We start from the raw sequence: 143,859 nt of genomic DNA, 5'->3' as shown, positions 1-143,859 counted from the left end.
TACAGTCATACACTATGTATGTAGTACATGACAGACAACAAATATTTTGTTAAAATCAGTTTTACAAAAATAACGAATGATAAACACACTAAAGAGAACCTTTATCAACTACTTTTCGGTCAAACAAAGCCTTGTGACAAAGGTTGAAACCCATGCCTTATTTTCAAAACATAACTTCAGCAAATCGTGAGCTCTGATCATGATTGGCTGATTGTGCAGGCGCACCTTGACGTCACCCCTTCTTTTTCGCGCCCTGTTGCTGTAATGGCCGCTGACAGTCAGTTCCCAACAAAGTAACAAATCTGTATCTAAAATGAAAGGTTTCAATGATTACCCTTAAGAGGCTTTAATATAACTACCAGTCAAAGCGAACTAAATCTATTCTCGGTAAATCAAGGGAGAAGTCCACAAATTGCTCGAAATATTATTAGGACAGAACTACAGTAATTAATATACACTCTTCGTTCACTGTCCAAAATCCACGCACGAAATTGTTTAAAATAGATCACGTGATTTTGCTTTACTTATGGGTTAGAGACTGTTGTGAGTGTTTTGTTGACAAATACACGCACGCGCTGGTCGCACAATGAACGAGAAATTTTCAATACTGCACTCGGCTACGCCTCGTGCAGTATTGAAAATTTTGAGTTCATTGTGCGGCCAGCAAGTGCGTGTATTTGTCAACAAAACACGAACGGACAGACTCTAACCCTTAATATACAATCTGAGAACACTGCAAGCGTTTATTCCAGTGGCAAGCACGTTTGCCACAAAACCTTATTCACTCGCTTTTTCTTTCTTATTTTTGCCTTCAGCTGAGGAAAATGATTAGGTTAGTTAATTATTATCTGTGAGAAAGAAGTGATCATTGTCGCTGCATTATACCATGTCTTAACTTAAAGTCAATTCTTGACGGAGTGAGTCTTTTTCGAGGGGCCTGAAGGTGTAAAATGAGAACTAGGATTTGGACAAATGTTCACTGGGAAAATGCAATTTGGGTCACTGGAAATGGCAATGGGATCAGGAGAAATTGGAGAAACAATAAGCTGGGAAATGGTTTTTTTTACCCCCTTTTCCCGTTTAGGACCCTCGTTTCGCTTCATATAGACTGCAAGCTTGCTCTCGTACTTAATAGCAAAAGAGAGACTGTTCGCAGTTTACGTGCGTCAAGAAATAGGATTTTACAGATTCACTTGTATACAAGAATAAAACTGTTCACAGTATTCGCTTTGTTATAAAACAAATGAAAAGCGCTACAGCTGTGCTTCTATCAAGTTATGGACGTGCAGCTATCATTATACTGAGGTCTGCCCAGTGAACACATAAGAAACCCGCATCCGTAATTAAAGCAGGAATGTATTCTCTTCTTTACTTTTTATTATTTTTAAGCAACTTTTAATGTTATTATTTCCCTTTACGCTTTGGTCATGCGTGTTCACAGATTTAAAACATACAATTGCCCTTATATTCTGTTGATTTTAAAAAATCAAAAATTGCACTTTAAAAAACAGGGTTGTTCCCCAAAGCATGAAAAGCCTTGAAGCTCTTAACTAACCCACCACCCCCTCCCCCCTGGTCTGTTTGAGTTTTAAATTATGCCGGACCAGTAAAACACCGCATCGGGCAAGAAAACTGCATAAAGGCAATTCTGCAAAACGGTGAAGTTGCATTGTTTTTAACAAAATGAACAGGCACGCATAATTCTTATATATTGAATTTATTCAGTTTTGTAATCATACTGGTTTCTTTTACATTCAAAGTCACAAGCACACAAGAAAGTTGTTATTTGATTTACACGATTTTTTACAGACGACCGTGACGGGACTTCAATTCCTTGTCGTGTGGGTTTCTCTTCATTTTCTAGTTCATTTTGTTGCCGTTTTTCTGTCAAATGAAATAATAAAGGATCACTAAAAAACAATCAACCAATCAATAAGTTAATCAAACAAGTATGCGTATATAACGGAAATATACTAAATAAGCAAAAGCAAGTATCAAAATAATACTATTAATTATTTAAGTTTAACACAGTAAACATCCACCTATAAGAACCAAGTGTTTTAGACCCTGTAGCATTGAAACCTAAGAACAAAAACCTGTTGAGCATATACTTTACAAAATCAAAAAGATCCTCTGAAATGCATGATATACAGCTGTATGACATTCTCTTACTGTATGATTAGTTATGCACACAATGTAAGCGCTTGTAGACTGAAGGGAATCACTTCTTTGGTGCGTCCGGTAGAAGTTCTTATTTTGCACTGTTTCTGCAGTTATGTGATTTTTATACATAACAAAGGGACTACAACTGCTAGATTTGAACATGCACTTTTTTCTAGTAAGCAATTACCTTATAGAAAAATAACGTTCCATGAAATTAACGCGAATTCTCAAGATTAGCGTTAATTTAAGTCACGTAAGTTTTGTGAGCGTTAATTCCCGAATTCTGGATAACATCTGAACACCAGTTAGCAACAAGGAACCAAGAACCTTCTCTCTTCTGCGCACAACACAATGGCTGCGGTCACATCTACGACGTAACTAAAGTTTAACTATAGTTAGTCGGCTCAAGTTACGTGACGTCATACCTAACTATAGTTAGTGCTTTCGGTCGTCTTTGCGGTCACACCAATGCAGTCAACTATAGTTAGTTCTGATTAGGTTGTGAATAATTTGGTATTTAAATTAGTTCATGACAGCCCTTGTTGTTTATTTGTGTCCAGTTGTTCCTCTATTTTTTCAATTTTTGCACGGCATTTCGGCGTTGAAGAGAATAAAATGAAGTAAGGATGCTAGAAACCGAAGAATTCGAGCTTAATTTTTGCTAACATTGATGATATGTAATTTCTTGGCATGTTGTTTTTCTTGTTTTCCTTCCCTTGACGCTTTGTTTTGCAAATTTATGTTCATCTCGCACGTGCGAAAAGAATTGTCGCATTCTGATTGACTTTTCGTTTGTAAACTTAAGACTAACCCATGAACCTTGCTTGGGTATAACTATAGTTAGTGTGTATTGTTTTGGATCAGCGAGGCGTAAATTTTCTAACTATAGTAAGGGCGAAGAGAGAAGCGGTCACATTACCGAAATAGCTAACTATAGTTAACGCCGTCCTAACTATAGTTAGCAGTCTAGATGTGACCGCAGCCAATATTTCGATCTTGCAGATTACATATCTTTAAGGCTTAAAGATATGTAATATGCAATATTTCCGGTTCATTCTTGCTTTCAAAACAGTGGTTCTCGACATCCGTTTTTGTACTATAGCCAAAATATATCTAGAGAAACCAATAATCGCGTTTATTTTCTCCATTTTGAAAATTTGCCTCCTCTAGCTCGTTAATTTCCTTTATTCGAAAATAATTTTCCCTTATAATAAAGTGCTACTGTGATCAAATTTTCACCTCTTGATATTTTAGTCGTTTTATGGAGATTTTAACGAAAGATTCAAAATGGCGTTTTCCGTTTTCAAATATTTATTTTAGTTCCGGAGATATTCAAGCTTGAAAAAAATCACAAAATATGCAAATTAAGGGACTGATGACGTCATCTACTCAACACAATTTTATGTTAAGTACACAAATCGAATTATCTCAGTCATTTTTTTGCAGAGACAAATGAAACTTGGCAGACTAATAGTTCTACAGAAAACACACTTTCAGTTGGAATAAAATTACGTTACCATGGCAACCCACTCTTTTCCAGTCCCCTGCAATTTATTTTTAATGTTTTATTTTTTTTAGTTCGGAAAAATGTAACCAAGCCAAGACGACTGCCAAATTCTTTCATATGCTTGCCAAATCACCCATGTAAAGCATCATTGGCAAATATCAAAAAAGAATGCTAGAATCTGCCAGAAAAGCTTTTAGCATCCAGGGGATCTGGAACCTTGTATGTCACCATGGTAACCAAATTGTTAATTTCAAATTGTGAAAATCAGAGACTTGTGTTAAAAATTGGCTTAGATATCACTTTCTTCATATTTGGTGAAAATTTGGTTGAGACTATGACGTCATCATTTTGCTAATTTGCATATTCTAAAAACTTGACTATCTCTGGAAAGAGATATTTGAAAAAAATAAAAAGCATTTTTCTTCTCATAAAGAGAACATAAAGGTACTTGTTAATATGTTAAAACGGCCACAAAAGGAAAGATACGAATTTCATCACAGTGGCACTTTAAACTCGCGTTAATTTAAGTCGCGTTAATTTCAAAGACCTTATTTTCCTGGAGCGTTAATTTCCTAAAATAAGGTAAGAAAAGATAATTCTTAGTAGAAACTAAATATATACAAAAAATACTTTTGGGTTAATTTGGAAAAGTCTAGATGTCATTTGTGTTTATCTCAGAAGTAAACGCTAACATAGAAAAGCAATAAACAGCTTTACGAAACTAACCAAAACTTGAGGTGTCACTTGGCTCTTAATGGCGCGAGCTCTTTGGGTACCTACAGGTACCTGGTATGGTTCCCTAAAGAAGACCTTTGATGTTCTTGGAAAGGTCTGTTTCTTGCTTCGCGCAAAAACCTTCCGACTGTTGATTAAATAAAAGGGGAAAACTAAGTTCATAGGAAACTCAACAATAATAGCTCGACTTGTTCAGTAAGACTGGGCGCTTACGATTTAGATGGAAAACCCGGAAGTTCCGGTTAAAAAATCATATGGTTCGCGTCATTCCATGTGTTACGTTTTGTAAAATACGGGTCAATGATTACGGTGATACAATTTTGTATTCTTTTTGAAGTTAGTTAGCGTACTTTTGGAACCTTTTCCTTCTTTTGTAAAGCCAAGTTATGTCATGAAACTTTTATTTTCAACCTGATGTTTTTGAGTTAACGGTAAGTACCCCTGATAAACAGCACTCAATAAACGAAAGGAACGTTGACGTAAAGTCAATGACTTCAGTTTAGTGTTAGCAATAAGGTTAAGTAGTTAAATATATAAAATATCTCATACTGGGCATATACGTGAACTACGCCGGGATGAAAGAATTTTACAAATGAAAGATCATCACAGCTATGCACACAACTTAAGCATTTGCTCAAGGTTCAAATATACTAGATTTCATTTATTCACTTCTACATCTTCATCTTCTTCGGGTATATGATAGCCCAGATGGTAGAGTACTGCCGCGGCATCGCAGAGGAAAGGAAACCCGTTAAGGCCTTCAAGGCCTGAATTTCTTTAAAGGGTTTCTTATCACAATTGCTAAAGTTGCGGTGATCATCCGCAGTAATTAGTACTGTTAAATACACTGACACTTAAGTAAGTAAGAATGGCCAACCCGCTCTGCATTTCTTACAATTTAGAAACACAAGGTTAACAAATTATCAGAGTTGTTGCTTTTGTAATACAAGGACGAATCATTGCGTGCAAGGAAGAAAGGACGAATGCTATTAAAGACTTGACCTTTCAGTGATGATGTATGATCCTTATCTCTGCATGAAATAGAATAACAGGTTTCACCTAAACGTTGTCAGCCTAGGCCTGTTCACATATGCATAGAACTCAGTTCTTGATAAAGCTGCGATATCACATCTTAATGTGGAATAACATTGTAGCAGATTTCTTGAATGGCCAAGGATTTTTCTTTTGGTAGGGTGATACAGTGAGGAGCGATTTTCACGCTACCCTGCGTGCAAGAGGAAGGATAATAAGACAGGCAGGCTTTTTTCCCTTACCACGTCACATTATGATTAAATTTTACACTACACAAAACGTAGAAGAAGAGATTTGCTAAACAATTTAACTATAAAACATAACGATAAAATTGAAAAGTTTAAACCCATCTTGGTAAACAAAGCAAAAGCAACAAACTCTATGCATTACAATTCTGAATCAGTAAAATACAAGATAATTCAATTGTTCAGTACACTTATCCTTCAGACTAACAGAAAAAAATTAAAAATTAAAACAATCAAAAATAAGTTAGCTTTCCTTACATTTGTTTCTTGCTATTTCCTTTGTTGTCGTCATCACTCCTTTGAAGCCATTCAGACGATCGTCTCTGTCCCAGACTTTCCCGGTCCAATGGATGTATTTGCCAAAGGCGCGGCTTCTCAGGCCACACACACGGTTCACGACCTACTCTAAAGTGACCGCGGACCACGCCAAATAGCACTGCGGTAGCAATACAAGCCACAATGTAGTAAAATTTCGCGCTTCTTGGACCCATGATTGTTGCTTCCTTGAACAGGAGATAGTGTACATTCACCTTACGCGTTTCAATAGAAGTCAATTCCAATTTTATTTCTAAGAGAAAGTTTCTCCGTTATTTTTGAAGTGCTGTGGATTCACTGCGCTTCGCCTCGTGGATCCCTATTTACTTTGACAATTTCTTGACAAGATTTATGATCAAAATAAGACAAACGCATAAATAACAGTAAGTTTGATCAAGTGTAGTTGTACATGTCAGACGAGAGAAAACGCCCCGGGTAGAAATTGAAGAGAACCTGAATTCACTCAAGCCAAGAACCACAGTGCCTTCAGACCTCATGCAACAACTCAAAAGTGAATCAGGGGGAAACAAAATTTCTAAAGCTAACATTTGCATTGAGACATGTTTTAATACCGTGTTGAATTATTCCCGAGCTCAATCCACCTCTCACCAGTAAACACGCCGCCAAAAATACTGATTCCATTCCTTGATTACCGCGTGAAACTACAACGAATACCTATATCTTGTCACTTCAGTCATATATTTAAATTCGACCCCCCCCCCCCCACATAAAAAATTAAAAAAAGAAGAGTTCAAAGAAACAAGTATGTGCAACAATACTTTGATTATGATGGTATCATTTATCGGTAGTTTTTGGTTTAATTATTTGACAAAATCGATAGGAATTGAAAGTGAACAAAAAAATACTTTAAAATTGATTCTGCATTGATTGTCTTTTCGACTCTTCCAAATATCCCCTTCATTAAAGTCTAAATCAGACCTATGAGGAAAAAATATTGCTCTCTCCCCTTATTTTCTTACAATCAGTCTGATTCATAAAAAGGTTCCTAAAAGGATTAGCCGTTTGGAGAGGACAGTTTCTATTTTTCATATTATTTAACTAGTAAGATTATACGATGTCGGACTGAATTCAGTTCATTCAAGTGGGACATTGATCGTTTCAGTTTTCATGAACTTCGGACATCAGTTTACGTTTCATCAATTGTTACAATTATGTTTACAAAAGATGGTAGATTGTTATCGTGTTGTTAAACACAGTGGAACGGCAAGGACTAAACAACATCTGCGTCGGTATGTATTATCTGCTATGCTCACTTAACCTTGTACAAGCAAGACAATTCTCGTTATTTTTGACTTAAATCTTCTTTGATCTTTGCCAAGTTTATTGGAAAAACACAGATGGCTTGGAAGATGTGTCCGTTGCCTATTAGGCCTATTCGTGCTGATGTAACCCCGCATGGATTTTATCAACTTAATTTAACGTAGATGTAGATGGTATAGAACCCGGCTTTGTTGTCAGAAAGTGGAAGAAAACAATCTTCCACAGGAAAGCAGCAGTCTCTGCATTTGGCGAAACATCTATAAGTGAACACTACGGATATTCCTTTGAAAACTCAAACAGGCAAAATTCATTCCGCAGATTCGAACGAGACCTCGGTTATACTGAAAACGCATTGAGAGTAAATCCAATAACAATTGTCGCCGCGCTTTGATTTATTAAAAGCTACACAAACCCTGCATTCGCTCAGTGTTCATAAGCTGATTCTGATATAAGGAATGGATCTTTCGCCAGTGGAAAGTACTCTGTACTTTGTGCGGCTGGTTTCTTGTAAATGCTAAATAGTTTCAGCACTTTTGGTAAATAGACGAGGAATCAGGAACTGGCAAATTAGTTTGCCAGAATTCCTGATTCTAGTTACCTTGTAAAATTAAACAGTTCTCACTTTTCCCTTATTTGGCTAAGGCTTTGGTTTGGTTTTGAGCTGCTAAAAGTTATCTTAAAACTACAATTCCTGTCCAGTCTTGGGACACTTTACCTTTGGCCGGCTATTTATCATCTTTGCCTTTTCCCTCCCCGGCCCTTCCCCACCACTCCTAATGCAGTGTTAAATTTTTATCTACCCAACCTAGCCTGCACAATATTTCATCATTGTTAAGGTGGGAGGTGGCTTTGCGAAAATTTAATAATGGCTTTTCCCCAGTAAAGATTTAGGGATATGTTGTTAAGTGTTAAGTCTTTTGACACGCACTGTCCCAGTTTACCGTGCAACTAATCTTAAAACGTAATTCAGTTTTTTTTTATTTTCAAACTTAATCCATCAGCTTATTTGCTAGACCTCAAATTTCATATATTCAGTTTTATATTTGTTTAAACGCTAACGGCTTGATCGATTTAACAGATTAAGCATTATTGACGACAGGGAAAACTAAACTGCTAAACTATTTTCTTTTATAACAAATTTCGAAAAACCGATCGTAGTCTTTATAGCTCAAGTAATCGACGGAAGTGTGTTGGAAACTTGTCCGTACGTCGAACATTTCAGAAACCAAAGTGAATATCAGAATATTCTAAACTTACCTTTGTTGGGACTACCGATGTCTTGAGTTCAGACTTGAGACGATGCTTAAACTGACGCCTTTTTCTGCATCGATGTGTTTTTAAGTATTGAAAAATCGTACTGTCTACGCTCTTTATACAGGGTGAACACAACAAAAGATTCATCGTTGAACAAAGAAAACCATACAGATCGACTGTCAATCGTTGAAAGTTTACTTAACAGTTTTTTTTTTACTTAAAACACTTTTGCAATGCGTTCAAGTTGATTCGGATAACATTAAAATATCCGGCTCTATAATTCTCTTCATTGAATAGTTCACACATCCTTTTCAACTGAAATAATAAAGTATGTTAAAAGTTGGCAAAATAAAGAAGTTAGTTGCCTGTTCCCAAACAAAAAAATCACTTCTCTTATTGAGTTATTGGTTAGGTTGACAAGAATTGATGCAGTCACTTAATTACTTAACAGTAAAAAAATAACAGTTTCCTTCACACTTTGCCGAACATATGGTTTTCAGTTTTTAATGATTGTGTTAGTCCAATTAAAGAATGGAAAACACGATAATGAATGAGATTAACGCAATTAAAAACAAGTGTTCAGGCGGTAATTAGTTTGTTAATACTTTAAACTACTTTGAAGATTTGCATCTAAATGAAGCCATGAAAGGCGGTAATACTTAGGAAAACTGACAAGGTCTATTCAAGCGGGACGATAGTTCATTTACGTAACGAGTAGGGTCAACAATCAGGTTGCGCAAAGTAGGATATCCTTAGAGGAAGAAGATTTTGTTTTCTTTGCGGCCTGCTGAGAAATCGAAACAAAGAATAAAGGCATGATTCTGTATCGACTTTTATTTTAAATCTTAAGTTCGAAAATAAAATTTATTCACTGCAAGACTAGACAACCAATCTGCAAATGTGTAATATAAAATATGTTTTCAAAGGTGACAAATAATTTTTTTTATCGGAAAAAAAAATGAAGAAATACTTAGGGCGCTTTCTATTTGTTAGAACTGGCCCGGCGGATATTCGAGAACGAATTCCGTTGTTAGTCTGATTTGTCCTGTCAAATCAGTCAACGCATAAATATTATACATTGTATGGTGGCTTTTTGAGGAAATCTCGTGGAAAAGGCCCATTACATATTCAAAACCACCGGAACGGCCAGCTAGTTCTGACAAATGGAAAGCGCCCTTATTAAAAAAAAAAACAGATAATTACCATAACAGCCGTTTAGAGTTTGGCGAGAGTCGTGCAAATGTTGCAGATTTTTTCCGCGATATTCCATTGACAAGTCACGTTCAATAACTGAGCGCTGAAAGAAAGAGAGTTCAATCGGCTGTCATTACTTCTGTCACCACTAAAACCAGAGTTCCTAAATTAACTGTTGGGTAATTTTCTGAACCTTAAACGATGCGCAATACTAACAAAACTGAAAACCACACTGACGATTTTAGTTTTTATAATTACAAGTAGTTAGTATTTTTTTGCAAAATACAAAATTAAAGCACTAGGATAAGACTCGGCTCGTCTTGTAGCCTGTGTGACAGGCTGTGTAGTTTTGGGCTCGTATTTGGAAAACGCGAAAGGCGAGAGACGGTCGCCGTCACGGCGCCTTTCGCGTTTTCCAAACGCGCGCTCAAAAACTACAAGGGCGCCTATTATGAAAAGAACATAGTTTTTATTTATGAAAGAAAATAGAAACTGCGAAAAGGGAGAACGTGGCACCCGTTTCCAAGTTGAATGCAGTTCATTTAAATCAAACGTTGATATTTTCACAAACCTTGCAGCACGGTACCGGTTTGTGTCCGATTCATTGTTTAAACCAGATTATAAATCTATTGTACTATTACATTAGATGAGTAAAAAAGACTCAAGGAATATAATTTGGCTCGCATAAACACCTGTCCAACATAAAATTCTGCGCATGTATCATTTTTGCTTTGTTATAGCAAACTAGATGTTACGTTACTAGAAACAGATGCAGACAGCTTGCCCTTGTTTTTAATTCCTCTTGTCTAAGGACGCTTTCCATTTGTCAGAACTGGCCGGCCGCCGGGTCCGATGGTTTTGAATATGTAATGGACCTTTTCCACGCGTTTTTATCCACAAATCCACCATATCAATGTATAATATTTATGTATTGACTGACTGTTCACAGAACAAATCTGTCTAACAACGGGATTCTGTTCTCGAATATACCGGTCTGGCCTGCCAATCCTAACACTGAATGGAAAGCGCCCTAAGTCAAAGCAAGTAGTAGTAGGTCTTGGTTATATACTTACTTCGAAAACGTATAACTTAAACAGTTAAAATTAGCAGGGCGAGAGAAAAATCTCATCTGTGTGGTTAATGATAGTTGTTTGTAGTAATTTAAATGATAACAAAAAAATAATAAACCTACATCAGTACAGTTGTAGTTTATAACCGGCTTCGATATCTTCGTTTAAAATTCTGACCTCAGCGATAAATGAATCAGAGATTTTTTTCCGCACTTTAAGTTCGCCGAATGAATAAACTGTTCCGACAAAAATATCTCGAAAATGTTTCATTGACTATTTTTATGATCCAAAATTAAACTTTTGCCGAACGACTGCTGCGTTGCTTGCTATATCGGCGAGGTACTAATATCTCGTTTACTGCTAAACTTAAACATGTTTAAATTAATGCTAAGAGTATCGTGTATAAAATCTGTAAAATATAGATTTTGTATGGGAATGCAACGATATACATCAGTTGCCTAAAAAAGAAAGAAACCTTTTAGAATAAAAGGGACATAGTTTCATCGCTTTTCTGTGCTTCTAAGGATGTTTCAACCGGTTTGGACGAGTTATGGTTCTATGTGATGACTGTTCGTAAAGATTGTACTCAGTTTAGCCAAAAAATTGCAATGCTTCTTATTTGAAGCTCGATAAACTCACAGAGACAGTCAATCAGCCAAAAAATTAACAGCATTATAATGTTGGATAGTTTTTCTTTGCTCTGTTTGTTGGATACCTCGAGTTTCAAGATTAATTCTTAGTGCTAGAAAAGCGCTCGTACTAGCAACTATGGCCTTTGTTGCCAAACCTGCATTACACATGGAGTTAGTATGAAACACAGTCTAAGTTTAAAATAAAGGTAGGTTATGTTACAAAAGAATTACTGAAACATTTAAAAATCTCAATTTTAACATTTACTTTTTAACATTTGGTCGTATTTCTGACGGCTAAGTTTTTAAGGTACTCAATAGTGATCCCCGGTGTCAATTTTTTTAGACTGTAATCAAAATTATCGTAGTGCTCTCTAAAGAATAATATATAGGTTCCAAAGAAAAAAATATTCGAGCTAAAAAAACTCACAAGTGGGTTATCACAAATTACTGGTAGTCCAGTACAGTAGTTTATATTGTGGACAAAAAACAATAAAAAAAAAAAAAAAGAAAAAATAAAATAGGTAAAAGTCGGTAGTAGTTGGTTTAACATTTCTTTTATATTTTACATAATCGGGCCCCTGCGTTATGATCGAACGATGTATTTCTTAAGTTTCACTGGACACGATGTTTTATTAATGTCTGGCATTGAAGTGTTTGATGCCCAGCGTTGCACATACAAAAGTTTAATAAATAGCTTTATTCACTCACAGGAAGTTCATACATGTGGGTTGAGTAAACAGGCAGTGAATAGAATAATAGTTTTCATTTCCTAAGCAGACAGTCCTCTTATAACCAGCAAACATTACAGACGATTGCAAAAAACAGCCATTAATAAAGTACAATTTTAAAATTGAAAACTCTTGAGTTACGGTGAATTCGCTAGAAGAAGGCTTGTAGAACAATTAACTTTTTGATGGAAATGCCTCATGTGCCTTAATATTTTTGTTTTAACAATGTATTTTAGAATTTGATGGTCACCACAAAGCTAAATTGTACTTTGTTTAAAATAAAATGTCTTATAGGACACAGCCAACTCTTTCGTTAACCTTTTTTTCCACGTGGAAAGTTGGTTTAATAACAAAAACAGTCACAGTTAAAGCCTAAAATATTTTTCTGAAACAGAATTAAAAGTTAAAAAAGCTCCGTCAAGCATGTCCGAACCGGCGTACGAAAATCTGGTACAGTATGCTATGACACTAATGTAGAATATTCAACATGTGTATACAAAATTAAATTGTAAAACAGCTAATAAATCACTTAATTAAAAAGGCTTACAACAGATTATCTGTAAACTGATGACAAATTTTTAAAAAGAAGGGAGCTAAATGAAAATGATTAGTGTGGCATACATCATTTTATACAAATCATATTTGTGTATGTCATTTCGTTGATGGCAATGCTATACTGAGTTTAGCATCAACTTTCAGATTAGATTTCGCGTACGTTGCTCAGTTATTGTGGGTTAAATTTCCGGCTTGGAATATATAGAACAATCCAACATGAGCGACGAATTGTTAAATAAAACAAGCCTTACAATACAGCACGTTATATTGATCTTTCAGGTAAGCTCTCCGTTTTTCTTAGTAAAATCTTTATTTGGGAAGGTAATAAGAAGTAGTTATTTTGAAAATTGAAGAAAATTGAGAAAGAAGTCAAGATGAAATTTATTTCCTTCAACAAACAAATAATTCTTGCAGCTGCCTAAAAAAGAAAAACGAAAAGGAAACGCTGACAACGAAACTGATACTGTTTGAACGAAATGAAGAAGAAACAATTGTGTTTCCCGTGCATTTTTCCGGTAAAAAAAGATATAAATCTACGTGGAATTAAAGTAAAAACATACACTGATTTGAGTAGCATCAACTGCTTCTGTAAAGTTGCGAAAGTTAATCTAAAGGTTGGTAAAATACAAAGAAGCCTGAAGATTCGTTTTACATATTACAATTGGGAATTCTTAAATCCCTTTATTTTCAACTTATGGCGTTTTTCTTTATTCCTTTGTAGGGAATCTTAAAGTAAATTTATGGCTTCTTCTAAGACACGGGCTGCAATTCTGGTTATTTTCGCTTTGTACGCTTATCTACTAAGCGAAACAGACGCTCATTTGAAGATAGGAAGAAAGGAATTCAGACCAGTGAGGCAGGAGCTTAAGAAATTGCCCAGAGTCCGTATAAATCCTGCCTTCAGTGATAACAAGAACGGCCTGAATCAAAGACAACAATGGGTACCTAGAATTGAGGAAATCCCAGAGCTTTACAGCGAGGAGACAGCGGAAGACTAGGTAACAAATGTGTTTAAAAATAGTGTAGTTGTAGTCAGGGGATGACTCTTGCTTTGACGCTGCCTTTTAATTACTTTCAAGACGTTTCGTCTTCTTGCACCAACTGTAAATTTGCAGAACACAAAAGGGCGGTTGAGTTTGACCATAACTCTAACATCTCCACTCATAACCACAAAAACAAACATCAAATGTACTCAAATGGATTTGCATGCTGTTGATGTTGTTAGATATAATCCAAATTCTACACTCTACCAATGCTTGGCACGTGCATTAGTCTCGCGTCACGTTCTTTTTTAAACTTAACACGTAATTGTTTTTCAGTGCGCGCTTTTAACATGCTCCTTTTTTAGCTTTATGATTTCAACAGATACGGGATTAAGCACTAGCCGAACGTCTTGAAAGTACGATCAAAAAGTAGTGAGCGTCAAACCACCACCACTAACAAACTAGGTAATAAATATATACTGCTTTATAGTTTTTTGGCAGCGTCCAGACTCCTTCTTAGTCATATCTTGTCTTTCAACTAAAACAGGACACGGGAAATAGAAACGAGATAGAAAAAGTGAAGTAGGACGAGAACGTTATTAACGGCTAGTATAATATGCAAATAACCCAGGAATTCAAGCCAGGTCTGTTAAACCAAAACATTTTTCGGTGACCCTCTTCGTGGTTGTTCATCCTCACTTTCTTATGGGTTCCTATAGTTTGATGAGCAGTGTTCTATAAAATCAAACCATTATTGTCGAGTTTCCAATTTTTTAGGTATGTCCAGTTTAAAGCTTCTTTAATAAATACCAAAAAAGCTTGATGTTATGCGCCAATTAATGAATACAGTGTAAAATCTACCAGGTATTAATGGGCCCTTTGCAGCTGTCACATGGTGCAAAATCCACCATGTATGAGGGCAAGCTACGCTCTGGGACATTTAAAACAAAGCATGACTGGTTGAAGTTGCTTTGTTTTGGATGTACCAGCGAGTAGCTTGTCTTCCAGTAAGGTGTTATTTAGTACCTTGAACTGCAAAGGGCTCATAAGGTATAAACGAAAAGCCCTTAAGTAAATAAGAGAATGGTCACAAGTTAACAAGCCATGTTCAAGTTTAATCTACTGTACTTTAAAAATGCTGTCTAACGATTTATCTTTTCTTCTTACATGTTATATATTTGCTTTGCAGCCACTTGTCCTGAAATGGTCGGTTCTGAAGGAAACTGTCTGCCATACACTAGTGAACTCATGGTTAACCGAATCACCAGAAACTACGTTAGTTTTAATTTGTATCATTTAACGGGAATTTAATTTAATTTGTATATTTAATTTGTATCATTTTAATTTAATTTGTATCATTTTAATTTGTATCATTTAAGTTGAGATCTTTCCTTGATCCACGCCACATTTATGTGGGTCTTTGTCAACCAAATTAAAGTAATTTTTCAACGAGTAGACCGTGTTATTTTTTTTACAGACCTTTGAGTAAAAAATAAAAGTATATAAAATACATGTGAATATTTATATTCACCAGGGTGAATGTAGATAATAAACTAAGGTACACTTCTTAGCTGTATCTCTTGACTGGTGACTTAATGAAAAGCAGTTGTCTCAATTAATTTTGACTGGATGAGCTAAATGAAAGAAAATCATTTTGCAAGCTGCGGTTCTGTCCAGATGAAAATTTCTCCATGTAAATAGGCCCTTGTATGGACAAAAGTCGTCACCGGTTTGAGGGCTACATACTCCCCATCTTATTAAGCGTTTGTTTAAAAAACGTTTTCCTACTGACTGAGCCAATAATTGGCCCTCTTGGGTTCGCAAATGTCTTATACCCCATTCACACCAAAGCCAAAACACGTTTAAAAGCTGTTTAATAAAACATCGTTCAAAATTGTTTTCTTCATTGAAGTTGCAATCTGATGTTTGTCCGGATTTTGTTAAAGTTTGTTTGAACAGTATGTAAAATTGACTTTCAGTTTTCTGTTGCTGATTTCCATTTGTTAAACCTGCTTTACTAACATGGGGTATAAGAAACTCTATCCCCCAGAGTAACCCTTTACCCTTCCCCCTATAGCCACCTTCTTGATTTCTCTTGTGAACGGTTCGTTGCTGTTTTTTATTGGTTCATGCTTAGCTTGCCTATATTGAGTTAAGGCTGGTTCTCATATAATAGCCCCGATCGTTTCTATCGCCTCTGTCACTTAAAAAAACTTTCTTGCGATCGGGGCGACGTTATGAGAACATAACACAGACGGTCGCTAACGTCGGCGTCTTCACACCCCTCTGTAACAGACCTGGTGAAACCCGACCTGGTGGGTTATTTTGCCCTCCCTGGTGGAAATTTGACCTCCCTGGTCCCTGCTGAATATCTGAAAAATCCCTGGTCAATTTTATTTCTCCCTGGTGAAGAATTTTGTTTACCTGGTCAGGAAAAATCAACCAAAATCTTTCTGCTGGCTTTAATAAACAGAAGAAAACGACGCGCGGCAAAAAGATAATTTAATAATTGACTATAACTTGATGTAAATATAGCAAAAGGTAATTGTTAACTTTTTTCTATTGTTTTTGTCGCTTGTTCCGTTGTCAAGCACATCACTGAAGAGACAAAACAGATCTGTTTCCTTTTCTGTATGTAATACGAGCTTGTGAATGATTCAGAGCGATTTGAACAGCGCGCGCGGCCCAAAACAAATGTGTGGAAGTATTTTTGACCCGGCTTTCTACAGCGTTTTATCGAATAACTACGCAGAGGATAATCAGCTTGACCGAAATAATTCTTGGTGAGTATTAAACGGCCTTTTTTCGTCGATTTAGTAGCCTTGAGCAGTTTGAGAGGCGTTTGATATATAAAATATCGTGTTAAACTTTGCAGACCGCCAGCACAATGTGATGTAAAAAATACGCAAGTTATTCAAGTACATTCAAGATCATTCAAGTGGCGTATGACGGTAAATTTTAATTAAGCTGCCTCAAATTGTAAGTACTGTCTAAATATTACTTTGTGTAGCTTTCACCTGCATGAAACTATTGATGCCGATGACTGCGGTCATTAACACGTATTTGTAATTGCTCGCTTAATCCGAAAAAAGAGACAATTTATTCGACCTGTATAAACAAACGGTTTTTTATTTTGACGTCTTTATGCTATAACCTACTGAAAATGGATCAACGAATAAGGGCCGGCATTTTTAACATTTTGCAATTTTAATGGTAAACGGACAGTTTAAATTTAGGCGCGCCCGTGCGAGACAACCTCTGGATCTGTCTCTTGGTGCTAGGCTAGGCTCTTTTGATAATAAATATTTATGTCATTTACCTTCTGGAAAAGTAATTAAACTTGTAGTCAGATTAGCAGGGCTTGAGAGACGTTCAAACTAGGGACTAGGGAGTCGAGAAAATGATCCCGCGAAAAGTATGTTTTGGTGGTGTAATCCGTCAAGCGCAAGGTTGGTTGCCTGGTGAAGCGCGTTCCCCTTCCAAAAATAAGGAGCTTTGATTTTAACTGAAAAGGACTAGAAATAATCGTGTTTTTTTAAGTTTACTTTAAGCTGCCTAGTTGCCTATGAAACTCCCTTCAAAACGCACAAAATGTGATTTCGGGCTGTCTAATTTTCAAAATTTCCCGGGGAGGCATTCCCCCTGGACCCCCAGTAGTAGCTTACATCTTCGGCATTCACACGATTGCATCTTTCAGATCTTTGGCGCTCTGAAGAACCGTCGTTTTAAATCCTGCCTACAGGCCTGCTAAGAACTGTAAAAGTAACATGCATCTAAAGGAATCATTTTAAGGCGACAACGTCAGTTCATCGCGGTCGGCGGAATTTGTTCTTCTATTCGTCATCGCTTCTGCATGCATTGCGTGCCGTGTATGATCTCTGATGGACAAAAACGTGCGAGAATTTCAGAGGATTTCAGGAATATAACACGACTGTCCAAGTGCAAACTGACAGTGTCAATAGTATGATTATACTCATTGGCTCATTGTGACAATGATTTGCTAAATTTGACCCATTGCGGATCTTGTGGCTGTAATGCACTGTTCGATATAAAGAACGCTCGGGGATCGCAAAACGGCCCGTTTGCCGTATAACGCGAAAGCCTAAAAGGACTAGTTATAAGAGAAATTAAGTCCGATGCCTTTATTCGATTCTGTTTTTCCTTTGCCACTTTTCTCCGTCTAAGAGCAGGATACAAAGAGTATATTACTTCAGTTGTTTACGTACAATGCGAAAAAACGACGGTGTCATCTACAAAAAGTAAGTAATCAACCTGGTGGATTTTTTACTTCCCTGGTCGATTTTGGTTGCAAACCTGGTGGAAAATCAGGTGTCACCAGGTCTGTTACAGAGGGGTGTGTCTTCTAGCTTTTCTGTGGCTTTATCGTAATAACTGAGAAGATAGGAGGCCACGAGTTTTGCTCACATTGAAGGCTGCCATTTTGTTGGATTTAGGGCTAAAATGATTGTTTTTCGTAGGTCTTCGCTTATGATACCAGGCGTTGGGGACGATCATATGAGAAGTCCAGACCGCTTCCAATCGCTTCGATTGCCTACGATCGTCTCATGCAAACAACCGATGTGATACAAACGATCGGGGTTATCATATGACAATCAACCTTTGTTGATGCACGCTGGAAGTTTGGAAAGCACGAAAAAAGCGCAAGACCAACTCTACTGACTCTAGCTTACTGAGTGCTGTCCAAACTTCCCAAGTGCTCATGCATCCATAACTCGATATACGCACAGCTAAAAGCATAAAACAATTGTTTTTATAACATAACGACTACAAAATTGGTTGAACACAGCAAATTTGGCGAGCTTTATAAAATACAAGATACAGTAATCGGCGTTCCCTAAAATCACAAAAATGAACACCGCGCCACAAATATTCCCGCGTCTTCGCACCATGTATCAGTACATCAAAATGAAATGTCCAGTCGATTAATATTACTCGCCCTTATTGCAGTGCCGTAGCAGGGGTAAAATAAGTGGGGGGCACGCAAGCGCCGGAGGCGCGAGCAACCAGGGGGGTCTGGCATTCCCCCCAGAAAATTTTGAAATCTAGAGGCTTGGAAATGCTATTTCCAGCGTTCTCCAAAAGCTATTTGTGATTTACGCATATCGCGAATTATTTTCTTCCTACACTGTCTCATCAAACCAATGCACATTGAAGAGAGTATAACACTTGCAAGGTCAATTACAAAATAGAAAACCGACTGTCTCTGTATCTTGAAACCAGCAAATGTTTCACTTTTCAGCGTCATCATAGTGAGTTCGTAGTTATTATTAAACTGTCTGAGTTGCCTTAGAGGCAAACGTAGACAGCAGAACAGCAGAATCCTTTCCCTGATACGTGCTTACGACAAAGTGATGTTCTACTTCGTCAGTTCACGCCTGTTACTGAGGTACAGTTAGCGAAGCTTATTGGTAAATCTGTGCGCAAGTCCTGTGACCTGGATCCTATTCCAGCAACAGTACTAAAAGAGTGTCTCACTGATTTGTTGCCAGTCATCACTAAAATAGTCAATGTGTCTGTAACTGAAGCCGTGGTGCCTTCTAGTCTAAAAAATGCTTCATTGCATCCACTTCTTAAGAAGCAAACTCTGCCTTATGAAGAATTTAGCAGCTTTCGCCCAGTTTCTAACCTGGCTTTCATTTCCAAATGTGTCGAAAAAGTTGTTGCAGCTCAGACATGTCAACACGTTGAGGATAACAACTTAAACGAACTTTATCAGTCAGCATATAAACAGTACCACAGCACTGAAACGGCGATGATCAAAGTTCAAGATGATATTCTTCGGGCAATTGATAACAACTGTTGTGTAATTCTGCTGCTACTTGACCTTTCAGCAGCATTTGATACTGTTGATCATCGTATCCTATTAGATCGTCTGTCACAACGGTTTGGTATCGTAGACAACGCTTTGGAGTGGTTCCGATCATATCTGTCTGACCGGCATCAAGTCGTGAAAGTAAATGGAAGTCAGTCTTCTCGTCGTAAGCTCCGCTGTGGTGTACCTCAGGGTAGTGTCCTCGGACCCATTCTATTCCTGCTCTACACGTCCCCATTAGGCGATATCATGAGGTACCATCAGGTCAAGTTCCACCTTTACGCTGATGATACGCAGCTGTATCTCACCTTTAAATCGCCCCCTGAGATGGCTAAAACGGCGATGGAGGCTTGTGTGCGTGACATTGATACTTGGATGACGGCAAACATGTTAAAGATGAACAGGGACAAGACCGAGTTACTTGTCTTGAAGGCTCGTCATCGTCCACTCCCCCCACTGACGTCTATTTCAGTCTGTGATGAGGATATTGACCTATCATCTAAAGCCAGAAACATTGGTGTAATTTTCGACACATCTATGTCCATGGAAAACCACATTACTGCTATTTGCAAGTCAGCTTTCTATCATCTTCGGAATATCAGTCGCATTAGGAAATATTTAAGTTTTCATACTGCTGAAATGCTGGTACATGCATTTGTATCCTCCAGATTAGATTTCTGCAATTCACTTTTGTTTGGACTGCCTAAACAAACTTTAAAGAAGTTACAGCATGTTCAGAATGTAGCAGCCCGGATTTTGACACGCGAAAATGTGAACATATTACACCGGTACTTTATAACCTTCACTGGCTACCTATAGAAGAGCGCATAATATTTAAGCTGCTTCTTATAACATTCAAGTGTTTGATGGGCTTAGCCCCAACTTATCTGTCTGATATGATCAAGAGATATGTTCCGAGACGTAATCTACGTTCCATGAATGGCCATCGCTTGGATGACGTCGCCTATAATTTGCGCAGCTACGGATTTCGAGCTTTTTCTGTAGCCTCGCCACAACTCTGGAATGCCTTACCTTTAGAAATTCGATCGTGCAATGGCATTTCAGAGTTTAAGCGCAAACTAAAGACACATCTTTTTAGGAAAGCTTTTAGTTAGATATTTTTATAATTTAGTGTATTTTTACAATTAACTTAGGTGAATTAGTTAGTCTTTTTATTCGTTTTAATTCTTTTATTGATCTTTTATTCTTTTTATTATATACAAATTGTAACTTTTTTTAATATAGATATGTAATTTTTAATTGTAAATAACTTGTAAAGCGCTATTGGTTAGAGATAGAAATAGCGCTATATAAATAAAGTATTATTATTATTATTATTATTATTATTATTATTATTATTATTATTATTTCATACAGGTCTGTTTTTACTTTTTGGGAATAAAAACTGGGGGCACGGGCCCCAACGGCCCCTCCCCTTGCTACGGCACTGTATTGGACACGAGTGGTTAAAGCCAACTCGGAGTAAACCAGTGGAACTCGCAGCTATAAAAGTCGACTAAGCTAAATGCAAAGGCACACGTCATCTTATATACCCACGGCCGTGCCTAGATATACTAGTTATGCAACGTTTTCGAGTGGTATACATGGAGGATATGAAATTTATCTTCGAGTGTTCAAATCGATAGCTCATGTTCTTATCAAATGAAATCTTTTCTAACAACACCAAAAATCGAAAACCAATTTCGAAGTTCCAGTGAATTGCACTGAATGGCGTAAAAGAGGTGAGCTTTTGCCTATAGCTATAGCTTGTGAACTTTAAATTTCATTTTCTCAGACTAAACTCTGATAGGAAGTTGTTGTACCAAAATTATTTACACCTTATTGCAAACTTTTGTGTTACTGCTTCAAATATCTTATCAAAAGAATCTTTTACAACGAAACCGAACATCGAAAACAAAATTTGAAGTTCCACTGAATTTCACTGACGATTTTAAAAAAAGGCTTAACGTGAGATTTTGCCTATAGCTTGTCATCTTTGAAATTCATTTTCTCATACTCTGTGAAAAAATTGTTTTTGGTGTTATCACGGATAATTACTTACATCTTTACCTTTTATCAACGGTAGAAACTGAATAACTGGCAATGGGATTCAAATTATTATGGTACACTAACTCAACTTCCTGGTGGATTCCGTCTAAACCATATTTTATCTTCCATACAGCTATTTAAACAAGAGACCTGATAGCACGATTAACAATTGCAAGTAGTAGTAGGTACCGTATTTTCTCAATTAAACGCCCCCGACGCTTATTTCAAACTTGGCTTGGTGAACCCGGCGTTATTTGAAGCCGGCGTTTAATCGGGGCCCGGCGTTTATTAACGGGCTGCAACTTTCTGACAATTTTTCAGTTTGATTTATTGTTGCCGATCTTCGAGACTAAGACGTAGTTTGTCAACGCGGGGCGATTTTTCTCTTCGTTCTGCCCCGAAAAACTGTTCTTGGGTATCCAAAGGTGATCATTTCCCAAAGGTACATTATTACGGATTGAATAGTTTCAACCTCGTTACCAGGGTCTCTCTCTCCCCGCCCCCCAGAGCGAGAGAACGAGGTTGGAATAGTTTATGTTGCAATCAAGATTTGTGACAAACAGAATATATTTACTTGTTAGCTTGACCTCAAATAAACGCCGGGACCTCGAACACCCCCCCCCCCCCCCGGCGTTTATTTAAAAACTAGCAGTTTTGACCCGGCGTTTATACGCCCTATATCTTGCCTCCTTTAACAGGTAACTCGGATTTTGCAGTGACCAATTCAGCCCACTTCGTATCCACCATCAACAGTGAGACGATCCTAGACAGCGAGATCATGGTGTCTTTTGACGTAGAGTCGCTGTTTACAAACGTTCCTATCGACGGCGCTGTACAAGCCGCGCTACGGAAACTAGGGAACGATCCCAGCCTTGCCGATCGCACAACGCTAACACCTGCTCAGATCGCTGACCTCCTGAATTTCGTATTGAGATCCACATACTTCCAGTATAACGGATCCATTTACGAACAACAGGAAGGCGCAGCCATGGGAAGTCCGGTTTCCGCTGTTGTTGCTAATCTCTACATGGAGAGCTTTGAGGAGCAGGCAATAACTTCATCATCCTACAAGCCTAAGATATAGAAACGCTACGTGGACGATACATTCACCATCTTGGATCCCGGAAGAGTCGACAGCTTCTTACAACATCTCAACAACCAGCAGCCTTCCATCCGCTTCACCATGGAAACAGAGAACGACTACAAAATCGCCTTCCTCGACACCACAGTTTCGAGAGAACCAGACGGCCGGCTCACCACCAGCGTATATAGAAAACCAACACACACTGATCAATACTTATCGTATGATTCACACCACCCTCAACCAGTAAAACGCGGTATTGTTAAGTGTCTTTACGATCGTGCTAAACGCCTCGGAACAAAACCATCTGTTATATCCAAGGAGAAAAAACATCTGTCATCTGTTCTTGTTTCTAATGGTTATCCTTTTTCTTTCTTGCAAACGCCAGATCGACTCGTTTGACACCTGGTTACAGGCGTGGAACGCATACGAGAAATTAGTTATGGCCGTGCAACCATCACGTTACATTGAACTTGCCTCGTATCGTGAACATATTCAATTTGCTAATCGTAAATTTCGCTGGCCATCCGTGTATATGTTTGACATCCACTCCCGCATGGCGTACGCCAAACAAATTCAACTCGGCAGCGCAAGTCTTGGCGTCCTCGATACCACGCTATATGCAACCGTGTTAGATGCCTCTGCCCTACGCCCTCACCCCCGCCAGTGCTCGCGTTGTAAGTCCTTTGACCATTTGGTCAAGGACTGTACATTTCTCGCGCAAGACCAGATGGAGGAGACTACACCGCAAAAATCGACCGGATATGGCCCTAGGAACCCCGTCGGTAATCAAAACCTCGCTTGGAAATACACCAGGTGGTAATCATCCACAGGCCAAGAGGGATGCAATCTTTACCAGCGAAGAGCCTGCTACCAAGGTGCTAACTGCAAGCGAGCCCACATCTGCAAATCTTGTTGGGGGGACCATCCAGAGGCCGCTTGCAGTCACTCCCTCGGGTACAATCCCCGTTTCCCATTGACGTATGGCGTGACGCCCTTCGTAATCACCCGGACAGTGACTTAGTTAATGATTTATTGCATGATATTGAACATGGCGTTCGTATTGGCTTTCACCATGAGCGTTCGCCCTTGATTTCTCCTAATCACTTTTCGGCTACGTCAAACCCTACACCCGTCGCTATGGAAATTGAACGGGAGCTTTTATTGAACCGAAAGGCCGGGCCTTTCCTTTCACCCCCTTTTTCGCATTTTGTCGGATCGCCGATGGGTGCTATTCCGAAAAAGCACTCGCAGCCTCCCAAATGGCGTATCATAACCGATCTTTCGTGGCCTGCAGGCCAATCCGTCAACGACGCAATTCCTGAAGAACTCTACACGTGTTCTTACGACTCACTGGACAATGCTATCGCCTACCTGAAAATGTTTGGACCCAATGCTCTTATGAGCAAACTCGATCTTTCTGACGCTTTTCGTCACATCCTGGTGGACCCCCGTGACTGGGAACTCCTAGGATCCACATGGCCCATAGTAACATCCGACGGTTCCACACAAACCGGCTATTTTTTCGATATGTTCCTCCCGTTTGGTCTTCGCAGTTCGCCAGCGCTCTTTCTGAAATTTATTGACGGTTTGCGGTATGCCATGGCGGAACGTGGTGCCACACCCCTTTGGAATTACTTGGATGACTTTTGGACTTGTGATCCTCCCTCCCCTGACGACTCCTGCGCTCAGAGTCTTGACGTCATGCTTCGTACATGCTCTGACATGGGATTCGCGGTCAACCCTGACAAAACGGTTCGCCCTACAACATCCTTAGTTCTCCTTGGAGTTCAACTGGACACCGTAACCCAAGAAATGCGCATCGACTCCTCTCGTTTAACGGAAATAATCAACCTACTTCACACGTGGTCCACTAAACGCCGTTGTACCAAACGACAACTACAATCTCTTATCGGCAAGTTGCACTTTATTTGCAACGTTTGCCGCCCCGGGAGAACTTTCCTTCGCCGTATGATCGACGTCCTTTGCAAAGCTCATCATCCTACCCATCACCTTCGCTTAAACCGCGCCTTTCACATGGACCTTTCATGGTGGAGGATTTTTCTTCCGTCTTGGAACGGCTGCAGCTTTTTCTTCGATGACGAATGGATCTCGTCTCCACATCTAGAACTATACACTGACGCCTGTGCATCTGGCTTCGGACCCTACTTTTCAGGCAACTGACTGTATGGATCATTTGCGGACCATGATATTCCTCATTCTCGATCAATCACGTTTAAAGATTTTACGCGATTGCTGCCGCGGTCCACACCTGGTCAGACTCGCTCGCTTGTCGCAATATTCTTTTCCACTGTGATAACTTGTCCGTCGTGCATATTTTGTCTAGCGGTACAAGCAAATGGCAGACATATCATGATTCTCCTTCGTTTCTTGTTTTACACGTGCGCTCATCACAATATTATGCTACGGGCAAAACACATAAACGGTGTTGATAACAACTGGGCTGACGCTCTTTCTCGTTCGCAGGTCGACAAGTTCCTGGACTCCTGTCCTATGGCCGCTCGTCATCCGACGCCCACGACACCACTTCCCTTAACAAGCTTCAAGTAAAGGCACACGAGTACTTTGCTGGAGGACTTGCTGACTCATCTTATCGCACCTACAATAGCGCCCAGCGGCAGTTTCTACAATTTTGCCGGGAATTCTCGTTCGACCCCCTCCCTGCCTCTGAAGACACTCTTATATTGTTCGCTACGCACCTCGCCCAACGAATTAAGCCTCAATCGATTAACGTCTACCTCGCCGCGGTACGCTCTCTTCACGTAGCTCATGGTCTCTCCAATCCCCTTTAACCTGGCTTAAAGTTAAAGCAAACATTGCGTCAACATTTTTCAGCGCCCAAACAGAAGATGCCTCTTACTTTTGACATTCTATCTGCTGTCAAGCCCTTTCTCAACCCAAAGGGTGACGATGACAACGTGAAATGGGCAGCCCTCACCACCGGTCATTTCTTAATGCTACGGGCAGGGGAACTCACCGTCGCATCCAGTAACCACTTTGATCCATCCATTCATCTCACTTTCTATGATGCTAAGTTACATACTGCTGCCGATGGTTCAGAATATCTCTCTCTCCAAATTAAACAATCCAAAACGGACCAGCGGCGACAAGGTGTGACTCTCTACACGGCACACTCGAATCATTTTGTCTGTGCCGTGTGCGCTATGAAAAGGAACCTGGCCCTCCAGCATCGTCGTGGCACCGTTAACAAAGACACTTTACCCCTTTTGCAGCTCTCGGACGGTTCCCCCTTAACAAAAACCGACCTCGTCTCTTTCGTATCTCAGCTTTTACGTCTTATCGGCATCGACACATCCCAATACAGTGGTCATAGTCTTCGGATCGGTGGAGCCACCTCTGCTTCTATTGCGGGCCTATCCGACTACGAAATCAAGCTCTTAGGCCGCTGGAACAGTGACTGCTATCAACGTTACATTCGTTCGCCTCTTAACTTGTTTCTTGGTATTCCCCGCAAAATCGCTCAGACACAGACAATCAAATTTCAATATGCCAATCCCTACATTCTAACAGAAGACTCCTCTGAGCAATAACTTTTCCATTTGGGCTGAATTTTGGGCAGCTGTGATTTCCCCAAATGGAAGTACATTAAACTGCCCGGATATGGCCCAAACACTTGATTTCGCGTGGTTGTTATTGTAAGCGAGTTTGATTAACTTTCTTGCAGAATATCACCAAGACCAGAAAGCCGAGCACCAGTGCTGAGCCTACGACCGAGTTTAAATCTACTGCGGTTCTACCCTATGTCAAAGGTCTTTCCGAACAGCTTAGACGCTGCCTACAACAACAAGGCGTACGCGCTGTTTTCAAGTCGGAAACTACGTTAAGATCACACCTAGTACGGCCGAAAGACGCCGTTGATCCGACTAAACAAGATGGCGTTGACTACAGAATTCCCTGTGAGTGCGGCAAAGTTTACATCGGCGAGACTGGATGACCTATGCAAGACAGAATCAAAGAACACGACCGGGACATCCGACTCGCTCGTATCCAGACCTCCGCTGTTTCAGAGCACACCCACAACACCGGACACTACCCGCTTTGGAATGAGGTAAAGTTTATTGATCGTGAACCACACTGGTACACACGCAGGGTCAAAGAGGCAATTCACATAAGACTTCACCCTAATAATATCAACAGGGATAATGGAATTGAAATTCCTGAAGCATGGATGCCCACGATCAAAAAACACAACAACAGGAGAACTGTACGACAGCGGACCGCTGAGGGAACAACAGGACACAGAAACGCGAGGATCGAAATGCACGAATCACAGCTGTTGAAAACCAACCAATCACAGCGCAGCAGCGTGCTTTATAAGTTCACGCACAACCAGTCGACCTTATCGCCTGATGAAGACTAGCAGTGTGCAGTCGAAACGTCGCGATCTACATCACAAGTGACACTACGTCGTGAGACAAACGAAAAATACATTATTATTATTATTATTATTGTACTCTACCACGATGATTAACCACAACATTTTTTAGAGATATCGTGTAAATCAGATTTTAATGAATATACAGCTAAGAATGAAATAAATGTTCAATAAACGAGCAAACTCGCTTTTTAAAGAATTTTTTAAGAACACTTTATTTAATTTCGTTTTCCTTCAGGGTGGGAGGGGGTACTTAAATCAAACGAGTATAGATTTGACCGAGACAAATTTTAGCGAGTACAAAATTTAGCGATTTTCGCCCAACTCGCTAAAATCGCTAAAATTAGTAGCCGCTTACAATAATACCTTAATAATATTAATAATATTAGCTATAAAAGAAAATAAAGTTCATGTTATGTCATGTTATGCTCGCTTTATCGAGGTACGAAAAGACTGGATGCGAGGTTAAATCTGTTCGGCGGCGTGAACTGGTGACTATTTCACGGAAGTACTTCCGGTTATGTTATGTGTCGCTTGCCCTCCGATATTTTTACTCGGAGTCATTTCTTATTTGAACGAAGCACCTATACTGCATTCCACTACGACAGTAAAGAGGTGACACTGTAAACAGATTCTACTTCATGGGAAGTCGGGACTGGGATCGATATCGACGGCGATCGAATGGCTCAAAAGAACGGTAAGAACATCCAATTCATTACTTCTCTGATATAGCCGAGCTAAAAATGTTCCTCCTCAAGGCCTACAAACCACTAACGTATTAATAATGGCAGCCTTAAACTTTTATTTAAATTCCCAGTAAGGCCACACGACAAGGCAAGACCAACATTTTTTATTCAGATTTACAGCAATCACCAGTGCATTCAACGGTTTTTCCTTTTGATGAGGAATTAAAACTGTCCTTGACTCAATCAGTTATGTTACCATTTCGTTTGAGGAGACAAATTGGAGAAAAAATGAAGTAGATTAACAATACACACAAAGCTGTCAACGGAGTGGAAAATTAATTTCATAATGAATGTGAATTAGTTTGTATCTCTGCTTTAGTTTAATTAAAAATTGTGACTTCCATCACCTTATTGACGCGAATTATGAAGGAAGTGTGTGGTAATCCCGGGGGGGGGGGGGTACTCCCATAAATTTCGGATAGGGGTGTGCCGCCAAGGTTCTTAAACCCTGACCCTATTTAAGGATAAAGAAAGCGAAAATTGATACCCTTTTTAAGGCCCAAAACCGAAAAATGACACCCTATTTAAGGGGAGGAGAAACGTTCCGTGACGACCCAAATAACGGCAAACCGCGCATGGCAAGAAACAAATCTTTATAAAATCGCTTTTCTAATACCTGAACAGAAAATTCGGTTTTCAGATATCTTTTTCTCGTTTAGCTAGGCGTTTATTTTAGCTAATAGAATTTAGGTACCCTATCTAAGGATCACAGCGGGAACACATTGCCAAAAGGAGCAAAAATGATACCCTATTTAAGGACCGAGAACCTCAAAAACCATACCCTATCGGACGGCACATACCTATATAGGCCACATATGGGAGTACCCCCCCCCCCCCGGGGTGGTAATAACAGTATTGCAACTGCATATTTTCTTTGAACAGGGTTTGAATAAGCAAGGATGAAATAAATATTGTCTGAGAACTTTGTATTTATTCAAATTGTAGTATTAACATCAATAAACATGTAATGTAAACTGATAATCGTTTTCCGCCGTCACGCAATTATCTTCTGAGTGATGCCTGCTTTTAGAAAGTATATTGACCTGTTAACGATACGTAATAATATTACTTGTTCACTTATCTAACTTGCACCAAAAACGTTGGGATTTTGATAATTTTTTCCCGCTTTTCATCTTATTTTAAACTAGTTTGATTTGTATTTTTGTATTTTTATTTTTAATTAAACAAAGAAAATATCATGATCAAACTGGTTTCAAATATTTTGACCTGAATTTTGTTTTAAACTAGTCAACATACGTACGTTATGGTTTCAGTGCAATGTTGCTGCACGATTTTTTAAAATAGTGTAAAATCACTAAAATTATTCAGTGCATGTGTGTTAAAACTTGGGTGAGAGAAGCCACTGTGTTCTCGTCCGATTTTAACTGTTTCATTATTTTATTGCACTCATTTGAGTTGGAAAGTACTCACCACCGAAAAGGAGAAATTGAAAATCTATCTTTAAAAAAAATAATTAAACACAGAGTGGAAAGAAATGGAGTACAGTCAACTCTCTCTTAATGGACACCTCTATAAGATGGACACCTCCATAAGACGGACACCTTCATAAGACGCACACCTGGTGATGGTCCCTGCCGTTTTTTAGTCATTTTACTGTAATAAACCAAACTCTCTATGAGATGGACACCTCTCTAAGACGGACAACGGACACTTTGAAATCATTAACGGACACTTGAGAAGTGTTATTCATCATTTTTTATCAGTGAAAATACTTCCAAACTTCATATTGACCTAAAGCAAAGTTATTTAGCGCCCTAAGGATACGTGTATATATACCAAGCTACCTAACTACAAACAATGACGCTTTAACGGATTACTTCTCTGCTTACGTCATGTTATGTGTATGGCCACTAAAAAGGTCGTTTTCTACTTACAGTATTACAATTTGTTGAAGCTCTCAATTTTTGCTTTAACAAGCAAATACAGTCCTTTTATTATTTTAGTCTAGCAGAGGTTTGTTGCATTGTGCAAAGGTTTAGCTTTATTATCTCAGAATTACTGGTGTCATGTTACCTCAACTCTCTACAGAGCGGACACCTCTCTAAGACGGACAGCTACGGCTGGTCCTGAAGGTGTCCATCTTAGAGAGAGTCAACTGTAAAATCATTTTAATGATCATTTCCTACTGTAATAAAAAGAAAGGAGGGATCTTTTACATGAAATCCTTGTTCTAGTCACCTCTAACGGCAATCTCCTGAAGTTGAACAACAATTTAAATGCAGTGGCTCGTTCGGTGAACGAGAAATTTTTGTATACTTGTTTGTGTAACTTTGCCAACAATAATGTCAATAAAGAAAATCAATGTGGATTATCCATTTATAAGCTAAACAAACTTCAAATTTCAATAATTAAAATAGTTATAGTTTTATAAATTTTTTGCCTACCCTTTTAGAGCTTGTGAATTTTTAATTCTAACTTTTAGCTTTTTTATTTTTTAATGATATTGTAATGCGCAATTGAAAATTCTTAAATTTGATTATTGCACAATATAAGTTAATTATTTATTATTATTTTTATTATAGAATTTTGTCAATCCCTAGCTACTTTGACCACGACTAACCTTTATCGCACTGACGCAAAGCAAGCGACATTTGTTTGTTAGGAATGTATACGTATTAATTAATTACTGGATATTCACTGCAATTTCTTTGTACGGTAGCAATCAAATGCACACGACAGCTATTTTCATTCCATATAACTTTTATTTCAACCATAAGCTTCTTTTACCTACCTATCCACCTACCTCCTTACCTACCTACCTACCTACAGTGTACTTACTTACCTACCTACCTACCTACCCACCTACCTACCTACAGTGTACTTACTTACCTACCTACCTACCTACCTACCTACCTACCTACCTACCTACCTGCCTGCCTGCCTGCCTGCCTGCCTGCCTATCCACCTACCTACCTACCTTCCTACCTACCTACAGTGTAACTACCCACCTACCTACCTACTTTCCTATCTACCTACCTACCAACCTACCTACCTACCTACCTACCTACTTTCCTATCTACCTACCTACCAACCTACCTACCTACCTACCTACCTACCTACTTTCCTATCTACCTACCTACCAACCTACCTACCTACCTACCTACCTACCTACCTACTTTCCTATCTACCTACCTACCAACCTACCTACCTACCTACCTACCTACTTTCCTATCTACCTACCTACCTACCTACCTACCTACCTACCTACCTACCTACCTACCTACCTACCTACCTACCTACCTATTTACCTTCCTACAGTGTATCCACCCACCTACATACCTACCTACCTTCCTACCTACCTACAGTGTAACTACCCACCTACCTACCAACCTACCTACCTACCTACCTACCTACCTACCTACCAACCTACCTACCTACCTACCTACCTACCTACCTACCTACCTACCTACCTACCTACCTACCTACTTTAACCTACCTACCTACCTACCTACCTACCTATTTACCTTCCTACAGTGTATCCACCCACCTACATACCTACCTACCTACCTACCTACCTACCTACCCACCTACCTACCTACCTACCTACCTACCTACCTACCTACCTACCTACCTACTTTAACCTACCTACCTACCTACCTACTTTAACCTACCTACCTACTTATTTACCTTCCTACAGTGTTAATCCACCCACCTACCTACCTACCTATCTACCTTAATTCTACCTACCTACCAACCTTACTTACCTACCTACTTCGTTATTGTCTGTTTGTTTGTTTGTTTGTTTGCTTATAAAGGTGGATTAATTTGAAGCGAACGTGATAAGTCCACATAATGATACGGAATTGAATCAGACACAAAAGAAGAAGAAACAAGCAAAATACAAAATATGAAAACAACCATTAAAAGAGAACCTTGACCCGCAGAAACAAAATGGAGCTTTATTGTTTTTATTGTTATGTTTTGCAGATCAGCTTACAGCCGGCTTAGACAAAATAAAGAGCCAAAAGAGAGTGAATTTGTCGAAGTTTTAAGTGTATTGAAAGGTCATGTTATTGGAACGGGCGGACGTTTCGTAAAAGAAATGATGAAGAAATCGGGAGCAATAATCAGCTCGACGAAAGAAGACGAAGGGTTTATAGTCAGCGGTGATGTAGACCAACGAGCATGCGCTAAAAGGCTTATTTTAGAAAGGGTGGTAAGTTGCAAAGAAAATTGTAAGCAAAATTCATAATAAAATAAGCAAACGGTTTTCGGGTCCATCTTGACCGTAGGGCAAAGACGACTAAACTAATTACACTTGTGAATGTACAGAATTTTGACCAATTTCAGTTGAAACTCCATAACTGCGGGTAACAGTTCACAGCAATATTGGTACTTTAAAAGGTGCTGTTTCAGAGATTAATCAGCTGCTATGAAATAATACATACTTAAGTTATGCAACGCTTTCGAGTGGTATACTATGGAATATCCCACGAGTCACTTGTATTTTCTCGGTATACACACGAGCCTTTAGGCGAGTGTGTATACGAAAAAAAATACAAGTGACAAGTGGGATATTTCATAGTATACCACGAGAAAGTGTTGTGTAACTATTTTATACCATGCCATAGAAAATACGCTCACTAAATTTCATCGAGAATCAGATCGCAGCGCACGATGGGAAGGTTGGGTTGAATACCGTCTAATATACAACGGCTTTCCTGTATTCTGATTGGCTGTATTTTCTATGGCATGGTATAAATATATATAGTCTTTACACTGCTTCTTATAAAAGCGTGAACACTTAAAATATGTCTGGAATGTTCTTTGTCTTTTAGCCAATCACATGCGAGAACTTCAGACCGCAGAAACCACATGGGTTTCCATTGGTCACGGAACAATATTTGGTTCTCGTTTCGCTCCAATTTACAAGTAAACACACTAATTGTAATTACTTCCTTTTTGAGAACATTCACTGCTCCACTGAAGAATAGGTTTGAGTGATTTTTTTTATAGAAAAAATTGAAAAACCGATGTACCCGACGCTACGATTTGCCCCAGTTGCCGCCAATTTTCAAAAATTGTAACGACTTCGTGTCTGCAGTTACCGTTCGCCTGAAGGCATGTTACAATTTGTACTGAGGTAAGCTTGCATTTTCAGGTTTTTATCTCACCCTAACTATTGTAGCAGACATAACCACTGATAGAAGGAAAGTTTGTTTCTTCGATAACAGCGAAACGATAGCGGGAAGAAAAAGCGAAAATCAAACGATTGAGCGATTGAGGTGTTTACTTTGCACCAATCACGCCAACATTTTGAATAATTTTCGTCTGGAGCCTTTGCATTTTGCAGTCTTACGATCACGGAACCTCTGATTGCCTAAGGGTTGAAATCATTTGCCGAAATAAATCGAATCCCTTGTTCTACCGAAAAGATTTATAACTAGTAACGAATGTATTTTATATTCGGTTTAATATCGTGTTTACATCTTATGTCTAGACATGTCTACAACATACTGCATGCACTGAACCATGTCGTATATCGTCGCTAGAGAAACCGTCCTCTTTTTCTTTCAAAAATCCCTGAAACCATGTTCTGGATGTGGCCCTCGATACGAAAAAAAAGCAGTTCTTTAAATTCTTAAAAAAGACAGAGCGTGTATCCTGAAACAAAATAAGAACTAAAGTTGCTCCGTGACCGATGGAAACCCATTTACTGTTTGTGGTTTCTGCGGTCTGAAGTTCTCGCATGTGATTGGCTAAACACAAACATTCCAGACATATTTTTTAGTGTTCACGCTTTTATAAGAAGGAGTGTGGGGGGTAACGGTGCGTTGCGTTGCAAACAATCTTCATGGAAACCCTTCTTATAAAATTGAAAGCCACTCATCAAAATTTTAATGACGGTTTACCAACATTGCTTATCTCAAATTTTGTCACGCAGTGGCTGCTAATTACTTTTTTTCAGTTTTGAGAACCAGAGAAAATTGAGCAAGGGTAGAGGTTCAGAGCCGGTCATAACCGTTTACAAAACACCCACCTAGCTATGAACTCCAAGAACGTACAGCAATTAAAATAGTGGCAATCTGGTTGCGGCCCTTCTTGTTTTAGACCCGAATTGACAATTGATCGTTTTTTCTTCTGCAGCAAGAGATACAGAGCAGGAAAAACACAGCGCCTCCCCCTGATGAACTAGTGGAGATTTCAGCAAAATACAAAGGTTTAGTCATGGGTACAGGGGGAGATAATCTCCGGAATATTAGCACCGAGACAGGCGCAAAAGTGATCCGTAAAGATGGGGAAGTGCACATAGTCAGTGGAACAACACAACAAAGACAACAGGCAAAAGTTTACATCGGAAATTTAATCGTGAGTATATCATTACGTATGCATTTATACGTACGTTTTTGAATCCTCAAATAAGATCAATCATTTTTTCTTTTGTGACTTCCGTTTTAGGAAGATGTTTCCCGTTTGTCATTTGGTACTTTATTGTAAGAAAGACTAACAAAAAGAACAACACATATGATATGATACAAATGTGAATTTTATATTGAATTTAAACGAGACATATGCTAACCAGAAAGTCGTGAATTGAGGGCTAAATATGTGGCATCGTCAAGAGCTTCAATCTTGCTTCTGTGCAAAATGATCGCTCGAGGACTCTGGGTGAGACTAATCTTGGGCATCGTGGTTTCTTCAGTAATAATAACCATGCCGGGCTGATAATCTTTTTAGGCTGGAGCAAGACTTAGGGGTGTAGAAAACGAATTTAACAAAGTTTGTCGTTTTATTGATGGCTGGAATCTTCCCGAGAATTGTGAACTGAAGCTGGAGCAAGTTCTCAAAGAAGATCGCATGGTTCTTCCGGGCTCACATACGCAATATCGACTGAAGCCGGCAGAAGAGTGTGAAACAGAGGTATGTATTTGTATTTATACCATGCAATAGAAAATACAGCCAATCAGAATACAGGAAAGCCGTTGTATATTCGACGGTATTCAACCCAACCTTCCCATCGTGCGCTGCGATCTTATTCTCGATGAAATTTAGTGAGCGTATTTTCTATGGCATGGTATAAAATAGTTACACAACACTTTCTCGTGGTATACTATGGAATATCCCACTTGTCACTTGTATTTTCTTCGTATACACACTCGTCTAAAGGCTCGTGTGTATACCGAGAAAATACAAGTGACTCGTGGGATATTCCATAGTATACCACTCGAAAGCGTTGCATAACTAGTATATATTTAATATAAGTCTGTTTCTAAAGCGACTGTTTTCTGATACCCGTGACAAAACGGTGTTGTTTATTTAATAGTCTGTATAGTGATCCATCAAAACTCTTCCAAGATGATATATAATAAACTCACTGTATTGAAAACATTGTTTTTGGGAATGGGTGGATAGAGATCGCTTCATGAAAATGTGACGCTAGTTTTTACGATTCTGTGCACTACATGCGAAGTTCTGTCGGGAAAATGCGCTAAACTGGGAGACAATGAATCAATCACTGCAATGTGCCTGGCTCGCGAGCAGAAGGAACCTGACTGCCCATGCAGTAATTTCTGTGTAGTATCTGAATTGTTATTCTTAATCAAGTTGTTTGCAATTGTAATGCCATGACGGACAGAGGCGGCGGAGCGTTTTGAAACGTGGGGAGGGTGAAGGGGGAGGGGGGGGGGGGGTCGTCGTACACTAAACCAAGCACCTGCCCCGGGGAAGGGGGGTTCATACCCCTACTTATATTTTTCAAAATGTCTTTTGCGTAGTTGACCTCTTTGCAAACGTAACAGCTTCCGGTGTGTCCGTTGTCGATTTGTGAAAATGCATAACTAGGTAGTTCAGACAATCCTGCTTCATGGATTTGGGGTAGTTTTTTAGTCGCTGGAGGGCAGAAAATGTACGCTTTGAAGTCGCCGATGCCACGCACAGGCAATGACAAATACAATCCTAACAGCAATCCTTACAAATACAATCCTAAGACCTCTACTAGTCGCGTTTTTGGGAGAGGAGTTTCGTTGAAAGTCCTACACCATATTATTTCGCCAAGCACGTTCCTGATGAAACGATTTGAGAAAAGATCACGAGACTGAATATCTTGAAAAATCAATTTTATGCTGCGCGAACGATACTTTCGGCACTAAAATGTGGGGTGGCTGAGCCCCTCAAAATTTTTGTTTTTTTAGGAGGGGCAACAGCCCCCCCCCCCCCTCTCCTGTCCTGCCTGCTCCGCCGCCTTACCCGCCAATGCATGTAAAATGGAAATCCCTTATAGAGGTATTGCGAGATTACGTGGTTCTATAATCAAGCGATGCAAATTGTGATTTTGGTCAGGGATCTTGCAGCTTCAGCCGTGAATCAAGCTATCAGTCACAAATCAAGAATGATGCCTTAGAAGCGCTTCGCAAAATCAAACGTGAAAGAGTCACTGAGGAATTTCCAAAGGCCGACATGTGGTGTCATTTTGGAACGGCCATAATCCGGGGACCTGATGAAGGTAATGTTACTTTTTAGGCGTTGATCATGAAAGTACGGATTTTACTTCAATTTGTTTAACATTGCAAGGCTTTTATTTGTGGTAAGACAAGAAATCGACCAGGAACAAAATAAACGAACATGTTAATGACATTAAAAATTTCTTCGAGTGTTTACTCTTATTTTCTAACATCAGTGATTAATTTTTGCTCTCATACCCGTTTAAAATATGTTATTCAAAAAACATTAGACACTAGATATGGTTTTATTCAAAAATCTTCCTTCCTTTTTTGAATAAAAGTGAAATTTTGGCAAAACCATTTCCAGTGTATTTTTAGTTCCGGTTTGAAATATGAAGTATAATTATAACTTTAACGCATGACGTTTTATAACGTCGATGAGATAGCAGTTTTTATTATAAGGAGGAGAGTGTTTTACTGGGAACTAAACCACTCGTAGATTCCATACGCCACTCCATCCGGGACCCAAGTGGCGTATTTTTTGTATGACACTCTTGCGAGTGGCATATCGCTCACTGACGTCACAATTCGCGCCTTCTCTACTTTGTTGAATGACTTGGTTTCGTGCCGTTTGTTGTTAGCAAGCATCGACACGAAGGTTTATTTGTTTAACTTAGCATCGATAAAGAATGAGTTTTCCAAAAAAGTTAAGAACGACAACACGATAATGGAAACCTTGACGATTTCAAGGTTTTTAGAGGGAATTCTTCGCAAGGGATTTCACAAGTGCAAGATGTCGTAAAGGCCATCCTAATGAAATGTTTCGTTTCCCATCGCCCCTTCTCTTGTGATGGTGGGTCGGACGGTCGGGCAAAAAAAAAAATAAATAGAATGAGCACTTTAAGGGGTCTGGGTTCATTTAAGAAGCCAGGAAATGCAGAATCGAAAGATTTTGTTTCAGTTGATCTCGCTGAGAATGTTGGAACAATCGTTAATGCCCTTGGCACGAAACAACCTTTGAAAAACTTAGTGTCGTTGTTAATTAAAGACAAGGACATCACATCATACCAATTGTTGTTAATAAAACAAGATCGTGTGCTCGTAAATTAAAGTACTTGCCTCTTTGACTAGTGAATCTGGATTTTTGTTTTACATTTCGAAAAAAAATGGGTCGGTCGGGCGATGGGAAACGAAACATTTTATTGGGATGGCCAAAGAAGAAAACAAAAGCAGTTGAAAACTATCGGCGGTCAAGACTTTGTCGCATCGAATTCAAGTCAAAGTCAGTGATGTTTTCAGTTCTTACGTGTTGTTTAGTTGACAAGCATTTTGTTTGATTGGAATTCAGTTAGTGTTTCTATATCCTGGGCACGGGTGCTTTGTATTTTCTATGAAGACGAACGCTGATTTGTAAAACTGGCTCAATTAATCGAAAACAATGAAATGAAAATTGACAACATCAACTACATCTAGTCTCCATATAATAAAAAGAACATTACACGTTGGCTCAAAGACATGAACTTTATGTTCTCGTGGCAAAAACGATATCGTTTCTGCCGCGAACATAAAATCCCGGCATAAAATTCATATCTTTGAGCAACCGTGTTATATCCTCTATGTATAAGAATTAAGAGCGTGTAATATAGTTTAAGGTATTTTAGCGTAGCTGTTAGAAATATTAGTGTCTTGAAATTTAACTTGTAATTGCACATGTGAAATTACTAAATTCGTCCACAAGCTCTTTCAGCTTTCAAAACTCAGTCAAGGCAATATAAAACTGATAAAACACACCAAAAGATTAAAAAGGTTGTGAGGATATTTGCTTGAATTATTTTCTTATAAATTTTACTCTTCGCCATTAAATTGATTACCCACTGATACTAATTTACTTATGCGACCCGAAATGTCAAAAATTACTTGGTCTAAAACTGGTTATTGAATTACGAACAGATGCCTTCTTACTTCTTTTTATTAAGTGCAGGTAGTCGAATACTCCATATTAATATATCATTGTGAAACATTGCTTATAATTTTTTTTATTTTTTTATAACGATTTACTCCATACAATACAAATACATTATGAATAATTAAGATAACTAACTAAAAAACAAACAAACAAACAAACAAACAAAAAGCTGTGGAGAAGGAGACAACCAAAAGCGAAATGGCACCATACTAGGTATGACCATGCGAATTTGTACCAATGTAAAACAAAGATTTGAAATTTTGGCATTAAATGCCAAGACTATTTAATGCTAAGGCTTCCTCTTTAAAACGAATCTCTGTTTTCACAAGCCGCACCCGAAGGCGGCAGAACCAACATGAGGTTACTTGGTTTCAAAATAGTTTTTATGTAACCTACAGTTTTTGTGTTACCTACCAGTCGATCTTTAATCCGGTACTCGGATCGAGGGATGAGGACTCTGAGATTGTGACCTACCAGATACGATTTTACGAAATAAAAATCAAATGCTCATGTCTGATGACTTCATCATGTCTTAAAAACTTTTTACTACCTTCCATAGGGGAGGCCGACGAGAGAGAGTGGAGCATCGATGAAGCAACAAAAAAGTTACAAACTTCTGGAGAAGGAAATTACTGGAAAGTTGCATTTAAAGAAGGGGTGGATCTCGACGAGAAAGTCCTAGAGGAAAACTCCCGCGAGAAGACGAATGAGGAATTTATAGCCAGATATGACTTAACATATTTAACGCCATGTTCGCATCAAATAAGATGCAAGGTAAAGAAAAGAGACTCATCTAAAGGGGCAAAAAAAAAAATTAAAATTTTTAAAAAAATTTAAAAAAAAAAAAAAAAAAAAAAATATAAAAAAAAAAACCTGTAAACCTTCGACAACCTTAGTTTTGTCCTGTTGCAGACATATTCGTCACGTAGTGTCTTTTAAAAGCTCGCCATTCTATCCTTCATCAATAGGTATGGGTAACTCAAAAGAATGTCGACAAAAGGTTAGAGGATATACCAATCCCTTTCAGTGACGTCAAGAACATACTAGATGAAATTCACTTTGAAGATGAACTAACACGGTCACGGTGCCGAGGATGGCTGGTTCTTCCATCCCGACGGTATTTGCAGGCCGACATTTTATTTCCTGGCTGTGAATTTGATTGTAGGTTCACCATCCGTGGACGAACAGGTGACGTTTGACATGATTATTATGTTGTGAGGTTGAAGATCGTAGGTACGGATAAGAATCCCATGTATGTGATATTTGAAGTTATAATAATATCGGCTCGAAGAAACCAATAAGTCTTCAAGAGGCGGTCGAGGAACTTAAGCCTCTAAGAATAATCGAAATGAGATTGGTGAGTTTTGCCTTAGTTTAGATGGAAGCATATCGATCGCGTTACGGGACACGTTTTAACCATTTATTCGCGAGTAAGAATACCTAAAGCTACCATGCAAAATGAGGAAATTTTCGAAATGGACTTCAGAATACCCTCCAATTTTAATCGTGCCTTATGGCACGTTGTGACAAGTTATGACGGAGAATTACTGGACATGGTATCATGTATATTATGTATTATTAAAAACTAGCCATGCTTTATTGCAATTCCTGAGTTTTGATTGGTATACAGGCCATGACATATGAGCTCATATACTATGGATCATAAATATAGTAGGTGTACGCGTCAGCGAGAACAGCCTGGGAGCTCAAAATAATTGTTAAATATACCACATGGAATATTTCTACTACGTCTCTCGGGCCAAAATTGTTCACTTGGTACATCTCTACTGGATGCTTTGCAAGAGGCGAGTGAAGTTAAATATATTAACTTATTATAGGAAATTAACGCTTCATGAAATTAACGCGAATATCAAAAATTCGCGTTAATTTTGGTTAATCTTAATTTTGTGGATCGTTAATTTCCGCGACCTTAATTTTCATTTTTTTGTCCCTTTTTTCTTACACAGCTTTCTAAAATTTTTGGGGTCAAGGTTCCTTCTTTAACCATACTTTGAATAAAAAAAAAATATTGCTCCGTGTCGGATTTTACGCCTAGTGCTGAAATTAACTTGTTCCCGTTGTCTCAAAAGGTGGTTTTCTTTGTGTACATCGCGTTAATTTCCTTCATTTTGAAATGTTACCCTCTCTTTCGCGTTATTTCCTTTATTGGAAAGTAACTTTTCCTTCGATTCGCGTTAATTTAAGTCGCGTTAATTTCAAATACCTTAATTAACACAAGCGTCAATTTCCTATAATAAGTTAAATTTACTAAACTCCCGCTTCGTTAATTTTCTTTAATACGGAAAAAAACATAATTTGATTTAATTTTTTACTCATTAAGTATAAAAAAAGTAATGGTCATTCTTCTTTTATTTTACCACACATGTAGATCGTGCTCTATCCGCAGACTATGCACCCGAAGAAGAAGAAAGACACCTTTTGTCACAATATCTTTCCGGATTGACTCTGACAGATGGAGATCCTTTTCAACTAAGTCTCCCAGAGAAGGAGATACCTGAGGGATTTTACTTGATTCATAACCGGTCCTCCGAACGAAATATGTATACCACTAATCCAGCATTTGCAATCATTCTTTCGAGGGAGAGCTCATGGCGCAGTGACATCACAAAAGAGGAGTTCAGAGAATCGGTAATGATTAATAGCACTAAGCCTGCGGAAGCAGATGACGTTTTCCACTTTCGGTCACCGCGAAAGCAATATCTGACCTAGTAACGAGCGTAACCGTTCACCGAACGAAACAAAAATCAGCGAAATAATTAACCAGAAAGACTCGCATTGCATCTCTGCCGTGCTTAAAAATTCAACTGTATTGTAGATACTTCGTCGTGGTCATACTTAATGGGAAGTCAAGTAGCGAAGCTCGACAAAACATATTAGCTTGCCATGCCTACTTAAGAAGAGGAAAGGATTGACGAACAAAATCTGCAACTTCATTTTGAGGCCCAACCGGAATTGGTTGCCAGATAACTTACTTGTCCTTAAGCTTGCTGCATACGAGCAATGCACCTGTTTTGGTTCCTAATGTTCACAGTTTCCCACCAATGTGCTCCGCTGTATGACTTTTCATCGGTGGATCACCAATTGAAACGACGACCAACGTGGAATCTACAACGTTATTAAGAGATGAAATAAAGCCGTTTTACGCTGCTTACTCAGATGTTGTTGTCACGGAAACCGGAAAATGTTGTCTGTTACACAGACTACTGAAAAATTGTAGATGTCAAGGGATGGTTACCACTGATTACAAACTAAAAATCACTTCCTTGACAACCTTTTGTTACTGAACTAACATAAAAGTGTGTTATTTTCAAAAAAATAGGCATGGAATTTCTTAGTTATGTATTTATCTCACAAATGTCACAAATAAGTAAAGAGACAAGGAAAGTGCTTTCTGAAAATGGCAGGATTGTAAAGATCTTTAGAGTTTAAATAACAAGGACAACAGCTTTGTTAAGGCTCTGTATTCCTGGCTCAACAGGTCAACACAATTTAACTCGTGGTCGATTCTGACTCGGCGCTGGGCGACCAGGCCTTATTACATAATATCGTTACAAGGATGACGCCTAATTTAACCAACCCTTCTCAAATTTTCATATTTCTGATCATTTGTCTTCCAATTGGTTTCTAACGTAACAAGGAGCCGACATCTCCCAAGCCTTTAAAGCCTCTACGCAAGTCTTGCCCAGATTGTTGTATTCTTCATAACGGGTTAGCGATGTCACAACGATTTTACTTTTGTGGACGCAATCAAACAACAGGAAAATGCGTCTTCTGAGCAAACCATTAGTTATTCTCAATTTCAATAGGCTCGATAGGCATAAGTCGTGAACGAGTTATTTCCCCCAAAAATGTTAAAAGCATTTCATAGGCAACATGACTAAAAAAATAGCTTAAATTTGGTTTTATGACAGACCGTAGTATAGTTTATGTGAAAACACTTATTAGAGATCTGCCTTAATTATATAAAATACGATGATTTAATAATTTCTAGTTTTTCTCTTTTTTTTTGTAGACCGACCTTCATTTACACTGCAAAGAATGGGATGAATTGCTCAGTAGCGCAGATTGGGAACCAGAAACCATAGTTGAAAAGCTTCCCGAGTTTTTCCAGTTTGTGAAGCAAGTTCAAGGTTTTGTTGCTCGAGAAATGAAAGGACTTAGGCTGAAATAAAGGACAATAGATTGTTTTCTTTTAGTTCTTTCATAGAATGCCAGTGTTTTTGCGGTCTTGTGGTAAGAACACTGGAAATCATATTCGGCCCGTTGTCATGAGAACAGGCACAGTCACTTTGTTCTAAATAAAGTACACTGCTTCTCCTCGCCCATATGTACAAATAAGTAGAAGCAAATTTTCGGAGGAAACTAATTGCAAAATTTACCTGTTTGCCCCAACTGATTCCGTTTTTCCAATCGTATTTGAACAACAACAAAAAAACAAGTACAGCAACAACAAAAGGGCAAATAGCTAGAAAAATTGAGTTATAAGAAGACAAGCAAGGTTTTGAGTTATACAGTGGAGACCAGTCAATACGGACACCAAAAGGACACTCAAAAGTGTCCGTATTACACGGGCAGTTTCGTACACACACAAGAAATGATTTCGTATTACACAGCACAAGATCGACACAAGAATCTTCTGGCTGTTTTCATCATAAGACCACCGTGGGCCACCTCGATCTTGAATCCTACGGTCACCATGTTTCCCACTTACATTATATTCCCTTTATAATTTATCAAGATTATCACGATAACCCAACATCATTTATCCAGATTTGCAAAAAAAAAAAACTGTTTAACACCGCGATAATTGAGCGACTTCGTTTGAAAAGGAGAAATACAGATGCAGACAGTCAGGAGTAGATTAAACTGCTTCACACACCCACAACTTTGTATACATTTTTTGAAATTAAAGCGGCTTGCGCAGTTAACAAGTCATGATATCGAGTAATACTTTCAACATACCTTAACAATGAAATCATATTTCCTTAACTTGACTCTAAAATGTGATTTTGGCTCCGAGCTAGAGATGAACCTGAGCTTGGAATGAAAATTTTTAAAACATTTTTCGTTATGCGAACGCTAGCTTTTGTTGAACCCGCCCGTTGATTTATATGTGATCAAGTGTGAGAAAGAAATATGAGCACTGTCTTTCTTCCCCGAAGTGAGCAACAGAGTCACAAAAGGACAAAAATATCATCAAATACAAGGAAATTTAAAGCAGTCGAATAAGATCAACTATTTAGAAATGAAAACGAGTAAACCACAAGAAATTAGACAATAAAACGCGTTACACTTCAACCTCAAGTAAACTTTACAGTTTATTCAATTGTGCTTTATTGTTACATAATCCAAGCAGGAAACTGAGCAAAAGAAACACGGATTTATCTGCGGTTACAGGAAAGCACTGGAAACTAGCTACTTAACTACTGTTCATTCCTGTTGTGTATAGTCTGCTACATATGCGGTTTTTCAGGTAACTTTGGTATTGGTATGGTCATTTTCACTATCCGAGGCTTGCCGGCTGGTCTACAAATAAAATAAATAATGTTTGTTCTTAACATATTTCACAGTTATATCAGAATTGTTTTGTTAAAAACGAAAAATACCATATCAGGAAAATATCATAATGACAGTTACAATAAATTAAAAAAAATGTAACAAATTGCACTTAATCCCACATACGCTTTATCACCCTTGCCTACGCCCCACACCCGCCAAACGAATACCACACTACCGGTCTCCTTCTATGGTCTTGTATAAAAAACCCCATCTGCCTAGTAATTAACACCAGTATGTATGGTGTTTCAGCGGACATCCATTAAAAATGGGTTTAATCACACAACTACTACCGCAAGCCAAGAATGATAAATAAACAAGAAGAAAACACCAAATTTACATTACAACTGTTTGTCACTACTCGTTTCTTGTTTTTAGACGTTTCGGCTAATTCTTAAGTCTGTAGCAGTAATTATAAACGCTATTTGAAAAAAACGTAGCGCAAGGCTTGCTCGCGTTACCATAAAACGTTTCTCTTCCATTGGCTGATTGTTGACGGTCACAATCATATTGCTATTTTAAAAAGCCGTGGTAAAAGCTGTTGGTGGTTACTTATGGTTTTTTACGATACTTGATCTTGGTGTCGATCAATCCTTTCATAACAGCCCCCCTAAATTTAAGGAAGGCTAACCTTTTCTAAACACATTTACAAGTAGACGGTGTCACGGTGCAATTTTTTGCGGGCCCAAGAGAGGCCCGCGACCCTAATCTTGACAGTGACCAGCAGATTACGTACCAAGCGTGCGCGCCACGTTTATTATCAGGCCAGGAAGTTGCAAATTTCTTCTTCCACCAAGAACGATCAGAATGCGAAAAGTGTGTTAATCACGACAGTTTGTCGCAGTACCGGAAGTTGAAAATCTGTTTTTCAAGAACGATTTTAATGCAAAAATGAGTCAATCTAAACGGTTTGGCACATAAGATGGAGGCTTCTGGCACATGAAAGATTGCAAACTTATGTTTTATATAATTAGGCGTTGCTGTTGAGAAGATTTGCTGTGCTGGTATCAGATAAACCACGGCAAAACGAATGATTCCAACACTGACAACAAAGCGCGCTCAACGACCAAACTAAGATTACATTTTGATTTTCACTGCTTGCTAGCGCTCGATTACACTTCGCAAAACTGTCAATCAAAAACCAACTCTGATTGGTTCGCGACAATAGAAAACGATAAAATCATGCTTCCTTGCGTGACGCGTTACTCGGAATAATTGTCTTTGTACAGTGGTTTACCAACATTGTCTGAGAAATTTTGCGAACAACTGCCGTGAAACATGCGTAATCTAAAGTTACGCACGCTTTCACGACCAAACACCAGTACCTCCGCTTATCAAGACTCTTTAAGTGCATCACTTTACCTGTAGTTATACTAAAGACAATTAGAGACTATAATTGCAGAGTACAGAAGGCAGTGTCAACTTTCGGGGTCTATTTACTAATTATCTTCCGCTGTCATCTTACCTTTGGGTAATTCACAAATGAAAGCTCTTTCGTTCGTATTCGGAAGGTCATTGAATAGGCCATATTTATTCCTTGGATAATCCTTTGCCATTATAGCCACGTCGCCGTCACCACTTGGCTCCGTCTGCTGCCATTTGCTTATTGTAAGTGGCCTTCCACTTACCCACCTCCAAACATTCTGCTCTTTCTTCAGGCCTATGTACCATTCGTTGTTATGCCCAACACAAATCTTTTGAATCTCGTTTTTGATGAACTGCCACTCGCTTTCAGTTTCCATAGAAACAAGGTCACCTCCTTTACCTTTGCAAACATTTTGGTTCTCGGCCCATGTTTTGCCCGACTCCTTAAATAAGTAGCAGGAATTTTCAAAACACAGGTCCTCGCTTCCTACACAAAAGAACATAAGTGTATTCAATGCAAGATATTTGAAACGTTACTACATTTTAAGGTGGCCCACGGGTATTCATGAGGCTGACGGTTTCCTTTTTTAAGCGCGTTTTAAAACGGGAAAACGTGAAGCGATTGCTTAGATTTTTGAGAATCTGAAAGAATAATCCTTAAATTAAATAAAATCATAAATTTTGTGACGATGAAACACGATTTGTTTAACGGCTATGAACGTTTTTTTTTTTTTTTTGAAGCTTTCGTTTTAAATAAAATGCGATTATTTTTAAAATGCCACGGTGAATTTTTTTGTTATTACCTCAAAACGCTGCCAAACAGTTAAAGTCTACTCTCAAAAACTTACAGGATAATCCACACGTAGATTTCCTGAACGAGCGACTTCTTTAATTTGCCTTTAAAAACTGTTGTGTTATGCGTCTGTCTTGACCGTCGCATAAATGTGATACTTATAATAAACCCAGTACCAGCCTGTTTTGAGGCTGATGTGTGTAAAGGTTAAAAAGATCGTGTATATACATCAAATGTTAGCAGTCAATAAAGATGGATGGTTTCAGCCGAATTTTTAAAAAATATCAAACAAATGACGTAATGTCAAATTGCAAAAAAATTTCAATTTGTTTTACATTTTTTTAATGCTGCAGCTAGAACAGGATAGTGAAAAGGTTTGTGCCAAATTTCAGCGTGTTCCTTAATTTCATACGGTTTGAAGAATTTCGGTCGGTAAGTCAGGTACATTTGCTTTTCAAGTTCCAGTCGCTTTGTAAACCCGCATTTCGAATGAAGTTATACCGCTGTTTTCGATGTTACTTTCAAATTCCGCACGTTCTTCTGCCGCTTGGAAAAAACACGGCCTGAAATAGTAGAAATAAAATGACAATTACCATTCCTGCACATGTATTCCCTAGCGGCAGAAAATCGTGCAGTATTTGGAGTGAACACCTCTCTTCGAACAACAACAGAATAATAACCCGCTGGGTACTGGGTTAAGTATTACATTTATGTGACGGTCAAGACAGACGCATAACACAACAGCTTTTAAAGGCAAAATAAAGAAGTCGCTCGTTCAGGAAACCTACTGGGTGGGTTATCCCGTAAGTTTTTGTGAGTAAACTTTAACTTTTTGGCAGCGTTTTGCGTTTTACAAAAATTTAAAAAAAAAATCACCGTGGCATTTTAAAAATAATCGCATTTTATTAAAACCAAAGGCTTCAGAAAATCGCTCATAACTTGAACAAATCGCGTTTGATTGCCATAAAATTTATGACTTTATATGATCTAAAGATTATTCATTCAGATTCTCAAAAATCTAAGCAATCGCTTCACGTTTACCATTTTAAAACGCGCTTAAAAAAGGGATCTGTCAGCCTCATAAATACCCGCGGGCCACCTTAATTTCTCTAATTTCAGCTGAAGCCGATAGCAAATATTGCGGAAGTATTTTGCAAACCCAGGCTAACGAAGTCCTCGAGTTCCAAGCAGACTTCAAAGTTACCATGTTATTGAAAGGCCCAGTAAAATATATTCTGCATTCACGAGTTGCACATAGAAGCCTTTGATTTTTGTAGGCCTGCCAGAAGTATTCCTGCTATAATGCTATAAAAAGTAAATTCGCAGAAACTGGAAAACTCTATCTCTCCATAGTCCAGCCTAAGCGAGCTTAAGGTGCAAGAAATTTGACGCTGTTTCTATCTTCATAGCGAGGATAACAATGCATATAGTCACGAGAGAGATTTCGCCAACTTATGATAGATACGGTTAGGGCATAGAGATGCTCCACTGTGACTACAGAACACTTTTTTTCTGGTTTACCGAAAGATTCGTATCACCACCTTCATGCAACTGTCTATGGCTTTTAATTTCATTTTGCTGTACATGTTTAATTTACGAATCACGGCAAAAAAAAAAAGTTCTAAATTTCACTCTTTACGACAATGAAGAACAAGAAGGGAGTTACAAGAGAGACTAGGAAGATTGATTTTGAGTGATCTTGAGTTTACGGTTTTCATATTTTCTTGACACAATCTATTATTTTTCAACATTTATTAACGTATATCTCAAAAAGGGACAATAAGGGGTCATGAATGGTCAAAGTTTTGCAGTTCTCGCAAAATTAGGCTTCTGCTCGAAATGCTCGCAAAATTTTAGTGGGTACTCGTTTAATAATAATAATAATAATAATAATAATAATAATAATAATAATAATAATAATAATAATAATAATAATAATAATAATAACGGCTTTATTGGAAGAGCTTCCACAGAGTGGCTCTTCGTCTTCCAAATAAACTAAATTTACAGAGTTATTAAAATATATAAAAGATTATTATTTACAATATTTACAATTAAAAATAAAAACTATGAAATCTGAAACTTTTCATAAAATTACACGAATACTATAAAAATGGATCACTAAAAAGTCAGAGTGCTTTCGAAAGAAATGCTCTCTTTGTTTTACTTATTTTAATAATGAGATAAAAGCCTTAAAAGGCTTTTATTTATTTTATTTATTTTTACTTATTTTAATAATGAGATAAAAGCCTTTTATCTCATTTCGTACAGCCCTGAAGGCTGTTTGCTCATGCTCGCATGAATTTACAAGTGCTCGCATGCTCGGTTTTTAGTGGAGGTAGTTTTGAAGTGCTCTTTGCTCGCAAGGCCAACTTTTGTCAATGCTTGTGCTCGAAAAGGAAAACTCTGTGCTCGCAAATGCTCGCAAAGACCATTCGATACACCTACAATACGTTTCTGTTGTGAAAATGATCAGACGCGTTTCGTTAAAATGGTCTTTAATCAATGAAATTTGTAAGGTCAACAATATTATAATGGTAAAACGAACCCTGTCTCGACGAGCCAGTACCGAAACTGTCATCTCACACAACATATTCACACGGAAAAAAATGAAACCGTGCTATCAGTAACTTTGTTTGTATCACTTACCGTAAGCAGCTTTTTGAATGCCAAAGAAAAAGAAACCCGCCACAATTGTCAAACACAAACGCGACATATTGAAAGCTTCAGTTGCTTATGCCAAAATTTTGAAAACGTTTCTCTTTCTATTGTGAAGACAACTTAAGTACCGTTGTATCCATAAATGATGTACGTATTTCAAGTGTTAATATAAGAAGACGTGAAATGGTTGCTAAGACATAAACCGTTATAAGTGATGTGGCCTTCAGAGCATAAACATGCTTGCCTTGGATAGGTCACTTTTAAGTCTTGATCTCATAAGGCGTGAAGTAAGAATTATTGATGTTGAATCAACGAAGCTTATGCTTGCTTACGACCATCGAAAAACGTCGACTTAACATAAAAAGGCTCAGAAACGCTTGGCGTTTGAAGATTTTATGTAAGGTCGAGGAATATTTAAATAAAATGTTGTAAAAGGACAATCCTGACGGTTTGAAGTGAAGTGAAGTGAATTGAAGTAAAGTGAATTGACCGTAAAAGGACTCCAAAAAATAAACCTGTTCATGAGAGCATAAATGTAAATGTATTGAGTAGGAGCAGTGGTTTAGGGGTATCGATGAGCGAGGGAGCTCACTTTATTTGGGAGTATAAAGTAACTTAATTTGCTTCTTCCCAAAGTTTTATTACAGTTCAATAATATAGTCACGCTCTACTTTGCTTTTAAAGAGTTCGACTTATGCTCGTATGTAATTTTATCGGCTGAGCTACTAGTATTCTGTCAGCCGTTAGAATAATGAATACAGTGAGTTTAGAAGCGCAGCACTCTAAACTCTCACGGCTTCTAACACGTTCAGGAAACAGATATAGATTGCGTGCTGAGAATCACAAGCCCTGTTTGCATATTAAACTACAACCAAAGAAAATTTAACAAGCGAAAAGTTAAAAAGAGCGCAGACACATAGCGATACGAGGAAGCAAACTGTTTTGGACTCAGCAACAGTTACAGTTAGTTAGTTACGTTTCCCAAATTAAACCCCAAAACCTGACAACCTGCGATAATGTGAGTACCTTTCGCAGCCGTCTCGTAAATGAACGTCGCTTTGGCTTCCAAAAATATTCTTCTTACGTGAACTTTTTCGTGAACTTTACGAGAGCATTTAACGGGAAGTATTGGGCCTTTTTGAATCCATGTTGATGTAAAATATGGCATTGTGCCAGATGATTTGGGTCTTTCATCGATTCTCCCGAGGGGCGCTACCGGTCAAGTTCTGCAAGTTAGTGAGGGCAGTTGGTCCACCAATACTTGAGGGCTGAAATGTTGTTGTGCGGAGATAGGAAGTGTAGCAACGTCCTATAATCATGTTTGACTATAAACCGTGGGGCGCTTGTTGCACTGAGGCTCATAAATACACCGTGCAATTCATCATAAACTTATTCGCTCTCGAGTTCTATGAGATCATAGCATCCCATAGAGATCATAATGCCAAAAGTTAAAGAGAAGGTTTAGCAGGAGGTATACGGAGACTACCAAGTTTTGATAAGTTCAGGATTTCCTTTGCACTGCGGTTAATACACTAGAATTGGTGAAATAAACTTGCTACTTTCTGTTGAAAAGCGTTTTAAGGAGGACTGGTACCCTCACACTTGGACAGTCTTAAACAATTAAGCTTTATTTCCCTTCCTTTACACAATTCTATCTTTCCTCACCTCCTTGAATACATATATTCTGTACCTGTTTTGTACAAATATAAGCAACATAAATAGCTTTACTAATTTTTATCTAATATTGTACACATGTTTTGTTTTAATCCTAGATTGAGAAATCCGGAAAACACTCGGCACTTTACTCGTGAGAGCAGGAAAAGAACTTACGGCTAAACCTTGGAGACTAATATCCTTCAGTTAGCTCGCACATGGTTTTGCTACTGATTAACATTGAATCGGAAAGTAGAAGGAAACAATTCTAACTCACACATATCATCAGTCCTGTATGACATGAGCGCAGATTGTGAAAATGAGATTCTATAGTTAGAACATCTTTCTGCCCTGAAACGAATTCGCCAGTAGCAGGTTGGGCTGTAAAACGTATAACAACCACAACTCGGTTGTCGGTTACGGTTCACTCGATGTCACGTGCGCCGTCATGGCTGCCGGTCTACATTTGTCGCTCTTCAGTATTTTATTATTATTCGCGTCTCGGAGGCATTTTTACTCAAACTTTTCATCGCTCTCGACAGCTAATAATGTCATCTTTACGGAGGAACAAGGTTTGTACAAAGATGCACACTTTTCAGCTCTGTATGAGCCGGTTCTGCTTTGGCGAGTCAAGATATTTCGAATCGAATTTGGTTCGGAAGTGAAGGTGTCGTTTGCAGTTGTCAGGTCTGCGAAGCATGGCATGACTTCTTTGGCTCTTCCTGCAAAGCTATTTGTGGTCGACTTAACAATCTGTGTCGATATCTCACCAAATCCAGGCCCTGATATTCAAAATGGACCTGACAGGTCGTTTGTGTATTTTAGAGATGTCAGGGAACACCGGAAGATTCAAATGGAGCACAAGTTGGAAGCATGCGTTTGGAGCAACGTATGTCGCCGCTGGTTAAACACCTGTGTACCATCAGGAACAGGAACATTAGGAAATATGGTGAGGTGAGCACTGACACACAAGCAAGGATAAATGAGCTTATCCGCTACAACCAAGTGCAGGCTGTACGTAATGACACTTTCTTTCGGCGAGCCTATCGTTTTGGCTATACAAATAAGATCATTTTGATATCTGATGTTATTAAGAATAGGGACAGTGATCTTTTCAACAGAATCACAAGTGACACTGGCCATGTATTATATGACTTGCTCCCACCCAAACGGAACAGAGCTCTTAGAGAAAGGGGTCATGACTTTATACTCCCTAAAGTAAAAACAGAACGTTTCAAACGCACTTTTGTAATTTTAGATTTATTTCTTAAAATCCTTGTAACTGATACATATAATAGGTTCATTTTACTAGTTTAGCTTATTTTAGATTGTTTTTTTTTTTTATTGTAAAGCCACACGTTTGTTGTGACTAGCTTCTTAATAAAGACGACTACTACTACTACTACTACTACTACTACTACTACTACTACTACTACTACTACTACTACTACTACTACTACTACTACTACTACTACTACTACTACTACTACTACTACTACTACTACTACTACTACTACTACTAACTCTATTTTCAAAAGCTTTGTTATGTAACTTATTAGCAGTAAAATGTCTGATAACCAGGCATATCTCGATAATATCCACCTTAAAGAGGAAGAACCTGGCATTTTAAGCTAGACGAAAGTGTAAGACTGCACTGGAATCATGACAAAATGATCATCAGTGGCGAGTCCCATATATTCCTTAAATTGTTTCCACCAAGTACGTGCTCAGAGTAAGCAATTTTGAGATGATAGCAAATTGTTAAATGATTTACACAGTGTGTAATATTTTCTTACTTTGCTATTTCGTATTTGACTTGTACTTGTTAAAATCTAAAAATGAAGTTTCACATTCTTTTAGCAACCGAATTCTTCATTAATTGTGCTATAAACAGTCAGCGTATGGCATTTTTAAAACAACACTGGACGTCACCTCATTCAAACAATTTCAATTCGTGCAAATTTATTTTGCGACAATTTAACGTCACCTTCACCTGTCCCCTGGCGCCAAGTTGGCGCATAGGGCCAACGTACATCATCTTATTGAACTCGAGATCGACAGTCTTCATCGCTGCTTTTATCAAACTGTAGAAAAGACGTTTTTCAAATACATTTGGTACAAGCTTTCTCATTGACAGTTTGGTTCCAGTTTTTATCTTTTAGGACACTCACTCGTAGGCAATGTTGAGATGTCGTCTCCTTCTCTAGTAAACCGAGTAGTTAATGCACATTAATGTACGGGATCGTGAGATTTATTACGCATCTTTTATCATTCTTTCTAACAAGGATCAGCTACAAATCTCACATTTCATTTCACATCACATTCATTCGATCAAAATACTTAATCCATTTGAAAAAAATACACAACAGGGAGCATTGTCATTTACAGCCTGTTCGTATAGTCTTCCAATCTTTTATTAGTCAAAGCTCAGGTTTTTACGTAACTTTTGAAAAACTAAACTTTGGTTTTGAATATATTAGAAGAATAGCCAAGTATTGTACGCGATTCTTTCAACCCAAATTAACATAAGTGACAGGCCAGTGCAAACCCCACGCAATTCAAAACACTTGAGCGCGGCTTTTTGTGGTAATTGTTCAAAACTGAACAAGATAAGAGTAGTTTCTCTCTTCTTGATAATTCTTTCTCCTAGAAATTCAAGTGATTTTGATTTTTTTTCTGCTCTGCTCAAACATATAACAGGTTGGCACGGTTTGTCTCATATACTTTAACTGCCACCTAAAACTCCATGCTCGAAATGCATACCACGTTTGTAAGTAGTATGTCAAAGCCTTATGTGCCTTATGGCATGGAGAGATTTAGGTAGGGAAGGAAGGAGGGAGAGACAGTTTTTATTTCAATTTCAAGCACAAGCTTTCAAGAGACGGTGACTAAATCTTGCTTCACAGTTGCATCTTCTTTAAGTTGTTGTTATTGGTACGCAATTCGGAGATGAAAACAAGGGTCAAACAAATCAAAAAAGTTTAAATTTATGGACGTAATTGAAGATTAAAGTTGCCTCTATTCAGAACTGCAGTAATGGGGCAAGTTAGTTCATAGGTTTTATTCTTGTTTTGTCGTGGTAGCCGTAGAGGAAGTGAAGTTAATCAATGTCACATCTTGGGTTTTTTAATCATTTTCGGTTCTCTTATGGCTTATGGTTCCATCGGCGTATTCATAAAGATTTTCTCCTTTTGCTCAAGTAATTACCCAGAGTAAGCAATTATAATGTATAGGTGTTCTAGGCAGTGCGAATCAAAGGAATTCAAAATAGACAACCAACAGAATTCGACAGTTTTTCGGCTTTTTGTGAAAAATGTATCGGTGTAACATCTTTAGTACCGATAATCTGACATTGTTTTGAGGCATTAGATACTTGAACCAAAAAACTGACAAATTCTGTCGGTAGTTAGGGACGGACCATTAGAAATAACCGGAGGGGGGGGGTGGGGGGTGACTTTTACCAAAAAAAAATTCCTGCAAGGGAAACTTGTCGAAAAAAAAATCCTGCAAGCGGTTAAACGGTTAAACGTCCATCAGAATGGCTAAAATAGCGTTTCTGAGGTTCTGAAAATTAAAATTTTCCCGGGGGAGCATGCCCCCGGACCCCTCTAATTTGTTATGTGCCGAGAGAACAGCATCAGCTCAATCCTATCAACTATTTGGTTGCAAACACACCTGACCCACCTTAACAATCGCGTCCCATCAGTAAACAGTTAATCAAAAGCACAAACAGTATTATTATTATCACTTTAAACTGCAATTTTGTCAGACATTCTAAAGTTTAGCTTGATAAGTTTTAGCTGTCATCTTTTTCATCTTTTTTGTTTAGGGACCAGGGTAAAAATTTCTAATAAGGAGGGGGGAATTATATTTGACAGGCACTATCTATCAAATCCCTTCAGCCCCCCTACCATATAAAAAATGAACGCTCCCTAAATGTCGCTTAATTCAGAGAACGAATCTGAAAAATGAAACAATAATGCAATTTATAATGATAATTGTTGCGGTAATGGTCCCATGATAACCGTCACGAATATCGATAGAAACATCACAAATATAGACACAGGCTCCACAAGTCCATAGTACTTGAAGTACCAATAGTACCTATAGAACCAATAGATACTGTAGTACCAGTACCTATGGTACTAATAGTACTTTTAGTACCAGAAGTACCTGTAGTACCAGTACTCCAGTAGTACCTATAGTACTAATAGTACTTTTAGTACCAGTAGTACCTATAGTACTAGAAGTATCTATAGTATCAATAGTACCAGTAGTACCAGAAGTAACGGTACTGTCTGAGTATAAGTTTTTGTGTATTTAATATTCATGTTTGTCGCGTTCAAAAACTGTACAAAATTTACTCTGAATAACAAGAGTTTAAAGGCCCTGGGGCGAGTGGATTTCCAGCTCGGTACAATCGAACACTTATGGTCAATTATTCAAACGAGGTCTTAAGTTAGACTTGCTTAATGGTTGATGAAGGTTTACACAGACTATGTAAACTATCACTATCGCAAACTATCATAATTCACGAAGACATCGTTTGTATTGTAACTAGGTATGACTATTGGTTTAAACTTGTTTTTGACCACGACTTTGTTAACCGTTGTGTGTGGGGAGGACAGGGTGTCTGTACTTCCCGTTTCCCATATCTTTTACTCCCGGTTCCTACTCCTTCCTCAATGGTTCCCGCATGTTTGCTATTTCCATTACAAAGTATTACGAAATAATGCGAAATTTTTCTTAATTTTTTTTTCTCCCGCCTACCGTACGGTCCGTACCCCTCCCGCTCCCTGTTCTCCCGTCCTTCTTTTCCCCTCCACCGTTGTCTGAACTTCGTTTCCATCAAAGTCTTTTTAAGGCTGGTTTTCACTGGGCATAAGCACATGATAAGTACTAGCATAATCGCATAAAAATAATGAACATACTCATTATTCTTATTTCGTCTTCACTAGGAATAAGCATAAGCTGAAGCACAAGGAAACAACATTGTTCGTTCTAATTGCGCTTATGCTTTGTAAAGATAGCATAAGAAGAATGAGTATGTTCGTTCTTACGCGCTTTTGCTTAAGCTCCTTTGAAGAAGAAGTTACGGCCATTCTCACTCCTTGTTCTCAGCCAACTACACTCACTGAAAGCGCAATCAACTCACAAGCAACCCGAGTATTTTCTACGACAGTTACAGATGCAGTGTGTTTAAATAATCTCTGCAAGTATCCTTTTAAAACATCAGACATCAAGTTACATAATATTTGAACTGGTATATTTGGCGCCCAAGAGGTGTGAAATGTACTAGATTATATTATTCTTTCTGGCTTTGTTGGTCCCAAACTCCTGGCCCCAGTTGTTCAAAGGGTGGATAACGCTATCCAGCGGATAAATTACTATCCAGTGGATAGTGTAGTATGTTTTACTAACACTTGTCCACGGGCTAGTGATTTATCCGCTGGATAGCGTTATCCACCCTTTGAACAACTGGGCTCTGGTATTGGTATTTTAAAATTCAGGATGGCAGCAAAACCTGTTTTAACATTTGCATACGATTAGCAAATTAATTTTGTTTTTTATTATTATTTATTTTTTGACACATTTACTTTATTTTAGAATATTGGCCTAATGGTCACTTGAATATTTGTAATCTCACTCCTATCAGTCCAACCTCTTTACAGGAGCTATCCTCAGGAAAGAAGTAACTTTTCCTGAAGAGGTGGCCGCGTGACCTTTGTAAAGAGGTTGCGTAACTAAAAGCTTGACTGCATTATTTTGTTACAAATAGTTAAGGAACCAGTGATATAAATGCTGAAGACTTTATTGACATGATGTGACTTTATACAAAGGTTCCGGTAACGAATAATATCACGTGAACTGCTGAAGTGCCGTCTTTACCCTATGGAGAGAGAGGAAAGGTTAAGTTCTGGCGACAAATTAGAATTACTGGATTTGTAAGAAAACTTTTCATATCTTAAACAGACTGTGTCACGGCTAAGTTTACTTTAGTTTATTACGTTTTGTCAAATGCTCGCTGTGAAACTTAATGTAGGCGACGAAATTACTTCTGTGGATCTAAATGACTTTTTTCACACGAGTCCCCACCTCTCCTCCATTTTCTTAATCTGGCTTTGTGCTTCTCATCATCATTATCATCATCATCATCATCATCATCATCATCATCATATCCTTTATTTAAACACGAAAAGGGTTTTAAGCACAATGCTTGTGGGGTCAACAAAACTGAAAACAAAACACTCTACCTTTCAAACAAATTGACGTCTGAAGTTGTAAGCAGAGACTGTAGAAGTTTCTGCACTCCAAGATCACGAAGTTTTTGTTGTCTGTCCACAGCTCCGTCTTCTGTGCTCCATACCAGGTTGGACACGCAGTAGGTAGCCGCCATTTGTAACTTGACGCTGTCGCTCATCATGTAATGCATGAGTCGTTTTAGCAGGCTCTCATCTCGCATCACGAATTCCTTGGCCGAAGAGCCGTTGGCAATGTTAGCGATCACGCACAGCGCCTAAGTACACAACAAATAAAAATGGAATTTTCAAATGAAATGCTCTACTGTGTGGTTTCTGACAAGTCTTAGTCGAAGCATTCGCACAGTTGTAGTTTTTAGTGCAAAATGCACTATTGTGATGGTTTGGTGGGTTGGCGTCTGCTAAACCCCTAAACCACTAAGCCACTAAACCGCTAACGCGGTGTAAACTTTTAATCACCAATTAATTAATTAATTATTTCTGTAAAGGGGAGAGGGGATGGAGAGAACCTGACCGTGTGCCCTTTGTAAAACGGGGAGTATATTTACGATACTTACAATTGAAGAACTCAAGGTATATATTTGTTTCAGAAAGCTCTATGCTCTCCTTGTGGTACAATTCTTTCTGGAACAAAATACTTTGTGCTAAACACATACGCAGATCAGTCTACGTCACGAACATTGCGTGTTTCTTTTGCAGAAGGATTCGCGTAGACTCCGTGGCGCCAAGTTAAAACCACAAATTAATTGAATTAGACACTAAGGCGTCAAAGTAGTTCATGTGAAATAATTCTTGATATGGCAACGCTGTTTTCTTAGAAAAGGTGATCTAGCATCTCATAATCAATTGATAATATCTGTGTTATAATCAATGTCGCCTTGTTTGCAGAAAATAAATTACGTTATCATATGATCATGTTACATCCGTTTTCGACGAGTTTTCCTAATGGTCGCGGGTCGCGGGTTTCAAGTCGCGTGTCGCGGGTTTTAAATAAGTCGCGGGTTTTCAAAAGACTGCATTATAGGAATATAACGAAGAACAAAACCAACACGTTATATAATTAATGCGAATTTTCGCAACGTTAAGTTTACATTTATTTAATTAACGCGAATTTGCGCGTGTTGATAAGAATTATTTCGTTGTGAATTTGTGCGTTAAAATTTCTTTGCGCAGCCTGCACATTTCACGAAATAAACTATACGTTCAGCACCGTTAAAATCACAAATCTAAAGATGTTTTCAATCAACTGAATGACGACAATATGTCAAGTGACTCTGACGGAGAGGTAGCTAGATTTCCTCGAAATAAAGGCATCTTCAAAAAACGATGCTGTAAAAAACCATGATTTAAATTGATGATGACAAAAATAAAATAAATAAATTAAGGTCCATAAAATTAAAGCGAATGTTTGAAATTAGTGTTAATAAAATGCATCGTTTGTAAACGATGTACCTCTTTCCCTTCACGTTGTTAATTTCAACCGGGGAGACGTGCTTTTTTGCTCGTATTTACCTGTTCTTTGACATCCTCAGTGCGAGTTTCGCTGTCCAGTATGGGCTTCACACTCTCCATAACACGAGCGCCATAAAGGAGCATGATGCGATCGATATCCTACAAAAGAAGGAAAAGAATGAAAAAAGCAGAATTACTACGAGTGCTCTGATTGGACTTAAGATGAAACATGCTAAGTGCATATCACAAATAAAAACCTGAACAAATAATTTCATCTTCATTTGTTGGGCAAGTCTCCTTTCAATTTATCATTTTGGTCGTCACGGGCCATGAAGCGTTGTGTGACAACCCAAATAACGGTTGAGACTGATCAGTAAAGTGAGTCCCAGCGTAGTTTAATAACAAGTTCAGTTCTATGACTTGAATTATCTGTACTTAGAAATTAACTTTCTGCTCCGGATAATATACCGATAAAAAAAATTATCGCGTTCCAAGCTATCCCAAGGATGCCAAGACTGTTCACAGTCCGCTATTTTTCCGTGAAATCGTAGAGATCGATCGTTCAGTCCGACGGGAAGCCATCTTGGTTCACGAGCGCGAGCGAAAACCTCTACGACTTCACGGAAAAATAGGGGACTGTGAACAGTCTAAATGTTGCCATAAGCATTTACCACTTTTAGGTGTAAAACCACATAATTCGAGAAGATTGTGTGGGCACCTCCTCTGAGACGCAGCGTTAGATAGGACCGGATTCAATAAATACTAGTTATGCAACGCTTTCGAGTGGTATACTATGGAATATCCCACGAGTCACTTGTATTTTTTCGGTATACACACGAGCCTTTAGGCGAGTGTGTATACCAAGAAAATACAAGTGACAAGTGGGATATTCCATAGTATACCACGAGAAAGTGTTGTGTAACTATTTTATACGATGCCATAGAAAATACGCTTACTAAATTTCGTCGAGAATAAGATCGCAGCGCACGATGGGAAGGTTGGATTGAATACCGTCGAATATACAACGGCTTTCCTGTATTCTGATTGGCTGTATTTTCTATGGCATGGTATAAAGATACTTATTCACCGTTCGTTATTAATTTTTAGCACCAAGCATCTTTCAGCAAAAAAACTGTTATTTTTAATGATATGGACAAACGAGTTTCAACACATGACTTTTGATTTGAATCATACCGCACCTGGAAGGTTTGTTATCCTCTAGGACTCTTGTTAAGTTTATTCGTCGTAAAAATGTAACCTATTCGTTGAGCCCCTGTTTTTCGGTTTGTCCCCTTACAGAAGGAACGAAAAATAAAATCGGTTTAATAGTTGTTGTTTTTTTTTGCGTCAATCTCTGGTGACGAGAAAATAATTTTAACAGATTAATTATTAGAGAAAAAACTCGAAATTCTAGCGTTAAAAATCTACGTTGTAGCAATGGTTCGATATACCCTATCGGTGTCATTCTGTCAGGTAGTCGGTTGCGCAAGATTTCTTGCCTACATCCGTAATAAACGGCATGCAGTGCATGCAGAAGCGATGACGTTTCACAAAGGGTCTAACATAATTTTGAGGAAATTTGTCAAAAACAATTATGCAAAGTTAATAATACATTAAGTTTTTGTAAGGGTGTTCGTATTGACAGGAAGATTTATTAAGGGGGGTTATTTAATACGAGCGCCGAAGGCGCAAGCCTCTAGGGGGATCTGGGGGCATGTTCCCCCAGAATATGTTGAATCTAGAGGCCCGGAAATGCTATTTTCAGCATTGTGTACGTCATTGTGTATTTCAAACTCGATAGAGTGTAAAATAACAGGTAATTTTAGTCATAACAACAATATTTCCGGCGTTTTGTTAACTTGATACATTCATACATACATACCGGCTTAGTACACTAAACGTTTTACAAAAGCTTGACGTGTGCTGCAAAGGTTAAGTCCCCACCCCGGCTCCACCTTCAATGTACTAAAAGCGGCGTCAAATCGTCAATATGCACTAAATACACCATAGTTAGTACTAACTATGAATGCACGTATCACCTGGGTCCCCCGAAATTGTAATCCCCGCATTTTGTTTATTGATACTCCATTCATCGAATCCCGGACGCCTGTTAAGGAAATACTTTTTCAGCAATGGGATTATTTTGACTACATATAATACTAGGACACTAAGATCCATTCTCCTAACAATTTAATACTTTCCCGATACTTTTAGCGTTTTCGTGCAGGGTAATTTAAAAGCTGCAACCCTCAAAGTTTGTTTTCCATTCCCCCGATATTTGCTAAAAGCTGAAAATCAACAGTTTGTGTTTTCGGTCCTCCATTATTGACCTCCAAAGGGGGTTCGTTCGAACCCCTCGAACCCCCCCTCCTACGCGCCTGCTTCCCTCAGTAGACTGACGTCAGTGCATTAAACTAAAATCTCAAAAGTCCTTGAAGAACAGTGACAGTTTTCTATATTTGTAGATTTTCTTTTGGTGTAGTTTTCATTTGGACGTCATAACGTAAGCTTACCAAATCCCCCAATTTCCTTATAAAAACTAAATCCACTTTGAAAAAGAATCAAAGAGCTCTTCGAGCCACGACTGAATTTTTTGCCAAGTTTAAAAGTTTAGTTTCATTCCTTGAAAATTTATGAGCAGCAAGGTGATTCAAACATTCCTTTGATGCACATGATAACAGATAAACGGCGGAATGTCGATTACATTGATATAAGATATTTTCGTCTCACGTGACTAAGCACGTCTAAGTAGCATGCACAGTCGGGTAGGCAACTGACTGAGGATCGAAAGGTCGCGAGTTCGAGCCTCAGAGGAGAGAGTTATTTTCTTTTTCCCTTTTTCTTTTTCTTTTTTTAACCCATAGCACTAAAATGGTTTGTTTATTATATCGCTCCGTAGGTATGCATTGCAGAATAATTTACATGTAGGCTGTTAAGTAATAACGCTGTAAAAAAATATATAATAGACTGATTCAGGTACAAATGTAATATTGTGCTGTTTCATCTGAAAAGCTTTTCCTTTTCTTGGGAACAAGCAGCCACGCACTCGATTTTAGCCAACGCTCTGGTTTCTAGATAGATCCATCGCTTATGAAGCTTATGTGAAACCCGATTTAGTTTTCGAATGCTCCTACACTCGACTACATGCTCGAAAGATAGACACGAAAGTCATCGATCGATTAATGCAGATTACTGGCTCTCAATGTTCACTTTTTTGGCGGTCGATTACTTAATTCTTCACGTAATTGTCAGCCATATTTTGTTTCTTTGCTTCTGGTTTTTCTTGTAAACCCCTTTAAATTTAAAAGACCGCCTTTATACGGCCGCTTTTATACGGCCGCCTTGCTACACTATTTCTACAAGTATATCTGCAGGTCAGCGGAGTTGCAATGAGAAGTCTACAGATGATGGACCGACCAACCATACGAGTGCCATTGGGCTAGCTACAATACTCCTGAATAAATTCAGTCGTAAAAACAACACTCTGACTTTAAACTTTTGCCGAGATTAAATAATTGACCTGTTCTGCTATTTGATATTGCCTCTTGAGGTTCCCATCTGGCACGCAAAATACCAAATTTAATTTAAATAAAACATAATAGTAAATAAAGACTGACGCAAAGACAAATGAAGCTTTCCAATTATTGTTTAAAGTGCAGATTACTCCAAAAGGATTACGAATGGATGGCATTCAGCCCAAGTTTGTTTCTATTCGGTCGAATCTGCCTGAAACACGATCCATAAAGCTCTGTAATTAATTTGGTTCGTTATTTAGCTGCGTTCACCAAAAAATGATTATGCAGCATTTGGGACACACAAAGAGTCGAGGGAGGGGAGTGTCACTGTTCTGCAATTTCTTCCTTTTGTTCAGCAACTCGTTAAGATGGCTGCAGATGACGTCATTGGTAAATGAATACCGTATTTTATTTTTAAAGAATGTAGATCATAATTACGATAAAGCTGGAAAACCGGAATCACCCGGCACTAAAATAACATCATAACGTAAAACACTTGCCAGCAGTACTTTTCCGGCAGCGATTTCAAAACAATGTAGAAGATTTGTTAGCAGCTAGCTACCCTGGTAGCAGAATACGTCACAGCAAACACTTTTCCCAAAACCACATGTTAAAGAAAAACTTTTTGTTCGCTTTTGTGAATTGCTTTCTTTCCGCAACACTGATTTCTTATAAGGAAATCAACCTCCCGTAAAGGTCAGCTTATATTTGTGCTGCTCTGACAGATAAAGCCTGCTTCACAACAGCAATATAACAACATAGATAAAACGACATAAACGAAAGAGCATTTTTTCCTTACGTCTTTGTGCTTAAGTGTTCTTTCTATGTCGTTATGTTGTTTTGTTCACACTGATGACATAAAATATCAACGTTATGTGTTTTGTGCGTTTGCGTGACCGTTCTGTTATCAGTGTCGCTAATGTGAAAAAGAAGAGAAAAAACAGCTCACTCACTGTAATTAATAGCGAAACAAATCCTTGCAAAACACACAGCTTCAGATAACAAACAGCATAATAATCCTCTCATGACACTAGCAACAATAGGTGAAGTCATCTGTAAAACATGGTCACCTCAAACGGGGAATCCCCCACCCAACAACGCATCAAGACAAAAATAACCAAACAATGTTATCTTTTTCCAACCTGTGTTGCTCTTTTCTAACACAAGATCGAATACAAAATGAGTTACATTGTAACTAACGAAAAATTTGAATCCGTAAGAAAAGAAAATTGCTGTGGTAATTCCACAGTGGGCAAAAACATATGCTGTTAATATGGCGTGACTCCCGGAAGTAATGCATGCATGGTGTAATTTGCTTACTCTGTCATCGGAGCTAAGTCGCGCTGAGACGCCGTCAAACGAACCATTGGATTTTCCCGAATGTAATAAAAGGTCAGAATGTTAAGATGACTTGGCGCGGCTGAAGCATTTTTGTCTGCGTAGGATTAGAGCGAAGGTCGTGAGTTACTTCACGTCGAAACCACGCAAATACCTCAAACCTCATAACAGCGTCTGGCGGAAAAACACGGAGGAAATATCGGTAGCTTCCAGTATAACCCGGAAGAACGGAAGAATTTGTGTTTTTGAAATCACAAACATCATAGGCGAGAGTAATTGAATCAAATCTACACGTACGACTAGGTGCTTGATTCGCTTCACATGTTCCCGCTGGCGACGTCTCTTGTGTTTTGACATGAAAGGCTCCCTGATAATACTCTGCTGTTTGGTTCTCGCTGCGATCAAGGCAACAGGACAAGTAACCAGCTTTAAACTCTGCCCTGCATCTTTCTGTATTTCGAAAAAGATGTCATCGTTCTTCGAAACAGATAAAGGAATAGTCCCAGTGCAAGCCGTAAAATGTGCGTTAAAAAGCAACAAGATAAATGACCGATGTACAGTGGATATTGGTGTGATTTTAAAAACACTAACAACCAGTCAAGATGTCGTGTTATATTTTGCACCCATGTGTCTCACTCCGATGGAAATTGTTTTCAACAATTCTTTAAACGCTACAAAGAAAAACGCTATATCTTACCTGCAAATTAAGGGGCAATGTAGCGTTTCAGTCGATGATATTTCTCACTGGGGAAACGCTACAGACTTTCGAGTCTTTTACGTACTGGAAAACGCGACTTTACTTGAAGGAAATAATTCACTGGGAAATAACTCTCTTCAGGCATTACAAAATGTTGGTTCTGTTTTAATTGACAAATCTAAACCGCGAAACATTCCCAGCATGTTTAGTAAATACGTCTGGTCCAGAATGGCTGAGGTGGGATTTTCCAACTTACAACTTACGACGATACCTGCAGAGTTTAATACCACGATGCCGCAACTGCAATCGCTTGAGCTTGCAAACAATAAGCTTACAAAGCCACCATCGTTTCCATGGTGTAACACCACTCTCCAACTGCCAAGAGGATTACAAAGAACTCCAACCGGAAATCATCATTACCAATTCGGTACTAACGTGCATCCGAAGATTTACCGACGATTTTTCGATCTGTCGTACAACAAGATCGAAGATTTATCGAAGCACGAATTTCGAGGACTTCTCAATAAACTGACTCTGCAGGGAAACGGTTTGAAAGTCATTGGACCAACGTGTTTTCGCAATTTGACGGGAATACATGTGATTGACCTCAGCAAGAACAAATTGAATGATTTACCATCAGAGCTGTTTCAAGGACTCGATAGTTTGCTCGAATTACGACTTGATCACAACAACATTTCGGTAATACGTAAAGAACTCTTCAAATCTGTGACGCAGATTGAACGAATTGACTTGAATGGCAACAAACTGAGCTATATTCCAAAAGAATTGTTCAGCAAGTTGAAAAATATCAAAGTTCTGCATTTAGAAGATAACCAAATCACGCGAGTGGATGAAAAAGCTTTCCCCATAGATTCAAGTTCCCTGGAAAAAATTTACCTCCAAAACAACAATATAAGTCGAATTCCAACCTCACTATTACTGCAACGAAGCGCCACAGAAACCGACTTGTCCTTTAATCAGTTGACTTTTCAAGACTTTAACAGGTTGTTACAAGAATTAGATTATGATGCATTTATGTTTCAGCATCGTGAAACTGCAAGCTCCCCTCAAGTAAGAATGCAAGAAAGTTTAAAGTACATCAGCTTCGCTAACAACAAGTTCACGACGATTAACATCGAGGCATTCAACAAAACCGAGGAAATTAAGTTCGAGTATCTTCTACGGGTTTACAAAATCGACATGACGGGGAATCCCCTTATGTGTGACTGCAAGATTTTATTCTTGACTCGCTGGCTACGAGCTTTGGTGCATAGGGTGACGCGCATTCGAAAAGAACAGTTTCAAACTTGGAAATGCGCCGCTCCGAGTGAACTCAAAGGTAAATCGATTTTATCCGTGGATGAAGATCAATTTCAATGCCAGAGAAATCTTGAAAACTGCCCCAGCGGATGTTTGTGTTTTGTGCGTGCTTTGGACGGAACTGTCGTCATCGATTGTAAAGGAAGAAACCTAACCGCAGTGCCTCCCAAAGTTCCATGCGGTCGCATAGAGCTGAACTTACAAGACAACGACATCCGGGAGATTCCACCCTATCCTTATATGGAAAATGTGACGGCGCTGTATTTGACACAAAACAAGATTCAAGTATTAAACGACTCTACAGTGCAAAAATTTACACGAATTAAAATTCTGTTTATCGATTCCAATAAACTGACCGATTTACCCAGGAATATCGAAAAGGTAAACTTTACAACTCTGGTATTACACCACAATTTCTTTAAATGCGACTGCAAAACAAAATGGATGAAAAACTGGTTACGGAGAAAAGAAAGTCAAATACTGAACATTGAAAACGTTCTTTGCAACTCTGAGGGAAGTGCGCAAGGAAAATCAATTTACACTCTGCCTGATGACGAGTTTGTTTGTAAACAGAATGTAGAAGACAAGTCTCCACAATCTATAACGAAGGATAAGACTTTCAGAATAATCGCCCTGACTCTTGGAAGCTCGCTGGTTTTGACTATCATCGCCTTCATCCTGGTTTACAAGTTTCGTGGAGAAATAAAGGTCTTCATGTACACCCATTTCAATTGGCACCCATTTGACCGCATAGATGACTTGGATCCAAGCAAGACATACGACGCGTTCGTATCGTTCAGCGGTAACGATTACCAATGGGTTGTGAACACTTTGCAAGAGCGACTCGAAAATCACGACCCTCCTTACAAACTATGCATTCATCAACGTGACTTTCTAGTGGGCGCACCAATCCAGGAAAACATTCTGAACAGCGTCGACCAAAGTAAACGTATGCTCATGGTGCTATCTCGGGACTTTTTAAGGAGCGAGTGGTGCCTGCTGGAGTTTCGCGCCGCGCATCGTAAGGTGTTAGAGGAACGCATGAATTATCTGATAATTATTCTGTTTGATGACGTCAACATGGATGAGCTCGATGACGAAATGAAGCTGTACATGCGTACTAACACTTATCTCAGTGTCAGTAACAAGTGGTTTTGGGAGAAGTTGTATTACGCGATGCCGCAAAGTACTGTGGCAGAGTTTAGAGCGAGACATCTCTCAAGCACTTCCTCGAATGCTGGTTTAGAATATTCAACCGAGACAGTGCACAAGAATGGCGCATACCTAAAAGAAACTGTTATTTTAGAGTGAACCGTGTAATCTAGTAAATTATCAAAAATTAAACGTCGTCTATGTATGTTACACTACTTTACATTGTTAATAACTTCGAAAAGACGTCCCAGGGAACAAGGCAGTATGTGAAAACTTGTGACTTAAGATGTAACGCACTTCGTGACATAAGATGCGTAACGTAAGTAACGTAACTAAAAGTTTAAAGAGTTTACGACCGCAACAGTGCGTTCTTGTAAATAAAGAGAAATGATTGTGCACAAAAAGGAAACTGTTATACATGTAGTGGGTAGGAGTTCTTCCGTTTGACCTCGCATGAGGTCAAGAATTCAGTTGGCCAAAGTACTTATGCAATGAGAACAAATACAATATGATAAAACATTAGATCAGAAGAAACTTTATAAATATTACTACAAGTCAGTTATAATATATATAGAAAAGTCGTATACATTGTGAACTGAGTTAAAGGTTGTTCCATCCCCGGAACACAGTAAGAAAAAAAAATAAAGACAAAATAAATCAAACTAAATCCCTATGCATACGGGAGTAAAGAACATAAAGTTGTCATTCGTTAATTCGTTGTTCGTTTTCGGTGCAATTGCGCAGTGCGAATTTATAATTCCGGCCCCCTATACAAAACTGTAAGTACAAAAAAAGGTGCAGTTTTAGAGAGATAGTTCGGAAGTTTGCTTTCAAGACTTGATAAAATGTTTGTTCACTCGTTGAAAAATGCAAAAAAAAATTAATGCTTTCTGTCTACATTTAGTATTTGTTCCGTTTTATTTTCGCACGATAAACAAACAAACCGCAGTACGTTACCTCTCTTCCTGATAGTAGATTTCTCATAAGTCCTAAAGTTTTCATTGTCACCTGAGTATCCGGATCATTCAGAAGGCTGCTAGCAAAGAAAAATCGTACAAATAAGTCAAAGAACAAACAGCTCAGTATAAGACTGCAAAGCATCTGCAATGGATTAGCATCCAGAAAGTGTAGCAGTTTTCTTAGTCAAAAAAAACAAATCATTAAGTTATACGTTTTAACTAATGTGTATTTATCATATTGTTAGAGCGGTTTTCACTTGAGTATCGAAAGTAGTTTGCATTTGCTTTGGTTTTGCATTGCTACGTTTAGTGATTGGTTTAAAAATCTCGCGCCATTTCAGTCTCAACCAATCAGAAGTAAAACCAAAACCAATCGTGACTCCCTCATGCACGTTTTCCCGCGCTTCGCGCCAGCTACATGTATTTGCTTTGAGTTTTGATTAGTTCACTGGATTGTCTGTGTCCTTTGTGATTGGCCAGAGTGATTACTTTGGTTTTGGTTTTACCACACTCAATTCAAAACTGCTCTAAATAAAGTCGTTAGACCATCACGTGCAGGCAACGTACAAAAGAGTCTACCAATCGAAAAACGTTTATTCACTGGCACTAGTCGGAACTTGTCGCGTTTTGCTACGAAGATTTCAGATGTTCTTTATTATTTCACACTATTTACAAAAATCATACACTATTACACTATTTACAGAAAGTACATTAAATTAAAAGAAGGAAAATATAACAATAATAGGAGCCAAAATAAAATGTGCTCAGTGACCAACGAAGCATGGGCTCATGATCGTGTTGGTCACTGACACGTACAAAAAAAACAGACAAGACATATCTATCACAAGAAGCAATAGAAAAAAAGTACAAAGTGAACATCAAAAGTATACAAAATAAACGTGTTAATGGATGAGCCATTGACAAATTACAAACAAAACAGTAACACTAACCTAAACAACTGCTCTGGTCCCAACACTTCCAGGATTTTATTTTTGGTTAAGGGATCTGCCTGATACGCCATGTTCTGGAAAAAAGAAGAAATGTTAATTCCTCGTTCGCAACTGCGGTCACGGCCATTCCTAATGAATGACCACCTCATTCACTCCAAAACTTCACCCTTGCTAGTTTCCAGAGTGCAATCAGCTTACAGCGTCAGTGAGCAATCCCAAGTCTACTCTGCTTTTGCGTTTTCGCGGCTTGTTGTGATTAAATGAAGAAACTAGCAATCATGGGACTAGTTTTAATTAGGCGCAAAACAAAAAAGGGTGGCAGTCAAAGCCACAGTTTTAAGTAGTTTGAAGCGAAAAAATCAAGAATAATGTCGCTTTCAAGTTCAATGTGAATGAAACACTAAAACAAACATTTTAAATGAACATAACATGGTTAAAAATCCCAGCTGGCAGGAATTAGAACATTTGGCTTTTTAGAAATGTTGCCGAGAAGTTGAACTCTGGACTACCGAAAACAACACCAGCTTGTGGTCAAAACGGGATTTCAACCCGCGAACTCCGGATTTCGAGTCCAACGCTCTAACCACTCGGCCTCCTCCTTCCGTCTCCTCACTAGCCGGCTGGGCCTTGGCACGAGAAAACGAAGGGCTCTGGCGACACACAATTTCCAGTCCTAGGGTCTTCATGTAACCAGTCATGACGTTTCAAAAGAATGTATGAGATAGTCGTTACGTTTTCGACTTCTTTTAGGAATTATTTGTTCCAAACAGCCAATCAAAAAAATTCGAATTAATTCAAAAATCCTATGTCCCCAGAGCCCTTCGTCTTCTCGTGCCAAGCCGGCTAAGAGAAACGATAGGGTTATGGGGACGAGAATGAGTTCTACTTACCATTAGTGCCCAGACTCCGTTCAGTCTCAGGGCAGTCTCCTGACGCCTGGTCAAATTTGACAGTAAGTTCACTGCACCTGCTTCTAATATCGGCTAAAATAAAAAACACAAATATAAGAACGATATTAAACTTTTCACTCTGTAAAACGTCAAAAAACGCACAATACACACGCATAAAACTTAAACAGCGAAGATTTTCAGCAATGTTGTATCAAAACATGGTATTTTTCCACCAGGAATTTACAAGTGATTTCACCCACACATTACACTCTCCTTCTTAGTGTCAGTTTACATTTTCGTATGGTCAGGCGAGGCCAAACGAAAAATAATCAGTGTCTTCGAGATATCGACGTTTTTGCATGAAGTATGAGTCGAAGGTTTATCCTGTGCATTGTTCTTCGAACTTATCATTACAGTTTCTTTGTAGTTTAGTTTAACAATTTCCTATCTTCGCGGAGGAAATCACAGGGGGCCCAGGCTCACGCTTTGACAACTCGGTCAAAATGGCGGCGTCGAAATTATAAGGATTTGTATGAAACTTTATAGCAAAAATTTATATCGAAAGAAAATAAAATAAACAGCCAGGTAAGTTCACATTTTACATCATATGTTGTCTATGTGATGGTTTTTGACTGTTATATAGCATTTAAACCCTATTTAACCGATATTTTAAATTTTAGTTTACTCTTACCTAAATATATGCAAGGGTGAACACTTCCGACGCTCGATAAACACCACTGTTCGACAAAAACAAGCCAAATACTGCTTTTAATTTCATCCGCTCACTCCAAAACTTCGCATGGGTTTAGTTCGAAGACCATACTTTTGATACAGTAAATTTTTGATCCGGCTGCCTCCCTCCGAGATTAAAGAATACGGAAAAAATAACCAAGGTTTGTACACTTTTGGCTTTCTCCAACACCTTGACTCCGATAGAGTTGACGCATTTTTAATTAGCCTTGCCTTTCACGTGCAGCCTCACGCTATGATTGGGCGATAGTTGTCAGGGCGACGACACTTCTTTCCCGTAGGGGAGGGAGGCAAACGATACCTTCGAGGGTGCACTGCCTTACACGTGTACACTAGCCCGAGTTCCCACAGGATGATTTTGCCTCACGTATAATTCTAGACTCACTGGTGTACCGTGAGGTTTTGGAAAACCCTTGCAAATTATATTCATTGCGGCTTTACAAAACAAAACATGCCACTACAGCAAGGTCCAGCAACATCATCAACAATGTAACGAAGCAAAGAACAATAGCTCTAAACGTTCGTTCAAAGTGGCTTCGCTAATGAAAAGTCTTAAGATTAGCTTTAACTTTACGCGCATTAGACACAAATGTTTAATAAAAAATTCGAGCTTAATTAGACATATCGTTAATGTCTCGATGAAATATTTTAAAAATCGAACAGAGACTGAAGTATTGAATTGAAAGCAAGTGCACATGTTTTTTATTTCAATGCAAATGTGATCTGATAATTTTCAAAGTTTTCGCATGTATTGTGGAAGTGAATTTAGAATGTAGTCGACACGTGCGTTTTGAATCTTGCTACATTTCCTGTCTGTTCCCAGCTGACAACAACTTGCACGATACCAGCATTAGCCGTTATTTCTGTAGTCTCTTCGCAAGACCTTTTGCGGCTAAGTTTTCTCAGCATTTTTGTTTTGTCGCGTGCCCGTGCTTTAAATCTGTATACCGTCAGAATGGTGAATATTAATATGCAGGGTTCTGCAAAATTCTCTTACGGTACATCTGTGAGTCTAGATTTATACGTGAGGTCAAATCATCCTGTGGGAACTCGGGCTAGTGTACACGTGTAAGGCAATGCACCCTCGAAGGTATCGTTTGCCTCCCTCCCCTACGGGAAAGAAGTGTCGTCGCCATGACAACTATCGCCCAATCATAGCGTGAGGCTGCACGTGAAAGGCAAGGCTAATTAAAAATGCGTCAACTCTATCGGAGTCAAGGTGTTGGAGAAAGCCAAAAGTGTACAAACCTTGGTTATTTTTTCCGTATTCTTTAATCACGGAGGGAGGCAGCCGGATCAAAAATTTACTGTATCAAAAGTATGGTCTTCGAACTAAACCCATGCGAAGCTTTGGAGTGAGCAGATGAAATTAAAAGCAGTATTTGGCTTGTTTTTGTCGAACAGTGGTGTTTATCGAGCGTCGGAAGTGTTCACCCTTGCATATATTTAGGTAAGAGTAAACTAAAATTTAAAATATCAGTTAAATAGGGTTTAAATGCTATATAACAGTCAAAAACCATCACATAGACAACATATGATGTAAAATGTGAACTTACCTGGCTGTTTATTTTATTTTCTTTCGATATAGATTTTTGCTATAAAGTTTCATACAAATCCTTATAATTTCGACGCCGCCATTTTGACCGAGTTGTCAAAGCGTGAGCCTGGGCCCCCTGTGGGTATTTATACACATATTCCTTAACATTACACAAATAAACAGTGCACCGAGATCTGACAATTCTATACTTTAAAATTGCAAGGACTTTTCGAGGCAGTCGATTACGGCAGCGAAATAAGCAAATGAAACAGCAAAATATGCGTTCGACGCTTTGTTTTTGCGACGCCATATTTGGATTGTTATAGGTAGACCGCTGTTCAATGTGTTCAAGGCCGTATCGTTACGATTGCTCCACGAAAAAGCTGAGTTTTGTCTTGGCTCTGCGAGGGTCGGATATCAAGACCCAGGATTAAACAAAAGCCATATATACAGTGAATGCTTTCGAATTATATTTGAAGATGAAATACGAAAGAATTTTGCTGTCTTTGACTGAAATTCCACTCGAACTGCGTAGATACGATCGTATGTTGTAAAGCCGATTCATGCAACATTGCTGTCATTCCCTGTCAACGCGAGGTCACGTCCCTAACGACCTAGGCTGATGACGAAATAGAGTTGCGCTTGCATGTAGCGACCAAATTTGGCCTAATTTTTAACCGCTCCTAAGCTAAAAGAAGCCCCCATCTCTTGCATTTGTTTTAACTTCAATAATATCTTTGAAAAGAGCGAGTTTTTTGGTATGGTGTATTTTTGACGTTTGTAATTTTTAAACGATGTTAGTGCTAGTGATTATTTATTCGTGTTTTAGTTACGCAATCCATTGTTTGTGCGACGCTTTTTATAGATCGCCTTTCAGACACACGAGCGTTGAGATAAGAAAGCTGACATGTCACTTTTAAAATTGTTATATAACGTTTGTAAATGTGACAAGTCACGTTTTTTTTCACCAGATCGCAAGTGATCACCCACAGCGGAAAGTAATCCCTTGAGAAATTAAAACAGTCCCTTGAGAAATTAAAAAAGTCCCTTGAGAGTTTACAAATATGTGGTTCCAAATTTTGTCCACATAACCCCTATTCTACGTTTTTAGCTTGTAAACAAGCAAAAACGTCGAAAAAACGAGTTATCACGTTTTAAGGTTGCATAACAGAGAAGTTGACTTTTCAAGATGGAAACCAGTTCTTGTTTTGTCCCAAATAAAATGCAGATTAGTCGTGACCTGGATACTACTGAACTGGAATACTACTACATTTATCATCGCAAGAAATGAGACACGCCTATCGAGACTTGAGTCACATTTCTGCAGAAAGGAGATGCAGTGCGTGAGAGGTGGGAAGCATCCTTTGAAAAACGAGATGCGAACGAGACACGAAACGCTAGAAGATGGCAGCTAACTTTTGAATGGTATTGTTTAGTGCATCTTCGTCTACAAAGCAGGCAGGTGAAAGACCTGATCATCTTATTATTTCGTGATTAAAACCCAGTTTCTCCCAAGGAGAAATCTACGAAAGATATGAAAACCAGTAAGGAGAGTAGGAGACTCTGAAACTAATTGGTTCCACTGCATTTATGAGGATTTGAACTGATTTCTCCAGAAACATATATTTATGTTAACCTCTTTACTCGGAGAGAACTCCAGCAGCAGATTACAGAGTGCGGAAGAGGCCACAGTCATCATGTTATCCGAGGCGTCCTGTAGTAGCTTCATAATAGGCTTCCAAACCGCCGTGTCCTGGAAACTTGTTCTTAACTGCTGAACAGAGCGTGAAAGACTGTGGAGACACTTCACTGCTGCTAACTTGACGTTGGTGTTGGGGTCCTCCAGACCAGATACCACGTGATCCATTGTACATTCAATCTCTATTATCTGCAATACAAGCAGTGTGGTTCAATAAGGACATAAACATTAATGTCTATCAATTCTGCATTTTTTTATAATAACAGATGCACAAACCTTTTTTCTGATGTCTTCATCATTTGCTCCAACTGAAGCAAGGGCTTTAAAGGCACTCTGGTTAAAAGAAAAAGAACAAGAACACAGTTTTTTTTGGCAAAGTTGGCTTCCACACTGCAACCTCACAAGCTAAAAAAAATCACTTGTAATTTGCCAAGCTCTCTACTAGTGCACCTTCCCTATCCTTTCTCCTCATCCCAACTCCTTCCCTTCAAATTCGTCAATTAATTTATGCAAAACTTAACTTCACTACTTTACTTTTTTGTCAAACAAATTACTGTTGTGACTACTCCGATCTCTCTATAAGGTCAACCCCACACCCCTTCCCCTTAGTTTGTTTGAGCTTCTGTAGCTGTTCTTACCATCCCTCCCCTCAGTTTTCCTACCTCTCTCATGAGAGCATATGAGCTGTCATCCAAATCACTTTTCACCAAGAATCCAGTCAGTGTCTTTATTAAGTGATCTGAGATGGCTGCTGTTCTCTGCAGTTCTGTGTCCTCTTCAATAAGAAATGCTGTAAGAGAGATGTGTTTTAAAAAGTGTTACACTTACATGCAGCATCACTGCATTGGTGGACTGATTTAATATTCAAAATGTAAGTAAGGTAGACTCTGTGTTCAGACAGACCAAGCTTAACCCAGTTTCCATAGCATGAAGTGACCAGGAGTATTTCTACTCCTCCTTGGATGGGATGCTAGTCAGGGTGAGACGAAATAGAAAACTCCGCTTGCCCTTTTGGACAAGCTGTTATTTATCTTACTAGCCCAAACCTCTAAGCTAGCCCGAAGGTAATTTGCATCATTATAAGCAAATTTAAAATTGTTTTTCCTTTGGAGACAATAAATACATAAATATTCAAAAAGGAAAATAACTTTACCACAAGAATTAAAACAAACACATTTTTATGATTTTGTGGCAACTAACTTTGTAACTAATGTAGGGGATTGCAAATATAAAGGATCCTGAAGGATACATTTAAAGAGACACAATTCATATGCATACATGATGCACCCAATGCCTGCAATGCATTTTGGGGCGATTTCAAAAACAGCAAGTTTTACGAAGTGATGGAGTACTTTACGGCAAAGCAAAAGGATGGATTGGAGCACTTTGACTTCTTTTCTTATTTCGAATGTTTTGGAAGCAAAGATCTTCCAATATAATTTTCTGAAAGGACACAATTCCTCAGAAAATGGCCGTTAGTCATCTTAACACAGAGAAATATAGTCGCCATTCAAGTTGGCGACTATAAAACCAGGGGTTTTAGATGCCATTGAAGGATGCAGTGAGTCACATTTTGGAGCCCCAAATTTTTCCCTCTAATTTGTCTGATGAACATTTATTTCTGAAGGTTGTCATCTGAAAAAAATGTTTCTTGCCCGTGTGTTGCTTGCCCATCGGGCAACCCATGATCAGAATACACTAGCCTGACAAATAATTCCTCTAGCCCCAAGCTATCAGACAGCACTTTTGTCGTGCCCTGCCACTTGTGCATAGCAGGGTTATCCCCAGCATTATTTGCCAGTGTGTAGTAAATAATAAGGATGGTAAATTTCAAGCTCGGTGATAAATAGTGAAGAAATTATTCAACATGACACTAGCGTGGGACAAAGAAAAAAATCTGATTCCCCAACGGGAATCGAACCCATGGCCTCCCAGATACCGGTTGGGTGCTCTAACCAACTGAGCTAGGAGAGACTCGTTGTGAGCTGCGCCATTTACTAGGTTGATATATGACACACGTCCTGCATCAAATGTGAAGTAAATAATGGGTCAGGGTTTGATTCGCGTCGGGGACTCAGATTTTTTCTTTGTCCCACGCTTGTGTCACGTTGAATAATTTCTTTTCCATTATTTGCCAGTAGCCATTTATACACTTAGATGGAGAGAGGTACTATGAAAGTCATGTGTCTTGTCCAAGAACACAACACATTGACCCTGGCCAGGGCTCCAACCCGGATGCTCCATCTGGAGTCCAGTACACTAAACATTAGGCCACCATGCCTCCTGACCAAAAGTTATGTGCATGTATTATAGTCACAAAAGTACAACTTACAGTTTTTTTAGAGGAAGATGCAACGTATAGACAACTGATCATTTCTACACTGTAGCTGAAAATGTTTGCCACTCACCTAAAGTTTCTGCTGCCTCAGCTCTAACTGTGAGAGTTTTGTCCCACTTACACATTCTGACTGCTGTGGCAAGAACCTGATATAATAATAGTAAATTAGTAAACAATCAAGTTATGTGTAGAATATCAGTAAAAATTACAAGACATGAGGCATAATCGTCTAATGATTACAGGTGCATTGGACTGCTTATCGTGAGGTTTCAGCACAGCTAGCTTGTGTCCTCTTCTTTTGTTCTTGGTTAATATACTTCACTGTTCTGGCTGGCGGGGCCGAGTGTAAAGAGGCTAGGGGTACGCAAATCTTCTGATGGGTGCTATTTTTCGCCCAATCCATTGATCTGGCACTTTTTGGGACACAAATCTTGTCTCACAAGACAAGAAGAGAAGTTGTCAACTTGCATTTGACTGTTACTGTAGGTACATGCACTGGTGAATAGGCCTTATTCGTATTCTCGGTATTGGACTGGAACTAGCTTGCAATGGAGGCTCATGCGGGCGAATATCATTTAAAACAGCTTCATGTCATTTGCATTTGAAAAGATTACCCGCATGAGCCTCCATTGCACGCTAGTTCCAGTCCAATACCGAGAATACGAATAAGGCCTATTGTTCGGGCAACATAATAAACTGCTGCCCAGGGGCTACTTATGACAGTAAAGTGCATTCCTTCTAGGGTAGAAGCAGTAATAATGCTCCATAATGATCTACCACCACCAGAGGCAAAACTGCAGATTAAGATTTTTTGCAATTTTTTTGAAAAGTACTGAAGAAATTTTTAGTGCTTAACTCACACTCCATAAAATGTTTGTATGGTACTACATGAACATTAATTATAGGATGTGACAAGTGACCTATTGACAGGAGAGGCCACATAACATTCTGTCTAACATAAGCTAATGGTACACACCTTGATCAAGAGTGAATGGTTTTCTGCAGCTGGGATTGCTCCTGCTCTGTGCATATTTGTCAAACTGGAGAAAGATGAAATAAAACAACCAGATTAAACAAGCATTACGTAATAAAAGCTGGCCCTATCCACAACCTGGGCCAAGGAACTAAGCAACAAAAAAAGCTATGTGATTAACTGATATTTTAGTGTGTATAGTACTAACAATATTATTTTAGTGAACCTATAGGACAGGTTAAAAATGCACAACTTACAATACTTCACACTAAAAAAATTAAAAATGTTATATCCAACATTTTTTTGTTCAGACTTTGAACCATGTTTTGCAATGATATCAGGAGGATTAATAATCTGTCAAACTGTTAGAAACATCAAGGTGATTGTACTTTCATCTTGTTGCTTTTGATAACGTCAGAGAAGATTTACAATTTCAGGTTTATTCAATTTAACACAATAAAGATCACTGGTATAGCCCTACTGTTCCTTGTGTCACTGTTAGTGGAAGGTTCAAACAAAGTTAGACAGCGAAAGAGACTCTTGACGAACAGTCAACAGTCACAAAGTAAGACCCCCTTACCACTTGGCAGCTCCGAGTTGAACCTCATCTGGTCTGTCTCTTGACAGCAATCTGGTGAAGATCTGAATCAGCTGCTCACCTTGATGAGTTGCTACATTGCAAAGTAGATTATTAAATCAATTATTTGTTCAGCTGATAAGGATTTCATTGTAGAGTGTGCGCGTGCATTGCACACACTAAAGACCTTAACGTTGAATAGCGTCTTACGTCAGATTGCAGGCCCGTAGGGTGGATTCTGTTGAGAGGGTTTCTTTTATTCTTTGGGAGGTATTTTTTAGCAGACGAGCGGCCAAGTCGCAAGGCTCTAGGGGGGCCTGGGGGCGTGCCCTCCCCCCCCCAGGAAATTTGGCAAATTTAGGTTCTCTCAAGTGCCATTTCCGGCATTTTGACATCATTTTTGAGGTGGGATGCATTTTCCTTCAATATTAGTTCCTTGGAAAGTAATTTTCATTTTAAAAATAAATTCGAAATGTTTAGAAATGAGTGTGTGTATTTTGACAGTTTTCAAAACACAAATATTAAAATTACATGCAAGGTGGATGAGTCGACAAAAAATTGAAAGAATGATGAATTATCTGACAAGTTATACAATTATGTATTAATGAAACAACTACTTAACATGACTTGTTCCATGTCTTAGCAAGTACAGAATATCTGTTTCTTTCTGGGAGTAATTCTATAGTTCAGATATTTGGTTGGGATTATTTTGCAATGCTTACACACTGTCTTAGACTAAGAACTTTGTCCAGAAATCCACAACACAACAAATGCGCATGCTTAACTTGCTTATCCAGCCAACTAACGCTAGTTCTGATTTCCGCGAGCGCCACGACACGGATGAAAAGCAAGACGAACTTCAATTAACCAATCCAAAAGATAAATTAAAACTTTTCATTGTAGTGCCAAAATTTTGCGGCTTCCTCCGTTAATCCTGTCAAGGAGGGAGACGTCCATGTAACCAACCGTTCACAGTCTTTTGATTGTTATGTGTAAAATGTTTTATCTTTTCAACTCCCCAAAAATGCCGACTTCTCGAACCCCCCCCCACCCTACGGGCCTGGATTGTAACATATCTATTGTAACAGTCAAGGCCACTCCGTCAGTTGCCCTGACAAAGTGTTTTTAACAAACACGAAATATCGGTAAAGTCATTTTTTTTCCAGTTTTTTGAATAATTTAATAAATTAGAATGTATTTACAGCAAGAGCTATCTAGTTCATAGTGATATTAATTACCGGTAAGTCTTTATTAATCTTCTGTATACTGTCTACATCATGTAAAGATGCAGAAAGCCGAGTTGTTGTATGTTCAGTCAAAGCTGATCTTTGCTCTTTAAAGAAGATGCAGTTGCACAATTTTAAAACAAAAAATATCTTTCAATGTAGCTCTCCTTTTAATGACAGCCAAGATAACAACTTAGTAACATAATTTTATTGTAAGCTCTCAGTATGAATAACATTTATCTTACAGCCGAGAATACCTGATTTCATGGCCAATGAAACAGCTCCATTTTGAAAGGACATGGCTGCATAACACTGTAATGCTGGCTGTTGTATTTTGGGAATATTACACACCAAGAGAGGCATTAAAGCAGTTACTGCTCCCATGTTACATAACAGCGCTTGGTGAGCAGGACCCTGAAAAAGGCACAATTATTTAGTGATACAAGTAAAATGTATGTTGTGTATTTAGTTAAAAAAGGCTTTTTAAGCATTAAATTCATTTGGCACAAAAGGCTGACTATCAACTTTGGTATAATTTCTGACTATAGTTCCCTTCATTTGTATGTGCCTGTAACTGTTGGACCTTTATATTATCAACCCTAATAAAAATAAAGGCTAGAAGCCTGAGTTTGCTATATGAGTAAAATATTCAATGAGGTGCAGCGACATGATGATTATCGCTCATAGACTGAATTAAACAATCATATGTTCTATCAGCAATTAGTAGAAACTCAGCCGTGTTCTATTGAAATCCGCGAATCTGATTGGTTCTCCCACTGTTTTCTATTCCCTGATAGAAAACAATCATGCGCTTGTTTCAACTCGTTGCTCATTAAAAGATTAATTTTTCTTTCTTTTTTGGCTTATAAGTAAGTAAAATTGTAGGTTTTTGGACTGCAGTCTTTTAAGAGTTTCTACTAAATGCGCCTCGATGACTATTCGCTCATAGAAAACTTGGGCTCGTAGTCTAATTGTTAAATAGAAAACAAAAGAGAGCCAATCAGATTCATGGATTTTTAATAGCACAGAGCTGAGAGTCTACTTACTTAAAGTTAGGTACCGGTAATTGAAAACTACAGACAAATACCACTAAGATGCAAAAACACTGTTAGTAGCTATTGTTACAGCCTAAGTTGAGCCTGTATACTGGGTTTATTCCCTTTTGTTCAGAAGGCGTAGGAATAAGGTGAAAGGGCCAATACAATGCATGTAGAATGTGAACTGTAACATCTTTACAGCTATTTTGCAATTTATATTTATTTTTATGTGCAACTCACTTACTAAATACATGTATCACAGACAGTATTCTGAAGTAATTGCTATTTTTACCTGACAACATTTGGAGAGGATTGAAGCTGCTCCCTCTGCATTAGATAAAGAACTTGACAGAAGTTCAACTAACTGGGGAACTACACTTGGATTCTGGGATGTGAGGCAAACAATAAAAATTCAAAATTTTCAATCATAAAAAAAATGCCCTGGGCTGTTCCCTTCAGCTAGAAGAAACAGCATTTTCTGGTTAATCAGCTCACAATATGAAAAGAGACAAAAAAATAAAGGAGAACAATAAATATTTGACAACTACATGTAGGATAAACATATTTGGACACACTTGTTTACACTGTTATAATGCAGTATTTTTGGTTTTAATATAATTTTTGGTGATTCTAATTATAATAAATGATCCTACTGGTACAAGTATACAAATTCGGAATACCCAAGTTACATTTTACTGAACAATTCATCAAAGCTGAAGCTTTTCAAGTTACATTTACGTGTAGTTTAACTTAGTGGCTGATGATTTAGGCAACATAATAGAAAAGGCTTACCTCTGGGACATTACTTACTTCAAAGATTGGACCACATGGAGTGAGAGAAGAAGAATAGAGTGACTTCAAGGATCTGACTGAAGCTGCAACGACTCTGGGATCTGAATGACAAATGCCTGCCACATGAAAGGAACAAAATAAGAAAACTACGCAAATACTTAAAAAAAGATAAAGCCTGCTGTTGAGCCAAGTGGCTCATCAGGCCAGGCAGAGTTTATCCTGGTTTCTGTAGCGTAAGCGGCTAGGAGTATTGTTACTCCACCTTAGAGGGGATGCTAGTCCGTAGCAGGGTTACCCCCAGCACTAAATTTGCCAGTACCCCAGGGACGGCGGAGCATTTTTCCAAGTGGGGGGGCTGACTAGTGACTTGAAGTGGGGGGGCTAAAAAAACTCTTCTCTTAGTAAGTCTTTATTTTTTCGAAAATTCTGGGGGGCTAAAGCCCCCCCCCCCCCGTCTCCGCCGTCCCTGTACCCATTTAATATACACCTGGGTGGATGGAGGGGCTATGAAAGTAAAGTGTAATAAATACAACACAGTCCAACCACCGACAATCCTGAGTCCAGCGCACTAACCATTGGACCACCGCGCCTCACATACTTAAAGTCAAGATTTTAAAAATAGCTGTAAAGATGTACTATGTATATTTACCTTTCAAGAACACTTCCAGTGAGTGTGCTTCCAAAAGAGCTTGTACATTCTGGGCAGAACCTAAATTTAACAAAACAAAATTAACTCTGCAGGTAAACATACTTTCAAATACAGACTGAAGGATCAATATCACTTAACTCTAACTGTTTTTAGACAGAGGGTATTTCTCCTTTAATAAAACCAGAACTCATGAGAAATATAAAATATTCTAAAGGATTACTGAAGACTTTTAAATTGTTCTCCAAAAGGTTAGCAATATTTCTGTTGTCACCTATTCAGATAAGTGAGAAATGCACTGGCAAAAGTCATTGCATTGTTCTTGGACAAAACGCTTATTTAATAACTCTAACTTACAGCATCTCTTTCCAGTCAATGAATGTGTATAAATGAGTCCAAGTAACCCTGCGATATACCCTTTGCTTTGGACCTTGAGCAGAGCCTCTCTCAACAAAACTTTGTTGAGAGAGTCAGAAGTGGATACTACTAACCTTCAAATAAGTGGGGTCCCTGACCATTCAAACCCCAAAATAAGTCAGAGGGGGGGGGGGGGGGGGACGTTCTCCAAAAAAATTTTCTTGGTCCTACGGCCCTCTATTTGTTCTAAAAATAAGGTGGGGACCTGGTCCCCTCAGGCCCCTCCCAAGATCCGCCACTGAGTATCCCACTGCCCCCATCCTGGCCCAGGTGTCATCTACCCTTTCAACAACTATGAATAAACATACACGTACGTTTTGATCTAATATGGGGAGAGGGGTGTGGAACACTGAGCATCACACACACACGTGTACCAAAAATTATGAATAGTTCCTTTCCCCCATCCCTTCCAGTATGAAAACCAAACAACATGTAGCATGCCATGTATATAATTATGTACCTCTTGCCAGGCTCCCTAACAACACAACTGACTCAACAACAAATTCAATTCCAGTGTCATCCTGAACAAGAAGTTCAATTATCTTTGGTATGACATCAAGTCTGATGAATGACGACTTCTTAGCTTTATTGCCAATCACTGCATTTTTTATATTCCTGAATGGAGGAAAAAAGGTTGTTATGTTAAAGTCAATCACCACTGTTCTTGTGATGGTGATCGAGTATCACTTTTGGTTCCACATTTTTGCCAAGAGATTGGCAGAGTAATAAAGAGACTTCAGTGAAAGCCTGAACTGAACTGACACTTTATTTACCCTCAGTATTATGAAGCGTGTTAGGCCTCTAGCAAGTAATGCTTATGTCAAACTGAGCATTTCACAGTATACAGGACAGTGGGCAAAGACCAGACGACATCACCAGAAACTCTGTGCCCTACTCTTTACAATAAATGTGTGGGTTCTTTTACATCCCCTGCTGACCATTACACTGAAGATGCAGGAGACGGGGTCTACGGTTTATTGTCGTTATCCGAGAAGACTACAATACCTAACTATTTGCAGATTTCATTACAAAGGCAGCATATTCTCCTCAGTTCTTTTAAGACACTGAGTGTTGACCAGTTCGGTCAGGGAATCGAACCTGAGACCTCCCGCTCAGTAGTCCAGCGCTCTACCAACTGAGCTAACACGTCGGTGTGTTCTGGTATAACTAAGTGCTTAGTGACTGCAACAATGTGTTTGTTATAATTGGGGTTCATTATACTAAAGTCCTTGTTTTTATTCTTTCCACTGTAAGTAACTTTGACCAGGCTGAATAATATTATTCAATGTCCAGGGACTTAAGGGGTTTAATTTGCTATAATTCAGCACTCCACCTTAACTGGTGATTTCTAGAAGCCTTTGAGTAATCTTTGGTGATGTTTGGTTGTATCTGGGATATCTTTGGCACTGTTTGGAAGTGTTTACTAGGAAGTCATAGTTTCCATCACTTTATCTTTGGAAAACTTTACATGACTGTCTACTTCTTGTGCTGAGCTTACAGTGATTTTCAGTAACATGCACACTCTGCTGAATCAATGGTTGAGTTTCTTGCTGCCATCAATCATTTAAGGGGACTTCTCAGGAAACAGAAGTAAACTTCAACTGGTTCAAGAGATCATGTCTGTCGGATGTGATTGGTAAATTTAAATCCATTTTCTTATAGTATTGGCTGTCGCATAATTACCGGTATAATGACTGATGGCAGCGAAAAAACACAACTGTAAAGGCCCGGCAAAACAAGGAAACATGTTTCCATAGGTGTTTCCTCGTTTTGCCATGGTTCCATGCTGCACAGAAACACAGCATGTTTCTGCCATATAGCAGAAACAAATTTTCCTCATGGAGACAAACATTGACACTGGAAACAATGCTTCCCATATGGTAAAACTAGGATACATTGGGGAAACGTGCTTGCACTACGAGTGTTTCTGGAAACATGTTTCCTCGTTTTGCCAGGCCAATTTGGCTGGGTTTTGAACTTCATATTTCGCGTGTCGTTGAAAGCCCCTCTAATAATTTTCAACTTTCTTCACTGGATACTCGCTGACAATCAGAATGCTGAAATTATTTTTCAATTATGTCCAAGAACGTAAGGCACTATTTTGAGAAAAGGGTATTACAACCCTTGGTTCAACAGCTAGTACAGCTAATAGTAAACAACACGAAACGTTACAACAATTTAGAACAGAAACATCGGAGAACAATTAAGGGTAAGTTGACATGAACATTTTTAAATGTTTTTTTTTTTAAATCCGATTAGCTTAACCCTTAACACAGTGAATCTGGCCAGACCTTCCAATTTAAAGATATTCTTTATAACCTGAACTTAACCAAAAGATCTTCGTGAAATAAATGGAATTACAACAGATTACACTTACGTTACGGCTTGAAGTCTGTCATCGTGTTCAGGAGAAGAAAGGTTATTTACAAACACTTCATCAGTGTCCGGCTCCTAGAAAACACTTCATTTAATAAGTGAATTAATAAATAGAATGCCAGCTACATTACGAATTACCACTTACCGTAAATACCGGCATTTTCATGGTGAAAAAAGTGGAATATCACCACTTTTGTCTCTCTCTTTGCTTCTTTTGCTGTCGTAGTCAGCAGTTGTCATCGAAGGCTCAAACGCAAATATGCGTTGTGTAACCGACATTCAAAATTCCTCATATCGTTTCATGCGACACTTCCAGTAAAAAAATTCGAGAAAAAAACTCTTTTAAGTGTCAAAAAATTAATATTTACAGACGTTTCGGGCAGAGCCCTTCTTCAGTGTAATGTAAAAATGCCGACACTTCCGGTAGCCTGCGTAGCAAGCCGCGTAGCAGGCGTTAGCGTCTGTGGTCGCGTCTGTGTAGTAATGTTAGCGCGCGTAAAAGAGTGCGCGATCGCGAGAAGGCCGCGCGAGGAATGAACGTCATCTATGGAAAATCTCAGGTCACAGCTACTTAGACTACTTAGCAAATCTAGTTTCATAAGAAAAAAAAAACCGTTAAACACTTATCACATTGATACTACCCCCTCCCCCCCCCCCCCCCCCCCCCTTGGAAAGTAATCTATTCCAAAATTCATCTTGTAAGCATGACCTCATTTGTGAAAACTGTCGAGTCATAAGAATGCATCAATATAACAAACAAAAATTAATGTTTTTCTTTCCAATGTAATTGCTGAAAGCCAACCCCACCCCTACCCCTACCCCCTCCAAACCCAGACATACATGTACAGGTAATAATGAACAGATGTTGTCACAGAAAGAAAATGAGCAATGAGCCGGATGATTCATCAGTTTCAATGCTTATTTCTAGTTTTCTGTGCCCAATTTGAGGTATGAAGAGTAAAAATTCAAGTCTATTCAGAAAGCCGAATGTTAACATTCCTGGGATTCTTATCTTTTGAAACAATATGATCTACTTTGTCTGGAAATTTGCAGGAAATAAAACTGAGAAATGTTATAATCCTGTTATTGTAGGTTAGGGAGTTTTTGTGCCTAGAAAAAGCTTCCTCGGTTTTATTCTGCTGTAATGAAATAAAAAAAAAAAGTTGTAAATTGATATTTTGTGATTTTTTCACCTCATACTTTTGGAGAGCTCTGCAATCGGCTTCTGGCTTATATTTCATTCTGAAGTCTAGGAAAGGAATTAGACAAATTTGTAAGGTGATTTAAAACTATACATGTATATATAACCCTTTTTTTTCTATAATTTAGCAAATGCATGTTGACTAGCCAATGGCGCTTTTTGGTTGAGGCCTTATGTGCATCCATGCACAAATAGTAAGTAAGTAAGTACCGGTATATGTTGACTTGTGGTTTAATTTTACCCTTGGTACAATTTGACATTTTCTTTTGTTTTATATTCATTACCATATCTCACCATACACCAGAACAAAGAAAACCAAATTGTACCAAGACTACAATTGAACCACAACATAATATAAATATTAATACCAAAGTTGAGGATTCTGGCCATTTATTGCCATCAAGACAGTATTAAGGATAATATTTTTATTATAATTTCTTTATAGAAACTTATAAAAATGTTTACATGACTTGTGAAAATGCACATGTACACTGTAAGGGGGGAGGGGGAACAGGGACGGCGGAACCGGGGGGGCTGGGGGGGGGCTTTAGCCCCCACTTTTACAGAAAAAATAAAGAATTAATAAGAGAAGAGTCTCTTAAGCCCCCCCCCACTTCAAGTCACTAGTCAGCCCCCCCAGTTGGAAAAAATGCTCCGCTGACCATGGGAAAAGGATCAACTTCCAAATCATGTACCAAAAGATTGTTGTATTAACCTGTGAACACACTGCTATCATACAAGAACAAAGCAAGAAGAAAATAACAGTTAGCCAAGAGGAAAACTTATCTTTTTACAACCATTTCACCAGTGATTGAACTGGTCATATTATATATATATATATATTTTTTACTGGCTTTGAACTATACGATTTTACAATATACAGTGTACAGCGAAACCTTGATTTAAGAAAGTGCCAAAGGACTGGAAAAATTTGTTCAAGGGTTCATTAAATCGAAAACCTTGATAATTTTATAATGAATTTGTGGAAAAACAACCAAAATGTTTGTTATAGCAAGGTATACAGTCATGTAGTTTGTTTGTTTTTTCATGCTGTTATGTTGCACTAGCCAGAATTTACTGATCTGAATAGATTTATCAGAATAACATTTACGCTTTAATGCCTAATATCCACATAGATATGGACATACCGGTATGTCTTTGAAGTTGTTCTCTTGTTACAGGGTTGAAGTATTTTCATCCTTGTTGGTCTGTTCTACATTCATCTTGTTAACTACATTCGCTTGAATTGTTAACTATAATTCATTATATCGGGGTAAATTTAACGTTTGGGCTTCGGATTGTGTTTTTGTAACAAGGAATTTGTTATATTGAGGTTCATTAATATGGAGGTACTGTTCTATTCATTTTACTGTAACTTTGGCCAAGCTGAAGAATGTCGTTCGTTACATAGAGGTTTGTTAAATCGAGGTTCCACAGTACAATGTACCTTAACTACACTGTATGCCAAGCAGCAGTAGCCACGGAGGATTTTTCTTAAAATTATCTACAGCACTGCATGTGTACAGCATACATTCAAGAAATTATCACAGATCCAGCCTAACTGAATCTTCTTCAGTATATATACAAGTACACAGCTTGATAAACATTCTACAATGTAGATTGTCAACAAATCAAGTTGTTGTCCAGCAGAGAGAAAGTCAGTGAATCTCAAGCCACTCAGTGCTCCTCACAACCCAAAGTCATCCACAGTTGCATCATATAGTACTGAAATCAATGCAAGTACAGCTCCAGAATACATCAATGGCATAGCTCATGATGGTAATTAATTCACTGTTCGTGTACATGCACTCAACAAGATAACTTCTGCCATTCTGCTCAAGTTTTGGACCAAATCATACTTCATCTTCATTCAACAGCATGTTAGGGATTCCATTTTTGATTGGAAATTTTCTCCCTGATTCAGGACAGACCAGTGATCCTTCCTCCACTTCCACCTGTTTGATTATGTAAAAAAACACAAGGTTGGTTACCTCTTTGTATATTGTTTTCAAGATATTGCCCAATTATATTGCAGTTACTGCGCAAAACAAAGGCCTCTATAGACTCTATAGGAAGAGATAGGGAGATGCAAATTTTGTCTTGAAGCACGCAAACATGGCGACAGTCATGGAGTGTTTCTATTAAAGAAATGTTTGTGCATTGTTGTCCACAAGCGGCAAAAACCACTTAGTATATTATCAACTTGGAGTTGATAAAGCAAAGAAACTTTCCTCAGGGAAGGCATTTGATTTATCAACTCCAAATAAATAGCAACGTTAGTGGGACAATGGGGAGGCAAGTAGATCCTTTGGATGTTAGTTTCAAAGAATACCATACAGGGCAATTTGCATCTGTATTATAGAGGTGCCCATAAGGAGAGGTGTACTGTATCCTGCATTGCTTCAGGATTCATTTGCTTCCAGAAACGTTCTGACATACCTCCAGTAGAACATGATGTGCTTTTTTAAGGAACTCTTCATCTTTTTCATAGTCTGGGATTAATTCATCTGGCAGACCTTCAGATCGGCCAACCTGTAGTTGGTAGAATACATGTAATTAATTTCCCTTTACCAACTTCAGGACAGGATGTTGTAATACTTACAAAGGCAAAGGAAAGCCTGTAAAAATTAATGTTACAGGCAAAGTAGTGTCTGATCTAGAATCTGGGGGATATTTCAGTTTTAATTTGTGATACTATTTTTATTTTATAGAATGAATCATTGCAAGTGCTGAATGAACATTTCTACATGTACCTAAAATTAAGTCAGAATGCTTGTACATGTATGGTTTTCTTTGGTCCGGGGGTAAGAGTATCTGTCTTTTTCTTTCTTTTTTTGCGCCATTCTAGAGCCTTGACATGTATTGTCAGATGAGTAGTCCTGATAAATGTCCCAGGACCCAAAGAGTGAGGGTTAGGCATTAATGCCTGCATAACCATTACCTCCCAACTGTGGTATTCATTTATACACCACGGTTCAGAGAAATACATGAACTACCAAGTAGGTTTCTGTTGATTCTAACGTAGTATTGTGCATAGAGAAAATTATGTTTTATATGCCGTGAGATACTGTGGTGTAGCTCAGCAGATAAGTTTACATTACATGTTATTTTACACACTGTATATTAGACTCACTTGTTGGGCTGCTTGCACTACAGCACTCCATTCCAGTTTAGGAATCATTCGAGAGATGAAGTCGGGATTAAAGTCCACTTCATTAACAACAACATTTATAACCTGATGCAAAACAACAAGTAAAAAATGTAATTTGTGATGACTGAGTGACATAGGAACTAATAATTAATATTAATACATATTCTTATGGCACAATGTAGAGTCACATGTTTTGTCACAATGTTTAAGGACTATTAAAGGGACATGGTCAGGGTTCAGACCGCGCTGACCTGGACACTATCTTAACTTTCAAGTTTTGAAAAAAGTCCACCTTAACCAGAAATCAAAAATACCCATAGAGAACCTTCAGAAATCTGCTTCAATCTTTTCAGTGTTTTTTTTTTTTCTAAATTTTCCCATTAGTGAAACACTGAGAAGATTGAAGCAGATTTCTGAAGGTTCGTTTTGAAAAAATCCACGGTGGACTTTTTTTTTCAAAACATGAAAGCTTGTGTCCAGGTCAGTGCGGTAAGAACGCTGACCATGTCCCTTTAATAACATTGTAGACAATTACCAGGAGATTTTTATCAATTTACATCAATGAGATTGAGTCTTTCTGTGTGCCCCCTTTTGATAGGTTGTTTTTAAATTATTATCAAGTGTGGATTTTAGTGTTTTGAATGGCTCATGTTGTTAAAGTCAGAATTTTAACTGTTGGACTTAAAGCTGATTTCCAGTCCGTACTGACTCGGGGTTTGTTTTCGTTTTTGTTTTGAATTCGTTGAAACGTTACACTTCGGTGACAGCATACATGAAGTTTTTTAGTCCGCCATTACAGTTCGTTTTGTTCAAGAATTTCCGATGAGCTGAAACGTCGGTTTAAAAAATAGCGTCAAGGTTCTTCTACTCGTTATTATTTGTTCTGCAAGGATATCTGGTGCTAATAATGAAGAAAAAGGTAAGTTTGTCACGGAATTTTTAGTTTTGCTTGTAAACATTCCTTCGTGTGAGGCTCCAATCTCGTTCCCAGAGCCTGCGTTCCCCTTGACCAGCGGTCGGGAAACTCAACGGCTCTGGACGAATCCAAACCAGAACCAGAAAACAAGCCTGCAAATAACAGCCGGTCATCGAACAATTGTCCGGTAAATTTCGGGTTTTGACCGGCAAAAGCTTGGCGTGGTCGGACATTCTGACCGTGCATTCAATGAAAAAATAAATCTTTCTCTTCCAGTTTCAACTGCAGACCTTAGCGATGATAACAAAATAAATTTCCTTTTTCTCTCTTTCATTTCTTGTGTTGCATTGAAGTTTACAAGGCAAAATGGATCAATTCACACCATCCGTGAAGTCAAAACGTTGTTGTCTTTGACTGTGTTCGACACGTACAATTTCACCCGTGCCTGCATTAATACAGACAGCAGTTTCCTCTTATATGTCATGTAATATGAACAAAAAATCTTCTCGATTCTTGTGCTTCATATAGCATACACGAAAAGTCTTTAATTAGATAGGATTGTCAAGGAAATTATCACAAGGACAGAGTGAAATAGGACAGTGGTTTTCTATGTTTTTTAACCAGTTTTACATAAGAAACATGGAATTTTTGTCTTTCTTTCATATGACTACTGCTTATAGGTATTACAAAGATCCAAGCTAGAGACATAACCCTTTTATAGGCTAAATTTTTTAGAAATGACTATGAGAGAATTCATGTATAAACACGATCTTTTTAACTTTTACACACAAGATTAAGGCGACATCAGCCTCAAAACTGGCTGGTGCTGGGTTATTAAAAGTATCACATTTATGCGACGGTCAAGTCAGACGCATAACACAACAGTTTTCAAAGGCAATATAAAGATGTCGCTCGTTCAGGAAATCTACGGAGTGGATTTTCCTGTAAGTTGTTGTGAGTAAACTTCAACTGTTTGGCAGCGTTTTGGAGTAATTGCAAAAAAATTCACCATGGCATTTTAAAAATATTCGCATTTTATAAAAAACGAAGGCTTCCGAAAATCGCTCTTAACTTACATGTAAACAAATCGCATTTGATCGCTATAAAATTTATCATTTTATATAATTTAAGCATTATTTTTTTCAGATTCTCAAAAATCTAAGCAATCGCTTCACGTTTTCCCGTTTTAAAACGCGCTTAAAAAAGGGAACTGTTAGTCTCATAAATACCCGCGGGCCACCTTAAAAAGGGACAATTGTAGGCTACAAATTAAATGTATCAATAGATTACTCTCTCTAATATTTACTTTCTAACAGTATTGATTTATATTTATGTCCGACCAGACTGGCTTCTTGTCCGGTCAAAACTTGTCCTGGCCTGACAAATGACCTGCTTATAGACCAAAATTATTTGCAGGCTTGAGAAAATCCTGGTCCCGGTTTGATTTTGCACGTGTGCCGGAGATTGTATCCTCACGATGACTCTATTGTCCATGCTCCACATTCCAGAGACAAAAATGGCTCCTGGAACGATTACTAGCAGTAGGATTTTGTTAAAAAAATTCAGCAAAAATTAATGTTACAGCTTAAGCTCGTGTGAAGCCCCAGTTAAGTAGAAATCAGCAAGGTAGTTCTTCTTAATGTATATTTAATTTTAAAATGTTTAACCACTGAATAATTAAAAAAAGTCATTCGACCGTTAATTCATTCACCAAGACTAGACATGTCTGCGGTTTTATGCAAATTCAGGTCGTGTCACGTAATTGTAATAAGTGCTGTTTTGGGATCATTCTCTGTTGTTACTGTCGATTGCGTCTACCTGTGAACGCACGCGCTGAAAACATGTTTTCAAATGATGTCAAACATCAGCGTTTCAGCTGTCAAACTTTGAAGTTTAGCAGTTCGTAATGGCAACTTTCGCGCCGAAAATTCAACACATTCCGGTTTCGAAATGGCGGAAAGATTAGATATAGAAACTTCTTCTGAGAAACTGATGCTGATCTGTGTCGATATGCATACACAGGTTCACTTGAATCATTTCTAGTGTAAAGTTTCGCCCGTACTCAGTGTTTATGGTGAGTATTTTGAGTGCAAAAGTTCGCGTTTCGGTCGGCTAAACTTCACAGTTTGACACCTGAAACGCTGACGTTTGACGTCATTTGAAAACATGTTTTCAGCGCGTGCGTTCACAGGTAGATACAATCGACAGTAAACATCGTTATAAATTAAACGTGCTTATTAAAGTGAAAACGAATTGCTCCGAGACTGTTGATGTCGTCTCCAAACAGAAATACATCCGAAAACTTCACATATTACGATTGCGTGCACAATCTTTGATTTGCATAAAACACAGACTTCAATTCCCCAGGGGCCAGGACAACCATCCTGACACACGTTCAAATTTTGGCGCGTTACAGATCGACCAATCAGAAGTGTTTTCATTGTTTCAACGAGCTCTGAGGTCGATAATGAGGTGAAGCGAACACGTTTTTCAACCGCCAATCAGATTCAGACGCCTTCGTGGCGGCTTTTCAGAATAGCCCTGCCCAGAGGTCCCGATCCCTGGCGCAGACCAGAAGGATCAGGGCCTCTGGGGACGAGATTGGTGAGGCTCACATAAACATTGCAGCCGAGATTGCGCAGTACGGACTGGAATTCATCTTTAACTTTGAAAGCCATTCATGTGCATGTATTACTGCAGTTATATGTGCTTGCGTTCGTTTTGTGCTTTTCTTTGAAATGTTAATGTAACGTTACTTTCAAGCATGAAATCTGTTTCTAAGCAAAAATACACGAACTATTTCAAAGCTATGGTGTCAAATGTCAACTTGCTATAAAAGTCCTCTACAAAGCTTCGATTCCACGTGAATATCAAAAGTCATGTCACTGTCTTCATTTTCTTTATGGTTATGCGTTAGAAATAACATTTGTACCTCTATAGCCAAAGGATATCCATTCTTCACGCCTTTGACATGAGATTTTAACATATTATGCGTTAAAAGTCGCATTTTCACCAGGAAAATTCAGCTATCTTCACAAAATTGTAACACTAAAGATTTGTTTTACAATAGTAGCCCGCTGAATTGATGTTGCAGGCTCACGGAATGGAAACGAGGCCAAAATGATTCAATAAAAGACTCGTTTTGATTGGCTAAAAGGAAAACGCGCCAAACCGCTCTCACGTGCGCCCGCGCCAGTGTTCGCGCGTAAATTTTGACACCTCGCTTCACCGCTGTTTGGGATTTGGGATTTGCAGCTTTTGTTAGCTTTTATAACACGGAGAAAATTGCGCTTTATCGAGGTAATTTATTTTGCTTCTTTTTGGAATACGTTCATTTATTGTTGTGCAGAAGAAATGTGGCGAAAAAACAACAGAAGTTTTGTTGTTTGGCCGGTCAAATCGGACCACGTTTAAAATTGATCAAATGACATTTTGTTAAAATTTGTCACTTTATTATTTCTTTTTTTAGTTTTGAGGTTTTGTTTATTTGCAATTAGCTAACGTATTGTCTTTCAACAAGCGTGTGACGGTCAGGCTATCAGTTAAACGGTTTTTCTTTAGCTTATAGATTGCCAGACATGTTAACGCTCGATTTGTTTGAGTATGAAGCTGAGAGCTTACAAATTAACTAATGATGATTTCAGTTACAGCACGTCTATCAGTTATTGGACTTCGTTCAGTTATCTTACATTTCCCTCAAAATTGAGGATTATTACTTTACACAGCGAACAATTTTAGCTTACATGTGTGTGTGCAAAAAACAGTTATGATGTTTTTATGATAAAAAAATTCTTCTTAAGTGGTTTTCATTAATAGTTTGGGTTTCTTTTCCTTGGATTTAGATGGATACTTCCTGCTGTAATTTTGAAACAACAGCAACAGAACACCCGGTGGAGATAACGAATGGTGATTCAAACCAGAAAGGCCATCTCAGCAGTGAAGAAAATGACATCAGTGCTATACCTCAGGTGGTTCCAATAAATCAAGAATTCTGCACCAAAACTACATGTGAAAAGAGTTCAACCCTACATACCATGCCTACAGTCCATCCAGAACTGAGTATGCCAAGCCATACAAACTTAGGCACAGTACTTTTTACAGGGCAAACTCCTGCAAATACACTGAATACAAAGTTAGCAGGTTTGTTTACCATCCCCACTCCGAGTGTTGGGCTTGTGAGAAGTCCATTGACACTTGTGGCTCCCATTGGTAAGGGGGCCATCCAGCCCACAGCAGTAGCAAGCACAAAAATTCCAATGGAAAGCACAGCAGTAACATTGGCAAGTGTATGCAGTACAATGCCTATTGCCCTGTGTTCTTTACCTACTAAGGTAACAAATGTTATAATTTTATTGTAAATTAAAATAATTTTATCTTTAATAATAATTGTGTATGGGAGGCATGATATGGTGGCCTAATGGTTACTTTGCTGAACTCCTGATTGAGTGGTCCAAGTTTGAGCCCTGGTCAGGGCACTGCACTGTGTTCTTGGGTGAGACCCTTTACTCTCACAGTGCCTCTCTCTACCCAGGTGTGTAAGTGTGTCCTGGAGAATATAATGCTGTGGGTGACACTTTGATGGACTACACATGTAACTCATTTTTGCAGGACTTAATTTTTACGTTATTCGCAAAATTCAAATTATCGCGAAATTAAAGACCCGCGAAAATTTATTATTAACGTTTCTGAAATATCTTTAATTGTTTTAACATATTTTTTGGCCTAATCGCAAAAAATAAGTCCCACGAAATATGCACATTTCATTTTCGTGAAATTCAGTGCCCGTGAAAATAAGTAACAATAAGGTAGCATCCTATTTAGGGGTAAACAAATACTCCTAATTGCTTTGTGCTATGGTATGATGGGCCTCCAGGCAGACTTAACATCTTAACCTAATAATAATTATTATATCGTAGATACCTAAATGAACATTCCTCTTATGCTGTGTAGTTGACACCTCTGCATCACTGGAATATGTAATATTTTCATAGGTCACTGCTCGCATTTCCAAAGGAACTATTACTGACCTATTTTGCAAATCATTCTTGGGGTTTCACTGCATTTGTTTTGCAGAAGACTTATCTTACATTTATTTTAGAACTTCTTGAAACCAACATAAATTTGTAGATCTGAAAGTTCTTTGCTGGGTAGGCTCAGGAATAGAATCAAGTGTAGATGTTTTGTTAGTAGTACCTCACTTTAATGGTTGAAAGAGGCCTTATGCATCGCCTGGCGCTAAAAAGACAAAATTAATGGTAATGATTAAAAGTTTCAAAACTTATACATGTATAGTCCAAGAGCATTACATTTTTCTTATGCAATATTATTTGAACTGTAATTTAAAGAAGGGTACAAAAGGAGCTTCTAAGTCTACAGAGGGTACTTAGCACTTTTTTATTATACTGTTCTTATTATTCTGTGCCATTTTCAAAATTACAGCTTTCAAGTTCAGGACCATCATATGAGCAGTCGTACAACAAAGCTTTACCTTTACAAGCAAATAAAAAACAGCCCTGTTTTATCACCTCAGAAACAGCACCTTCCACAACTGCCCCTAGCGATCTTAACAACAGATCAACACCTGGCTCTGCACTAGACATGAATTTGTCCCAGCAACAAGCTCTAGTGAACACAGACTCATGCACTGCAACTACACCAGATTCTCAGTGCATAAATACAAGTACTGGAAACCAAGCCGCCACACCAAGTATTGCTGACACACCTCCAATACAAGCTCCATTACCAGGCAGTCTAGCTTCCAAACCTGAGCAGCCAACAGAAAATGCTAACTTACTGGTAATTCCAGAACTTCAGTCTGGAAAAGTGGATGCCAAGAAGTTTCGTCCTCGTTATTACGACATTAATTCCCTGGAGATAGGAACCTGGAGGGTTAGTTTTCCTAAAATATTTACTCAAAATAAAATGCTGTGTTCAATAAAATCTAATTTGTTAACTTTTAATGTGCCACATATTGCAGGGTGTCTTTTTTCAGGAGGTGCTTTTTAAAATCCCTGGCCGTCAACAACAATTTTTACTAAAACATATTACTCTTTCTGCTAATAAACCTAATAGCTGACAATACGAAAGAACTCAATTTAAAATGACAAATTATCCTTCCCAAATTATAGTAATTATGTAGCTATTATAAGCATTTAAGAGGAAATCCGCCAGGACTTCGAGTAGTTATTGGACAAAATAATGTACCAAAACTATTTACACCTGATTGCAAGCTTTTGAGTTACTGCTTCAAATATCTTATCGAAAGAAATCTTTTCTAACAACACCAAACATCGAAAACAAATTTCGAAGTTCCACTGAATTCCCATGAATCGCTTAAAAGATGTGAGCTTTTGCCCATAGCTTGTGAACTTTGAATATCATTTTCTGAGACTCTGATAAGAAATTTTTGTACCAAAATTATTTCCACCTTATTAAAGAAATGTTTTCTAACAACACCAAACATCGAAAACAAAGTTCGAAGTTCCACTGAATTCCACTGATCATGAATCGCTTAAAGACGAATTTACAAAATGGCTACACGTGAGGTTTTACCTATAGCTTGTGAACTTTGAAATTCATTTCCTCAGACTCTGATAAGAAATTGTTGTTGGTGTTATCACGGATAATTACTTACATCTTTACCTTTTATTAAGGGAAGGAAATAACGCAATAGGATTTAACTTATTCTGGTACTTGATTTTTGTCCAACTTTAATAAATATTACTCGACTTCCTAGTGGATTCCGTCTTAAAGCTTTTTGTACCTAAAACCGAGGGAGGGGAGGGGACTGTTTTTTTTTTTTTTTGCCCATCAGACCTTATATTTTGTACTATAAAGGTGTAAAGAGTTGGATGGTAGAATGTCTGGGTCCCTTCCCTAGATCCTACACTAGATATTCAAGTGAAGTAGGAATCTGTAAATAAAGATTTATTTAAATGTGATAAATTCTGACATGTTATATTTTTTAATTAATTATTTTTTTATATTTAGTATCAGCGCAAGATGTTCTCTCGTGGTAAATCAAGACTTAAGGTCATATTTAGCCAAAGGTGGGTAAAATGTAACATTATTAAAATAAAGAGTTATACAATATCAGTTTTAAATCCAGTGACTAAGATCAATGTGATTGTTCTAGTTATGGAGCATAACTAAGTGTGGCATAATTCCCCAACAACGCCCCCTGACACAAATAAAACACAATTCGCTTTTTTGGCACTGAGAGAAGTTTATTATTAGCACAAACAGTAAAAGAACAGCCAACGATATGCCTAATAAACCTCTCTGCCACCCTATGACAGTAAATAAAATCACCCCGGGTGGGAGGGTGGGAAGAAGAAACGAAACTGTACTACACAAATTTCAGTCTGGTACGCTCGAAGTGAAAACTGACTCGAACTGAAAAACGAAACTCCTATCACCTGATACTAAGGGTGTGCGTTGCGCAATTAATCCCTTTGAACACGTGCTTGTCCAAAGGGGGTAAATTCCCCAAAAACGCCCCCTGACACAAATAAAACACAATTCGCTTTTTTGGCACGGAGAGAAGTTTATTATTAGCACAAACAGTAAAGAACAGCCAACGATATGCCTAATAAACCTCTCTGCCACCAAACGGAACGCGCCAAAAAACGAACTGTGCACTGAAAAAAAAAATAACTACGAAGTACTAGAAAAAACAGCAGAACGAAGCTGCTGAGCGAAGGCGAGCTTAGATTCGACACTAAATTCTAAATAAGCCTTATACGCATCACTTGCCCAGTCGCCGTATATCTGTCCCGTACGAAAATGTCTGGCCTTACAATAACCTGATTTTTCCCTGATTTTTTAGCCTGACAAAGACCAAATTTTCATAGCCTAACCTTAACCTTTTTAAGCCTCGTATTAACCTTAAAAATGGACCTTAATTTTTTAAGGCTCGTAGCCTGACATTTTTAAGGCTCGTAGGGACGGCCGGAAATTGTTTATTTTTAAGGCTTACATATAGCAAAAGTTAGGCTTAAAAAGCAGGCTTATTGCGCTTAAAAAGGTAGGCCTGTAAGGCTTAAAAGGCAAGCTTGTTAGCCTAAAAATTCTAAGGGCTAAAAATGCAAAATTACATGTATAACAACCTGTTTAGAAGCAGCGCCGTAAACTGGTTCATGTGACACAAAGAGTTTGCTTAATTTTCTCTCAACAAATACCTTCACGCTAAGCTGTATGTGACATTAACGTTCCATGACGACTTCGGAACCTTCTAGAATTTGAGACGTTGAGACATTCAACAACTGTTTACAACTGCAACAATTTTGAGGTCGTATATGTAGTAATTATATATATATATATATTATACTAAAAAGAATGAATGCAGCCAGCATTCGGTCAACAACGTTCGCTGCACATGCAGATGGCCGCCGCCGACGTGTTAGACAATTTATTACAAATTCAATAGATGAAAATTATTCCACCGAATAAAAATCACTTCATTAATTTTAGTAAGCACACACAAATATAAAACATTGAAGCTTATTTTTTAATAAAAAGCTGCTTTATTTCATTTGCAGATTTTCAACTGAATTTGAATTAAGCATGTTGTACATGTACAGTGTTGCCGTGTTATATTTGATAAACAAATACTCTCTACCGCATAATGTCACATCTGAACAACAAGAACGTGCAGATAGTAGTTGAATCGATGTATCTAAATTTTCCTTTTTTAAGTATCTACAAATTAAATGATTTCAAGTGGCTTACAAACATCAAATTTAATGTTCCGTGCAAAGCTAACTCGGAAGAAAGGCGATCAAACTTATGATCACTTACCAGCCAGCCAGTGGCAGTGTGAACTTAAGACTGTGTGAAGTTGCAGTCAGGGTGCCAACGAATATATACTTCTCCTTTTGCACAACATATTATCAAGTACAAAATCCACGCATCACTGCTGTGTGCGCGGTGAAACCAGCGTCGAAATGCAACGTTCACCGTAAACAAATACATTCGCTTCACGAAAACTATATCACCACACATTCTGAAGCATTTTCTTGCTTTGGGACCATTTCACGACCAAATGTCTAATTTGTTAACTCCCTTGTAACATGAAAAGCCAAAATGGACAGTGAATCAGCTTAACTGTTCCGTTCGGTTAACAGATTTTCAAAACTTGGCCGCCAAAACTGACACATTTGTTCGTAAATAGAAGTATCAGGTTTACAATTCGTGACCTGTCACATCACACACATCAGGTTGTTTTCCTGAAATAACTCATGTTTCATCATGATAATTTCAGCAAATAAGCGATATACTTCACTTAGCAAACGAGTCTTAAACGAAAGACTCATTGTTTGAGCAGGTTAGTTACGTTAAAACTGTTGCGTGCAGAGTTGGATAAATTCCACGATTGATCACGTGCGAATGCGTAACCTGATTATGCTTCAAACCAACCCCGCACTTATGAACGTTCTAATCATTAACCATTCGAAGTTGCCGAAAAGAAAACTGCAACTTATGTTGGCTGTTAACACACTGCAATGTAAAAAAATAGAAATTTTACCATTGATTGATGAAAAATTCGCTTTGGGGTACGTGCCAGATGACACGAATGTTTGGTGAATGTTTGGTGAATGTTTGCTGAGCGTGGCATTAAAACAGCCGTTTTGCAGGGCTTCCATTTTCGTACGGGTAATCATGACTCATTAAATTAGGTTCTGTTAGGCAATTGTCAGGTTAGAAAATTTGGTTTCTCCAGTCATTCGAAAGACTAAATAAATTTTAGGCTTTGTCAGGCTAGCAATAAGGCCACCGATTCATAACGTTAATCGCCCTGAAAAAAATTACGCCTGTTAGGCTACGTGTAAGCCTAAATTTGAACCTAACAACACCTTACTATTTTCAGGCTTGGCTCTTTTAACCTAACAAATTCAATGTTAGGCTATTGTCAGGTTTGTTTTACGTTTCAAGTGACCATATCAGGCCTAAATTAGGCCTGATTATGGCTTTGTTAGGTCAGACTTTTTCGTACGGGAGTATGAGTTCACCTGGTACACCGTGATTAAAGGCCCAAGAGGCCGCACCTCGACGGAAAGAATGACCTCGATAGGACGAAGCATCAGGAAGACCAGCAGTGGAAAGAGCCCGACGGAAGGCGGCGATAAAACGATCCTGAGTGAGAATAGTAGGACCATAATGGCTAGGCAAAACGAATAAGGCGGACCGGGAACTAGCGGGAACGAGACAAACCATACGTTGATATGCAGCGACTGGACATAAGGGAGAGCCCGGTAGTCGTAACAAAGGAATATGTAATTTTCGCTCTCCGAACTGAATAGTTTTAGTACATTTAAAAGTAACAATTAGCCCATGTTGATTTGTTGCAACATTGCTCCGAGTAAGATTACGCGAAGGATCAAAACACTTACGTGAACGTGGTACTATATTAGCTAACCTCGCCATTAAAAAGAATGTAAATAGAAAGGCACAAAACAACGTGCACGAAATAGGATCGTTCTCGAAATCTAAAACCCTGGAAATTTGACACAAAATAGCAGGAGTAACTGGCGGAGCCAAGTGGCGCCCGTTTTATGAGGTCCATTACCCTTAAGAAAAAGTCTACCCTGTAGAAACCCCCCTGGAGCCCTGTAACCGGGGTGTGAAAAGGACCTTGTTACAACCCTGTTGCAGCTCGTAAATTGGCACAGTTAGCAAGGTTGTTTCTACCAAGCAGCAACCCTGTAACAGCCCTGTCATGGTATTGCCTATTTAACGACAACAATAACCCTGTGGCAGACCTGTACCAAGCCTGTAACAGGCTGTTCTGAGGCTTGTTCAAGACAACCCTGTTGCAGCTCGTAAATTGGCACAGTTGGCAAGGCTGTTTCTACCAAGTAGCCAAACTGTAACAGCCCTGTCACAGTTTTCAAACCAGCAGTCCCTGTAGACCTCATGAAACAGCCCTGCAGAAGCTAGTTTACCTGGCTAGTGCAACCCTGTACTTGCTTGCAAGAGTGCAAAATGATTCTTGTATACTAAAACCTCCCTCAAAATTTATGTTTTGCCGCACAAATCAACATACATGCATTGCCAGAAAATTAACAATAGTTTGAATTGCCAAAAGAAATATATATTAAGCTTGCTTTGATAAATGAGCATACATTCACAATTATGCAAGTTTTATTTTATCTACTCAGTACAAGTCAATGTCAACAAATTCGCTTCGTGACAGTGCTTTAATTGCTTTGTTACAGTGTTCATTTGAAACTCAAATGCTATTTATATATTTGACTTTTTTTTGCTCTAATTTGTTAAGTTACATGTATAAATGAAGTGCACAATTACTTAAGCTTTCTTAGAAATTTTTGGAAAAAGATCTATCCTGGAACTCTTATCTTACTCTTACTTGGAATTTACTGAATAGAACTTCATACATGTAGGAACTGAAATTAAAATTAAGGGTTGAAACCGAAATATCTGGAAATGTGTTATTATAACTAATTCTGTGGAGTTTATGCGATGTAACTAACCTTTGTATTCATCTTTATGGCGATTCTTTGTCTCTACAGTTACATGTAAATATAAACGAATCTAACTTGAGATAGAAAGTTGGTTGTGGTTAACATGCGATACTCCATGTCTTTGATCGCATGACCAACGGTCTTCGCACGCGATTGTGATTGCCGTGTTCATTTAATTTGTTTTCATGTATACAAACTGTTTAAATGTGCTCACCTCTTACTTGATCGATTGTTTGGTGTTCCATTTCTTGTGGTAATAAAATTATAGCTGAACACAATATAATTGCTGATGATACCACTTCATTTCACGCGTACAAATGTACAACCGTTTCAAACATAGAAACATTTCAGGACAAAGAGACAGCGTCGCTTCGCATTCCACAAACCGATGCAAAGATCGATCGTTGGCCTGTTCCATTTCTTGCAGTAATAAAATAATTTGTAGCTGAACACGATTGCTGATGAGACCTTCATTTCACGCGTACAACTGTTTCGAACTTCGAAACACTTTCAGGACAAAGCGACGGCGTCGCTACGCATTCCACCATGATTCCACAGACCATGTAAAGACGTCAGGTAATTACATTGTTTGCAACGCTGTGGGAAATCTTTTTTCGGTTTCCCTTTATCCGGCAGCAGAAAGGAAGGAGTTGAGCTTTACCAACATAAACTGCACATGAAGAAACAGAAGATATGATTCCCGCTAAAGAAACGGTCAAGTAACTGAACACGTTTTTCAAAGTTGACCAATTAGATTAAAACGTCTCATATGTCAGAGATCACGTTTCAGTTTGTGTTGTCACGAAAATCGAATGAAAGCATGCACATGCATGTTTGGAAATATGTCTTTGAAAACAAACATTTTCTTTATATTATGGAATTTTACTATCCAGGATTATACTGACATGAACAAACCGATTTGATTTTTGGCGTGCAATCTAACGAAACTTAAACCCAGAGATCATACTTTCAAAGAGCAAATGCAAGAAACTGCAGACAGCGGCAGACTTGACAGACTTTTGTGTGGCGGACTGTTTCGGCATCACCGCCCGCAAAATATGGACGTAAATGGAATATTACTGAAAGCTGCTGATATTTATTAATAAAGCAAGAAACTAAAGAATAAATGACATAACCTGTTTACAAAGGCAATGAGCCGGGTAAGTGTGTGCTGTACATGTAGTTTCAATCCAACGTCTAATTTAGATGTGGCACGCAGAACGAACGGCGAGCTGCCACAATGTTATAACATTTTACAATCCTTGAACTCAAGTGGCCGCCGAGCCAAATAAAAATACAATAATGCGTTTTATTCTTCGTACCTGTCTGTATTTTTGGCGAAGACATTTATTTTAACTTAATTTAAGTGGAAACATCCATTTAGACCAATGATACCGGAATAAAGTATACTAAGTTTGTAAGCTGAGGAAAGGTTCTATTTTATTCTTTGATTTTTCCGTTTGATATTAAGACCCTCAATTTCATATGACAAAGGGTACAGAGCTTGTTGAAGCAAACAACATTTACAGAAACAGCAAATAAAATAATCAAGCTTTAATAGCTATGTTCATTCAATTTTTCTCATTGTTTTAACTGCCTCGTCGGCTCTAAAGCTGAAGTCGCTAACTGAGCAGATGCATGTGTACACGGATGTAATTAAGACTTACACATGTCATGACTTGTTTATAAGAACGATCAATATGCAAACGTTACCTTTTTTTAAGCTAAAATACCTTAATATAAATTTCACAGCCCTGCTAGAACCCACTTACAACACAGCCCTGCTTGTTATCGTGCAGTATTATAACCCGGGTATTGTGCAACATAACTTACAGCCATTTTGCAACCCTGTTCTACTACCTGTGTATGACTTGGCAGCCCTGTTTAAACCCTGTTGTTATGCATGTATATCTTCACAGTCATGTTACAACCCTGTTGTACTTTGCATTTAATCTTTACAGCCCTGTCACAGCTCTGCTTCTCTTAACTCAGGTTATATTGCAGCCCTGCTACAACCCTGCCACATCTAGTTTTCAGCCTTGTAAAAAACTAAAAAGGGCTGTAAACAGGATTCCACTGGGCTCCCACAGGGTTTCTACAGGGAAGACTTTTTCTTAAGGGAAATAGGCGTAGAGATTTCTGTAGAGCTGTACGCTTCTACACATTCCATGATTCCTAATCCATAAGTGGGTCTGGAAATCATGCGAGTTTAAAATAAGAGTTAAAAATGAAACGTAGAGCCGTAGAAGCGTAGATTTTAAAATGAGAATGTAGAGCCGTACAAGCGTAGAGTTTAGAATGAAAATGTAGGGTGGTGGACAAAACACTGACCCCCAGTCCATGGACTACCCCCATGGACTACCCAAATGGACTACCTAAAATGGACTACCTAAAATGGACTACCCCTAAAAAATGGACTACCCCTTAAAATACTATTCCGAGTGTGTACTACTTACTGAGCTGTTGTTATACGCGCATAATTTGCACTAACTTCGGTTACTTTCGACAACTCTAGCCGCCATTTTGAATGAATTACACTATACATCTGCTGACCTCAAAAAGCGAAGACTCATGCCCAGACTCAGCACTATTTTTTCCTCAGGATCTGTCTGCCTACGTACCGGTTCTGTTCTCCTCGCTGCGCTGCCAAAGTTATTCATTCAAAAATTTTCTCTGGCCACCAAATGTTTAAGATGCGTCTCGAGCAACTATCTGATACTATTTATAAAAGATTGGATCTTCTGTAGTGCAGTGCAGTGCCTGTTTTGTCTGTCTCTATGAGTCCAAAGATTGATTGCTTGATTTGAGTCTACACTTTCGTGATCAGCGGATGTTGATTTAGTATAATATATTCAAAATGGCGGCGAGAGGGATACGTACGGCTTGAAAATAAACAAGGTAAGACGTAAGTGCAAATTATGTGTGTATAACAACAGCTCAGTAAGTGGTACACACTCGGAATAGTATTTTAAGGGTAGTCCATTTTTTAGGGGTAGTCCATTTTAGGTAGTCCATTTGGGTAGTCCATGGGGGTAGTCCATGGACTGGGGGTCAGTGTTTTGTCCACCACCAAAATGAAGAGCCGTAGAAGCGTAGAGTTTAGAATGAAAACGTAGATCCGTAGAACCGTAGAGTTTAGAATGAACTGAAAACGTAGAGCCGTAGAAGGGTAGAGTTAAGTACATAGCGTATAGTACACTTCTACAAGCCTACTTCTGTACGTCAGTGTTCATTCTAAACTCTACGCTTCTACGACTCTTGAAAGCATAGAGCTGTAGAAGCGTAGAGTATAAAGTACACAGCGTAAAGGACACTTCAACAAACCTCCGTGATCATTTTAAACTATACGCTTCTACGGCTATACGTTTTCTAAACGGTACGCTTATTATTATACAACGTTATACAGCTCTACGTTTTCATTCTAAACTGTACGCTTTTACGGTCCTACGTTTTACTTTTTAATTGTACGCTTCTAAGGCTCTACGTTTTTAATCTTAAGTATATGCTTCTACGAGTCTACTTTTTTTATTGTAAACGGTATGCTTCTGCGGTTTAAGTCGTTTTTATTCTAAACTGTACGCTTCTACGAGACTACGTTCTTATTCTAAACTGTACGCTTCTGCGGGTCTACGTTTTTATTCTAAATTGTATACTTCTACAAGTCTATGTTTTCATTCTAAACTGCACGCTTTTACGGCACTTCATTTTATATTGACGATAAAACAAAGTTATTTGGCAATAAACACAAGGTAAACTTGAGAACGGGCAAAATTAATTTTCATTTGTGTACAAGGAATAATAGAATGTAAACGTAGAGTTATAGAAGCGTAGCTCTAGTTAAGAATTAAAATGTAGACCCGTAGACGTGTCGAGTTAAAATGAAAATGTAGACCCATAGAAGCATACAGGTTGGAATAGTACGGAATAAGAACATAGGGCCGTAGAAGCGTAGAGTTTAGAATAAAAAAGAAGACCTGTAGAAGGGTACCGTTAAGTTTGCAATTATATAGAGCTGTAGACGCGTGGCGTTTACAATGAAAACTTAAAGTTGCAAAACCGCATAGTTTAAAATGAAAATGGAGCAGTGGTAGAAGCCTCGAGTTAAGAATGAAAACGTAGAGCCGTAGAAGCGTTAAGTTTAGAATGAAAACGTAAATTAAGCCGTAGAAGTGTGCAGTTTAAAATGAAAACGTTGAGCCGTAGAACCGTAGAGTTTAGAATGAAAACGTTGGGCTGTAGAAGCGTAGAGTTTAGAATGGAAAAATAGAGTCGTAGAAGCGTACAGTTTAGAATGAAAATGCATGTAGAGCCGTAGAAGCGAAGAGTTTAGAATGAAAACGTAGAGCCGTAGAAGCATAGAGTTTAGAATAAAAACGTAGAGCCGTAGAACTGTGGTGTTTTGAATGAAAACGTAGAACCGTAGAACCGTAGAGTTTAGAATGAAAACGTAGAGCCGTAGAAGCGTACAGTTTAGAATAAAGCGTTGAGCCGTAGAACTGTACAGTATAGAATGAAAACGTAGAGCCGTAGAAGCGTAGAGTTTAGAATGAAAACGTAGAGCCGTAGAGTTTAGAATGAAAACGTTAGGGTGTAGAAGCGTAGAGTTTAGAATGAAAACGTAGAGCCGTAGAACCGTAGAGTTTAGAATGAAAACGTAAAGCCGTAGAAGCGTAGAGTTTAGAATGAAAACGTAGAGCTGTAGAACCGTAGAGTTTAGAATGAAAACGTAGAGCTGTAGAACCGTAGAGTTTAGAATGAAAACGTAGAGCCGTAGAAGCGTAGAGTTTAGAATGAAAACGTAAACCGTAGAAGTGTACAGTTTAGAATAAAAACGTTGAGCCGTAGAACTGTACAGTATAGAATGAAAACGTAGAGCCGTAGAAGCGTAGAGTTTAGAATGAAAACGTAGAGCCGTAGAACTGTACATTTTAGAATGAAAACGTAGAGCCGTAAAACCGTAGAGTTTAGAATGAAAACGTAGAGCCGTAAAACGGTAGAGTTTAGAATGAAAACGTAGAGCCGTAGAGTTTAGAATGAAAACGTTAGGCTGTAGAAGCGTAGAGTTTATAATGAAAACGTAGAGCCGTAGAAGCGTAGAGTTTAGAATGAAAACGTAGAGCCGTAGAACTGTACATTTTAGAATGAAAACGTAGAGCCGTAAAACGGTAGAGTTTAGAATGAAAACGTAGAGCCGTAGAACGGTAGAGTTTAGAATGAAAACGTAGAACCGTAGAGTTTAGAATGAAAACGTAGAGCCGTAGAAGCGTAGAGTTTAGAATGAAAACGTAGAGCCGTAGAACTGTACATTTTAGAATGAAAACGTAGAGCCGTAAAACCGTAGAGTTTAGAATGAAAACGTAGAGCCGTAGAACGGTAGAGTTTAGAATGAAAACGTAGAACCGTAGAGTTTAGAATGAAAACGTAGAGCCGTAGAAGCGTAGAGTTTAGAATGAAAACGTAGAGCCGTAGAACTGTACATTTTAGAATGAAAACGTAGAGCCGTAAAACCGTAGAGTTTAGAATGAAAACGTAGAGCCGTAGAACGGTAGAGTTTAGAATGAAAACGTAGAGCCGTAGAGTTTAGAATGAAAACATTAGGCTGTAGAAGCGTAGAGTTTATAATGAAAACGTAGAGCCGTAGAGCCGTAGAGTTTAGAATGAAAACGTAGAGCCCGGTAGAGCCGTAGAGTTAACAATGAAAACGTAGAGCCATAGAAGCGTAGAGTTTAGAATGAAAACGAAGAGCCGTAGAAGTGCACAGTTTAGAATGAAAACGTAGAGCCGTAGGGCTGTAGAGTTTAGAATGAAAACGTAGAGCTTTGAAGTGAAGAGTTTAGAAAGAAAACGTAGAGCCGTAGAACCGTAGAGTTTAGAATGAAAACGTAGAGCTTTGAAGTGAAGAGTTTAGAAAGAAAACGTAAAGCATTGATAACGAAAAGTTTAGAATGAAAACGCCTGTACTAATCTACGGCTATACGCATTTTGAAGAGCTACTGTCTTATCTGTGAGAACTGTACTAAGTAGAAGCGTAGAGCTCTACGAAAATTTCTACGCCTATTCGGACCTCATAAAACGTGCCGGGTATAGGCGGAGCTCTGCATGGGGTGTGGAGCGCGTTACGTGCAATGCCACGCAACGTCAACGAGAGTAGAAAATCCTTATTAAAGGGAAAATCTAGCCCTGAAAACAAATGTAACAGCTTAACCCCTGACAAATAGTTACGAATAGCGGGAGGACTAAGAGTACGGCTGAGAAATTGCACATACAGACAAATAGTATCCAACGTAGCTGGCGTCTGGGTTAATCGGAAATATGTACAAAATAACAAAAAGGCTCTAAATTGAGTCCTTAAATTACTAAATGTTCCAGCACTATAAGCCGAACGGAGCGTGTACTTCCAATCCTTTCTCAATGCAGATAATGCTAAGAAATCTACAAGAAAAACAAACAAAAACGGTCCATTAGAAAGGATTGTCTAACTGGAAGAAATTAATTGGCACAGAAACTGCAATAAGTTGATCACGTTGAACACGGTTCAGAAATTGTTCTTTAGCCCGTGAGGGCACATTCCAGCGAGAAAGCACGTCAGCGTCACTGTTCAGCACACCAGGAATATGAACCGCTCGAATCTCAAACTCGTGTGTTTCCGCCAAGAAACAGACTTCTCGCAAACAAGAATTAATAAAGGCATTCCGACATCGTCCCGAGTTCAGAACAGTGACTGCGACTTCGTTGTCACACCGAACAGTTAAACGAAGGCCGCGCCAAAGATGGCCCCACAGTTTGAGAGCAACAACGATGGTCAAAAGTTCCAAGGCATTTTAAAATGTCAAGATGCTGGCTGGAGATGAACTCTGGAAACTCCGCATGAAAATAATGCGCACAAAGGCCTCCACAACCGGTTAGACAAGCGTCAGTGGTAAACACCTCGCCAGGAGACGACCGGTTATTTACGGTAATCATTGACACACCGTTGTATGCACGCAAAAACCTGCACCACCATTGAATGTCTTTACGAAATTCAGAATTAAGATTAATGTGATGATGATTAAATTTCACCGTCCGTAATAAACGAAGAATTCGCGCAATGAAGACCCGACTTTGGCGAACACACTTCGATACAAATACCAACTTGCCTACCAGCGACTGAAGGGATGATTTCGTTGTGGTACGTTTATGTAACCAGGTGTGTAACAAGCTCTCAATTTCGGCTAATCGGTCAGAGTCAACAGATAAGGTAAAGTCAAGAGTATTGAGCTCGACACCCAAACAAGTCATTACTGGAGAAGGAGGACATGATTTATCAATAGATTCTTCTAATCCAAGACGATGCAGCAAAACTCCAACCTCATTAAAATGAGACGTTGCCAAAGGCGGCGGCGAAACACCAATAAAGTCATCGAGATAATTAAATGTACTTAGTCCGCGCCGGTTGAGAATCCAAGTAACTGCGGAAGTAGAGCGTTGACATGCCATCGCAGCAGAACGGAGACCCATCGTTAAAACTGTGTCAAAGTAAAATTGTCTGTTCCAGGTATAACCAAGTAAATGATAGTGGTTAGACGAGATGGTCGAGGCGGACGGACGTGTTTTTCGCTAGAGCGCCCTTTGCCAGTCCGAAGAACCATGAAAATGGACCTGGAAAACCTGAAAAATCAATTATATAATGCCAGGTAAGAAACGACACCGAACGAGAAATCGAAGTGCGAAAAGTAGTGCATCAAGTGAAGATAATTCTCCTGCGGCGAAAAGAATAACATCCCCAGATATCGATGCCACGAGGGCCGGCATTCCTTTACAATCAGATATGACGTCGACCCAACCGGAAAACCTACCTGCGGCGGAAGAAATTCAAGAAGAACCGACCAGAAGCGAAATGTGGAAGGTTTTGATCGACATACAAGCAAATGTGGCGAAAATTTTAAACGAAAATCATGAACTAAGGAAAGACGTTGACGGTTTAAAGACATCGATGGAATTCAACAATGAGCAAGTAGAAAAACTCAAAAAGGAGAACGCACAACTAGTCAAACAAAACGGTGCCTTACAAGGCGAAGTGTATGATCTTGGAAAGCGAGTTCGCAACCTCGAAGTTGACCACGATGCATTAGAACAGTATACGAGAAAATTCAATGTCGAAGTACATGGAATACCAGAACACGAAGGTGAGAACTTGTCAGACATTATCATTCAAATAGGACAAAAGATCTCAGTCGACATAACCCATCAGGATATCGACATCGTCCATCGTTTGTACAGGAAACCTCCGGCTATAAGACCTATAATTGAAGGCCTAAGCGCAAGAAACGCACTTTGTGTTTTGGCCAAATTAAAAAAATGTCACAAACAACTCCAAATTTCGCAGGCAAGTTTGTTTACGTGTGCTTAACATTGATCTGTATTCAAATTCGCTGAATCTAGCTTCGTTTTTTAGAAATTACGTATGCAAAGAACAAAGGCGTTTTGCAAAGCTTACGTTCTCCACAGTCAGCCAGCAGCATGAGTTTTTCGACACATCGCGTGTAAATCTTTCCTTCTAGCGTTATTTAACTGTCCGGGGAGGTTGAAAAACGTGTCAGAGCCATGATTTTAGTTCCTATCCACCATTTTGAGGATTCGCTTTAAGAAAAGGACTGGACTGAACACATTGTGACGCGATGTCACCTGATAGGCGTCACGTGAGAGGAAAGAGAAAAAAAAATGGCCGTTTGTTCCTGAAAATCATTTGAAGCCTTTGGTTAGTTTTAGCGTAAGTGCTGCTGCCAGGTGGTTGAAGGACATCATTAAGTCTGAATACCCGTAAGTTTACAGCATCGCTCGAAGAACTGAGTGATGTTTCTGCCTTTGTTTTGTACAACAGCGCTGTTTAGCGCTTCGGAAAAAACGTTGCACAAACCGAGGTAGTTTTGAGCCTGGCGGCATAGAGAGTCTAAAACAAGAGGTTTCTTGCCGGGAACTTCGTCAACGCGAGTTTTGCAGGATCCGCTTGGGTACTGCCGCGACAAAGCTGCCGAGAAGTGACCTGGTTTTAGACTTTAAAAAATTCTTTATATGTTCCCCAGGGCACCTTCCCTTCGCAAAATATTTTCTGTGTCTCATTAAATATTCATCAATGAATCTATCGATTCGTGCGAACGAAAACCTCATAAGTTTATCTTGTTTTCGCGGGATTTTGTAGATGTGTGATGATGTAAGGAGTGGAGATAGAAGTGAGAGCAAGCCGGCGGCACTCAACTGAAAGCAAAACTAGTATAATGTGACAACACGAGCAAACGTATTCAATCAACAATCAGTCTTTATTTCACTTTCACCTCGGCCAATTACAGCTAACGGTAACAGAGTAAAATAGTCTTGCCCGTAACAACAAAAACTAGATAACTGCAAACAGACTGCAGAAAAGCTAGCTGCAAGCAAACTGGCGTGAAAGCTTACTGCATTAAATGCGCGATCTATAAAAGGTTGAGGCTGACTCACTCTGATCCTAAACTTAACTTGAAAACGGCTTAACTCCCTAATCCCTTGGGGTTAGCGTTGAACTTTTTTTTTTTTTTTTTTTTTTTTTTTTTTGCGTTAGGGCTAGGCTTTTGCGTTAGGGCTAAGTCTGTAACCCTAATCTGAAACTCTAACCCCGACCCTACGGCCTTGGGGTTACCTTTTGCGTTAGGGCTAGGACTGTAACCCTAAAAATTTAGCTGACTTCATCGTCTTGAGAAACAAAAGGTTTCCTTTGTTTATCGTTTGTAAAAGAAAAGTCAAAAGACGCCGCGCAAGCAAAAACCTTGTCTTTTTGCATGTGTTATTTTTCGAAAACGAAGGAAAGACCAGCAAAATTAAATACAGGGCAGTGTTGAGCACACGTAAACGAACTTGCGTGCGAAATTTGGAGTTGTTTGTGACAACTTTCAATTTGGCCAAAACACAAAGTGCGTTTCTTGCGCTTACGCCTTCAATTGTGAGATTCTCATCCTATAAGAAGAAAAGAGAGTTCTACCAGGGTAGATTTCATCTGAAAGACATAAACACTTCGGATATCATTGAATCTGCACAACATAGCATCGACGCGAGGATCTTTATCAATGAGAACCTTACTCAGTGGAGACAAGAACTTTTGGCTAAGGCCAGGAAAATGAAGAAAGCGAAGAAAATCAGTCGAGTCTGGACTGTTGATGGAAAAATATTCGCCCGCAAGACGGAAGAATCCAGACCAGTGAAAATCAGTGAATTGTGGGAGCTGGAAGAGCTAGAAACCTGACGTTATTATGGCTTATATCCTTTCTCACCGTTTGTTCACCAGTTATTGGTGATCAGTATGAAATTGAACGTTATTGATCTATTGAATTTAGTAGCTGATTATTTGCGATTATAATTTTGTAATTTAGGTATTCCAGGCCCGTTCAGGAGCCGGTTCAGGAGGCAAAACACAACCGTTTGTCATGCTTATTCTAATTGGATCGCTCGTCAAACGCATTTTGATACTTTGTTTTAGTGTGCATTTAGCAGCCTTTGGTAATTTCTTAGTATCTTTTTTTCTTTTCGAGTACGTACGTTCTGTGTTTTTTTAATGTTTACTTGTATGTTTACTATGTTTATTATTTTATATTTAGCAACATTTGCAAATTGCTTTCATTGAAATTGGTTATATATCTATTTATTATGATGTTTACTAGCACCTATCGTTCTGTTTATCGGCAGCTTCTGCAGTCCCTGTTTCATGTGTATACGTCAGATAATGTCTTTCAAAATAATATCGCTTAATGTGAAAGGCATAAGCAATTTTAAGAAAAGAAGAACAATCTTTACTTGGTGCCGAAAGCGAAATGCAGATATCACTTTTTTACAAGAAACTCATTCCACACTTCAAACCAAAAGTCAATGGAAAAATGAATGGGGTGCAGAACTTATCACCTGTCATGGGAGCTCCAATTCACGTGGAGTGGCGATTATGTTTAAAAATAACCTTGATTACACAATCCATCACACAATTCTAGACCCCATGGGACGATACATAATTTTAAAAATTAACATAAAAGATTCAACGTATATTTTAATCAATGTATACGCTCCAAACAAGGACAAAGATCATATAGATTTCATAAACAATCTCCTCGCCACGTTAAAAAACGAAAATCTTGAATCGGAGGAGAAAATAATCATAGGAGGTGATTTTAACTGCCCACTTAATTCAGCCTGCGACAAAAGAGGAGGTTCTCTTAACCAAAGAAAATCGGTGGTAGCATGCATTGATTGTTTACAAAATGAACTTGATTTAGTGGATATATGGAGAATTAAAAACCCGGATAAAAAAAGTTTTACGTGGAGTCAAAAATCCCCCAGAGTTTTTTGTCGTCTGGATTATTGGCTAATTTCGAATAATTTAAACGATCTTGTAAAATCAACTGATATAGTCGCTGCCATAAGAACAGATCATGACGCAATTGCCTTAGAATTTGAAGAGATAGATAAAGAGCTTAAAGGCCCTGGTTTTTGGAAGATGAACTGTTCCTTTCTTACAGATAAAGAATATGTAGATAGTGTTACGAAAATGATTCCAATTTGGACGGCAGAAGGACAAACAGAACTTTCAGACGACCGTAGCGCTTGGGATTGGATTAAATATAACATTAGAGCGCATACTATATTGCATTCAAAAAAGAGAGCGAAAGAAAGGGTCGAAAAAGAAAGAAATCTTCAAAATGAACTCGACAAGGCAAAGAAAACATTAGATAAAACGTTAAGTGATTCTAACACTTTTCACTATCACGCAGCTCGGGAAAAACTAGAAGCATTCTATGAAGAGAAAACAAAAGGAATAATTATACGTGCACGTGCCCGATGGCACGAACATGGTGAAAAAAGTACAAAATATTTCTTGAACTTAGAGAAAAGAAATCATGTCAAGAAATGTATACGAAAATTATACATTAATGGTGTAATTAACACAGATCCGACTTACATTTTAAGGGAACAGGAACGTTTTTATTGTGATTTATATAAAAGTGGCAATAACAATCCAGACATTGCCCTAAAAAGGTCCACCTTTTTAGGTGATTTAAATATACCAAAACTTTCCGAGGAACAGAAAAGAGAGTGTGAGGGTAAAATCTCGCTAGAAGAATTAATGTTCTTGTCTCCTTGATAGCTTTCGCGATAACAAAACACCAGGAAACGATGGCATTCCTATTGAATTCTATAAAAAATTCTGGCCTCTAATTGGCGACAGTTTTATAAGATGTGCAAATGACCTTGAAAATTGGCGCCCAATTTCCCTTGTTAATGTTGATACGAAAATTATGTCAAAAGTAATAGCTTCAAGAATTAAAAATGTTTTACCCGAGATTATTCATCACAACCAGACAGGATACGTCAAGGATCGCTTTATAGGCGAAACTATTCGATCTATTTACGATGTAATGGACTACACTGTCGAAGAAAACATCCCAGGCCTCATGATTTTTATTGATTTCAAAAAAGCATTTGACAGTGTAGAGTGGGATTTTCTTTTGAAATGCCTAGAAGCTTTTAATTTTGGCCCAGACTTCATTCGCTGGGTCAAAACGTTTTATAAAAACATACAAAGCTGCACCATTAATAATGGTACTGCTTCATGATTTACGCTCGAGCGAGGTGTCCGGCAGGGAGATCCACTCTCCCCTTACCTTTTTATATTAGTCGTTGAAACTCTGGCAATCGCTATGCGTCAAAACAAAAGTATTAAAGGAATAATGGGCGATTCCAGAAAATATCCGTACCATACCACGGACGGCTTTTTGGAAATCCGAGGGCAAGGGGGGGATTCATTGAACTGGAATTCCGAAGGCATGGGGGGATACTTACGATTGGAAATTCGAAGGCATGGGGGAGTTCCAGATCCTAGATTTCCAGAGGAGAAAACAGGAGTGTGTTCCTTGAAAATGCTTTTTTGCGGACTACCAATTTGCAAATAAAGCACAAACTGACGACCGCGTCGCGGAAGCAGGATACAAGACAAGTATCGATCGATCAGGCATGTGTTTGCGTTAAAAAAAAATCGCTAAAATGTGGGTTCTACATCAAGCTTCAGAGGCCTTAACATTGATGAACTTCTTCATTTGCTCTTTGTTTTCTTGTCAAAGCGGATCCACAAATATTTAGTCCATTCAGTGGAGTAGGAAACTCTTTTGCTACGCTTCGAGACGCCATTTTGAAGTTCGTGGGTTGGGAGCGACTGCTGACCCTGAAGGCTCAAATTCAAGATGGCGGATATGTCAGTGCACTCGATCGTATTATCTTCCGTGTTTACACACGTGCATCACACGATATTGTTATTTTTATGTTCTGCACCAGTTTGGAGCAATGTAAAGTTAATGTAGGTTGTATCTGTTGAACAAGGGTAAGGAGAAAAGTCTTATTTTTTTTTACATTTTCATCCCAGAATCTCTTGTGTCATAATGACTGTCTCTATGTACAGATCTAGTCATTTGAAATAATTTGATGTAAAATACGCCACATTGGGCGTATTTGCGTACACTGACGGGAATTCTAAAGAGCTTGATGAAAAAATGAAAAATCTGAATGGGAGGGGGGGTTAGCGATTATGGAATTCCGAGGGCATGGGGGGATAACGCATTTTGGAATTTCCGAAGGCAAGGGGGGCCAAAATATGGAAGCCGTCCGTGGTAGGGTACGGATATTTTCTGGAATCGCCCAATGATCGAGAACGAGGAAACTAAGCTTTTACAATATGCAGATGATACAACTGCAGTGCTCTCAGACATTAATTCAGCAGAAACATTGTTTGAGTTATTGGATAGTTTTAAAGCGATTTCGGGACTTGAGATAAACTGTACAAAAACCGAAGGCATGTGGATTGGATCATCTAAGGAAAACAAAACGAAACCCTTCGGAATCAAATGGCCGAATGAACCGATTAAGGCCCTTGGAGTGTATTTCACTTATGATCAGAAACTGCTTAAAGAAAAGAATTTCATTGAAAGATTGGACAGCATCAAAAAGGTTATCAACATTTGGTCCTCAAGAGGCCTATCAATTTACGGAAAGGTGACAATTATAAAATCATTTCTAATCCCAAAATTTGTTTACGCATGCTCGCTTTTGCCCACACCTAACGAATTGGTTAAACAATTGAATCAATTGCTATTTAAATTCCTGTGGAAAGGAACAGACAAAGTAACACGCTTGTCAGCAATAAATGAATATGGGAAAGGTGGCCTAAAAATGATCGACCTAGAGAACATGGTTAAATCTTTAAGATTTAAGCATGGCTAAAACGAATATTTAATGGCAATGATGGAACATGGAAGCAGTACTTAAAACACCAATTAAAATCCATTGGGGGTCTTTTCTTTTTTAATTGTAACTACGATGTTAACGATTATACAATCTCTTCCCAGTTTTATCGTGAACTGTTATTGTGGTGGTCGCAATTCCGCGAAAATTTTGCTACCGAAAGGAACTGGCAAAACATCATTTGGAATAACAAAGAAATACGAATAGACAACAAGCCTGTTTATTACAAAAATTATGTTGATTATCTGGAATCTGTATAAAGGATCTGCTATTCAATTTAAACAATATTGACTCCTTTGACCGCGTTTCATATAAAATAAGTAAAACTAATTTTTTACAGTGGGCAGGCCTTCGCCACTCTATACCCAACCTTTCAAAAGGTAGATATGCATGCCCGTCACTTACATCTCCTTCATTCTTCATTGACCACAACATCTTCGACGTGAAGAAAAAGAAATCAAAAGATTATTATTCGCTTCTTGTTATGAACAAAGCACAGCCTCCTAATATTGTTCATAAATGGAAAAGCGATTTCAATATTTCGGATGATCAACTACGAGAATTTTTCACATTACCTCATTCTGTTGTACTCGAATCATATGTAAAGGCCTTTCAGTACAAAGTACTTAACAATATTCTTTACACGAACACGAAATTACACAAAATTGGTTACAGAACAAATGATTTATGTACTTTCTGTGAGGCGGAACCAGAAACTTTGTATCACTTTTTTTACCAGTGCTCCCGCGTCAGGCAGTTTTGGAATGATTTTGAATCTTACTGTTACCTCTTATCAAATCAAGTAGTTCGTCTTACTTTGCAAAACGTTTTGTTTGGAATAATATCAAAACAATGCCCTTCACTTGATTTACTAAATTATTTTATTATTATTGGAAAATTGTTTTTGTGGGACTGCAGAAGAAACCAAACATATCCTAAAATTCAAGGTTATCAGAACAAAATACTTACTAAATATGAAACTGAAAAGAAAATTAATAAGAAAAGATATTTCGAAAAGAAGTGGATATATTCTCCCAGATAATAAGTAAGGAATTATAGTGCTAGATTCGCTTTTTTTTTTTTTTTTCGTGTGTTTGTTGCTTATTTCTCTTTGTTGCGTGTATTAATTTCGATTATTAAAAGTCCAAACTATTGATGTAAACTTGCTATATGGAAATTATTATCATCTGTTACTTAATTGTAAATTAACACTTGTTACTTTTTTTTATTCCAATCACCTATGTAATGCTAAGTGTGTAAATATCAATAAAGGAAAAAATTAAAAAAAAAAAAAAAAGTAAATGATAGTCATGGGGATCGACGGGGAATTGGCGGTACGCTTTTCGAAGATCGCGCGTGTAGAGCATGCAACCCCGACCGAGTGAAACAATCGCCGAGACGATGGCATCAATAGTGGGATAACTCAATTCGAGTTGAGCTCCAAGAAAAGAACCAGAAGGAATACCGTCATTAACTGAGGAGCCACAAGGCCAGCTTAAATCCACGATCACTCTTCGTTCCTGAGAGTCGCGCTTGGCCACCGTGTTGAGGGGAGAAACCACAAAACTGTCAAGAAAAGGCGGTGCATCAAAGGGTCCTACAACGCGACCAAGTAAAATCTCGTTACTAATATAGTCCTGAACTGCGGAAGGAAAATCCAACGCGCCACGGTGGGTACGAAGGTCGAACACTGGAAGGGTCTGGTTAGTGTAGCCAAGTGGCCAACCAAATTCCAAAAAGTCACAAATGACACTGTCCTCATAGTCTTGAAGCAAGGCACGCCACACTGGAATATTCAGTCGAGAAGGAACGGGAATACGAAGTCCGGTATAATTGAACTGTCCCGAAGAAAAAACAGCACTGTGAGCGTCGATAAAGGAACTCGTGACAGGATGTGTTGCATAATCAAAAACTGAATGTCTTGATTGTGAAAACTTAATAAACGTATTGTCTTGTGGGGAAAAACTAGAACTGGAACACGAAAATTCTGACTGTCCAGAATCGAAATGTCTCGCAGGAGAAAAGTCTTGCAATAAAAAGTCTCGAGTAAACTGGCTAGAACCACAACAAAAATCCAAAACGGGCACGCCCCCAGCTTCGGCTCCATGAAGACTAGGAGGCAAAAAATAGTCTAGTTTTTTGACGTCGCCGGCGAATCTTTCGCAGAATCTTTTAGAGGACAATCAGAAGAATGCTCACGATGTGACTCCTGCTTTCGAAGACGAGTCCAGCACGCTGCGCAGATATGTTTCAACCATTTGCGTTCGCCACGGAGAAATCCGAAGTGGTCTTTAATGCTAATGCATTGTTCTCGCTGATAATCGCGACAAAATAAAACTGGCGCTGAAGAAGTCGGCGATTTCTCCTTCAATGGGTGTCCGTAAAGTGTTCTACTTTCCAAATGAAGATAAGAGTCTCCCCATTTAACAAGTCCACGCTCAATTTCGAGCAACACTGAACCATGAAAATTGAGAACGGCCGACCATTCGTACTGTTGTGCGAAGTACATTAAGGATACCAGATGTTTTTCACGCTCTGTGCGCTCTAAAGGAGTGATATCCTTACATAACAAAATTTGAGCGTATCCAGCCACGAACTCCGCCAACGTTAACTCCTCGTATTTGACCTCGCGCTGCGCTCGTGTGATACAAAGAAAACTGTGAGGCCATCTTTGAGGATACAAAACCGCACTGGTAGCTTTTGCCTCCCGGCCCGATTTTAACTTACCAGGACGCGAGGAAGGTGCAGAAGTAGCTCCTGATTGCTGAATAGGGTCGGTCTCATTCTCAGACTCGCTATCATCCGAACCACCAACGCCAAGGTGCTCTACCCGTCGATCCACGGTCTTAGCTAAATCGGTCATAGCACGAAGCTCTGGCAATGTAACAAGGGGCGGGACTGCTGGCGCTTGCTGCTGTTGTGAAGAGGCAGGACGCACTAACGCGCGCAACTTGTTAGTCTCCTGTCGAAGAGATTTCAATTCGGTGGATAAGAGCTGCACCGATGCTGTCAAAGATTGCAATACGTCAGGGTTTGAAGAAGCGTTAGCACCAACCTCGTCGGTATGCTCTAGCTCATCAGCCGCATCGCGATCCTGTTCGGTATCGTTGTGAACTGGACCCGTACAATCCTTTCCAGGACGACCAAAATCATGTGCGGACTTTAACTCTTTGCAACCTGGGCACTTGCTTTGACGACCCATTAGGATAAAACGAATGAAGAAGAAACGAAACTGTACTACACAAATTTCAGTCTGGTACGCTCGAAGTGAAAACTGACTCGAACTGAAAAACGAAACTCCTATCACCTGATACTAAGGGTGTGCGTTGTGCAATTAATCCCTTTGAACACGTGCTTGTCCAAAGGGGGTAAATTGCAAATAACGACTACCGGGTGGTACATAGTACCTTGCAGCAATGGTCAATTAACATTGAAATTTCTGAGTCTGCCCCATAATTTATGTTTCATGGGTATAAAAACTATAATCAAACATTCCTTTGACATAATTTTTCAATATCACCATATCACCACAGTTAAGATTTTAGAACCAAAAAAGAAAGTGAGTCCCAAATGAAAAACTGTGATATTGTGATGGGTTTGTGTGAATGAAGCGTACTATACCTAAATCTTATTTTCAGAACACAACTAGTAAGTAAATGCTGAGGCTAAGGCAAAAAGGGACTTGATTTTCCCAGGGTTCTCAGTAAGTTTTAGAGTAGATGGCTAAAATACAATTATAGTAGACAGCCAGATAAGGGTTTGTTTAACACATACATGTAGGCCATATATCACTGAAAAGGAGGTGGCTCAAAACTCAAAGCAGCCGGTTTTTTAGCTGCATGATTGCTGAAACTTGAGAACCCTATTTCCCTATTTTGGAGCTGAAATTTCAAACCCAGTTGTAATTTAACTATAATATCATGTAGCTAGCTGTTGCAGTTGCATATTAACGAGTGTCAGTAGTTTACTTGTGCCTATAAATTGCTGTTCTAGGAAATTTGTGTATGAGTTCCAGTTAAACACAAATGCTAAAGAGTTGGCCTGCATAGAAATTCCCTTCAGAACTGTAGTGGGTTTAAACATATCAACATCACCTACTGTCGATGTTGTCATAGAAGTGGACACTGTGCCAGCCATGTGGCAGGGAGCAGAAGTTCTGCAGCGAGGGCGTGATGGACTAGCTTGTTCCAGAGTTCAGTACAATACTTCGCACACAGTAGACTTAACTGATGGCCAGTTGTCAAAAGTTCCATATCACAAGGTATTGCAAGTGTAGTCAACAAGCACTGAGCCAAGTTGAAGACTGGGGGAGACTTCTCTATGAAAGGGGCAGGCCGGCATCATTAAGAGGAGTTCCCCCCAGTCTTCAACTGGGCTCAATGCTTGCGGACATTTTGAAAAGAACCGACCAATCTGGGTGTAACTCAAGCTTTTCTTGACCCCTAAATGATAACAAAAAACTGAGAATACATTTATATTTGTACATTTCTTCATGTGTAACCCTAAATGAGACCATTACGGCTAAAAATATTGAAATTTCTCTCCGGAACACCCTTATGTGGGACCAGAAATCCGAAATTTTCACCCCTGAGCCTAGCGACAGGCATCCCTGTATGTCCCTTTTATATATGAGACCCTCCCCCAGGAGTTGAAGACCAGACCAAGGTGGTATTCCCACTTTTTTCCCAAGCAAAAATGTTAAGCCTATAGTGTACACTCTTCTACACATACATGTACGATTTATCCAAGACATTTCAACAATCATCCTAAGTGCTAACTGAAAATGCTTAAACTTTTTGTTTCCTTTGAAACTGCACAGGTGTAGCTGAATATGTTTATGATCAAATTACTTTATGTATAAAATTTTTCAGTGATTGTTTAAATGAAAGTTCTTGAAGAAATGTTTCTATCTTCCTTTTCAGTTAACCATCTCAAGCACGTCAGTATCAATTAGAAATTATCTAATGAAGTTTGATCCAAGGTTTTCAGCTCTTCTGAGAATCCCAGTCAACATTGATAGCAACAAGCCTCCACCTGCTGCACTAAACCCAGAAAAATCATCAAAGCGAAAAAAAGGAGATCAAGACTTAACTAGTGAAGAACCATCAGTACATGGTACTATACTGAATTAGAAAACAAATCAATTTTTTTTTCATCTTATTAACATTTGAGTTCAACCCATGCTACTGAGCAAGGCCATCCCACATTTCTTTCATTATTCAATTAATACACGACCTCTTTGATGGTTGTTGTCAAATTATAAAACATTTTTGAACCCTCCAAAAGGAGCAGCCCTTTTGGCTTGCTATAAATTTGAGCTCTTAATTTTGGATCTTGAATTCAACAGTCCAAATGTGAAATTTACTGAAGAAATGTCTGATTACTGGTTGTCGTTTGCAGGCTTGCACAAGTCTAATGAAAATTTTAATATTATTCTCCTTACAGATTGTAATTAACATGTACATGCATGTGAAAGTTAGTTCTGTGAATTGGATATTGCATCTTAACAATACAGGGGGGACAGGGAGGTGGAACAGGGGGTCTGAACCTCCCACTTCCCATACCTCTTACTTAACTCCCTCCCGTACCTTTTTCTCCTGCTTCCTTCCACTTTCTGTAGGGTTCCTTCCCCTTTGTCCCATATCTTTTGCAAAATACATGTATAACAAAACGTTGGAAAATGTTTTCAATTTCTCCCACTTCTCACCCTTCTCTCCTCCCACTTCCAACCCCTTTTCCCCCAGGCTCCTGCCCTCCTGTCACCCTCCACAATACAAAATTATATTGTACTCTTGTTAATTATTTTCATTTATTAAAATTAATAGAGATTTAGGCAATAAGATTTATGTAACCCTTGATCAGGCAATTCTTTGGCTTTTCTTTTTTAAAAATTGACTGACTGACTGGCTGGCTGGCTGACTGACTGACTGACTGACTGACTGTTGTTCTGTACTCCAGTATACCTCTTTTGTTACATCTTAACCTTCTGTTCAAAATGTTAAGTTACAGTAAATGAAACTGAAGTTTGCTTTAATTTTCTTTTCATGTAATTTAACTAGATCTGAAATCAAACCCAAAAAGACAAAGATTCAACCTAACCAATGAGTCCCTTAAAGTTTGCTGTTGCACCTCTGGCTGTACTTCAACGCGGTGTAGCTGCATAAAAGAATGTAGAAAGTGTCAAGGTTGCTCATGTTCATCTTGCAACAATCCTCTAAATATTCTAGAAGAATTTGGGGTAAATGTGGCTGAAGCTTGCAATGACAGCTGTCTTATGCAAAATTTACCAAAGGTGTGGTATTTATTGATAAACTCAAGTAAAACTAATGCTTTTTAAATCTTTGTCCTTTTGGATACGTGTTATAATTAAATTTTGGAGGGATACCATATTTATTTGGCTCATAAGCCAAGACCCTAAACTTAAATTGGCTATCAGAACCAGTTAGACTCTAATGAAAAATAAACCCAAAACACCAGTTCTCAGTTAATTAGATTTGGTGAAAAAATTGCTTGGCTTATATAGCCAAATAAATACAGTAAGTCCTTGGTTTGCATATTGGGGAATACTTTAGGATGATTATTGAATCTCCTCATGTCTTGGAATTGCAAAAATATTTTCAAATTTTGAAACAGTAGACAGTTGTGAACCTGCATGTTTTTAAGGAGTCTGACACAGTGGAATAATGCAAATTGGAAGAACCTGCAGTCATGCAGTTGCTGTGAGGTGATTTCATCCTAGCAATTGACAACTCTGTGTGCAAAATTGTCAATTGCTAGCTGTGAGGTGAAACGCGATAATGATCAATCTTTAGGAATTAATAGTTAAAAGATAAATGAGATGCATCCGGTACATTGTAAATTGTAGTTATAATAAATGTATGAATTTGACATACACACTTCTCCTTCCTCCCAACTCCTGACCGCCACCAAAAGATATTTGTTTAGTAGACAGAGTTGCTGCCGGGTTGTCATACAGTAGCTGACTGGCCAATTGTTGCTTCCTATTCAGATCAGCAATTTACGTGCTTTAATGCAGAAATCAACAGTAGCAACACCATGCTGCGACAGTCTTATTCCTTTAAGCAGCTGTTGTACTGGTGAAGTGGAATGTCCAGAGTGTGACGCTGAATACCGCTTCTCATGGTGTTCTCGTGACTTGTGTGATGAGGAGGATCGGCCTCGTAATCACTGTGCAATCTGCCAGACATGCAGAGATTACAGGGACCAACATTGTTCTGTAAGTGATCAGTTTTCTTCACTGAAACAATTATTTCTCATACTGCAATTTAATTGCCAGTGCATTGATTTGTGTTCATGTGTTAGAAATCCTGGCCTGACCAATTGATGAAATCAATAATAATTATTGAAGATAATTGATATACCGGGTAAGTTGATAACAACTGATGCCATTTAATCAATTAATATTGGAAATTGACCACTGATTGATGAAGGAAAAAATAATGTGCCACATGATCAATTCTCATTAATAGCGATTGATAACAATTGGCGATGAAGAATGGAATTTTCTTTGTGACTATCAATTGTTCATTTAAATTGGTGGATACCAATGTTTTATGTAAGTTTTCTTGCATAAATAATTATTGCTATCGACCCTTCGAACCAGAACCTTGGTACATCTGTTTTCAATGCTTTCAATAAGCACCAATGACCAACGTAAAGTGTTGACTAACCCCTCACTCAGAGAAATCAGCTACTTTTTCCCCTAAAATAAATTGAAATAAACAATCATTTTACTCAAACCAAATGCCTACTTTCATTTTTATTGAAACAGGCTGTGTTTTGCATTCAAGGAAGGTCATTTACAAATGTATAGTCTACAAAATGAATAATTCATACTTTTTTTGCTTTGCAGCGTTGTAACAGGTGTTACTTTGCTGGGTCTTATGACTTCCCATGTCCCTGTCGTGGTGGCAACCAACGTGGTGGATTCAGTTTTATGTTCTAGACTTAATAGAACTTGGCCTGGTTCATGCATTGTAACAGTTGTACTCAGGTTTATCCCTCAAGTCCAAAGTTTCCATCCTACAAGAGTTGATATATTTAGAATTGTTTATAAGCACAGACTTCCTTTCAACTTGTTGAAAAATAAGATGTTATCACTTTTCACTATTTTGTGAGAAACAGTAATGAAAAAATCACATCTAACAGTTAAAAATTAATTTTGTTTTGTTTGAACTACTTAACGTTCAGTAAAAAAGTGAGGTTCTTGTTGGTTTGGATTGTTTAGTTCATTTTTTGAATAATAATTATAATTACCTTAAGTAATTGAGAATAGCAACATAAAGTGTACTGTTCTATTAGTATTCATTTCTGGTAGAGAAGTGGAAAATCAAATCCCATTAGGCATCTTTAATTGGTTGTTCAATTTGGCGTGATCATGCAAACATAATTAATCCATTGGATGCTAGTTTTATAATGTCCGTGTAATTCCCATCTAAATTGGAGGCGAGTTTGTTCCTGTTGTAACAAAGTTTAGTTTTGTAATAAACAGTTCATTTTTACAAGTTTTGCAGCATCTGGTTAATTTATTATTTTGATTTTATAAGACAATTTCCACTTAGGTTTTTTGAGCAACTTTGAAGCGGAAAACAATAACAATATGCGATTATAATACTATTGAACATTTCTACTCCAAAAATAAATACATTACATGTAAAAACACTCACAGTAACTAGATAAAATTACAACGGTTCATAGAAGCTTTAAGTGCAATTTTGAATTCCGTGCTATTAAAATATTGGGTCACCCGGAAAGGGGAATTCCCTCTTCTCACCCCCAATCCCTCCTCAAGATTTGTTTCCTGATTCCTCTGAATAATTGCAACGGTTACCTGAGGAATCCCGCTTCTCGCTTGTCCTCAAGGCGAACATCGGAGAAGCAGAAGTACGCCTGCGGTCGTTGTGGACGTGCCTCGTGTACTCATAATGAAATGTCGCCCAAGAACATCCCGTATACTACATACCTTATTGTTAATTATTTTCGCAGGAACTTTTTCGCGAAAATGGAACGTTCATATTTCGCGGAACTTAATTTTCGCGATTTGGCCAAAAATACGTAATTAACATAAAAAATACAATAGACAACTTTTGAAATAAATTTTCGCGGGTCTTAAATTTCGCGAATTTTTGAAAATCGCGAAAATTAAGTCCCGCGAAAATAAGTAACAATAAGTTATGCAAAGGAAGCTTCCCTTATGCAGGTGACATGGGGTCGGCAAGTGAGGGAAACGAAATCAACTATCATCAGGGTGCGGGGCGTACAAACTCAATGTTCCAACTGACGCGCATTACAAAAATATTTTACCAATAATGGCGCCATCTTGTGGAACAGTCTTCCTATGGTCTCCTATCAACGTATTAATAAACCAATTCAAAATAATATTGGCCTTTCTGGAGCCGTTTTTGTTTCTTTCTGGATAAAATTTACTAATACAGTGAATTTTTATACTGTTAGTGTTAAAATGCCTAAAATTTTACTTTGTCATGTTTCAGAGCCAAAAAATTAAGTGTTTAGTCAGGTTTAGTGTTATCGAGGTACCCCCTTTCAGACCCTCTTCGATGTTTCACAAGTAAATTGTACCCCCACCTTGTGTTAATCAGAAACAAAAAATATGCTGGATGTAAAGTAATGTTAGCTACCAGTGGAATAAATCAGTTTCTTGGCACTAGTGACAAAAAAAGAGCTGCAAAAGCAATTTATTGTGAAAGTGAAGACAGTGCAAGAGGTATACAAGGAACGTGCAGGAAAGCTATACAGGAGAGATGTTTCTTATGATGGAAGAAAAAAGGGTGAAGGCCCGCTCAAAGAATGACTGAGACAAAACTCAACCCTTAATCATCTTTATTCATAACCATGTAGCTTTCCAACTGTGTCATACAGAAAATTATTCCTAATAAAGGTATTTTTAATGGGCATCACCCATTAGTTGTTTAAAACATAACTTTGCTGGAAGATCTTCAAACACACGAGCTTGAAGGGCTCAAATAAACATGGCTTTTAGATAAAATGAAATTATTCAAATTTAGGTTAAGGCTTAAAACAATAGAAAATTGCTGTAAAACACCTTAAGCTACAGCCTAATCGGCACTTGTTTAAATGTATAACACCCCATACAAGAAACTGTGCCTAAAAATGCATCGTAATAAATTTCTTTAAACTTCACACATTTCATTGTATTTATTAATTAGTTAACTGGTAAATATTTCTGTTTTCACACAATTTTTTCAGCATTTTTCAAATGTTGGAAAGTGCCAACCAAAAGCTAAATCGTTATAAAAAAAAATTCTAAACTCCATGGAACTACAGCTGTAGTTCAAGTCATACTGATTAAAGACAAGTAGGAGAGTGTTTCTGTCGAGGAACTATCGGCTGATAGTTGCCCCGCGGAAATTTGATGTTCTTAAAACAAATATAAGCCTGAGAAGCGAAGCTTCGAGGGCAAATATGCTAGTTTTAAGAACATCAAATTTCCAAGGGGCAACTATCAGACCGATAGTTCCGAGACAGAAACACTCTATTGTTTTTATTGTTCACCACTAAATTTTCTTCCGCGCGCACATACAAAAACGAGCATCGTGAATTATTTTTACTTTTCAGGATAAAAAACTCAATTGAAAGCCGAAATTTAACAAACGAAACAAAACCAGACAAGAAACCCACTAAATGCAGTGAATTTGGTTGGGTTTTTTTGTCTGCAGGCAGCTTGTTTACAAAAAACAGTCACGGGCGGGCACTATCGATCCGGGCATTTTTCACGGGAGGGCACTATGGGCTGATAGTGCCCTCCGGCGGACGGGTACTATCGATGAAATCTTGTTCTTAAAACAAATATTAGCCCGAGAAGCGTAGCTTCGAGGGCTAATATGCTAGTTTTAAGAACATCAAATTTCCAAGGGGCAACTATCAGACCGATAGTTCCGAGACAGAAACACTCTATTGTCTTTATTGTTCACCACTAAATTTTCTTCCGCGCGCACATACAAAAACAAGCATCGTGAATTATTTTTACTTTTGAGGATAAAAAACTCAATTGAAAGCCGAAATTTGACAAACGAAACAAAACCAGACGAGAAACCCACTAAATGCAGTGAATTTGGTTGGGTTTTTTTGTCTGCAGGCAGCTTGTTTACAAAAAACAGTCACGGGCGGGCACTATCGATCCGGGCATTTTTCACGGGAGGGCACTATGGGCTGATAGTGCCCTCCGGCGGACGGGCACTATCGCGTCACGTGTTCAATTTAAACCAATCAGAATCGGAGAAAATTTAGTGGTGAACTATAATTGCTCATAGAAAACTCGGGCTTGTAGTCTAATTGTTAAATAGAAAAAATGGGAAAACCAATCAGATTTGCGGATATCCAATAGAACACTGCAGAGTTTCTACTAAAACTCTATAAAAACAAGAAAAATGCTTTCTTTTTCTTAATTTCAGAAAATATACAATGTATACAAAACTTTTTAGTCAGTGGAGTTGCTTCTGTTGAATTGTTAATAATGCTGTATAGCACAACCACTGTCTTTGAAGACAGTACAATGCCACCAACTTCTATTATTTAATGACAGTGAAAATGAACTCTGCTTGAGCTTTTTTTACTCAGGTGACCACTGAAGTTCAGGAGCCCAACATAATGGATAGGTAAGCCCTCTATAGCAATGTTGTTGTATAGTTAGGCTCACCCAATTAAAACATAAATAGTCACTTAAATTGACCCTTTAACGTAACAAAGGTTCATCAACCCTTACTTCCCTTCAACCCCACCCACACACAGGTGTGCATGCAGACACACCATCACACAAACACACACACCCTTCCCCCTCCCCCCCCCTCCCACACACACATGCACACAACATTATTTTGAGGTACATGAATTTGGTTATTTGCACTCGTCAGCTGGTCTCGCTATCGATGTGAGAGACCGTCAGTGGTTACGGCTAAATTATTATATAGGTAAAATAGGTTGGATATATATTTTCAAATTAGAGTGTTTAAAATGTTATTGACTTGTGCTACGTGCACTTACTGTTCAGAATATAGTAGCATATTATACTCATGCCCATTGGTCAACATCAGTAGATGTAATACCCTTTAGTGCCTTGGAAGTTATCGCTTTGATTTTAGTACCTATTTCTTTTATGTCAACACGCCCAGATAACAGGCGGCTGTTGCTAAGAGATGCTTCAGCGAGATCACCAGCAATTGCCTTCAAGGGAAACACCATGGCTTCAATATCAGGCAGCTCACCCTTTGCTTCATCTGCCATCATCTTTGCTCGTGATGTTGTAGTGTCCACAAACATGGCGCAGTTTTTAATGGATTCATTCAATTTTCCTAAACGCTTCTGGGATTCTTTAATATCTTCCTTTCTTGTCTTGAGCAGTTCCAACTCCTGGCATCTCCACCTCTTGACTATTTCTTGCTCGTCGTGTTCATGTATCAAGTCGGAAAGTTCTTCTTTCGTTTCAGCAAATCCTCTTTTGGTGCTCGCTACCTGAGATGAAGCTTCGTTAACAGCTTCTTCAGCATTGGAGACATCAGTGTTGTGGACAGCTTGAGCTATACCACCACCAGCCCAGTAACCCAATGGTCCACCAAAAATTCCTCCTAGAATGGAACCTATTTTAACTCCCTTCTCGCGTTCTCCTTTAGCTTTTTCTAGTTGTTTTCTCCTTTGTCGCAAAGACTCGTTCTCCCTTCTAAGGTTTAAATCTAACTTGGAAAGTTGTTGCTCCAATTCATAATACTCGTCTTCTAACACTTTCACCTTCTTTGCCAGTTTGTCTAAACTTGCTTGAGTTTGTGTAATGTTGTCATTTGTATGTTTCTCCTCTACCACGACATTCTGAAGGTCATTGTCCAATCTGTCATTTATCTGGTTGATTGTAGATTCAGCATGACAGAATGCCTCGTGAGACCTCTTTACAAGACCAAGGAGCTCAGGCATTATTCGTTGAGCAGCGATTGCACTGACCTCTTTTGGGGTTCCACTCAAAATTTGGACAAAATCTTCCAACAACTGAAGACCACTTAAAATGTCTGGAGACACTAGCTTCCTTACATCGTCCTCTGCATCTGAAAAATGAATAAAAAAAACAAATTGGCCTCAAAGAGTCCAAAGTTGAATAAAAAATATAAAGTTATAAAGGATTTGTTAAAAAGCAAGGTCTTAAGAGTTTGCGTTTGTGACATCGGCAGGCAGACTGTTGTGAGACTGAAACCGAGAAAACACGTCTGCCATATATATAATGATTCTAGTTTCCAAAAGAAGATTTACAAAACTGAACATTCCATGCCCCATTCCATCCCTTCTCCACTCCATCCCAACCTAATCGTGCATGGGTAGGTGGGAGTACAAATTCCACCCCTTGATTACTAAGAAAATAATGGCTACGAAAGGGGCAGTTTATATAATACTTCTAATCTTATTTTACACATTAAGTTCAGTTAAAACACAATTTTGCCTTTTTTGTTTGGAACTGCCCTGTAATGTCAAAAAAGATAGTTCTGAAGTGGGGGGGGGGGGCCCTGGCATAAATCCCATTCCCCAGCCTAAATTTTGCTCAATTATCGTTACCCAGCCAATGTTTTGCTCAAATACCAGTCCCATTTCCATGTTTCGGTTTCTGTTTCCCAGTCCTAGTGACCCAAATACAATTTTCCCGGTGATCATGATAAAAATGGGCGAACTCCATTTTCCTTTTGCCCCTTCAGGCCCCTCAAAAAAAGTATTAAATTGTGGTCGAGTTGCATTATTGTTCACCTTTTTTTACTCCAGGCGTGGCACCAATGCAGCTGTCACAAAGATCATAATGACATTCATGGCAATGCCAGGGCCAGTTATCAGCTGGGTCGTGGTGACTGGACTTACAGTTGTTACAACGCCAGCCACCATTTGTATGTGGGTAAACAAAATGTGAGTCTGCTCTGAACAGCGGGTGCTGGTGTAGCGTGGTGATGTGACGGTGAAAACAAACACGGCAAGCATCAAATTTACATACTTTACAGTGACGTGATAATCTGTAAAGTAAATATTTCCTGTCAGAATGAGTCATGTCTGCCCCCCTTTTTAACCTGAGATCATGCCCTCCCTCCCTACTTTCGAAAAAAAGAACGCCTGATCAAGGTTACCCCTCTTCCCACCCCCATTACTACCACCACAAGTGGAACAAATAAGATTATCCACTAATAAGAAAACCAAGTTTTTTTTCTATGGTTAGATCTGCACCAAGTCCCTTAGGTAGCTGGCCTTAATTCCTTGTGAATAATTATTAGAAATATCTGTTGGAGGGCAGAATTTTTTATCAACTCAGCACGGAGGGACGCAAGGGATAGTGCAGATTTTTATGGCACAACAGGTAACCTTCCATACCTCCAACCCCGAGCCTCCAGCCCATCTCTGCCCCATCCCAATCTGATCTACATGGGTGGTGGAAGTACAAACCCCACCTTACATACATACTTTATTTGATGAGTAGGTTGGGTAAAAAGGCAGCCAAAGGGCTGATGTGGACCTACTATACTAAAAATTAAGAATTACATTTATAAATTTAAAACTAGCACACTAACTTCAATTGATTTGAGGCTCATCAGGGATTTTAGGGAACAAGGGACATGGGCATTACCATTTTGGAAACACAAGAAGACAATAAAATTAAAACTGGGAACAAGGGAACAAAAGCATATTTCAGGGCACAGAAAACACTACAATCGAAGAAAAACAACAAAAAAGGCGGAAACACAAGGAGAATTTTGTTGTGAACAAGGTAACATGACCTGCCCTCCCCGGGGGGTCCCTCAGAGGTCTGTGAAGTGTACTTGCTATTACTTCTTTGCTAAGCTACAGTGCCAGGCAAAGAAACAAATGACTTACTTAACGAAACTTGTACTTCGAACAGGAACGGCACAAATTTGCACCACTTACATTGAAGAAACAGATCAAAAGTAACAGCAGCTAACTTATTGCTGTTGGCAAACTTTACATGAGCCTTAATAGCCAATATTATTAAAAACTAGCAATGATATATTACAATTCCTGAGTTTTGATTGGTTAACAGGCAATGGTATATATGAGCTCTTATACCATTGACCACAAATATTGTAGCCGATACGCGTCAACAAAAACAGCTGGGGAGCTCAAATATTGTAATTCTTTATATTTAGCGTTTTTAAAAAGTAATTATTCCATCGTGCTTGTTGGAAATTCTTCTAGCCAGCGAGGCGCGTAGCGCCTATAAGGCTTTCTACCATCTCATATCCAACGCGAGCTCGTGGAATAATTAACAATTATTCACCAAAGTGGAGGTGAATAGTGGTAAATATGCACCGGGCCGCGAAGCGGTGAGGTAAATATCTAACACATTCACCGACACTGAGGTGTAAAATTGTTTTAGTTTACACCACACAAGTTGAATAACTAGCGGACCAAAACATCACTTTCGGTAAACAAAGCGACACGCGAAGGCAGTTTGTTTCTCTTCAGTTGCTCGGAGGTGAACAGTACTTTGCTAAGCGCCTCCGAGTTTACCAATCAGCGCACGCGAAAAGCATTTTTATTCACCTGTGTGGTATATACTAATTGTTAAATGTAACATAATGGCGAATTACTGACCAGTCGGTTTCTAGAACCAGAGACTTATAACTAAATTGTCTGAAAACACTGTTTAACTATGCTCTTAATTCGCTCATGTTGAGACATCCGTCACTAACAACAGCCTTTCCCAGCACTACCTCAACTACCATAACCTGGACGATTCTAGTAGATAAACTAGAGTAACATGAAAGTATATAATGATCAGTATAAATGGTGACATATTCAGGAACTTACATTTCATCGGGTCTGTTTTCGCATCCGCAAATGTCACAAAACCAGTTAGAGTAGATATAGGCGGTATCTGCCACGTCAAGAGCATGGGCATGACCAGGATGTTGCCTTGGTTGAACACAGTCAAAGCATAGGTCAAAGTCGCAATCTTCGCAGCGGTAGGAAAATGTTTCTCTGATCATGTCCTTGCTTGCCCTTGAACAAAAATCGCATCTCCAACTGTAGCGTCGTGTACTATTCTGCATACAAACCAGTAGATGTTCGTGGGCCAGAGTCGTTTTACCTGGAATGGTAAATCAATTATTGTCTCAGCTCAAAAGTTTTAAACTATTCTTGCCAAAAAAAATAGCAGTTGATTCAGTGACAGAAAACAGAACACCAGCATGCATTTTCAGGCTTGAATAGGTCATCTTTGTATATCTGACTTTGCAAATATCACAATTACATCATGATAAAAAGTGAAAAAAGGGAAGCTTCATACTACTAGAGCTTAATTATCCCGGTTTCGGTAGCATTAAGCGGCTAGGAATATTTCTACTCCTCCCTGAATGGGATGCTAGTCCATCGCATCCCCCCCCCCCCCCTCCCCCCAGCATTATGTCGCCCGTACCCATTTATACATCTGGGTGGAGAGAGGCACTATGGGAGTGAAGTGTCTTGCCCAAGAACACAACACAGTAACCCTGGCCAGGCCTGTTTCTCAAAAGTCCCGAGAATTTCTCGGTCCCGAAAACTTTTCGGGGCTGTTTTCGGGCGCGTTTCTCGGGTTCGGAAAAGCGTTTCTCAAAAGGTCCGAAAGTGTCCCGTATTTTTCGGGGAGCTTTTCGTGATTTGTAACGCAAGAAATAGCGCGAGCTTCAATTTTCGCATTTTTTACCAAATGTATAAGTAACGTCTTTGTTACGGAAGCAGTAATTAAAAAAACTATCGATGAATATAATGTACTAAAAGCGAATTATTCAAATCGACTCTTAGTGCTGTCAACAAATGATTCAGCAAAGAAGAGTACTTCGATGAACGAAAAAGAAATTAGATCATTTTAAAATTTTTGGTCAAGATGTCGAGGATATTGATGATATGTAAAATGCATAAGGCCATCGCTGTGTTACTATGGTAATAGTAATAGTAACCAATATTCCAATTGCTTAAATTGGAAATTCACTGCGACGATCATATATCACTTTCATATACATCCGCAGTTCATATAGATATTATTTCATATACATTACATCATTTCACTCCTCTCGCGGGAAAATATGAACTCACAATTGATCTCGCTCCCAATGTGTGGCTTCAATAGCTCAGTTGGTAGAGCATCGCACCGGTATCGCGGAGGTCACGAGTTCGAATCCCGTTGAAGCCCTGAATTTTTTTCAGGTTTCTTTATTCCAATTGCTTAAATTGGAAATTCACTGCGACGATCATATATCACTTTCACTTTAATATAATCTATTGTTTTGAAAATTCGTTCCATCTTCAGTAACTCTTACTGAGTTCTAAAAGTGAGTACAGGGCCTTCTAGGCGACGAGTTTTCAAAATGGCAGCCGCTATTTTGAAAACGGAGACGACATTGGGGACGAGGTTGGAGGTTGGATGCACGCTGGAAAAATCAGGACAAGCCAGTTCCTGCCAAAACTGCCAAGGAACGTCTTAGCACGCCTCTTATAGTTTCCTGGCTCGCAATTTTGTTTCCCATGTAGTGCAATTTTTATAACGTTTTCCTATAAAAGCCTTGCACATTTTCGAGTCAAATTCTTAGAAAGTTCGAGGCGGCGAAGACCCGAAGTGGCGTAAGATTTTTGTGTTTGTCCGTACTTACCATAATCTTCATGCGACATCTTTAAATAGACAGCAGTGCCAGATATCTTCAATCTTTAGATCAGCCTTAGTATCCACCAGTCAATTCTGCAAAAGTTAAGAGCCTGAGATATTCGTTTTGTTATGAATTTCGCCAAATTGGTTTCTTAGGCTCTTAGTTTGGATCTGAAAACCCATGGACGCAAAACTTAGGCAACAGCATGTCGAGCTTTCATACACATACATTTGTTCGAACGCATACCCTGCCTTACGTTGAACAAGGTAAGTTTGAATCTAGTTTACCTCGGTTAGAAAAGGAGAAAATGATGCTTCTGACAAGCGTCACTTGTATTAAATTATAACTGAGAAATCATTTATTTTGCCCAAAAAGATAGGATATATTTCAATTTCATATCGACCTTCGCAGACTACGTGAACTTTCAATTCAAAATATCGAAAACGTCCTCAACATAGCCATAAGACCTCTCAGAAGATCTTGAAAAATATCAGACTGGGGAAAATCCATCAAAACGTAATTAAAAAGCTACCCTAAGACATTGGTTTAACATGAACCACTCTTCTTGATTGTATAAAAGACTTTCAGTGGTAACCCCTGCGAGTGAAGCGGGATAGTCTCGGTAAATCGCGGAACATTTTCTTCTTCAACTTGTTTTGATTACTCTTAAATACAACCATTAGAAAAGATCTACATTGGATTCCTTTTTTATATTTTTTTACAATTCAACTTAGCTGCCCAGGAATTTATACAGTGGAACCCCGATTTTTATTTTGCGATCGTCGATTTTACGACATTCCCGATTTAACGATCAACATGTTGAGTCCCGGTAAATGTTACAGTTAAATGTGGGGAGCAGAATATTCGGTTTAACAATATTCCCGGTATAACGATGGAGATCTAGCAACCCAATTCAAGCAAAAATTCTTTTCAATTACAACGATAGAAGTTATGTCACATACCGTTAAAAAGGACAACAAACACCTAGCAATGGCACAAATATAGTGAGGGTTAGTTACACTGCATCTAAGCCACTTTATCATCCTTCCCTCCTTGTACATGTCTTTTAGTAGTTCTCTTAGCTTTTTCAACTTTGGTGTTTTATGTGATAAAAAGTATACGTAGCGGGGATTTTTTTAGGCTAATGCCTTTGTTCCTTCGTTTTCCAACAACTTTTACGGAAATCCACAACAGTCTCAAAACATGTATACACTGCACTAACGTTTGAAGGACATGAAGTTGTGTTTCCGATGTTGCATTTGTTTTTCATTTGCACATTACAGTTACCGTAAATTAACTGCCTACGGTACAGGTACCACTCATGTTGCAAAGACTTAGCGTTTTTATTGATTGTACTTGGAAAAATTAATCATTAACCATATCCCGATATGACGATATTTTAGTTGTTTTGCCGCAAAATCGTTAAATCGGGAGTTCGTTTACAACGATATCCCGATTCAAGTTAACGATATGATTTTGTTGTCGCCTTGCCATATCGCAAAAGCGGGGTTCCACTATAAAATTAAACTTTCCTCTGGAACTGTAAACACTGTAGCCGTTGAAAGACAGTCGATTACAGTCTGAAAAGTTATTTTTTTCTTAAAAAACTTAAAAACCGAAAACAAACTAACATCCAATCATCCAAAATAGTGACAAAAGTTAATGACATACTAAAGAGAGAATAAAAGGTACAAACCTTTCACAGAAGTCTGCTTGAGGTTATTTCTTCAGCTGCACTGCAGTGAAATGCTATCGTTCTTCATCGTAAACTCTTTAAGACTATGCTTGTGACAATTACTACTTTAACACCTCCCATCATCAACCAATCAGTGATTACATTGAAGCGGAAAAAAAACAACCAACTTCAAAAGATTCAATTTCCTCCATGAAGGAACAAATGACTCACGTAAAAATGCACAGAATGCAATTATTATTTTATTCGTAAAACTTCCTGTTTAAATTGTTGAGCAACGAATTATGGTGTGATTTCTAGAAGGTAAAACAATCAATTAGTTTTGAAAAGATATTGGACCACCCAAGCTCACAGCACGAAATATATCACTTGAGTGGGTAATGATGCATGCAAACATTTGTTGTTAAATAACCACACAATTGTCCAACCTCTGTATCAGTGTCCGGCCAATTAATTTTTCAAGGGTTGTATTTTTCATTCGAGTTATGAAATTCAGGGCGGACCTCTGGAAATTTCGTTATGACCTGCATAGTTAGTGATCTAACAACTGAGAACATGCAAACCATCCAAAAACCTTCGAACACTTGTTTATTAAATAATACCACCTAACATAAACGGCCTAGTGAAAAGAATATATGAGAATTTATAGGTCTTATAGCGGGCCTTTTATGCACCCGAACTGGGTGAGACACTGAAACATTTGCTTGATGTTTACTCTGCAAGTGTATGTTTTAAAAAAACGCATATACTACTTTAACAACGACATCAATAACATTCAACAGTTTGCATAGTGATTCGAAGCCGAAGTTTGCATAGTGATTCTTGACCCGTCTTTTGTGTTAAACAGCGGATGTTTTTCGAGTTTAGCTATACGTGAAATTATTCATGCCAGAGGCAAAAGCTATCCTTGGTAATTGAAAAATTAAAATCGAAAGATAGAAGGTATTTTTGGTATCTGTTTCCTGTGTTAGGTGGGGTTTGTCAAGTCCTTCAAAGACGTTTTTGGTTCAGCTCATAAATAACTTGTACTTTTTTGAACAGCTCCAACCAGCTACATGCCATTTGGCTGCCGGGATTCATTCAGGGATTCACTGGATGTTATCTGTTCAATGATGAAAAATTGTGCACAAGAAGCCAAACTTACTTGCTCAGACAACTGCCAACAAAAGGAGATAAGTTCGCAAGAAGAAGTTCGTAATTTGTTTTGAAAATGTTTTTGAATAAAATTGTCTTCTCGTCTATGATCATTTAACTACGAACTACAGCTTTGGAAAGATATTGCATCCTTCAACAGGTAATGTCCTGCGGATGCATAATTTCCGCTTATAAACAAGCAGCTAATTTCGAAAGTTGTGCTCATTATAACATTTTCACCAGTAGACAACTTTTTTAGTGTAACGGAATCTTTCAATAAAGTAGGCACATTTGCTGACATACTTCGATCATTGAGTTAATTAGCGAAATGATATATAGCTGTTCACAGATGTTCACCAACTTACAAATATTCAGGGACTGTTTCAGGGCTCGGCGCACGTGTAATCTATAACTTTAACCCAATTGATTACACTGTTTGAGAAACAATGAAAGGCGTGAAGATGACTATTGCGGAAATTTTGCCTTTGAACCAACAACATCCCTGAACCGCTTTTGACACACCCCACGGCACTAAGCACAGGAACACATACCAAAATTACCTTCTTTCTTTCTTTTTGTTCTCTACCATTAATAAGAATAATAGCTGTTTTTGCCTTCAGCATGAATAATTTCACTACTAACATCCGTTTGTAACACAAACTGATCCAGACCGAAATGTTTCCTTCGAATCAATCGAACTGTTGTATAATGTCATTTAAGTGTTCAGAGATCGAACGTTCGACGGTGTTCGAAAAGCATTTTTTTCGGCGAATCCAGTTTTGTTCGATTAATTTATTAAACGCAATCGAACTTAGTTGAACGATAGATGTTCGAGAGTTCGAATGGTCGGTTGTCAAAAAACGCACTGGGCTTTGATTGATAGAACACAATTAGTTAAATCTCAAAAATAGGAATAACTTAAAGTTTAAAGTTCCCCTTTCTAGCCGTGCGTTTATAAGCCAGTACCAAATATCATAATTTTGAAAATTTCGAGTTGTGTATTCGAGCATCCAAAATTCCTTGTTTTCATAAGAAAGGGCGTATTCTGCTGCTATCCGCATGACTAATTTTAAAAGTCGTGAGCTCTTCTAGCACTTCTTTGAGTGCTGATCTGCAATCTTGTATTATTGTGTTGTATTATTGCAATCTTACATAATTGTAATATAACTTAATATAATGTTCTTTGAACGTTAGAGGTTTATCAGGGGAAGCCAAACGTCGAGAAACTTTCAAATGGCTAAGAGAGAAATATTTCCAAGTTTTCTTTTTGCAAGAAGTGCACTGCACAAATGAAAAACGAGACCTGTGGCAAAACGAATGGGGCTATAAAGCACTCTTCGGGTGCGACAGTAGTCGAAAAGCCGGTGTGGCTATTCTATTTAAAAACAATTTCGATTTCATATTAAACAAGGAATATATTGATCCAGGAGGCCGCTTCATTATCCTAGATATTAAAGCCGCCAACCTGAGTTTCACGTTAGTTAATCTGTACGCTCCAAACAAGGATGACCCTAGTTTCTTTCAAAATATTACAAATCGAATGCGTGATTTTGATTGCGACAATATTGTCATAGGCGGAGACTTTAATTTGGTGTTAAATGTAGAGTTAGACAAACAAGGAGGCAACGCTAACACCTATCATAAAAAGGCTTTGGCTGAAATAAGAAAAGTTCAAATAAATCTCGACATAGGCGATATCTGGCGGGACCGAAATCCGCTCACGACGCGATACACCTGGAGAAGACGCAACCCCGAAATATCTTGCCGTCTTGATTTTTTCCTGATCAGCTGCGGGCTATATGGCAAAGTAACGAATTCTGACATTACTCCTGGATACAAAACTGACCATTCTATGATTACCCTGAGCCTAGGTGTCACTGAAAATCCCAGAGGTCCCGGCTTATGGAAACTGAACACCTCCTTTTTAGGAGATGTAGATTTTACACACCGGGTTAAAACAGTTATCTCCCAGACATGTGAAGATTACAAAGATGACAACAATGTCGATGATGCTTTGTTATGGGAGATGATTAAACTTAAGGTAAGAGAAGCTTCAATTTTTTATGGAAAGGAGAAAGCTATTTCCAGACGTAAGGAGGAGGACGATCTGCATGCGAAGGTGGCATACTTGGAGAAAAAAGTTGAAGAACCCATTCCCCCTCAACTGAAAGAAGAACTTAGTCAACAATTAAGTGAGGCAAAAGAAAGCCTAGAAAAAATCTATGAATATAAAACTAAGGGATCCATCTTGCGGTCTAAAACTCGGTGGTACAACGAAGGCGAGAAAAACTCAAGCTACTTCTTTAACTTAGAAAAGCGACATTTTAAACGTAAGGTTCTATGCCAACTTCGCCAAGCTGACAACACAACTTTAACCTCCGATCACGACATCCTTCAAGAATGCGTGAATTTCTATAGTGATTTATATAGTAGTAGAACAATACAAAACAACAAGGAGGACTTGGATTTCTTCCCAAGAGATAATAGTGTGAGACTTGATGAAGACTGCAAAGACTCCTGCGAAGGCCTTCTAAGTGCCAATGAATGCTTGAGTGCCCTTAAGACAATGGAATCAAATAAATCCCCAGGCTCAGACGGTTTCCCAGCAGAGTTTTATAAATTCTTTTGGAATGACATCTCTACTCTTTTTGTGAATGCAATCAACTGGTCCTTCCAAAAGGGGCTATTATCCGTCACCCAGAGGCAAGGTATAGTTTCTCTTTTACCGAAGAAAGACAAAAACCCCATTCTCCTAAAAAATTGGAGGCCAATCACTCTTCTGAATTGTGACTATAAAATTGCAGCTAAGGCGATTGGAAATCGAATTAAACGTGTACTTCCAAAAATTATTGACAATGACCAGAGCGGCTTCCTAAAAGGACGCTCCATCGCCGAAAATATTTTACTAATTGATGGAATAATAAACTTTGCGGATAATACGAATAAACCCGGTCTCCTGATGTTTGTAGACTTCGAAAAGGCGTTTGATTCAATCGAGTGGTCTTTTATAGAACGAGCTCTCATACACTTCGGTTTCGGGCCCTCGCTGGTGAACTGGTTCAGGCTTTTCTACAAAGATGTCTCCAGCGCCATCCAAAACAACGGTTGGGTCTCAGAGCATTTCATCTTAGGTAGAGGGGTCAGGCAAGGCTGCCCGATGTCCCCATACTTGTTCATAATAGCAGCTGAGATACTAGCCAATTTTATAAGAAGGGATAAAGACATAAAGGGGTTTGAAACGAATGAAGTAGAACACAAACTAAGCCAATATGCCGACGATACAACCTTAATACTCGACGGTTCTGAGGGCTCATTTCTTCGTGCAGTTGCAGTCTTGGACGGATTTCACATAATTTCTGGGCTCAAGGTGAATTACGAGAAAACAAAAGTGCTATGGGTGGGTTCAGCAAAAGAAAGAGAACCAATAAAATGTGACAAATCGGAAATTTCCTGGGTGAAAGGAAAAGTATTTGCACTTGGAATTTGGTTTGCAACAGACAGGAAGACAATGCTCCGCTGCAATTACGAGGTAAGGATCAAAAAGATAGAAAGTGTAATTGAATCATGGCAGTTTAGGAGGCTCAGTTTAATCGGAAAAATTACCATCATTAAAAGTCTCCTGGTTTCCCAACTGGTCTATATTTTAACGCCGCTAACCACCTCCGTAGAAGCATTACAAAAAGTCAATAAAATGTTTTTCGATTTTCTCTGGGATGGTAAAGGAGATAAGGTTAAAAGGATATTTATAACCAAAGATTACAAGGAGGGCGGCCTAAAAATGATTGATATAAACAAGTTCAATCAATCTCTCAAAGTCTCCTGGATCCAAAAATACCTGGATCCGACAAATGATGGGAAATGGAAATTTGTTTTCGAGGACAGTCTTAAAAAGCATGGAGGAAAGGATATTTTCACCTGCAATCTTCACAAAGACGACATCCCCACGTTAGGGGTCTGTAACCCCTTCGTCCAAGAGGTACTGGAAGCCTGGGCAGAGTTACATTTTACGGATGTCACTGACATCACTGATGTAAATGTTGGTGACCAGATCATCTGGTACAATTCTCTTATTCGAATAAACGACCGACCCGTTTTCCATAAACATTGGTTCAACCACGGAATTTGCAAAATTTCCCACTTATTGGACGAGAATGGCACCCTGCTTAGGTACGACGAGCTGAGGATTAAGTTCCCCGAGCTAAAATGGTTTGAATCATTTGCCGTTCTTTCAGCTATAAGGTCATTTATAAGGAAGCTACATAATCCTCAGACGCCAGACAATAACATTATGAAAGGAGTATCTTTAGCTGATCTTACCTCTAAGAGTAAGATCAATCATTTTGTGTATACCTCTCTTTTAAAGAGAGAAAAAATCCCACCCATTGGAAGCCAAGTAAAATGGCTGAGAGACCTTCATGTTCAGAACGACTGTGAGGTAGACTGGAAAGTAGCATACACAATTGCTTTTAATTGTACGGCGTCCACCAAATTAAGAACCTTCCATTTTAAATTCTTACATCGGAGGATTGCCACGAATGATTTTCTGCAGAGAATCAATCTTATACCTTCAAATAAATGTTGCTTCTGTGCAAAACAAACAGAGACTATCATCCATCTTTTCTTGAACTGTCCCATAACGCAATGTTTTTGGGAAGATATTAAACAATTTCTCTTTCAAAAGGGCTTTGGGACTGAGTTTGTTCTCACAGATCTCCATTTGATGGGGCTGTTAAGAATCCCGACTAACACAGCCGTTGATCTTGTGCTTCTAATTGCGAGATATCATCTTTACTCCCGGAAATTAGGCGGAGCGCCTCCTTGTTTGTCTGTTTTCTTGAGTAAGTTGAATTCCATTATTCAAATTGAAAAACAAATAGCTTTGCATAGTAATCGTTTGACCGCCTTCACAAACAAGTGGAAGATGTTTCTCTGTTAATCTCCTCTACACATTTTTCCCTATAAATTATCTCCATGTTTTATCCGTTTGAATTATCCACCAATCTAGTTTCTGTAAACCAAGTGTTGGTTTAGTTTTTTTTCAAATGTGAAATTTATTTATAGATCCGTCTAGCCATTATGTAGTTTTTTTTTTTTGAAAAATTTAATCTAGTCGACTGTTTCCTTTACTAAGTAGTTGCTGTAGCGTCATTGTTATTTGTATACATGCATAGTTTTTCTGCTGTTTTTTTTTTTTTTTTTTTTTTTTTTCCTTTTTGCACTGTAATTGTGGCATGAGGCATTGTTAGTATCACTGAAAGCATAGCAAAAAACAAAAGAAAAAGAAAAGAAAAAAAAAAGAGAGAAATATATATGTAGATTTAAATAAGTAATAAGCAAATACAGTATTGTAAATTAGATAGTATTGTAAGTTTTGTAATGTTAATATGGTAGGTAACACCAGTATTTTATTAGGATATAAGGTATTGTCAGTATTGTTAACAATGTTTTCTTGTACTGTTAGTAACTGTAAGTAATGTAGTTAATGTTAGTATTGTAAGTAATGTTAGTTTTGTTTAAGTAATTTGTGGTATTGTAAGTATTGTTAGTATTGTAAGAACATTTGTTGTTCTCAATAAAAAAAAAAAAATAAAAATAAAAAAAAAAATAAAAAAAATGTCCAACATAGCTGGAACAGAACCACCTTGATATATCAAAATTTTACTTGATTAAATGAGGGTGTCAATGGGGTTAACTGCTTAGCGTATAAAGGACTTTTTTCACTATCGTAAGCGTATAAATTACAAAATATTAACTGACAAGCGTATAAAAGCATGTGATTTTTAAGCCTATATGGAGCAAAGTCGACCAATAAAAGTTAGAAATTGATAAAAAGAAATGAAGATTTTTTGAGAATAACAAGATTATTGTGAAATAAAAAAGAAAGAAATATTTCTTGTCAAGCTTGTAACCCCTTTGGACGGTACGGTTGAATTCCTAACACACCTTGGGGACCTATTTCGTAACATTCATTTGCGAGGCCAGACAGGTATGGATTCTACCCTTGTGGATGCGCAAACCTGTCTACAGGGTGTTACAAGGTCCTCAAAAGATGTGTCCCAGATGCACAATAAAATTGCAGATTGGCTCAGAAAGAATCACCAATGAACCAGAGGGCACAGTAGCCAGCAAGACCATGAAATCTTGTGAGCTTATGTTAAACAGCATTAGACGTCTTCTAAAACTATAAGAATTCATGAGTCCAGATGCTGCAAACGCGATGAGCCTACAGTCTCTGTTGACTTTGTTGGTAAAGAACCTTCACGCAACTACGAGGATGAAACACCCAGCACCAAGTTTAGCTAAGTTTGCTAGACCACTACCGAGAGTTTGGAAAGGGAATGAGAGAATTTATCAAGCGACTAACAAACTGAACTATTGAATACTTCACCCACCGGAGATCCTACTATCCAGTTCCAGAACTCGCAATGGATCTGTCTGCTATTGCGAAATTAACTCCTATCCCAGTAGTGCCCATAGACAAGGTGAACATTGCAAATGGGCGAGTGAACATGGACAGTGTGTTCGACAGCTTACTGTTAGGCAGCAATCAACAAAATTTTCAGCTGGCACATTGCCCATGTCAGCATACGGGCTAAACCTACCACAAGATCCTCTTGAAAGCAGTGTGGAAGAAGTCATTAATTTATTAACTAGTAATACGTGACTCGCAGGGCCTCGCGAAGCTCTGGGTTTGGGGGGGGGGGGGGGGGGTTGGGGTGTTGTAAATAATGAGTGATAACCGGTTTTAACCGGTGATTTGTTATTGTTGCCTAGTAACGGGCATGCCCGCGACACCCTCGTTCCCAGGGTCTACTCCGCTTTGAAGATGGCGGCTCTTTCTGGTTCGTAAAGAGGTATAAAGCGTTGGGAAGCGCAGGCTATTTTCAAAATCATCGACAAATTATTGGATAGTCGCATTTTGGACATTTATTTGAGGGCATTAAAAAAATGAAGAAGAACGAACGGCAGGAGGATTCGAACCCTAAGTATCATGTGGAAATCAGTGTTATTTTAATCCGAAAAGAAAAACGATAAAAATGAAAAGCTCAGGATTCGAACCCACAAAAGAAAAAAAAAAAAAAAAAAAAAAAAAACCTAGCCGGATTCGAACCACCGGCCTTAGTCCCGAAGATCTGATTTCAAGTCCGACGCCTTACCATTAGGCCACCAGCGCGCGGCGGCCGTGTGACGTCATTTCCGCCACACACCAAGCTCACAAATAAATAAATAAATAAATAAATATATATGACCGTAAACTCCACACGAGATTTCATCCCGCCTGAGCCCTTTGAGGAACAAAATTATACACCCCGCTACGCTCGGCCTTCGGCCTCGCTTCGCGAGGAATAAAGGAGAGGAAGAGGAAGTTATCGAAGAGTATGACTCTGACTCTGATTCCAGTTTATCTTTCTCTCACTTGTCTGAGGATGATGATGAGGAGAGTGATGCTCTGGTTCCTTCCATCTTGACAACTCGAAATGGAAGACAAATTAGGGTAGTGGTTAGGCTGGGTTTTTAAAAAAACAATGTTCTTCAAGCTGATTTGATGTACTGTTCAAGAACATTGCAGGCTGGAAAAAGTGCAACAGCACTTGGGAACCACTATAAGACTCTGCAGGACTCAAAATCATGTCAACTAACTGACTAAACGATTTTTTTGCTGCTTGCTGACTAAGTAGCGTTTTTCTAGCTGTTTACTGACTAAGGAGCATTTTTTTAGCTGCTTACTGACTATAGCTACACCCCATTGACACCCTCTTAAATGGATGGTGTGTCGATGTGTCAAGGTTTGGATAAGAAGTTGACTAAGCCATTTTCTTTCTCTTTTGTTTTTTTAAAGTAAAGACCATCAAGATTGTAAACCCTAGGTAAGTATCTAATCGAACAAACTCTAACAGAATTTCTATGGAATAAAATCTAGCTCAATTGCTCGATTATTTTCGAATACTAGTAAGCAACAAAACCAATACGGCACTTTGTGTTGAGATCGATTAATCGAACACATGAAAGACCAGAAACGGAGAGAAACCATACAATAAGTGCAGTTAATTCTGATATGTGTAGTTACAAGCCCTTAAAAGTTTAACTGAAGATAATGCGATTTTGTGTCCAAGTTTTCAGCTAGCACAGCGCACCAAATTAAATGATTATATAGCTTAGTGATAAATCGTAACTTCTTTTGTGTTCCCACTAGAACGAAATTTTCGATTTCAAAAACTGCTACAAGTTAATGGCTTCTAAGAGCGTAAAAATGTGAAATCTAAACTTTGAAACATGCTATCTTCATTTTGAGAAGGAAATTTAAAAATTCGCTCTAGCCAGAACACAATAGAGTACACCAAGTTTATGTTCCTCGCGAATCAACTCTTGAAATTCTATATCGGCGGAGAAAACTTGGACACAAAATTGAAGGTTTTGAGGCTACCGAAGACCTTCCGAGTCAATGTTTACAACAACGTGTGATATATTCAAAGCTGTGAATCTATTTATGATAATTTCCTATGTTCCAGCGCACGTGACACAAAGCTGAAAACAATAACTAGTAATTACTTGTACAAAAGAGTTTAAAAACAAACATTCTCATGAATATTTCGTTTGTTGTCGGCTTCAGTCGTCCGGCAGTTCGTGCATACTTTTTAAATAAATACATACTAATGATTGCAAGGGTCCTGCGCGACCTTAATGAAGCAGTAATGGCCTGAAGTATAAGCGGGGCTGACAAACTTATAGATACGATAAATTCATAGTGACTGTGCCATTTTGATAGTCTAGCAGAGGGCGGAATACGTTAAACATTGGCTTATATTGAACGAGATATTTCTTTTTGAAATAAAACAGTAATGTTCACAGAAGGACGTTTGTATGGGGTTTGTATGGTTGGGTGACACTGAGTTGTCATACCTATGCAAACGTCTGTAAATGTTCCTACTTTTGATTGAATCGTTTGAAGCAGATTTCAAGTCGTTTCCTATCAATAGTGGTACGCTAAACAAGTTTTACAGGCTCTTTCTAGTTATGCAGGCTAGCTGTTTTTAAATCGGTTGAATTTCAAAATTTGATATGGAACAAAATATTGACGTCACTACAGTTCACCCTATTGAAGGATTGATCGATTACCGAATGTTCGATTAGAGACAACGGATTGTAAAAGACGCATTTCGTTTTACAGTGTATTCGACCGTAATATGTAACACAAAGTAAAT

General features: G+C 38.5%; 9 protein-coding genes and 3 long non-coding RNA genes across 22 annotated transcripts; 6 read left to right on the top strand and 6 right to left on the bottom strand.

The window, feature by feature from the left end:
- Positions 1-13,266: 13,266 nt before the first annotated feature.
- Positions 13,267-15,007, top strand: LOC144630656 (uncharacterized). The gene is made up of 3 exons (XR_013566596.1): positions 13,267-13,325; positions 13,433-13,709; positions 14,884-15,007. It is a non-coding gene; the product is annotated as an uncharacterized LOC144630656 (long non-coding RNA).
- An 8,874-nt stretch (positions 15,008-23,881) lies between these two features.
- On the top strand, positions 23,882-24,841 carry LOC144629641 (uncharacterized). The gene has a single exon (XM_078487872.1). The coding sequence runs from the start codon at positions 23,882-23,884 to the stop codon at positions 24,839-24,841; it is 960 nt and encodes a 319-aa protein (XP_078343998.1).
- A 686-nt stretch (positions 24,842-25,527) lies between these two features.
- Positions 25,528-26,229, top strand: LOC144629640 (uncharacterized). Its single transcript, XM_078487870.1, has one exon. It carries the CDS (start codon positions 25,528-25,530, stop codon positions 26,227-26,229), a length of 702 nt encoding a protein of 233 aa, XP_078343996.1.
- Positions 26,230-27,583: 1,354 nt separating this feature from the next.
- On the top strand, positions 27,584-43,507 carry LOC144630353 (uncharacterized). Its single transcript, XM_078488712.1, has 9 exons — positions 27,584-27,771; positions 31,769-31,997; positions 33,929-34,150; positions 34,520-34,702; positions 36,122-36,284; positions 38,748-38,962; positions 39,157-39,376; positions 40,578-40,837; positions 42,222-43,507. Exons 1-9 carry the CDS (start codon positions 27,716-27,718, stop codon positions 42,378-42,380), a joined length of 1,707 nt encoding a protein of 568 aa, XP_078344838.1. The 5' UTR covers positions 27,584-27,715; the 3' UTR covers positions 42,381-43,507.
- Positions 30,208-31,553, bottom strand: LOC144630443 (uncharacterized). Of its 9 annotated transcripts, none has more exons than XR_013566532.1 (3): positions 31,506-31,553; positions 31,125-31,340; positions 30,208-31,001 (listed from the first exon to the last, which is right to left on the bottom strand). It is a non-coding gene; the product is annotated as an uncharacterized LOC144630443 (long non-coding RNA). The 9 variants fall into 9 exon arrangements; XR_013566534.1 differs by having other exon boundaries at positions 31,129-31,340; XR_013566526.1 differs by having other exon boundaries at positions 30,208-31,081; positions 31,145-31,340.
- Positions 43,508-43,509: 2 nt separating the features above from the next.
- On the bottom strand, positions 43,510-49,060 carry LOC144630420 (C-type lectin domain family 4 member D-like). The gene is made up of 3 exons (XM_078488791.1): positions 48,573-49,060; positions 45,231-45,617; positions 43,510-43,735 (listed from the first exon to the last, which is right to left on the bottom strand). Exons 1-3 carry the CDS (start codon positions 48,637-48,639, stop codon positions 43,713-43,715), a joined length of 477 nt encoding a protein of 158 aa, XP_078344917.1. The 5' UTR covers positions 48,640-49,060; the 3' UTR covers positions 43,510-43,712.
- A 6,968-nt stretch (positions 49,061-56,028) lies between these two features.
- Positions 56,029-83,391, bottom strand: LOC144630348 (armadillo repeat-containing protein 8-like). Of its 2 annotated transcripts, none has more exons than XM_078488705.1 (19): positions 83,284-83,391; positions 83,140-83,213; positions 81,223-81,377; positions 80,349-80,408; positions 79,718-79,815; positions 79,200-79,292; positions 78,128-78,284; positions 76,648-76,738; positions 76,071-76,134; positions 75,165-75,240; positions 73,419-73,546; positions 73,033-73,089; positions 72,694-72,945; positions 68,771-68,863; positions 67,881-67,954; positions 66,929-67,007; positions 58,010-58,108; positions 56,492-56,754; positions 56,029-56,127 (listed from the first exon to the last, which is right to left on the bottom strand). In XM_078488705.1, exons 1-19 carry the CDS (start codon positions 83,302-83,304, stop codon positions 56,097-56,099), a joined length of 1,965 nt encoding a protein of 654 aa, XP_078344831.1. In that variant the 5' UTR covers positions 83,305-83,391; the 3' UTR covers positions 56,029-56,096. The 2 variants fall into 2 exon arrangements, with proteins under 2 accessions (XP_078344831.1, XP_078344832.1); XM_078488706.1 differs by having other exon boundaries at positions 66,929-67,004.
- Positions 62,865-66,463, top strand: LOC144630324 (toll-like receptor 6). The gene has a single exon (XM_078488677.1). The coding sequence runs from the start codon at positions 63,158-63,160 to the stop codon at positions 66,128-66,130; it is 2,973 nt and encodes a 990-aa protein (XP_078344803.1). The 5' UTR covers positions 62,865-63,157; the 3' UTR covers positions 66,131-66,463.
- Positions 69,227-70,820, bottom strand: LOC144631076 (uncharacterized). Its single transcript, XR_013566671.1, has 2 exons — positions 70,523-70,820; positions 69,227-69,507 (listed from the first exon to the last, which is right to left on the bottom strand). It is a non-coding gene; the product is annotated as an uncharacterized LOC144631076 (long non-coding RNA).
- Positions 83,392-84,712: 1,321 nt separating the features above from the next.
- Positions 84,713-91,471, bottom strand: LOC144630425 (uncharacterized). Its single transcript, XM_078488800.1, has 4 exons — positions 91,339-91,471; positions 87,473-87,574; positions 86,779-86,871; positions 84,713-86,294 (listed from the first exon to the last, which is right to left on the bottom strand). The coding sequence occupies exons 1-4, from the start codon at positions 91,411-91,413 to the stop codon at positions 86,193-86,195; spliced, it is 372 nt and encodes a 123-aa protein (XP_078344926.1). The 5' UTR covers positions 91,414-91,471; the 3' UTR covers positions 84,713-86,192.
- Positions 91,472-91,557: 86 nt separating this feature from the next.
- LOC144630347 (uncharacterized) lies at positions 91,558-122,702 on the top strand. The gene is made up of 9 exons (XM_078488703.1): positions 91,558-91,706; positions 92,249-92,737; positions 93,846-94,295; positions 95,397-95,455; positions 118,169-118,436; positions 119,098-119,290; positions 120,235-120,467; positions 121,185-121,412; positions 122,049-122,702. The coding sequence occupies exons 2-9, from the start codon at positions 92,249-92,251 to the stop codon at positions 122,139-122,141; spliced, it is 2,013 nt and encodes a 670-aa protein (XP_078344829.1). The 5' UTR covers positions 91,558-91,706; the 3' UTR covers positions 122,142-122,702.
- A 3,408-nt stretch (positions 122,703-126,110) lies between these two features.
- On the bottom strand, positions 126,111-133,561 carry LOC144630996 (uncharacterized). Of its 2 annotated transcripts, XM_078489354.1 has the most exons (5): positions 133,526-133,561; positions 131,836-131,921; positions 130,019-130,298; positions 127,955-128,211; positions 126,111-127,266 (listed from the first exon to the last, which is right to left on the bottom strand). In XM_078489354.1, exons 2-5 carry the CDS (start codon positions 131,852-131,854, stop codon positions 126,245-126,247), a joined length of 1,578 nt encoding a protein of 525 aa, XP_078345480.1. In that variant the 5' UTR covers positions 131,855-131,921; positions 133,526-133,561; the 3' UTR covers positions 126,111-126,244. The 2 variants fall into 2 exon arrangements, with proteins under 2 accessions (XP_078345480.1, XP_078345481.1); XM_078489355.1 differs by lacking the exon at positions 133,526-133,561 and having other exon boundaries at positions 131,836-132,019.
- Between the last annotated feature and the right edge of the window lie 10,298 nt (positions 133,562-143,859).

The sequence above is a fragment of the Oculina patagonica genome, chromosome 11 (assembly GCF_052425735.1).
Source record: "Oculina patagonica isolate OP01 chromosome 11, crgOcupat, whole genome shotgun sequence".
NCBI lineage: Eukaryota > Metazoa > Cnidaria > Anthozoa > Scleractinia > Oculinidae > Oculina > Oculina patagonica.
The sequence above is the reverse complement of the archived record's forward strand: the minus strand, read 5'-3'. Positions and strand labels throughout refer to the sequence as shown.

What these genes read in the sequence shown, in the direction of transcription:
- LOC144629641 (XM_078487872.1), top strand. Translation starts at nt 23,882, where the DNA reads ATGGGTGCTATTCCGAAAAAGCACTCGCAGCCTCCCAAATGGCGTATC.
- LOC144629640 (XM_078487870.1), top strand. Translation starts at nt 25,528, where the DNA reads ATGCCTCTTACTTTTGACATTCTATCTGCTGTCAAGCCCTTTCTCAAC.
- LOC144630353 (XM_078488712.1), top strand. Translation starts at nt 27,716, where the DNA reads ATGGGAAGTCGGGACTGGGATCGATATCGACGGCGATCGAATGGCTCA. An exon ending in CAGAAGAGTGTGAAACAGAG is followed by an intron (nt 34,703 to 36,121) that starts GTATGTATTTGT and finishes GATTTTGGTCAG; the next exon opens with GGATCTTGCAGCTTCAGCCG. An exon ending in AAGAGGAGTTCAGAGAATCG is followed by an intron (nt 40,838 to 42,221) that starts GTAATGATTAAT and finishes TTTTTTTTGTAG; the next exon opens with ACCGACCTTCATTTACACTG.
- LOC144630420 (XM_078488791.1), bottom strand. Translation starts at nt 48,639, where the DNA reads ATGTCGCGTTTGTGTTTGACAATTGTGGCGGGTTTCTTTTTCTTTGGC. An exon ending in CATTCAAAAAGCTGCTTACG is followed by an intron (nt 45,618 to 48,572) that starts GTAAGTGATACA and finishes TCTTTTGTGTAG; the next exon opens with GAAGCGAGGACCTGTGTTTT. An exon ending in CATTTGTGAATTACCCAAAG is followed by an intron (nt 43,736 to 45,230) that starts GTAAGATGACAG and finishes TTTTATTTGTAG; the next exon opens with ACCAGCCGGCAAGCCTCGGA.
- LOC144630324 (XM_078488677.1), top strand. Translation starts at nt 63,158, where the DNA reads ATGAAAGGCTCCCTGATAATACTCTGCTGTTTGGTTCTCGCTGCGATC.
- LOC144630348 (XM_078488705.1), bottom strand. Translation starts at nt 83,304, where the DNA reads ATGAAAATGCCGGTATTTACG. An exon ending in TGAAAATGCCGGTATTTACG is followed by an intron (nt 83,214 to 83,283) that starts GTAAGTGGTAAT and finishes AGTGTTTTCTAG; the next exon opens with GAGCCGGACACTGATGAAGT. An exon ending in ATCTACTATCAGGAAGAGAG is followed by an intron (nt 58,109 to 66,928) that starts GTAACGTACTGC and finishes CTTCTTTTGTAG; the next exon opens with GATATCGATCGCATCATGCT.
- LOC144630425 (XM_078488800.1), bottom strand. Translation starts at nt 91,413, where the DNA reads ATGCGACTTTTAACGCATAATATGTTAAAATCTCATGTCAAAGGCGTG. An exon ending in GATATCCTTTGGCTATAGAG is followed by an intron (nt 87,575 to 91,338) that starts GTACAAATGTTA and finishes GTTTTGCATCAG; the next exon opens with GTTATAAATGTTGTTGTTAA. An exon ending in TAGTGCAAGCAGCCCAACAA is followed by an intron (nt 86,872 to 87,472) that starts GTGAGTCTAATA and finishes TACCAACTACAG; the next exon opens with GTTGGCCGATCTGAAGGTCT.
- LOC144630347 (XM_078488703.1), top strand. Translation starts at nt 92,249, where the DNA reads ATGGATACTTCCTGCTGTAATTTTGAAACAACAGCAACAGAACACCCG. An exon ending in TGAAGAACCATCAGTACATG is followed by an intron (nt 119,291 to 120,234) that starts GTACTATACTGA and finishes TAATTTAACTAG; the next exon opens with ATCTGAAATCAAACCCAAAA. An exon ending in TTATGCAAAATTTACCAAAG is followed by an intron (nt 120,468 to 121,184) that starts GTGTGGTATTTA and finishes CTTCCTATTCAG; the next exon opens with ATCAGCAATTTACGTGCTTT.
- LOC144630996 (XM_078489354.1), bottom strand. An exon ending in GAAAACAGACCCGATGAAAT is followed by an intron (nt 128,212 to 130,018) that starts GTAAGTTCCTGA and finishes TTTACTTTACAG; the next exon opens with ATTATCACGTCACTGTAAAG. An exon ending in CACGCCTGGAGTAAAAAAAG is followed by an intron (nt 127,267 to 127,954) that starts GTGAACAATAAT and finishes TTCATTTTTCAG; the next exon opens with ATGCAGAGGACGATGTAAGG.